Genomic DNA, 127,299 nt, shown 5'->3' with positions numbered 1-127,299 from the left:
AGAAAAACTGCTCTGGCTTTAAGCCAGGCATGAGCTTGCCTCAGGCAAAGCGATGGACCCTGGTTCATCACACAGCAGGCGAGCACAGCTCGAGAGTGGTGTAGACGTGTGCATTAGAATTTAGCTTATAAAGATATAAACATGCTGTCTGCGAGTCCCAGACCTTTAGAGAGTTTTATTTTTATTATAGCTTAGTTGACACATTTATTACTCAGATGATTATCATGATTTGACTCATAAATGACTGCTATGCTTTTCTGGCATTCGCTAATTCTTTGTCATGTCTCCAGCTGTTCAGCTAATTCTTTTCACATTTGTTTTTGTGAGGGGGCTTCTTTTTTTCTGCCGCGAATTCTTTGTTCTCAAACTGTGAGTAATATGTATTTTCATTTGAAGAATTTTATATCTCATAAAAACAGCAGATGCATAAAGTTAGGATATTTGGATTGGGTTGATGAGTGGATGTTTATGTATACTCATCAAGGAAATACATTTCATGGTAAATGTGGGAATTGTTCTTTTTCCAGTGGTTGTGCAGCATACATCTTTAATGACTTTTAAAAACAAGAATTAGGTGCACAAGTTTAAACTTGTTTTGGATTTTCCTGTAACTCACACTCGGTGAAAGTTAACACAAACTTGCGGCAGAGGTAGCACAGTATTGCCCCATCATCAGAAGGTTGGAAAGTCGGGAGTTCAAATCCATCGAACAGCTACCCTTGAGCAACACACTGCTCACCGGGCACTGGATTGGTAGCTGCCCACTGCTTCACTGAATGAATGCGTTAAATGCAGAGGACTAAGCCATTTCCTACGGTATTAATAAAGTATGCATTATTATTATTAAACTGTCCGCAGTGAAGCGAGTTTTACATTACCATGAAGGTGAAGGTGCCAATCAAAAAGAAGCTCCTACTCCAAAATCAACATCTTTATCCTTGACTGAAATATGCAGCTGCCAACATGAACCAGCCTAATGCCTTCTGAAGAAAGGTTTTATGATCAGATGTGACACAAATGGAGTTATTTGGCCGCAATCAATCCAGAAGCATGTTTGGAGGAGTAGATGTAACGCTAAAAAGAAAGATTCTTTAAAATACAAGGGGGAGCAAGCGAGTCAGATACCACGGGCACAGAGGGGAAGCAGGTCTGATCAGAAACAGTTTATTACTAGGCCAGGGAGCACAAATAAAACACCCTTAAAAATGTACGTAATAAAATGTTTGCTCTCCACTAAAAACTATTCTAAAACCCATAAAACTACCATTTTCTACATTCACTAAACCCCCCCCCCTTGCTATAATTAGGCCACATGTTCATTATGGGTCCATCAGCAGGCCAGGAATTCCTCCTTTAGAGCAGAGTCCACGCCAGCCCCGTCTTCAGCAGACAAGAAAGAGCCACCCATCTTCTTGTCCTTCCGCTGGCCCATCACTTCCCAGCCCGGCTTGCGTTCTGCACCCGAATCCATGATGCGACCACCGCCACAGCTCCCCTTGCGTCGGTGTCCTGCAACATAACAAATAGGGGCCAGAACAATGGTCCCAGAAGCGGCCCTGGCTCATGGCCATGGTGACCCTCTCCCAATCCAGCTGCACCCAGTAAACAACAGTAGAGACCCTACTCACAAATGCAGGCAGAGGTAAACCTCTGCCCTGCTGCTAATCACACGCGTTGTCTCTTACTGTTGCCGTTCCATGAGGTCAGGACTTGGTCACCGCATCACACTGGCCACCTCGCATTAACCTTCCAGTCTGGGGCCTCTCTCTTTCAGTGCCCAGCTAGCCTGTTTTTAAAAGGTCTTTACACAGCTGATAGGCCACCTCTGGACACACCCCTGCCTCAGCAGGTGGTCCCTATCAGCTAATTTGTCCCATATGCAGCCAGTCCACAGTGGATAAAAACCATGTCACATAAAACACTAAAAACCATGCAATAGAAACAGAATAAAACCATGCAAATAAAACACTCATAAATAAACACTAAAAATCAGAATAAAAACAATATACAAGATAAATACAAATTTCCACTGTGTGACATAGAGGTGAGGCTTTCAAAACTCAGAACACTGTACCAAATGTCAAGCATACTGGTGGGTTCTCTCTGGGTACTCCGGTTTCTTCCCACAGTCCAAAGACATGCAGTTAGTGGGGTTGGTGGGGTTCGGTTAATTGGTGATTCTAAATTGCCGATAGGTGTGAATGTGAGTGCGAATGGTTGTCTGTCTCTATGTGTTGGCCCTGGCGACCTACCCAAGGTGTACCCTGCCTCTCTCCAGCTGGGATAGGCTTTGTTTGATGTGTGTAGCGGCAATTTTCTGACCTTTTGCCGCTTCTGCATGAAGTTTCTGACTCCTGCTTTTTAGGATGAACCTAGATCAAGATCAAACATGACGAATAACACAAATTAGAGATTAAATTAAACATGGCTCAACATATTCAAGTGAAATATTGGCCTGAGTTCTCCACGGCTCTAATAGAGTAAAAAAACACACTGATGTCCAGTCCATTTATGGGTTTCTCGATCCAACATGGCAAGGGTGCAGTCTTGAAAGGTCACATAAGATTGGGACCTGTCTGTGTTTTGGGGTCAGGTGTTCCTCATTTTCCTATACCTCACAGCTTCCAAGTCCTTCTGGAAAAAGAAATCAACATTGCGAACAAGCTTGTCTGCTGATGGGAGCATGAAGTGCTGAGAAATCCCCTGGTAGCTGCGTTGACTTTAGATTTGATCAAACGTGGCTTCCCAAATCATCACAGAGAGTGTGAACACACTGGACTTCTGCTTGTCTCTGCTTTTCCTTCAGACTCTAGGACCTTTAATTTCTTTTTTTTCCTTCTTTTTTAATTTAAAAAGAGGTTTTGGACCACACTGTCAAGTCAGCCATCTTCCTCGTGACTGTGGTTGCCGGTACAGAATTAGACCAAGAGAGGCTGGATTACTGAAATTCTTTCTTTCTTTTTTATATGTATTTTGTTTTTTGCATTTATTTGATTGTACAGTGGAGAGAATACAGGTTAGCTGGAAAGAAAAACATGGGGACCAGGTGCAGGAAATTGCCTCAGAGTAAATTCAAACCCAGGCCTATGTGTTATCCTGGTTGCATATGGGCCACCTGCTTGATTCAGTGACCTAAACTAGTCCCCCGGGTATTACTGGGCTTTAAATGGATTGGCACCTTCATACCTCTCCGACCTTTTCCACCTTTATGTTCCATCCTGTGCTCTACAATCTCAGGATTCTGGCCTTCTAAAGGTTCCTAGAACCAGAAAAAAGACAGTTGGGGAGCGTGCTTTTTCTTTTCGTGCCCCATTCTTGTGGAACAACCTCCCTCAAGAGATTAGGCAGGCATGCTCTGTGGAGGTTTTTAAAACTAAGTTGAAGACACATTTGTTCACCCTATCTTACATGTCTTAATTCTATGGCTTTTAGTTTAAATTTAAATTTTTATTGTTTTTAACTTCTATTGTGCTTTTACTTGTACTGCTTTTTATCGCTTTTATTCATTCATCTTTGTAGTTTCAAATAGCTGTACAGCACTTTGTTTGAAAGCGCTTTATAAATAAAGTTATTATTATTATTATTACTGAATTCTGATTTTCATGAGCTGTGAGCCATAATTTAAAAAAAGGCTACACATGTTTTAGTTTACATGTAATGAATATAGGAAATACACAATCTATATTTTCTATCTTTTCAAATTAAATTATGAACCAAAATATACTTTCACAATAAAACTTTGGTTTCAGACCTCATCTCTTCCATTAAGTTGCATTTTGAGTTTATTTGAAAGAAAAATAAACTGGTAGTAATCAGAATTACACATTTCTTGACTATTTTCCACATTGTACACGTGGTTCTGATTTTCTTTGATTCTGATCTCGTTCTCTGGCTCAACATTTTTCTGAACTTAAGACAGATTGAACCCAGCAAGGAATTTAATTTTCTGCATTTAACTAACACCTAGAACCACAGCAGTGGGAAGCCTGTGCAGTGAATTAACATGGCATGTTTTGATGGCAACCAGTGTTTCCAGAGTAAACTACAGATCACTTCCACCAAGCCGGGTTCAAACCCAGAACCTCCTGTCGGTTAACAGGAACGTGGACTCAAATACTGGACTCAGACACTGGCAGCAGTTTACAGATTTTATTCATAGATAATACTGAAACAGAAATAATTAACTCAGGTAAGGGCAGCTCAACAGGAACATGACAGGGGATTTTTTTTGCAGGAGAGGGGTACAAGAAGGGATCCTGGTAAGTTAAATGGCAAAAGTTAAATCAAGTTAAATGGGTGGAACAGAATTTTAGAAACGTAACTCCACAATTGCGTTATACATGTACAATGATAATGAAAGATTCATTTTCCAAACCAAGGATTCCAGCCAGTGTGAAGAAAGCAGTCCTTCTTGATGAGATCTTCCAGGAGAGATCTTACTGAATAAACCAGCTTCAGTTAACTAAAGGGCAAACAAGAGAATCAGATTACTGATAGCATATTCTAAACAGGACAAATGAGTTCAGCACAGGGCCTGATTACCCCCATTGGTGACAATGATTTGATGAAGAATGTATGTACCAGCCAGTCCTTAAATGCTGCCTTAAAATCCAACAGAAAATCCAACCCACCACTAACACTGAGACTGAGACAGAAGAAAAAAGGAGCAAACTCTCCAGGGCCAGCTGGGACCATGACACTTCCCCGCTGTAGGGCAACAGCGCTGACCTAAGAGTAGCAGTTGAGGAGCATCAGACATAAATAGAAATAGAAAAAAATCTAGGAAAGACTTGACACAGGACCTGAGAGATACACCTAACCCTTCAGTTGATCCATTTAATGTTCTCTGAAGCCTCATCAGAAATACTACAACAATTCTGCTGAATTCAGGAGTGTTTCAAAGTGTAGCATGGAATGAAGTAGTGATAGTATTTCGCGCTCCCAAGGCATCTCCCAAAGGAAATCTCAGGAAGTAAAAGGCAAGGCCTTTCTCCAAAAATGCCTGAAATTGAAAATAAAGAACATCTATAAAGTTTGAGAAGTTGGCAGTGTGATATTTCATCTGTCGTTCCAAAAGCAAAATGCATCTGCTGCTAATAATTACTCCCCCATGATACCATAGTTTATGATTATTGCTTGGAAGAATAGATGTTTAATATATATAATATATATAAAGCAGGAGAAGGATGGAGGGTGGAATTTGGACCTCAAGGCAACAGCTTACCCCTCCTGTTATGTTGGTTTCCAGGAACACCAATTATGCTCCTGGGTTAATTTGACCCGGGGCAAATTTACTCATCCAAAAGTGTCAGAAACACTGGCATTGATTATTTTACAATTTTCTTTTACAATTTAGATTTTTTTCGTTTTCTGTAGTGATGCAGATGACATGTGACATCTCTTCTGTTCTGGGTCAATCTGACCCGCAACATAACAGGAGGGTTAAACTGTCAGTTTTCTCAGTAGAAATATTTCCTACATAATTCTTAAATGCAGGGGTTTTGCTACGCTGCACATTCAAAGCTGTCCATCCCACAAAACTGCAGTTGCTGCACGCATAAAGTGTAGGGGTGCAACGATACACAAAATTCACGGTTCGGTTTGGTTCGATACTTTGGTGTCACGGTTCGATATTTTTTCGATACAAAAAAAATGTTCATGCCTTTTTAATTTGTCATTTATTAAAATTATAAATATATATTTTAACTCAAAAGTACAGTTTTTAAATTTAACCCTAACCCTTGTGCATGTTTTTTATTTTGACAGCGAATGCGCACCTGCGGACCACTTATGTGCAGCCCTGGTTATTTAGCTCGTCATATTGCAGCCACAGAAATTCTTTTGTCCATGAAACCATAAAGCTGCACTTTCTTTTTGCCTCATAGTCTGATTTGTCATAACTTCTCCGTTTTGTGGTAAGCTTTTCTTTGGCTGTCACTTCTTCACCCTGACCTGTCTTATTTGGCTCAGCAGAACTAAAATATATATCCTGCTGCTTTTACACACACACTCACATAAGCTCAGCGATTCTCTGCGCGATCAACCTCTCACATGTTTAAGCTGTGGGAGATTTCACTTGTCATGTTTGCATAGTAAGCTAACGATTGATAAGACGATGTCAGAGGAATTGGTGCGCAAATTATCATCACTCACAGATCAGTGCTGTTGCTCTCTATACACAGTTCGCATGATTGCAAAGTGAAAGCAAAAAAACAAGCGCAAATTCAAACGCGATTTCAATATGTCACATATTGACAGTGGCTCACCGATGCCAATGACATAATTACCCAGCTACATTTCTGAAAGAATGCAAAAGCATTGACATATATCATCCCTACAATAGCCCGACGGGCAGGGCAGAGATAGATTTTGGTAGCCCGACTGAAAAAAATCGCTAGCCCCAGGACGTCGGGCTAGCGATATTGCGAGCCCTGTATCTGATTGAGGAATCACTCATCTTTGGAAAAGAGAGTTTATTACAGAGAAATGTCTCTTTCCAAAATAAAAGCTATACTATCCGCTTCTTCTGGGCTATATTCTCAGCAGCATAAGGAGAATCATGTGCTAACAGCTGTCTAAATGACTCGGCTAAAGTTAGTAGCATGCTTGTTGTTTTTGTCTTTGCACTAGGATGATGTCAGCGTAAATGTGCAGTCATATTCGTTGTGTTCCCACTAGTGCTTTCAGGTTAATCTCGTTGAAATGACCTTAACGCCACAACACGGCAAATCTCCGTTAACGAGCTACCGCTGATCGCCCTGTGCATGGGGCTGGACAGCCAACACGTTAACGAGCTAACTGCGCTAACACACTAGTTCCCACCCATGTAATTGAGCATTGCATGGCACATCCAACATACTGTTTTACTTTAGTCCATGACTCGCTTACCTTCAGGGTCATACGTCACATGAAAACCAAAATAATTCCAAACGCCAGATCTGAATGAGGGTGGGGGAGGTTCATGTTGTAAGGAGAGCTTAGCTTCTGTCTCGCTAGCTTGCCCTGCGCTCTTCCTTCTGACTATGCTGTCTGTGTTGAGCGCTCAGTGGATCTGCGCTCGACAGTGCAGCCTAGGCGGAGTAGTCGAACGCAGATTCACTGAGCGCTCAACACAGACAGCATCGTCAGAAGGAAAGTTGATAAAATAAATTACAAATGTTGTATTGTTCGATACATATGCATACCGAACCGAAAGCACTGTATCAAACGGTTCAATATCGATACGAATATCGTTGCACCCCTAATAAAGTGGTAGGCTGTTAAATGCCACAGGTGTAACACAATATTTGCACTGAAGCAATAATTCATTTCAGGTTACTGGAAGTTCCAAAGGCTGGGTTTAGGATTAAAGATGATCGGTTTCAATATGTCAATCAAAATCAACACCTGTATCAAAATTAGAGTCAGCTTTATTACGACTACTTGCCAGATAGACAAGGACAAGGTCATGTCCTTATTTTCTTAGCTTACCTTTTTCACTTATTTCAAATTCTTTGAATGATTTAACTAGTATTAATCAAGATCCTGGTTCCCTGCTCCTGCTTGCTGTGAATTGCATTTGAGCCACAAGAGGCTGCAATTTGGTCACAAATAAGATGGCTTGTGCTACCTTTGAATTAGTGCTAATTTTTGCCCTACAAATAAGCCCTATTTTAGTTTAGAGTAAATTAAAAAAGCTGAGAATTTCGCTTCTTTTATGTGAAAACAATATTTTGAGGTGACTCTACTGTACATTGATTGCTCTTACTGAGCCTCAGATCTTCCCAAAGAGCTCAGCTGAATGCCTGTTTAATAAAGCTAATAAAGCTGTGAGGGATGTTAATAATGAACCTGCGCTTTTTTTTGTTTTAAGTATTTTTGCTCTCCTGTGGTATAATGAAATATTCCGCAGTGGTGTGCTTGTAGGATGCAAAGACTTATCATCAGCAGTGATATTTATGGAGGTTGCTTTGAAATGGTCACTCGGGCTTGTAATGGCATGAAGCTAGTGGGTGAGGCATATTAAACAAGATATATTCTTGCTTTATAATATCCTCAAAGTCACTTATGCAGACAGGCATTGCTCTATACATTACTGTATAATTGTAAGTCTGTCAGTCTTAGGTCAAAACAGTTGTTTATATTTAATGAAATCTGAATATAGTCGACATGCATTTGAAAAAAAGGCTGTAACTCAAAAGATCTGACATAAATAAGAGAGGGGACTCCTTTGTTCGACATTTAGTCACCTCTGTCCCCCCTGGAAAACCATTAAACGAAGAGGACTTCTCCCAGGAGCCCGGCATTCCTCACATTCCTCAGGTCTGATGTCAGAGTAGAGGGGGGCGGCGCTCAGGATGGGACGGCGCTGTTGCGTTCAGGTCCTCTTTGAGAGTGCGACCTCTGAGGTGTGTGTGTGTGTGTGTGTGTGGGGGGGGGGGGGGGGGGGGGGGGGGTGCAAATGAGTGGAGAAAACGGCACGTCCAGTCTCATAGCCCAGTTGTCTCCTGTGGGTTTTTTTTTCCAGCCTACTGCATATGACGCAAGACGGCCATTTACTCAAGCAAGAGCAGTAATAATTTAACAATACGAAAACCCTCCAAAACTTTTAAACTCCATGAGTAAAATAATTCATTTTCGATGCTTTGTATTATTGTGTTTATTCAAAATTAGATTAGGTTATTTTGTCCTATCTTATTTTAATGTAAGAAAGCCTGCCTCAGATTAGGCTACTGCAGTCTATCCAAGCAATTGTATTCTAAACGTAAAACTGCAATTTTTCACCAACTTACTGAGACTTATTTTAATTAAAGCTTGCACAAAGGTCGTGGGCAATCACTGCAATCCACTAAGACTGTATTAAGTGTCATAATTACAAGCAGGCCTGCCAAATTCCCACCTTACAGCTTCTGAGTACATTTAGATAAATTCAGTCTTTCCTTCGATTTCTTAATTTGAAAAATGTTATAAATTAATTAATTAAAAAGAGAAATACTCACATATGATTAAAAAAATAACAAATACTCTCAATAAAAAGAAAAACTTTAATATGACAATTAATTAATACGTTTTTTCTTTCGGTCCCTTGTGAACTTCGGCCTCTTGGGACGTTCAACGTAAAGCTCATTTTTCCGATGCCGTCTTCAGCTTTTGAACGTAGCTGCAGCAAGCGCCTCTCTCAGCCTGTCCTGAACGCCTCCATTGGGCTAGAGGGACCACTATAAACATACGAAGAGTCCCAGCGAGAGAAGACCACGTCGCTTTATCCAAGTCGGACAACTTTTTGTGACTGTTTGTGTTCCCTAGAAAAAAGAAAAAAGAAAAGGCAGCAAAACTGCGAGAAGAAGGAGGCTCAGGATTTGGTCTGCCTCTGCGACTTTTGTGGTTGTTGTAAAGGTTGAGCTCATTTTGATGTGAGAAGACGCAGATTTTTCTTGTTCACGCCGGATTTTTATACTTTTTTAAAATATATATTTTTAAAGTTAGTTAAATAACTTAAGGTGGATTATCTGATTGCCGTGAGTTCCAAACCTCGACAAGCAAAGAAGAGTTTATTCAGCTGGGAGAAGAAATCGGCATGTAGCGCAGGATCAGGGGTGAGTTCTCTTGCATGGGGGGGAAAAAAAGCGAAAATCTACCTCAGTCAAAAAGACTTCAGTTTTGCTCTTCATGGTTTCCTGCAGATCTGGAAGTAGATCCAAACTCTTGTAAAGTCCACAGTAGGAGTGCTTAGATGTAGGCCAAATGACTTGGCCACGTAGGGCAAAAAGGAGATCCAAACTATTTTAATGCCCCCCTTTCTCCTGCACATAAACATGCATCACCATCACAGACAGAGCCTCTAAATCCCCCTCTACATCTAATAAGATAGTAGTCTGTGCGATTCCAGAGAAACTAGGAAGTTGGAGAACCTGTGTGTGGCTGGAAAACCACTGAAAGATTCCCCGGAGTTAATGAAGTAATCATGAAATCACACGACTGAACAGGGCTTTGGAGACCCGAGAGCCCTCTGTAAGACCCAGTTTGGGTTTGGGCAGTGGGCTCATGCCATATGGAGTGCGCAACACCTGGAATATCTGGCCCTTCCTCATTTATTTCTAATTTTTGCATGTGTACATTACATTTCCATAATCGCTGAGAGAGAGTGCGTCTGTAAATTCACCTCGTTGAATTGTATTAAACAAGCTTGGTGGCTGAATGGTGTGTTTGAGTATGAGCAGCCTTCCTCTATAAGATGATGATGGACTGATGTCCTCACACCCTGGCTGCAAACTGTGTGTACATGTTTGTGTAAAAAAGAAAAATGTGTTTGAACATGCACCTTGGACAACTAGCATTACTGTAAAAGGGGAGTAAAGGCAACACAGCATAGCTGCTGGAGGCGTAGGGTGCACACACACACACACACACACACACACACACACACACACACATACACATCTGGCTGTCTTTATAAGCTCAAAGGCATGCTGCGTAAATTACATGGTGCCCGAGCAAGTGGCTTGGGTGTACACAGCAGTTTTAAAACACTGGTGGAGATTTTTAAAGGCCTAAAAGGCAGAGTAGAAACCTCCATCCATGCTTATCTTTTGTGCAGTAGAGAGTCACAAATCTCATTTGTCTTTCAGTGCCATTTTTGGCACTCTATTTCCTGCTTTTTATTCAAGGAAAGTTGCTGAAATGTTAATTCCCAAAAGGGGTGTTTTGTTGAAGGTCAGCCCGGTAAGATCATAATAGGTGTTTACTGCTTAATGTGAGCCTGCGTCTAAAAGGAAAAGTGGCTATTGTTTGTGTAGCCAATGGTCATTTGAGTCTAGTGGCCATTTGATTACGGTGTGGTGCAAACATACCTGTAATTTTGGTCAAGTGCTCACACTGCACCACAGGAAGAGAGGGGGGAAACAGGCAGCAGCAGCAGTTATTGTAGTTATTGTTATAACATTTTAACCAAAGTGGAAGAAATGCATCGAATTCCTTCGTAGTCAGCTTGTGGTTCACTTGTTATTTTACACCATAGCTGCACTGCAGTAGAAAATGGAAGGTGTGAAGAAGGCTATGACCTCTTTTTTGTGATTAAAGTGATTACATGTCCAAGGCATTGACTTAAATACAGATGAAATTAATCTGCAATGAAAATAGTTGTTAATCTGCTGATAGCTTCTTCGGCCATACCCAGTATAAAACACTCACATGTGCAACCAAAAGTCTCACATCTAATAGTAATGACACTGTAGTGCATTTTACATAAATCAAGTGTTTCAGTGTGTAAATATTAGTCCCCTATATCACCTTACATGCTAATACTCTACCTTTAAATATACTTTTTGTGTTGGAAAAATTGATGTTTAGCAGTTATTTCTTGTCCTTGCAATGCTTTTAACTTTAGTTGTATACAAAGACTGTATTTAAATGATGGATGTAAGCACCTCTATGCCACCCTTCACTTTGTGAAGTCCTGTTTTGAAGGCTCGATGCTAGTCATTTGCCTTTGACTATGTTGCCGTTTTGGTGTGAGAAGTGACCGTATTTGGATGATTAGGTGAAGCTCTGACTTCTTAGATGGGTTGTTTTGGTTCTTTTAAGCCCACACAGAAAATTATGTTGCATTGTTTCACCTCAGCCGGTCGTGCACCTCTCGATTTCTGTAAACTGGGTTGAAGACACAAGCGTACAATCATGTCAGCTTTTAACACCATTTTAATGATGTATCACTACAGTAGCTCCAACATTGGGAGATGTTGGAGCAGTTTGGAAAAACAAGACTTTTTGGGGGAAAAAGCTAAAGAAAACAAGACGTTTCTAATCCTGAATTTACAATAGCTAATGGATTCTGCACACTGCAGGTGTGAGGGGAGTTTATTCCACAAATGACCCACACTAAATCCTGCCTCATCTTGTTTTCTTCTATTCCTGGGAATGTCAAGTAAACCTGTTCCTAAGAGGCCCAGAAGCCTCATACCCCTCAAGTAGGTCAGCAATATATTTATGCTTTATAAACCATTAGCAGAATTCTAAAATCAATCCTTTTACACACAGGAGGCCAATGCAACGAGTTCAAAATTGATGTAATATGATCCATTTTCAGCATTTTGAAATAGCTGCAGCTGATTAATTGATGTTTTATTAAGTCCAGTAAAAACTCCATTACAGTAATCTAGCCTACTGAAAACAAGTGCATGAATAAGCTTTTCAGTTCCTTTCTTTGCCACAAGACCCTTGGTGAATTAGTGAAGTGTGAATCTATTCCCACAAGGTGCCAGCAGCAACAGCAGCATTAAAGCAGAGATGCAATATGACATCGAGTGACACAGCATAAATCAAATGTAAGCACAAAAAGCTAATGTTTTCCTGCAAATTATAAGTAAAAGTAGTACGTGAGCGCTTAACACTTCACTTTAACAAGAATTAAAGTAACTTAACCGTGTACCTTTTCAGGATTTTGCACAACAAAATGTCAACATTTGTTTACATTTGGGTTGCACATCACTGGCTGCTGGCATCTCCTCCTTTGTAGCCTGCTTGTATTAGATGTCATGTTTTTTGCCTCATGTGGTGGAGCAAGTTTGTTGTCTTCATCTTTAGCGGGAGCAGTTTTTTTTCCACGTAGCTTGTAAAGAGCTTTGTTTGAAATTTGTGAAGTAGCTCCTTTTAAGGTACCTGGCCTTGGATCACATAAAAACGTATAGAGTCTTTATCGCGAATGATATGATCATTAAAATTATCATGCCTCTAACTTTGAGCCCCAAAAAAGTGACCCCCATGCAGTTGTAGTGAAGGATGAGATGTGCACTAGAGACCGAAACAGTTTCTTCTACGCGGCTGTAAACATGTTTATTTCTGCTGTAAAGTTGGACATTATAACATGTGAGCCTATGGGGATTTGCAGGCTTTTAAAGAATGCCTCAAGTGGCCACTCGAGGAACTGCACTTTTAAAAACCTCCCTTGGTGGTACTACCAAGCTAGTTCTAAAGAAGTATTAAAGTTTTACCAATCAGCTGTGCTGGGTCGGTATCAGTAACAATACTGAACTTCTACCTAGGAGCAGAAACGCTCATGAATGAACATAAATCACTTACTTACCAAGAAAGCAGCTATTGTTTACAAAATTTCTATAAAAAGCTAACAAAAGTGATGTTACTGTGAAGTAATAATATAATGGCTGGCTGTAGGTGCAGCGTATGACTGTGAGGAATATCTCTTGTGCATGTGGTGAGTGTATTCAGTCATGCACGGATGCTTTTGTCAGATTTGTGCTCTCTGTGAGCGCTCTGTTCTCTCAGCCCAGCAGACAACAACAGAGTAGAGAGCGTGCTGCGACCTGTCCAACTCTCCCACACTCCACCAGGTGTTTTTCGTGCTAGGTGTCAGTCACTGCTAGCCCTGCCACCCACACTTAACAGGTTTGACCCCCGCTACCTCTGAACAGCCCAGAATTTAAAAACATGTGATTCTTCCTGTGATGTGGGACTCACTGTTCACAGAGTGGTTTGTGAGGAAGTTTGAGCATCAACGGGTGAAATTTTCCATTTGATCCTTCGTTTAAAATGTGACTTTTCCTTCCTTTGAGGCCGTTATGGGTCTTAGATACAGCCGGATGTCAACACGAGCAAAACCAAAGTGTTTCTGCTTTCATAGGCCTGTAAACTCAGTGCTACCGACGTCCCCGTTGGCTCCTGGGGGCTCAGCCATGAGAAAATACTGAGTGGCTTTTGGGTGATTGAGCTTGTGTGTGTGTGTGGAGTTGTATTTGTGTGTATGGTTGTGAGACCGTGATGTGGTTCCCAGGAGGAGATGAGAGGAGGGGGTTATGGAAAATGTGAAGAGCATTGCGGTTTGGCTGCTGCAGACTCGGTGGCTGACGATTGATGGTCCTGTGTTTTTGTTGTTGTGGCTGGGAGCCCCCTGCTATCAGTTCCACTGTCCATGTTTACGCACTCCTTCCTTTCTCGCCATCCTCACCAACTGAACCAACACGATAAGAGCCTGAGAATCACCAGCGTTGTGTCTCCTCTTTCCTTTCTGCTGCCTTTTCCATATCCTTGCTTATCTAAAGCCTTTGTTTTCTCATTCAGGTGCTGGGAATGACTTATATGTGAATTTTGAGGGCACATGTATACACACAATCCAACTCTGTGCCTCTCAGTTAAATATCCAAGTCTGCCTGCATGACATCAGTTCTCCGGTTTGCCTCCTGGAATATGAGTCGGCAGAGGAGCGTCATTGCTGGTTTGGAAAACCAGCATACGGACAGTGTAAAGCATCTGCCTTTGATCCTCCTCCTCCTCGTCATGTTTTAGTGACACTGTTTAGATTTCAGTGCCAGTGGGAAACATTGGGCATTCCCTATCTGTGACTGTCACTACTGCTACTGTAACTTCTATTGTTTTCCTGCACTTTTCCTTTGTTTCTATGGTATTTCCGGTCGTCAAAAGCTAAATATAAGCAGTTTGGCATCTCATTTGAATTCCAGTTCCGGAAAGTGACGTTATTTTGAGTTTTTTGTGATTGTGACAGTTGTTAGTGCTCACTGGCATGTCTCCTTCACTTGTTTTAAGGTAATGAGTAGCAGCTGAAAAGTAATTTAATCTGTTGATTGAAAAGATACACCGGACAAAATGTGCTGATTGCTTAAAAAAAAACTTTTTATAGACATATCTTTGCTTGGGATGATTCAAAGAATTAGCAAAATGCACACAAATGTATGTACGAAACTTTGAATCGAAGCTTCGTTTTGAAGGTTTGCCAGTGCGGTGATCCTTTCAGAGCAGTTCTGTGAATTTCAAAACCGGGCCTGATGTCTCCTTCGCTGATAGCAACGGGTATGTAAACAATGTAATTGGCGAGAGTCTGCTCTCACTTAGTGTAACAATTTTCTTCACCCATTTAAGTCCAGGTTGAAATGAGATAAAGCTGCGCGCGTGTGTGTGTGGGAAGCTGCAGACATGGCCCCTTCGCTGTCTGCACGTCACAAATGTGCGAACGCTTTGCCCTGTGTTTGTGTCACTCTCGCCGCCGTGTCCTCAAGTGTGTTATTTGCGGGTGTGTTTGTCTCGGAGATATGGGGCTGGAGGAGTTAAAAAAAAAAAAAAGCGAGCTGGAAAGTGAGAAAGCAGATGCGCTTGTTAGAAACAGTCTGGTGGCCTGCCTCCACCATCTGTTTGCAGCTGTTAGTGTTTGTGTGTGATATACAGTATGTTTGTGTCTGTGCAGGGTGAGTGAGTGGAGCCTGTGTGCGGGGAAGAAAAAGGAGATGCATATATATATATATATATATATATATATATATATATATATATATATATATATATAATTTTTCTCTTTTTAATAAAGTATTTTTTTAGGTGTAAAAGTGAGCACACACACTCACACACACACACACACATCCTCTGGGTCAGACAAAAACACACATGGCCAGAGTGTCAGATGACAAAGAGGGGCCTGATCCACAGTGCCAATGTCCCTGAGACGTGTCTGGAGAATAATCTCTGTAGTACTGTGCTTTCTTCAAATGTCTATGACAGGGCATTAGATCCACATTAAGAAAACACACGACTGCTCATTAGGAGTAACAAAGTCAAAATTTTGAGCAAAAAGTCAAAATATTCTTTTAGAATAAAGTCAAAGTTCAATTCAATTCCGTTCAATTCATTTTTATTTATATAGCGCCAAATCACAACAACAGTTGCCTCAAGGCGCTTTATATTAGTAGACCCTACAATAATACATACAGCGAAAAAACCCAACATATGACCCCCTATGAGGAAGAACTTTGGCGACAGTGGGAGGGAAAAACTCCTTTTTAACAGGAAGAAACCTCCGGCAGAACTAGACTCACGGAGGGACGGGGCCATCTGCTGCGACCGGTTGGGGTGAGACAACGAAGACAGGATAAAAGACATGCTGTGGAAGAGAGCCAGAGATTAATAACAAGTGTGATTCAATGCAGAGAGGTCTATTAACACTTTTAGTGAGAAAGGTGACTGAAAAGGAAATACTCAATGCATCATGGGACTCCTTCAGCAGTCTACACCTATTACAGCATAAGGCAAGGCAAGGCAAGTTTATTTGTATAGCACAATTCAACAACAAGGTGATTCAAAGTGCTTTACAGAGACATTAGAAACAAGAACAAATAAAAAGCATGATTTAAAATTGATTAAAACAAGCAAATAAACTAACTAACTAATTAACAACAAACAAACAAACAACAGTATATATAAACAGTATATATAACTATAAACTGTGGAGATTGACGTTGCTTTACCCTCTATAAAATGCCTTGTGTAGATGACTTAGTGAAGTTTTACTAGAATCAGTTTTAGTAATAAGTAAACTACAAAGGAAATTACAATGTAACAAGTTTTTTCTTAATGTGGCCTTAATACTCATTGGTAAATATCAAAAGATGGCAAAGTTTATGTTTTAGTCCTGTACAGATTGTCCAGTCTGTACACCAAAGGCCAGTCAGACAAATACTGCACGTGTCTCTCTACATGAATGGAATGAGTACAGTGCTTTTTCAGATTTCGACATCTGCATACATGTCTTGACATCACCATTGCAATCATGAGGTGTTAGTGATAATACAGCCACATGGGCTACTTTGGTGCATTTTTAATCCACACATGAAACGAGCAGCAGCGGTGATTGTAAATGACGTTAGTCTAGTTTTAGTCAACTGGGAGCATGGGAGCTAGCTGTATGCAGTACTGTTTCCTGGGGGCATATCATATGCGTGTCTAACCTTACACCACAAGGAAGTTACTTCTGATTGGATTGCTTCCAAACTTGTCGCACCTTTCTACACAGCTTAATTAGATCTGATTACATCTCGTGTCATATTAGTTTTTATTTAGTTATCGTCTTGTTTTTGTCAGGAGGAAAAAGGCGGCACCAAGAGGATCGTGTGTGTGGCTAATAAACAGAAAAACACCTGAGGAGCAGCACTAATATTAACTGGGGCAGCTGGATAAACAACTGAAAATTCACCTTGTAGTAGCTGTTTAGGTTGATATTACCACCAGAGAATGAACCTTATGTCGCGAGAACCATTATTTTTAATTGTTGACCTGAACATTTCTTGCAGTGTTCATGTGTTGGAACTTTATTTGTGGTTGTTTATTTGGGTACAAATCACAGATATTCTCCGAATGCCTCACAAACTGACCAAAATGCACATCAGAACAACTTCAAACTCAGTGCTGCTTATCATTAGGTCTCCAGTGATAGTGTGAAGTAGATCGGATAAGCGCTCGTCGAGAAAAGTGAAGGGGACATGGACACACACACACACCTTCATTCACTGCTAAGATAATGCTCTGTCCAGGGTCAGCTAATACTCAGACAGACTTTGGTTGAATGTTTCCAGGAGTGTGTGTGGACTTAGAGGTGTGTTTCCCCCAAAACATTTCACTACTGAACTCAACTTTAAGTTAGTGGGCCACAAGAGGATCAGAGTCTTAAGAAGATTTTAGAAATATCAAACAAAATCTGTCAGTATTACCAAATTCTTTTGATTTAGCTGTGCTTGGAGTAGCAGTTCGCTGGGTTACCAGATAGGACAATACAGCAAGTTCACATAATACAAAATAATTTAGGTTAAGTAGGTCTTTGTTGTGACTGTTAACTGTCTGAGTGCTCAAACTATTTGTGAGTTTAGCTGCTGAAAAATGCAAGTGTGTGCTTGTTTTAGCCTTCTATGAAACACTCTATTTGTATTAATTATATAAAAAACAACCAGTAGTTCCATATTTCTTGATTTATGAAAACCAAATGCTTTAATTAGTTGTAAAAACGTGAATTCTGAGCACAAGTTAGCCGATTTACACTCCAGCTATTCGGTTTAGGTTCACAGACCAAATAGTAAAATGACTGCGCAGGAGGAAGTGTAATTACGAGCTGTGAAGCACCCATTTGTTTTGCTACAGTGCTTGTGTATAACAGGAGGGTAGCTGGGGGTGTTGGGAGGGCAGCGTTGGTATTTCAGACAGAGACAAGCAACAGAGATGAGATTGATTGAGTTACGCACGCTACACTTGCTTCCTCGCCTCTTGGCGGCCTGCATCTAATGGTCTTAGCAGTAGGTGACAAAGTGCTGTTTTGTTCCCGCTATTGTGTGGACGTGAATGGAGCAAAGCGACACAGGGGCTGGCATGAACCAGAGCAGAGGGGGAGCACGCACGTTAGCAGCTCTGCTCCTGAGAAGACGTTATGTTTAAAATGAGTCTTTGTGATGGTAATGTAAAAGAAATGGATATCGCAATTATGCCTGTTTTGATTCTAAGTTAGCAGCTTTAACCACCACCTTTTTTTTTGGCCTGTAAGTCACAGCATGTTTTGATTTGGTAAATTTTTAGGTGACCCCAGAATCTATCCCTGAGTGGGTAGAGAGGTGACTGGCAGAAAAACACTGCAGCCTGAGGCAAGCTGAGGTTTCTGCAGAAAATAAATCAGTCGAGTTGGGGACAATACAAGTGAAGGAACATCTACTGGTTTTCTGCAGAAATTCCCCAGCTGAGGAAACCCATGTCAGCATTTCTTAGAAGAACACCAACTCATTTTAAATCCATCTTTTGTCAGCTGCTGACCTGTAGCTGGTTTTCAAATCCCGCCCACTTTAGCAACAGTTTTTACACCTGTCAAGCTTTCTATTCTAGCTCAATACAAAGGATCTCACTTGAAATTATTTGGAATTGGTCTCAGTTTTTGCATGCAGGACTTTTCTTTTGTTGGAGATTATGTATCGGAATTTCAGGAGCAGGACCACGCCTCCAAACACGCTCCTTCCGGTTGTCATCTATATAGGTTCCCCCAGTTCTGCAAGCTGTTCATTCTCGTTTACATGCCCCACCCTCCCTACCTCCTTGTTCTCAATTCTTTAACTTCTTCATTTCTATTTAGTGCATGGGGATCTGCCAGGCCCGGGAGTCATCGCCAGTCCCCTTCGAGGCCTTCCCTAAACCGCAGCTCAATTCATGTCAAAGCATTCACTTTTACCTACTAAAACACTGTCAAACCTAAAATGAGGATGTGGCCCCAGCTAGTGAAATGAGTATTTCCTGCTGTGCCCTTGTTTTGATTGTTGGCCTTAAAGGATGGAGAACAGGACAGGTATCTTAGAAGACAATTAGTTCAGAAGCTGATGAGACTCACGGGAGCTTCACAATGATGAAAACAGTTTTTCATGGCTTTGGTATGTGCTTAAATGTTGCTGATGCTGAAGTTTAAACTGTTTGTATTCTTATTTGCCACGTGTCACTTTATAAAAGGCCAGGACTGCTTTTTTTCTGACACTGCGTCACGCAATCTCGCTGAAGTTGCTGAATTGTTGAGCCCAAACTCAGACGTAGAATCCTGAACCAGTTTAAATACTGCAAAAATGGAAACTCCACAAACAAATTTACTTTACTCACTTAGTTAAAGTTGGTTAGTTAATGCAAGAATCTGCTTTATTTTTTCTTTCTGAGCATAATTGTGTGTGTCCAATTGTTTTGACATCCACAGAGTATGAAAAAAGAACATCCTCTCAATTTGTTTCTTTCTGTATGAATCAGAAAGAAAGCTAAAGTGTAGCACTTTTGCCTAAAGGAGCATCCATTTCATTCAAGCCTTTGTCAGATAATTTCACACAATGCTTAGTAACCCTATTAGCGGCAGGCATATCTCTTTGCATTTCAGGGCACTCCAGTGCACATCAGTAGCATTTCTTATGTCAGCTACCAGTAAATAAGCTTTCCAGAAAGGAATAGAAGGAATCACTGAAACTACAAAGGTATATGTAGAATGCACTCCAGACACACACTGGTTATGCTCACAGATGTCACGTTTATTTAGGGTTTTATGCAACAACCTGGGTGACCATCCCTTGACCACTACTTTCACTTTTTTTGTGGAGAAACTCGAGGCACTACTAAGCCAGCCAAGGACCAAATTTGTGCAGACACCTCGGAGGGTGTTTTCTCAGCACCACAACTGACCGGTACAGCCTCTGCATCTCTGCTGACCCCACACCAGTCTGTCTCTCAACCCGTTGCTTCCATCTTCCTTCACCCGGGAGCAAAACCATGAGATACTTAAACTCCTTAACTTGGGGCAGCAACTCCTTGGAGTAGGTCCTCCACCCCTTTCAGACTTGCCACAGTTGGCTGCAAACGGGAGGTCGTTACTAACAGAGTCCCATCAATACATCTTCTGCCGCCTCTTGGCTGTGCCAAGAAATTTTATCCCTTTAAAACAGAATCATAGTTACAACAACTATGATAATTCCACCCAATATTGACCCGTGGTTTTCTGGAGAGCTGTTACACCTCTGATATTGTGTAGTGACAAAAGCAGATTGAAGCGTGATGGTAAAAAAAACCAAAAACGTAGGACGCTTAAAACATTTTTAATTAAATACTCTCATTGCTAAATGAGGAAGACACAACTCGTGCACTGCAGCGTCAAATGAGTAGTGTTGATTCTTTGATGCACAAGCACAAAAATGCTCGATTAAAGATGTATCTGACACCAACCTGACAGAGAAAATGCAGATGTTTGTTTGCCATGGTGCTCAGTTAAAAGCATGCAAGACTAAAAGGTCAAATTTCTTCTCCTTTGCTCTTTTCGGCTAGCTCCCGCATAATCGTTTTTATCATGATTGATGTAAATGTGTGTAAAAATGTCATCCCACAACGCATCTTTCAAAAAACCCCTATATACTTGAGTGGTAATGTGGTTTCTGGTCTAAGCACGCACGTTAAAGGGGAAAAAAGCTACTTGATTCCAACTTTCTTACCCCTGTGCAATATCAGTTGTGGGGTAATATAAAAAAACAACAACAACAACAAAAAAAACATAACAAAAGATGGGAATGGTTTCACATATATTTAGAAAGAGCTCACCCCTCTCAAAAAGAAAAACAAGCCTCTTTCCTCAGTTTTCCATCTCGTTTCGTCTGTGCCACAAAATTACAATGTGCAAATTCATAAACGTATATGGTGTTTTTGCACGCTGGAAATAAACACGACGGTCAGGAGAAAAAGTCGCTGGAGCAGAACTGAAGCAGGGCATTTTTGTTTTGTTTTGTTTTTTTTCATCAAGGAGTGGGTAAGAGCCCAAACTATTGTCTGTCTTTCTGTCTGGCTTTACTCTACCACACACTCCTAACCAAGCCACTGATTACTAGTTTAGAGTTGCACCAACTGCTGTCTGGTCCTTTGGCTAACCTCTGAGGAACCTGGTGAAGGGGTGTGTGTGTTTGAGAGAGATCTTGTGTATATGTTTGCGGCGTGCCCTGTTGATGCTTGTCTATGTTTGTACACTACACAGTGAAAGTATGCGTCTTTATTTGTGTCTTTGTGTGTTTGTCTGTGTACTTGTTGACAGTGATCTTGGAGGCCTGGGTGCTCGGGAAACACTCTTGAGTCATTTTGGGAAGGTTTTACTGTCAGCCTGTGATGTCACTTACCCTAAGCAGGAGACAGTGGGGAGGGTCGCAGGGTCTGTGGTTAAGGGTCATGTGACGATTGGGGTCAGCATGCACATATATCCTTAAGCGAAGCTGATTTACTCAACCGATGTCACTCGTTGAGGTTAGTGCAAAACGGCCGTTTAAAAAGAACGAAAGAAAGAAAGAAAGAAAACAACAACACACGAAGAAGATGATGCCACATTACCGTCTCAGAAGGACTCAGGAGTAAGGAATTTGTTACGGCGCCCAAAGAGGCAAGGCCATTACAAAAGATGAGCGTGAAGCAAGTGCAATTAAAATTGTAGCAAACAACCCGACTCTGTAGCTTCTTGCCCTCTTTCATTCAAGCCTGCCTCCCCTGTGTCTTTTTCTCCTGCTCACTCAGCCTTGTTATACACACACACACACACACACACACACACACACACACACACACACACACACACACACACACACACACACACACACACACACACTTTTCCTTCCTTGTGGTGCATACTTGTGTCAGGTGTGCTCTGTTTTTCCAGTCAGGGTAGAGAGGAATCTGGGCCAGGGTCCAAGCTGACTATCAGCAGCACATAGCCAGAGCCCAGGACAAGAAGCAACACATCTTTACTCCACCTCCTTCTCCCTTGCTCCTCACCTAATCGTTGGAACATTGCCTTGTCATGTTTTTGCTCTTTTTCCCTCACATTCATGCATGTGTGTATTTATTTTCGCATAATTTTCCTTGCTGTCTTTTGTAGTGTTCAATTTTGGGTCTCTTTGGTTTGTCTGTGTTTTAAGGAGAAGTTTTTTCCCCCTTCTTTCAAGGTGTGGAGCTTTTTTTTTTTAGTTTTGTAATCTAGTTCCTGTCTAACAAGGCTACAAAGTAGCCACCACCCTTAAAATGACACTGCTTTAACTATTTAAATTTAATCCCATTGATATTAGCGGGATTATTTGAAATTCCTTAGCGATTGCTGGCTAACAGCTCAGTTTAAAGCTTACTTTTTAAAATATGATTGAGTATGTGCGATATACAGAGTACACCCCTACAGGATGTACTCTGTTCCGCCTTTATATCTGTCATGCTCTTTTTCAAAGCACTTTCCTCATTACAGACATGAAAGCTATGAACTGATGAGCACCCCAGTTGCATTCAAAGTCATTCCCAAACACCTAGCTCAACCTTTTAAACTTCCCCGTGTGTGTTCTCTTGTTTACCTCACGAGTTCACACTTCTGTTTCTTATTAACAACAAAGATGTGGGTTTTTTGTTGTTGTTTGGTTTTGTGTCAGTAGCTGGCAAAAAGTGTTTCTGTGGCAACATATGTGCCACCACCGCAGGCGTGTGATCTTACACACACCGCTGCACTGTACTCCACAATGTCTGGCACTGTGCTGCTGTCGAGCAGAGAGAGCAGAGATAAAAAGGAAAGGAAGGGCCTCCCACACAGGCAGATAGAAGCTCCATTAGTTCCTCAAAGCCAGCTGCCGGGTTCAGATGGATGTCTGCGCACGACCGTTTGATGTCTGTTCATCCATAGCCTCACATCTCTGACTCTGTCTCCCAGCTTCGCCCGACACCGGGCCTCATGGGAGTCCAGAGAGCGCAGCTGCCCGAACTATAGGATAAAGCTGTCTGGCTGCTGCCGTACCATTCCTGTGCTGTGCTAATGCTCTAGCACCACAACTACTCCTTTTTTATCTGCTTTAGTTTCTGCTTGTTTATGAAAGGTGGGAGGGATTATTTGAAAGAATATTCACTGATTAGAAAACCATCTTCGTTCTTAGAAAAGGGAATGTATCCATAAAACTCTAAATAGTTTTTTAAGCCAGTTATGTGTTTGACTGACCCTCCTCTCTTATCTCTCTTTGCAGCACCTGTTTGTACTCCGTCTCCTCCTCATCTTCCTCCTCCTCTCTGGACACCTTTGGGAATGGGCCAGCGCCTTGCCAGGTTGCATCTCTCCGCCCGGTGGTGTGGCTGGCGTCGTGCGAGAGTGAGGAGGGCAGCAGCCAGGTCATAGAGCCCGCCCACCCCTCTCTCTGCTTGCTTGCTCTCGAGTGACATTTGACCTCTGACTCTGCCACGGCCCCGCCTTGACCTCCTGCCAGCCATGCCCTTCCGGCTGAAGCTGCGGCGCACAAGGCGCTACAATGTCCTGAGCAAGAACTACTTTGTGACGCGTATCCGCCTGCTGGACAGCAATGTGATTGAATGCACGCTGTCAGTGGAGAGTACGGGACAGGAATGTCTGGAGGCGGTGGCCCAAAGGCTGGAGCTGCGGGAGGTTAGTGTTGTGACACATGTGCACGTTAGTTTGAGATAGTATGACATGTGATAGGTTTCTGACACATTTGTCTTATCTGAGCTTGCAAGTGTTATAAATTGTCTGCCGTTGGCAGCTACAGGATGTAATTAATGGGGAGTTGGAGTGGGCATTTGTTTTTACTCTGAGTTTGGTTGTGTCTGCCACGTGTCTCTCCCCACACCCTGTGCATGTCTCCCTGCCCTCTGCTGCGTCTCTCCTTCACTGTCTTTGTTTGTCTCTAATGAAGCGTGCTTACGTCTGTCCTCTCTTCACTGCAGAAGAAAGACATACTGCTCGTCCTCTTGTCTCCCCTACCCCATGGGTCCTTCTCATTCCTCTACTTCTATTTCCCATTATTGTCAGTGCTTTTTTTCTACCAGCAGGTGGACTTCTGATGATTTTTTCCTTTCCTTTCCTGTTCTTCCACCTTAAAACACAAAGTAAACGAATTGTCTGTAAAAAGCATGGTTTGTCTAGGTCAAAGATCACATGACGATTGTGTGCGTGTTTGGCTCAAGGGTGATTAAATTTGATGAACATCCGTGCTCAAGAGTGTGTCTGCACCTGCTGGAGCTGCTGACAGCGCAGAAGAGCGGGGGGTGTACTCACACAGAGTTGTGGTATTTGCTGGGTGTCAGTGATGTTATAAATGAGGCGATGAAGCACCCCAGCTGTAGCGGCTGTCTGCCCCTCGTGTGCACACCGTCTCAGGATTATGTGTGCGTCAGAGTGTGCGTGTTGTTTTGGTCTTCGCTGTTAAATCTGAGGTCTGAAGCGTGTGCCCGTCTGCACGCATGAATGTGTGTGCGCCGTTTCAGTTACCAGCTTTATTACTTTCTCTCTGACTTTTTACTGGCCAAATCTGTGTGCTCAACCTTTTATGAAACCTATGAAAAATGCACAAATACACAAAATAACCAAACATTAAAAACATGACATTTAAATGACATGTTCTGCCAAATGTACTGCGTGAGATAAAACGGTGGAAAAAAAGTTCACGAGATCTTTACACAGAGACAAACCTGTGCCACTAGTATGTTGTGTTTTTACAAAAGTCAATGGATTGTGAGCTGATGTGTGTGTTTTCATTATGCATGGATTTCCTGACAACATGGTGGCATCTCATATCAACAATTTCTTATCAGAAACATCATACGTGAAGGGAGAAATAAACTGGTCTATTCTTGCTTTTTGTGTTTCACTTTCAGTTTAAATATGTTCGTTTTGTTTGGATAGGAAGACTAATGACTTTCCCTGGATTTAGTGAGCTAGGTAATGATTCCACTTTAATTTTAATAGTGTTACGCTGCTGACGTCAAAGGTTTTGTCGGATTTTAAGGAGAAATGTGTGCTTTTAATTCAGGCGCTTAATCTCTCAATACTTTTCAGTGTATTTCTCAACTCATTTACCATTTCTCTCCTGAGAAATCCCATCTAAAGATGCACCAACTGCAGGTTTCTTGGCTGATTCCAATTTCTGTTTTTTTTTTCTATGCGTGACCTGCATATTTTGATTTTTGCTGATTCTTTGCTCACTGAAAAAACTGAAAAGTAGGGAAAATAAAGATGTAAAAATAATTGAAAATGAATTGCTGTACACCCACTTTTACCTGATATATTTTACTCAGTTGGTCTCATTAGCCCTTTGCTTCCACTATTGCGAATTAATTTATTTGGCTCTTTTATACTCCTTTTGGTTTACACAACTTATTTTTGTTTCCTCACCCCCTGTATTTAGACACATTACTTTGGACTGTGGTTCCAAGGGAAGACCCAGACCCCGGAAAAACGTTGGGTGGAACTCGAGAAACCCCTCAAGAAGCAGCTGGACAAGTTTGGCAATGAGCCACTGCTCTTCTTTGGAGTCATGTTCTATGTTCCCAATGTTTCCCGGCTGGAGCAAGAAGCCACCAGGTAAAGAATCTTCAAATGGTAACTGTGAGACAGTTACGCAAGTCACTGAGAGAGCCACATAATCAGAATGCAGATGTGCTTTAGCTTTATATAGAGAATTGCAGTAGTAACAGTGCTTTCCAAACGCTGCCATAACACTGCAAAATCGTCTTCTCATGACTCTCATCACTAATTGTCAATATTGGTTGACGTTTCAAAGTGGTTCTGGCTACAAAGAAGTCAAATGTGATCAGTCTCCTAAAGTAGATGATTACTGTCCCATAACTCTTCATTATTTAGAATGCCAGGAGCTTAAAAGCAGTCACTTTGAAAATGTGGAGAAATAAAAATGTAATTTTACATTTAAACACCAGCTGGTTTTGAAAGTCTGGTGGCCTTCATGGAGCTTTTGACTTATTTCATGGTGCCTTTTGGAAGTTTTTTAATGAAATTATCAGACAAATAATAATGGCTTCCTGTGTAGTTAATTAGACTGACTGTCAGTTTTAGTAAATTACATTCTACTTTTTATGTTTATTAACAAGCTGCAATACAACCATAAAGTTTATAGATGGATCTAGCTATCCAGTCTTATTATTCTTAGCCGATAACTTCCACGGCCAACTGCTCCCCATCCTTGTGAGTAATTATGGTCGTTAAAATTCAAGCTAATGTTGAAATTAACAAACAACTATGGTGTTGTCCATCCTTTATATACAGTCTCTTGCAAAGATTTTGGGGACGGTTAGCCTGCGTCTATCATAAGGTAAAATATATCCATAAAAAGCAGCATAAACCCCTAGTAATTTCAAAGTTATATCATTTGATAGGAACACAAAAAAGTGGAGAATGTTTTGTACTTAGGGGGATTATGCATCTTCTACCTTCAGACAGAGCCAGTTTATTTTTTCTCTGTTAACAATCTCGGGCCTCAGTCTCAGACTGGTCAGCGACCATCTGATAACTAGTACCTCCCTGGTTATATAAACACTGCTCGCTTAGGCAAGGTGTGTATTTTGCAACCGGCTGCTGTAGGTTGCTGGCTAGCGTGAAATACACGATGCTGCACTGAATGGTGCACCTTTTCCTTGGATGGTGAACATTCTCTTTTTCTCATTTTCAAATTTCACCACAGTTTGGTGAGTAAATGGCAAGCGTTTGCAAACAAGTTGCCTTCTTCCATACAAAATGTACAGATGACTGTGGCAATCTGCTAGCAACCAAAACAAACATAAGGAGGTTTTAGGTGTAGCATCCTTTTTTGGCCGATTTCACCACTTGCCATCCGGTCGCGGGAATACAATCATCTTTACCTCTTGACCAGAGGTTGCCAGTGGTTTGCCGACCTGTCTCTAAGCCTCTGTGAATGAGGGCTTACTTCTCCTGGCTTTAGCTTCATAGTTAGCATACCAATATGAAGGGGAAACTGATCAGCAGCTAATTCCCAGGAAGACAGTGAATCAGAGTTTTCCAGAAACTTCAAAGAAACTTCCTTTAACATCTCTTTGATGACATAGATAATGGCATCAGCGGCATCCAGTCTTTCCTTGTGCCACTGTGTGTGTGTGTGTGTGTGTGTGTGTGTGTGTGTGTGTGTGTGTGTTTGAATGAGTGTGTGAATGAGCATGTTGGGTATCTGTGAAGAGTGCAGGCAAGGGTCAGTGTGTAATGGACAGTCTGCCGTCTCATATTCCTTCACACACTCTCACACACACTGACGCGCCGAACTCTGCAGGTCTGCCTCACACTGAGCTGGTGAATTTGTGGATTCTGCTTCTCTGGAAGTGGGAAAGGTTGATTGCAGGTCACAGCTTGACGTTTTCACACTAGAGTTAGTTTTAAGGTGTGTGTGTTTTTGCCAGCGTGTTAACCCTTTTATAGTAATTCTGAGAACCATGCATGCCCGCACTTAGCCTGTTTTGAAAGTGGTGAAGTAATTTATTTGTGAGCGATCTGACAGAGGAGAGTAAATTGTCTAGAGTGTGTCTGCAGGTTTATTATACAGAAGCCAGGATCTGCTCTGGTAAAGGGATGGTATTCATGGAATCCCCTGAGGGCTCTTATGATGTGTGTGTGTGTGTGTGTGTGTGTGTGTGTGTGTGTGTACACAGGGGTTATAGGGTTGAGGGGGTTATGATGGGGGCTTAGGGGCAATTTAGGAAACAATGGCCGTCTTTTTTTTTTCAAGCCCCCCTTTCTCTTCCTTGCAATCCCTGTACATGGTGTCACCCGTCTACTTTTTATCAAGAGCAGATCAGCTTAGTCCTACATTTTTGCTCTTTCTCAGTGTTCCTGTGTCTCCTTCACTTTTCTCTTTTCTTTGTTTTCATCTGTTAGTCAGGAATGTTGGCACGACCGTCCAGCGTAGGAGGCGGACCACACATTCCTTGCAGCAGAAGTGCGGGGGGTAAAGGGGATGGAGAGAAGAGAGAAGGGGGGAAGGGGTGGGGGGGTCTGGTTTACAAAACATATGCACACACACACCTCAAACAATCCCCCAAGAATCCTCTCAGAAGCCAGCTGCAGCCCTGTCAGAAGTTACAATACACCACATTGTGAGAGCGTACGCATACCCACGAGGCAGACTTTTCCAAAAGACCCATCCTTTAAAAAAAATAAATTATATATATATAATTATATATATATATATATATATATATATATATATATATATATATATATATATATATATATATATATATATATATCCAGGCCTCTGGTAGAGGACCCGAGCTTGAAGGATAAACCGCCCGCAGGGGCGTGCTGGGTGTTTTTATATTATATGTGTGTGTGTATATATATATATATATATATATATATATATATATATATATATATATATATATATATATATATATATATATAAGGGGTGCAACGATACACAAAATTCACGGTTCGGTTCGGTTCGATACTTTGGTGTCACGGTTCGATATTTTTTCTATACAAAAAAAATGTTCAAGCCTTTTTAATTTGTCATTTATTAAAATTATAAATATATATTTTAACTCAAAAGTACAGTTTTTAAATTTAATGTTGCTGAAACAAAAGTAATTAAAAAAATAAATATATCTCAGGGCTCTCAAAATTTCAAAATCCCTGGTAGCCCTTCGGGCAGGGACTCTTCAGTTTTTGGTAGCCCAAAATAAATGTAAGTAGCCCGAATAAAAAAAGAGAGCAATTTTTTGATTGATGTTTTGTTTCCTGTTTTGTTTCCTTTACAATATTATACATTAAAGCATAATATTGTAAAGGAAACAAAACATTAATCAAAAAATTGTTGAAAAACAAATTACAACATTGTATAAAAATTACAATCATCAACTCAAATACTTGGTTCTAATTGAACAGAAATTTCTATGAACTTGTAAGAACTGTGTAGAACATGAATCAGTCTGCGTCAGATCCTGAATTTGAAATTTCCGCTGAAGTCACGGGTAAGAGACAAGTGGAACCAAGATCTAGGCCATTTGCTTTTTGAAGTTTGCAAAGACTGCTAAATTTTGCCAGTGGTAGTTCACTCTTTGCAACATAGTACGCTGTTCTAAACAGATTTTTCAGGTTTATTTTTAGTATGTTATTTTCAATTGGTGTTCTGGGAAAGATATTGCAGACTGAGCAATAATGCATTTCTCATGGGTTCTAATGGGGGCCTTTCTTAAAATGACTGGTCCCAGTAACAAAGGCGCTTGTCGACTCAGAAATCGAGAGAAAACCAACAACACACCCGGCAGAACATTATGTTATTTACACGGGTGCACACAAGTGGTCCGCATGTGCGCATTCGCTGTCAAAATAAAAGACGCGCACCAGATAAGAAGTTGCAACGCGCGTTTGCATCCATATAAAAAGCACTGTTTTTGTCCGCTAGAGTGGGATTTTCACGGCACATTCCGCACCACATCTCTGTGCGTTCATCATTTGTTTGAAGCCAGCTCACCTCCTGCAACCACTTTTCTGAGAATACGTGCTTCTTTTGTGGTTCGGACTCCTGACATTTCTTTGGAGGTGGAGGAACACCAAAGTAATTGCTTAAAGGAGCTTCTTCGACATCTTTAAGAGTTTTAAACAAATGTCTGTTCTCCTCCAGAAAATCTTATGTATGCAAACACGCGTTGCAACTTCATATCTTGTGCGCGTTTTTTTATTTTATTTTGACAGCGAATGCGCACCTGCGGACCACTTATGTGCAGCCCCGGTTATATAGCTCGTCATATTGCAGCCACAGAAATTCTTTTGTCCATGAAACCATAAAGCTGCACTTTCTTTTTGCCTTATAGTCTGATTTGTCATAACTTTTCCGTTTTGTGGTAAGCTTTTCTTTGGCTGTCACTTCTTCACCCTGACCTGTCTTATTTGGCTCAGCAGACTAAAATATATATCCTGCTGCTTTTACACACACACACACATAACGGTCAGCGATTCTCTGCGCGATCAACCTCTCACATGTTTAAGCTGCGGGAGATTTCACTTGTCATGTTTGCATAGTAAGCTAATGATTGATAAGACGATGTCAGAGGAATTGGTGCGCAAATTATCATCACTCACCAATCAGTACTGTCGCTCTCTATACACAGTTCGCGCGATTGCAAAGTGAAAGCAAAAAACAAGCACAAATTCAAACGCGATTTCAATATGTCACATATTGACAGTGGCTCACCGATGCCAATGACATAATTACCCAGCTACATTTCCGAAAGAATGCAAAAGCATTGACATATATTTTTCCTTCCTACAATAGCCCGACGGGCAGAGCAGAGATAGATTTTGGTAACCCGACTGGAAAAATCGCTAGCCCCAGGACGTCGGGCTAGCGATATTGCGAGCCCTGTATCTGATTGAGGAATCACTCATCTTTGGAAAAGAGAGTTTATTACAGAGAAATGGCTCTTTCCAAAATAAAAGCTATACTATACGCTTCTTCTGGGCTATATTCTCAGCAGCATATTGTAGCGGGTCAGGGCTGTTCGGGGTTCTGTTTGTACAGTTATGTTTTGTTTATGTTGCCACAGTGACGGGTGACGCCCTCTCGCTGCGACGGTGTGTCCTTCCGGGGTCAGAGGGCGCCCTGTGTGTTGTTGTTGTTGTTGCTGTGCGGTTGCCGCGCTGAGCAGTTAGCTAGCGGCAGTGTTCTTCTGCAGATGTCAATAAACGGCTGTGCTCCCTGGCTAGCTCACGGGAAGCGGCAGTGTTCTTCTGCAGATGTCAATAAACGGCTGTGCTCCCTGGCTAGCTCACGGGAAGCAAGACCAAACGACACCTCCGACTCCTCGTTGTCTGAGCTCGCCACATTGGTGTCAGAAGTGGGATGATGGTGGCACCCCATGTTCTGACCCGAGTGACTTTTCCCCCGCCGGTCGTGACCGGCCGGTGCGCCAAAAGAAGGCACCTGGACATTTGCAGGACTTTGTGTGGGGCAATGGGGTCGTCGGGGACGACTGACCCCTTAGGTGGGGGGCTATGTAGCGGGTCAGGGCTGTTCGGGGTTCTGTTTGTACAGTTATGTTTTGTTTATGGTAAATGGTAAATGGCCTGTATTTGTATAGCGCTTTTCTAGTCCCTAAGGACCCCAAAGCGCTTTACACAACCTGTCATCCACCCATTCACACACACATTCACACACTGGTGATGGCAAGCTACAATGTAGCCACAGCCACCCTGGGGCGCACTGACAGAGGCGAGGCTGCCGGACACTGGCGCCACCGGGCCCTCTGACCACCACCAGTAGGCAACGGGTGAAGTGTCTTGCCCAAGGACACAACAACCGAGACTGTCCAAGCCGGGGCTCGAACCGGCAACCTTCCGATTACAAGGCGAACTCCCAACTCTTGAGCCACGATCGCCATTATGTTGCCATAGTGACGGGTGACGCCCTCTCGCTGCGACGGTGTGTCCTTCCGGGGTCAGAGGGCGCCCTGTGTGTTGTTGTTGTTGTTGCTGTGCGGTTGCCGCGCTGAGCAGTTAGCTAGCGGCAGTGTTCTTCTGCAGATGTCAATAAACGGCTGTGCTCCCTGGCTAGCTCACCGGAAGCAAGACCAAACGATACCTCCGTCTCCTCGTTGTCTGAGCTCGCCACAATATTAAACATATCAGGTCCCCATAAGGAGAATCATGTGCTAACGGCTGTCTAAATGACTCGGGTAAAGTTTGTAGCATGCATGCTTGTTGTTTTTGTCTGCTTCCACTTGTCTTTGCACTAGGATGATGTCTGCGTAAATGTGCAGTCATATTCGTTGTGTTCCCACTAGTGCTGTCAGCGTTAATCTCGTTGAAATGACGTTAACGCCACAACATGGCAAATCTCCGTTAACGAGCTACCCCTGCATGGGGCTAGACGGCCAACACGTTAACGAGCTAACTGCTCTAACACACTAGTTCCCACCCATGTAATTGAGCATTGCGTGGCACATCCAACATACTGTTTTACTTTAGTCCATGATGCGCTTACCTTCAGGGTCATACGTCACATGAAAACCAAAGTAATTCCAAACGCCAGATCTGAATGAGGGTGGGGGAGGTTCAATTTGCCATGTTGCAAGGAGAGCTTAACTTCTGTCTCGCTAGCTTGCCCTGAGCTCTTCCTTTTGACGATGCTGTCTGTGTTGAACGCTCAGTGGATCTGCGCTCGACAGTGCAGCCTAGGCGGAGTAGTCGAACGCAGATTCACTGAGCGCTCAACACAGACAGCATCGTCAGAAGGAAAGTTGATAAAATAAATTACAAATTTTGTATTGTTCGATACATATGCGTACCGAACCGAAAGCACTCTATGAACGGTTCAATATCGATACGAGTATCGTTGCACCCCTAATATATATATATCGAGCTGTAAACGATCTCCTCAACTCTCAAAACATCTTTATTATCCAATACGCCTTATGATGGGTTTTACTAAATTCAAATCGCTCTGTCCTTTGAGAAATCAGCCAGTCAGCATGGGAATAGGCACAGTCACAGCTCCCTTTTTAAAAAAATACACGACATTTATTGTCTGAAGGTTGATCGGGATCAGATCCAGGAAGGCACATCCCTGTCATTGCTTCTACACACCTGGTCTGATGAGGGTGAGGTGGGCGGGAGAATGACAAAGGCAAAGAGGAAGAACAAGTGGGGGCAGAGAAAGTAAAAGCTTGGCAGCAGAACTCAGCTCACGTTTGAGCCTTGTTATTTATGTGGTTTGAGCTGTCTGCCTGTGTGTATTTATCGCAAGACCTTTTACATATTTATGTATCCACGTGGTAAAGTCTGTTTGTTTGGGAAAACCGTGTGAGACAGAGTAGATCTGGCATTTTAGGTGTTGGTGCTTTGAATTAGTTTTATTTCCCAAAACCATTATTGAGAAAAGTTAAATTAAAGGGCAAAAAAGGTTATTATTTTGAATGCATGCTAACTCTTTCACATTCACTAAGGTAAGATGTGATGCATTTTGGTGCATTTTAACAGCAATTTAGCAATACGAAAACATTAAAAAAGAACAAGTAGAAATGAGACGGGCAAGACATTTGTAGACGTTATCTCTTCTGAGAAGGTAATGTATGGTGTGGTCAGGGCTTTGATGTTCAGTATTTGGCTGATATGTAGCCTGATATTGGATCTCCCGCTCTTCCCATCCGTAGAGTCATCTGTTTCTTCCTCCCTCGCTTCCTTTCTCTGCAGCGGCAAAAATGAGTCAGAGCAGGGGAAGCTGGGGTCTCTGCATCCATTACTGTATATACTTACAAATTCACCATGCAGAGTTCTCCAATATACCCTATAGTCATAATATTTAAATGTTTGGTCACTCCTACTTCAGTTTGTAAAAACACAGACTCTTTGTGCTTGTGTGATGAAATATGTCCATAGCTGTTATAATGTTTTTCTAGGCGTCTATCCAAATTGTTGTCGGATATATATATTTATTTTAATACGTTGGGGGCATTTCTTCATATGTGTCCACTTTCACTTGGAATGAAGGTTGAACCCAATAGATTTTGGTTACAGCTCTCTGCGATCTCACTAAACAATTAAAATATTTCACACTTAGTCAGATACTAAATTGGTGATAATTATCTTTGATTTACTCTTGTTAAATTCCCCATGAGCATTAATTTTTATATATTATCCTTAAATGACGTGGATGTCAACAGTACAGTTACTAGGCAGCAGTTACAGATATACTGTACAACTCACTTGTAAATAGAGCACTTTTACCTGTTGTCAACAAAAACACATCTTACACTCTTGCATAGAGTGAGGAGGTTAAAGCCTTCTGCTACTTGTATGTTTCTGATAGAAAGGAGAGAAAAGCTGGCTCGCAGACTGAAAATGAGGAACCTGAACGAAGAGCCGTTGACTGGAGCATGGCCAGCTGGCCGTAGCAGCCCCTAAGGCTAACAGCACCAATAGCCTTGAAATCCTAGCTTTGTTCAGCTAGTTATCACCAGTACACACACACACGCACGCACGCACACACACACACACACACACACACACACACACACACACACACACACACACAGCTGTACTCGGTGGTGCCCCTTGCTGATTCAACACATTTCAAAGTGATATTCTCCTGCCTCCCACACAAATCGTCTAGACGCATCCTGGGGGCTGAGGGGGTGGTCACCTTACCACCACCAGAGGTGGTCGAGATTGAGGAGGGGCTGAAACATATGTACACACATACTCACATTCATGCATGCAAACATGCGCATATGCTCTCAGGCCTGTTGTCCAGACTGCTTGGACATCTGGCAGCATGTCTTGAGCAGGGTTTGAACATGCGTGGGCATATAAAGGGCTCTTTGTGCCTGCGAGGCTGCCTGGACTGCCAGCAGAGCACTCTGCCATAGTGGAAGTCCCATGAAAAGCCCTAGTAAGGAAAGCGCTACCTCATGTCCATCTATGTATATTCACCTGCTGTTACAGCATTGTGATGTCATTCTGACATACATGCCAGGTGCGTGCTACAATAAGGGTTTCTTTGTGCACAAGTATGTGCAAGCATGCAAGTCTTGAACGTCATAAAATGTTTTTCTCCTGCTAGCAATTTTATGTGATGTTTGTCTTGTTCTATGAAAACACAATGAGCTGATTTTACCACAAATTTGCTCCCTTTTACTACAATTTCAGCAGTAGTTTAATCCCCTATTTAAAAACTGGTATCATTAAATGCAGTTGAGTGTTTTAACTCTTTATTGAAGCTCCTACATTTTATACTTGTTTGGTAACCTTGGAAGTTTCTGGATCTGATTCTAAAATCATTTTGTGGTGAGTTTTGCATGTTTTATTTTGTAATTTAGCTAACAGTTAACTGCCATTCAAAGACAGTGCCTACAAAATAGTAACATTTGAGGACTGTTGTATTTATTTTAATAAAGATGACTATTTCAAATTTGTTTAAAAACCCTCTTGAAATGCCACAACCTGGGTCATTAACATAGTTTTTTAGTACTTGCTGTCTGATGGTTTTGCTGCAGTTCATTTCAGGTTTTATTTCAAAGCAACATTTTCAGCTCTGCAGATGAAAATGCACCCGGGGCTATTAATGAGGAATTTGATTTCATGCCATACTTGAGTCAGAAGATTTAAAAGCACTGAAGCATGAAAATGAAAAACAGTGAAAAAAAATACAGCTGTCAAAATATGCAGATTTAAGCTAGTTAGGACTGATGAGACAAACTCATAAAGTGACCTAAAGGCAGATGTTTGTATATGAATATGCAAACTCTATAGGCAAGGAACAAGATTTGTGGAAGCCTTCTGGTTCTTCTTATCTGTTTGGTCATTAAAACCCAGACTACAATCATGTTTAAGCAGGTTGTAGATTAGGATGGAAGACATCAGTGGAAATGAAACCTGGAAATCACTGGCTATCCTTTGAATACACCGAAGCTTTTTATTAGCTTTTTAAAATTAATCTGCATTCTTAAAGAGTGACACGGCATCTTGGCTTGGATATGCGTTGGATACACCAAAAGCCCCCGCCCCCCCAACTTCTCTAATGTACTTTTAGAAATGTACCAGTAGTTTTCTATCTTTGAAAACTGGAAAATCCAAACCCCTCCTTAAAAAGCCAAGACACACGGCGTAAAAGCCTTTGCCACTTTGAGTGAAGAGCTTCCAGAAAATGCTGGAGATGCCTCATCTGTCCAATTGTGGTTGGTCTCAAAACACTGGAAGGATGTGCTCTTTCTAGAATAACCATACTGTAATAACCACAAGCATAAGACTGTGATTAATGAAAAGTGCTGTATGACTCGTATGGGTTTTATTATTTGTGCAGAATCAGGTTGTAATCATAAAACGGGTCAGTCTCTACACTTCTTAGACTCTCTGTAGGCTTATTAACCTCTGAAGCCCCAACGCCCCCTGATACGGGGGCAAAAGGCAGGAGATCAGGTAGGCTTGGGGCTTAAGAGGTTAATGAATAAACGGTTCCGAATTTTAATACATGGCAAAAAATATTATTGTGCTTATTGTCACTGTTACACTCTTAAAAGATTAAAAGCCATTTGATTTTAATAATTCCCTTAACCTGACTTAATCAGTTACAAAAAACTGCACTTGGTAGTTAGAAGCTTACCTCTGCATAAAGGGTAACTAATTTTGGGGTCAGTTTTTGTCAACCTGTAGAGGTTTGATTTCAAGGCCAGAAGCCAAAAATACAGGAAACCACAGCTCCATAAGATGTGGCTGCATTTGTGGCTGTTCTGTGTAAAGTGGACTCTCCCATGAGGGATGCTCTGAGACTTTTACTGTCACGCTTCCACTTGTTCAGAGTTATTTCAACAGTTTACTGTCCGCCTCACCACTGCTGGCTTCGCGTATGTATAAACACCATCATGTTGTTACCATTGAACCTCAGAATGAGAGCCAACCTCTGTTGACCTCAGCGTTCCTCCAGACCCCATACAGCGATTGCTGGGAAAACATAGAGAGTTTTTAAAAGCAAAGTCCACAATCATTTGAAGGGTTTTGTGTCCCGCTTGGCTCCTCCCCTCTAAACCGCATCAGACTCCGCCTCTCGCTGCAGCCACTGTGGTTGGGGTTGGCTAATTAGAGGGTTGCCACGGGAACGGAATGGCAGCTTAGCCAACGGGTGTAATGACAGGGTGAGGGAGGAGGGCGGGGTCAGATTATAGGCCCAGGAGTATGCTGAGAGGAGCTCAAAAAAGAAGGAAGAAGTGGGGAAAAGAATGCCAAAGAGAATATGAATCATGAAATATGTGAGGAGATAATGGCGGGCATGAAAATGAAACTGGGGGGGTGAATAAAAAGATAGGTGGGAGCTAATGTGCAGGCGAGGAGTGAAACCAAGTTTTTCAAAGAAAATGAACTAAAACTTGTGAAGAAGAAAAGTGGGTGAATGACTAAGCATGTAACTTAGTGGTTTCCACATAGATGTTTGGTTACTCTGGCATGGACTTGCATACTCTTTCTGACTGTGTGTGTGTGTGTGTGTGTGTGTGTGTGTGCACATCAGAAAAGGTGTCTCACAGCTTACACTCGGTCTGTGGTCGCCATGGCAGCCAACAGGAAACGGCGTGTGAGTTTTTATGCGGCTGAGCCTGGTCACCCTGACAGTTCTCTCTTTCCTCTTGTGTGGCCACTCCATTCTTCAAAAGACAAACATCCAGCTGGACCACGACTAAAAGTGGACAAAAGGAGCACAGAAACTTTAGGAGCTTGGTGTATTTCAGCCTCTCGGTTTTGGGACTTTTACCACATTTTGTGAACGCAATCTGAGCTGTGTCATCATATCAGCTTACGCTTGGCAAAGCTACCACTGCCTAAAACCACGGTGAAATGACTCCCAGTTTGCCTCACATTTGCACTGCAATTATAATGGTCCACTTTTGTCAAGCTTATGTTGCTCCTGCTGAAGATTAAACCCCGAGTTAGTTGCGTCAGCCCCATGTAACATGCCTTTTATAAAATCATATTGTGCAGCCCCATTGGCATACATTTGGCATTCCACTCAAGTCAAAAATGACTCACTGCTGTTTCAAATAGAGGTGATTCACTCATTCCTCACTTCAGCAACAGGCTTACTGATATTGTTTTGAGCAGCTAATGCTGTTGCCAATACTTTCTTGACACATACTTTCAGTTGCACAGACCAGAAGCAGAGGAATACATCTCTGTGGTGTCTCAGCAGATGTTGGCCATCTTTCAGTTGCTAATGTGCAGAGCCTTGAGCACAGCTCCTCTTACTTTCTTTGGACAAATGTGTCAAACTGGAACCCATCATGTTTTCCAACTCAATTTTATATAAGTGGTGTTTGGAGACACTGTGGCTTATATGAAAAAAAAGGGTTTTTGAAAGCGAACAACAGTGCCAATGCTGCCACCCACTTAGTCAGTGTTTTGTGCAGTTTGGCTATAAAATGCATACAGATGCAGTCTGATTTTAAAAAGTTATGGTCTGTATGCTTTCTAGCAACTCTGCAAGGCTTTGAGCTAAAAGCAAGCATGCTTACTTTTTAGCAGGTATGGCAGTTTTACCGTGCTTACAGTCAGTTTGCTAATTACCATAAAATAACATGGGGTCACTCCCAGTTTAGAAATCTGTGAGAAAAAGATCATAATTTTCACTTGGTCTGTGACCAGTATAATTTTTCCAAATGATTTTTATGGTCTCAATTTAGTTTTTCCTAGATTTAAAGCTTCCACATGAAGGTATTGAGCTCAAAAGTGACCACTCTTATTTTTTTTCCAAGGGCTCTAGAAGTGAATTTCCCATTCATTTGCTCCACTGATATTTCAGAAAATCCTTATGTTGGATTTTGCAGTCAAGTGACTGCCAATCATGTAAAGTTAACTTGTCTTCTATTTTGAACATGTGACTATGCAGCCAAGTGAATAAGCCTGCAGTCACACAGGCCTAGGCCTGATTGCTAGCAGAATACGGTGGTTGTTTATAGTTTGCATTAAAGACGTTGAGTTGTCTGCAAACACTTCCCAACTACTTTCCAAGTGATAGCAAAATAGGGAAATGTGCAGCACACAGCAGAAATGGAGACTTTCAAATCAAAAGTTGCGCATTTTGATATGTGTTGGGTACAGTGCTGAAACACAGCTTTTATTTTGAAGTTTAACATGCTCCGTTTTCCGGTTTGCATTGCTACGATCATGTACAGACCTTTTTCCCCGACTGCAATCAGTGTTCAGGTGGTTTCTCGACCTGATGTTCGCAGGTTTAAAGATTCCCATGGTAACAGCGCCTTTGATGTTGCTGTTTCAGTTTAGCTTTATGTGTCGAGTTTTGTCAACGATCGCATATGTAACAAAACTGACATTATATAGTCGTGTGGTTTCAATAGGAGTACATACCATTTTGTATTTAGCTTAAAGTAAGTCTACTTTGGATGGTTACAACATAATGGCTCATTATTAAAATCCCTATGGAGATAAATAAATCATAAATCAATGCAAATTAAAAATTTTACTTAACACGGTCTAGGTATCTTTTTATCCCTGTTGTGTGTTTTTTTTACCTTCCTTTCCTGTTTTTTTCTGTAGGTATCAGTATTACCTGCAGGTAAAGAAGGAGGTGTTGGATGGACGTCTACAGTGCTCTGTAGAGCAGGGGATCAGGCTCGCTGGCCTGGCAGTACAAGGTAAGACTACACGAACAAGTCTCCCAATGAGAGACAGACAGCAAGTGAGAGTGAGCACAAACTCACACTTTCTCAGGTCATCTTGACTTCACTACCTTGTATGGCTGCATACCGCAGGGAGAACCCAGTCCACTTGAGTTCCTATGGTATCAGTCCTAACACATGCACATACACACACACCCACCCTCGCTCCATCCTTTCAGTTCCTGGGTGCTGTCTGTGTCCCAGGGGAATGTAAACAGACAGCTTGCTTATCAGCTGCTCCAAGGTTAGCTGTAGCAGCATCAGGAAGGCTCTTATCTGTCGGGAGGTGAGGATCCTGTGCTAGACCTCCTTTTGCCCGGCAAACAGCAGAAAGCTTTTAGGTACTTAGTACAAGCAATATCAGGAGAACTGTACATGTTATAGAGATTGTGCAGGTGGTTTTGTTTCTGTTATGTAGATATTTGTTTTTGTTATCTTTAATAGTATTGCACAGTACACAAGTTCAGAAATATTTCCATCTAATAAAACAAGAAACACTCAGAGACACTTTACGACTCAATGGACATGTCCACGGCCTGAAGAGCACATTTGCTGCAGGTAGCTTCATGTGATTTCCCCTGGGTAACCATGACAACAGCATGACAAAGCATCTACATGGATGAAACCTGCATTGCTTTGACCATTGTGGATGCAGTTGAGTTGAGATGACAGTTGAGCTAAAACAGACTTTTTTCTAATGTTAAGCATTTGCTTTTCTAGTCTTGAGGAGTAATTTTGCAAAGCGAGCTAGCAGAATATAATTTGGACAAATGAAATTGCCTTAGTTTTAACTGGAAAGTCTGTATTCATCCCGACTTTTTGTCCTATTGGGTTAGCACCTTCATAACATAAATTTATTTTATTTTTAAATCAGTAGTTTTTTTCTTATTAGGGAAACTGTATAGATCGAAGAGAAAGGCCAACCAGGATACCCATTGAGAACCCACGCAAGAAGCATTGCAGGATGAACACAGTGAGTCCATATTGGACTGTACCGATTCCTTTTTTCTACTCTACTTGACCACTCAGAACTGAGAATTGGCACGTTCTGATTAATGCATCAGTTCAGTATCTTGCCCAAGGATACTGAGCCAGTGCTAGGGATCAAACCACCATCCTCCCTATTAGTAGATGACCTGTTCCCCCCCCTCTGTTACAAGTTCCCAGCTGACCTGCGAACCCAGAACCTTCTCGCTGTGAGGTGGCGGTAACCCTTGCACCATCATGCCACCTCAATTGAACAATATCAAACACAATAACAAACTCACAGTCAGTTTATAGTGTAAAGGCTGCGCATTACAGTGTAAAAATGAAATTCATTGTTTTTGTGTAAATAAATGTGAACATCTGTGTTTGTAATTTTTAGCTGACTTTGGAGACTTCACTCAATTCCTGTCTCAGGACTTCCTCAGGGAGTACGTGCTTTTCCCAGTGGTGAGTCCTCGAGCCTTTACCGTTCAAATACTAGCAGTGTTTGTGTGTGTGTGTGAGAGAGAGAGGCAGAGAAAGTCTGTGTTTGTGTGTTTTTCTGTGTATGTGCTGCCTGAAGGCACACATTCCTGTGACATCTGTGTACCTCCTCCCTCTGCATACCTGACTGACAGGCAAAAAGCAAAAAGAATAAAGAAGAATTTGAGTTGGAGGATGGGATGAATTAATATGAACTGATTACCAAATAGAAACAAAATATTAAATTATGGAGCATTATTTTATTTTTTTTAAACATTCCCAACAATATGATGTTCACTTGAACCTATAGTCATAGGTTGCTTTTCCACAGCTTTCTTCTGCATTGCTCTTATTTGCTGAATAATGTATTTTCTCTCAGAACTGGCGTAATGGAGAAGAGGCGCTAGAAGAGTGGACCCAGAAAGTTGCTGAGGAGCACAAGAGTCACTGGTACTGTTAGCTACTTTGTATACTGTATGCACATATATGCATGTATCACCAAGACAAAGTAAAATAGAAACAATAAGATTCTTGGTACCATTCTGTGATTTCCAGTCGAATGCAGGCCGCTGAAGCAGAAGTGCTGTACATCAAGGAGGTAGAAAAACTGGATGGGTTTGGCCAGGAGAGCTTTCCAGCTAAGGTAGATACATTACATCACCCTCAACCTCTCAATCAGTATCCTTTGAGAGATTTTAAATGAGTTCTTGTGTAATACTTTCTTCCACAGGACAACTATACCAATGACATATTCATCGGTGTGTCTTTCATTGGAGTGTTTGTTAAACACAGAAATGGCAGATCCATCATGCTCCACAAGTAAGTTTCTCCTTTCAAAAAAGAAAGAAAGAATTGTCATAATTTCCTGTACTCATGAGGAACCGTTGTTCCTTTTTTAAAACATTTGTTTGCATCTGTGTGTTATAAAGGTGGAAGGACATTGGTACCATTGCACACAACAAGTCAGCCATCACAGTGGAGATAACGAGCAGAGACGACACCATCGTCTTTCACATGGTGAGTGTTGTGTCTGCAGACACAGAGGTTTATAGTGGGTGGTTAAACATGCAGGAAAAGTATGCGTCCACAAAATACCTGCAGAGGGACAAACGAACTGGGGAGAGTTGATTCTTGACTTCACAGAAATACTCATTTTCTGTTCACCTTAAATTTTCGGTGTTATTATTAATTTTTTTCTCTGTTTGTGTCTGCAGGAGGATATGGAAATGGCCAAGTACATCGCCCGCCTTTTCACAGCCAGACACAAATTCTACAAACAGAACAAGATATGTGCAGAGTGAGTTTCAAGGCCACACAGAGAGGCCAGCTGAAGGCCATTAAAACACTAAGATATCAATTGTCTGTCATTTATTTTTTTAATGGGTATTTCAACAACCTGTTGAAGGTTATACAAAAAAACCCCAACAAAACATATGCTATAAAAGACTGTGTAGCATTCACTGAGCTTATAGTACATGACCTGGGTGCATTTAATAAAATACTAATTTGTCACATAATGTGTCTGTTTCTTTGTAGGCCCACTCACTCACCTGCACCAATGAGGAGGAGACCCACCTGGACTCATCGCCTGTCTCTGGTATGTTGACAAGCATTTGTATGTTTTGAAGTGATTTGATACAGCTATTTAATATTGCCTCTGGTCAATATAAAAGGGACGAGAATGGAGGACAGAGGGGGAACACAGAAACGTCCACAATTAGCAACCTGATCCGCTCTCCCACTCAGGGAAGCTCTTAATCGTCCAGAATACAGACATACAGACTAATAGTGCCTTCCACTCCAAAACTTTAACTCTTTACCCTCTGAAAGCCTATTAGGAGTAACTCTGAGATGTTTCTGTCATATTCAGGTCCAGAGCAAAATGAATGGGTTTGTATCACAGGTTTATGAGAGTGATCTATGCCTATGCAGCTACCCTCGAAACTGTTGCATTGGTCATCAAACCACTGAGGTGTCAAAGCCCATCAATTAAGGGTACTAGGGTGGTCATTTAATGTCATCTTCATGAGGAAAGAGTTTAAGGGGAAAAAGAGAACACTGTGACACCATCAGAACAAATACTTGTGTAAATACTTGTGTACAAATGTGTACATTTCCACAATAAGTTGCCACCAGGTAGATTCCAATACTGGAAAGCATTCTACACAATAGCAAAACCACTTAGAAACATACTATATATATATGTGAAAAGGCTGTATATGAAATATCACACAAAAGAAGCATGTAATCCCCCAAAACAAAACAAAAAACAGCTTAGGAGTAGTTTCTAATTCCAGCCTTCAGGGCTTTCTGTATGTAGTGCATGAATCCAATGTGAAATGATACCTCTTCTTAAAAGAGACGTCGATCGAAAGATTGTTGCTATAAAGGGAATACTACTGGATTCATGCACTACAAACAGAAAGCCCTGAAGGCTCAAATGAAGAACTACTGTTAAGTTCATAGCGCATGTCTGCTACTTTTGGCATGGTTTTCTATGCAGATGTTTTTCATCATGCAGTTAGAGCTCTGCTTTCTGATTGTTGGAAATTGGAATTTCACACTGATTTTTATTGTGATTGTTGTTTGTCTTATATTGTGCTGATGGCAGTTTATTACTGAAACATGCATCTTTTTGCCCTTTAATAAATATAAAGAAGCATTTTTTTGAGAGTTCTGGCGTTTTCCTTCTATTCTATAAGCTCTTAATTGTGCCATGGAGCCTTGGTTTTAGCATGCGTTGGTGGTGTGGTGGGTGTTGTTGGAAAGTTAGAAAGGGTGTTGCTTGCTCTGATTTCCGGTGCGACAGCGAAGGCTGTGATTTCTGCGTCTCCCTCCCTGCTAGCCAGACAATGGTGAGGCTAAATGTGGCACAATAGATGTTCAGTCAGACCACTGGAGTGCTCAGATGACTGTCTGGAGTACCGCAAACTTTGTCCAATGACAGATGCGCAGCACTAGCTTCAATCTGGCTTGGTCACAGTCAGCCATTGTGATTGATGTGTTAAGACAGAGAAGTAAAGTGATGGTTTCATGTGTGATGTAAAGAAACTGAAATATCACTTTGAGGATCAGGAGATCTTACAATGTCACACTTTATAACCGTTTTACAATTTCTTCATTTAGCCACGGCCACAGTCCTGTAACTTCCAGTCAGTGCATTCCCAGTTTGGAGACCATTATCAAGACACACAGAGCTCTCAAGGTAGGTGTTACTGTTTTAGAGTGGCTTTCCTCCCCCTGCTTTAACCACAGTGTGATTTAAGATTTTTGCCTCCCTGACAATAACTCAAAACAACAGTCCTCCTAATTGTGTCTTTCCCATCAGGCGTGTGACTCACAGCCCATTCGCATTTTAACAGTCTCCCAGCCAATTAGAGCCCAACGTTTGGGGTGCAGAGCAGTGACCTCATTTATGCTTCACTCTTTCATTGACGTGTTCACACACTCAGCCTGCCTTATAATCCGAAGAACTTCACTCATGTCAGCTTGACAATAAAAAGCGAGCGAGTGGAAAAACATTCTGGGTGTGCTACTGCGTGTGGGCGTGGGATCGGTCTCGAGTGTGACCTCAGGCATCATACTCCGATTGTGCGGACAGAGATTATGCTTGTCTTCCTTCTCCTTGTGAACATGGGATAGTTTCACACGGGAGAGCGCTCTGCTCAGCGGGAAGGAATAACATGACATATTTTTCTGTGGTGGTTGGTGCAGCTGTGAAACCAACAAAACAGCAGTGATCATTTTTCCCACCTTCGGGATGCCACAAAGGGTGTTTATTTCAGCTTGTTTATAACAGCTTAGACAGTTAAACTGCAAGACTGGAAAACCCCCAGTACCACCTTCACCATACCACTGGCAAGATTACAGGAACATTTGGTCTCCCTTCATTTTTTTTCTTTAAATTTGTCAATGTTCCTTTTTGATTTTCTTTCTTTCAAGCTCCAACACGGTTCATTGTGCAAAGCGTGTGTTCTTTTAAGTTTTTATATGAAATACTGAGGTACCAAGTATTTGAACAGTCATAGAACTTCAAAGATCAATAAAATCTTTGTTTGATTAAGTTTAGCTTTAGTGCACAAATTGCTTAAAAATGTTTGCAGCTCAGATTTTCTTGTGATCCTCTTTACACATTTTTCCATGCCTCCTTTGCTGTGCAGACAGTATCTTCCACGATGACCCATATTACAAGTCAGAGAGCAGCCTGGATCGCTGTACAGTGGACTTTACCTACCGAAACGGTAACGTGCCAAACGGAAGCATGTACAGCAGCCCCAGCCTGAGCTCCCTCAATCGTTCCCAGAATTTTGTCCCACCCTCGCCCATGTCCTCCAACCTCAGCATCCCTGGCAGTGAGCTCATGCGGCCTGACTACATCCCCAGCCACCGTCACAGTGCCATCATTGCACCATCCTATCGGCCCACGCCTGAGTACGATGCTGTCATGCGGCAGAAGCGGTGCATGCTCCCTGCTCACCATGACCTTCACAGCCAGTCGCTACGCAGTCTCAACATCAGCAATGCCTGTGCCTACAGGCAGCCTGAGCCTCTAGTGTACAGCCAGCCAGAGATGCGAGAGAGGGGCCCTTATCATGGTGTGGCACCCAGCCCTGCTCCGTATACACCACAGGTAAGGGTTAGGATGCTCTGAGATTATTATTTAATTAATTGTAATTAGCTTCCTAGTTCAATGCATCTGTTTGTAACTGTTCATCTTGCAGATCACATATAGTAAGCCGGTGTCCCATGGCCCTCATCAGGGAGGACCAGCCAACAGCCAGGGTCCATGCCATTCACCCCATGTTAACGAAAGTGGAGGCAGCAGCAGCGGTGGAGGTGGAGGAAGCTCCATCTCCCATACAGTCAGCACACCCGAGCTGGCAAATACCAAACAACAGGGGAACAACATTGGAAACTATGCAGCTACAGCCAACATGCTGAGGAACCACATGTCGCGGCCCCCTCCACCTTACCCTTCCAGCTCTTTTCGCCCAGCCACCAGCACGCCAGACCTAGCGAGCCATCGGCATCGCATTGGCGGCAGTAGTCCAGAACTGGTTACCCGCATGGTGCAGCTGTCAGTCAAAACCTTCCAGCCCGACAGCTCAGCTGTGGTGCACCAGTCCCTGCAGGAGGTCAGTGAACCATTAACTGCAGCTGCTAAGCACCGGTCCACGCTGGGCAAGAGACACAGCATGGAGGTTATAAGCAGCATGAGAGGAGCGATGGAAGGCCTTATGATGAAAGGAATGAATGCTCCTCTTCATCGGCGGAATACTCTGAGAGAACCTGTGATGCCATCTCAGCCTCAGTCCATTCCACAGCCCCAGCCTCAAAACTCTCAGTCACAACCTCAGCCGCAACCTCAGCCTCCACCTCAGCAGCCAAAAGAGTTGCCCATGAAGCCTGCCAAGAATGCACCCGAGGCAGTGACTTATCAGCACCAAAAGACTCTTTCTAATGCTACCATGCTCATACACAGCAGTGAAAGTGAAGAAGAGGAAGAGGAAGAAGAGGAGCGGCCTGAACTGGACGTTCAAATTCCAGGTCTCAACGAGAACATTAGCATCAGTGCACAGCTCCAGGCTGCTCTGGCCAAACTTCCCAATAAACCCCCTCCAGAATATCCGGGCCCTCCTAGACCTGCAAGCAATGCTCAAGCTCGCACCCACACTCACAATCACAACAACACCCACCACACCAACCATAATCAAGGACCACAGGGCAACCAGGGACCAGTGGACCAAGGCCATGGCTGCGCCTTAAAGACTGGACAGAGCCAGGGTGTTAGTGGGCCTGGGGGTGGTGGTGGTGGGACACTGACCCGGGGGGATCAGAGTGTTGTGAATGGAGCAGTTTTAGGTCCATCCATTTCAGAACCAGACTTGACCAGTGTTAAGGAGAGGGTGAGGAAGGAGCCGGTCAAAGAGAGGCCAGTATCAGAGATGTTTTCCTTGGAAGACAGCATAGTGGAGAGGGAAATCGCTCAAAGGGTAAGATACTCACTCATTCTACATCTTCACAGCCGTTCCCTCAAATTTTAGAACTAACACATTTCTACATTTTAACACAGTGTAACGATGTTTTTACGTAAAGCAATGTAATGCATTTATTACTTAATATTACAATATAACACATTTACTCAATAATACAATTTAACACATTTTTACTTAAATATAATAATACCATGCAAAACATTTTCTGTTTAATAATACTTTTTTTTAACTTAATAATACAATGCAACATATGATGTTAAATTTTATCTATGTTTATAACATTCACAATTTTTTTCTATTACCTTTCCATATGGAATAAAAATGTTTAGCATGAAATTATTAAATATAATGTCAGTGCCTGACACCTCTGAAGCCATTGTACTGGTATAGTTTTAAATATTACAGTCTGTTGTCTGCTCACTAGTTTCAAAGCTCCTGATTAGCAGTAATCTGGAGTTCAGCACCTAAAAGGGCAGCACTGGACTCTGAATTCCCCGAGGCAGCTAAAAGCCTTACTAAGCCTTCCGATTATTCTTCGAGTTGGGTGTTTTTGTGTCGGTGGGCCTTCTGTTAATATGCAAACATCTGACCCAGCACCAGTCCAGTCATAAATAATTGCCTCCTAGAGATAAACCTGTCTGTCTGTGATTGCAGGTGTGTGTGATTTTAGCCAATAAAACTTAAAGAATGTTTTCTTCTCACTGCTGTCCAAAGCTGCTAAAGCCCTTTTATGCCAGCTGCTTTATCTTATGCATAGAGGGTACCCCTTATGACCCCCAAGCTGTTGTTTTGACTGCCCCATGGGGGATCAAGAAGGTGGAAAGGGGAAGGGCGGCGCTGTCCTGGAGGTTTAATAGCATTAGAGATTAGGAGAGGTAATCCTTCGAGGAAGGAGACGGTGCAATGTGGGTCAGTGTTTGGAAGCGAGAAAGAGAGTCAGGATGACAGAGGGTGTGTTGTAATCAAACAGAAGCTGAAGAGGTAGGTGGGAATAAACAAAGATGAAACAATTAATAACATGTAAGAAGGACAAACGAGGATGAAGGCAACCAGATGGATAAGAACTCTTTCTTAATAGGCTTTGTGTAGTGGGCTTCCTGTTTCTCACCTTTGGACTTATTACAAGGGGATTGGTACGGGCAGTTTATGCACATGCACGGGAAATTCTCCCCACCCACTACTGCTCATGCACATCTGCGTGAACACTGTACTTGTGCAATGGCAGGTCAGTCAGTCTTGCAAACCTGCTGGTGCCTGTAAGCATGACAACAGGATTTTTCTCTCTCTTGAAGACGCTGGAGAGACAGAAGATGTCTGTGGACTCCATGAAGAGGCCGCTGATGATGGCCGCACTCAACGGGCTCTACGTCGCCCGGATGCCTGTCCCCGAGAGTCCAGGGGAGGAAGGCGCCAAGGCGGCTACTGATGAAAGGGTAGGATGCTTGCTTTTTGTACAACATATACATTATTATGGTTAAAGTTTAAGGGTTTCATGACTGTAACTTTGTATTATTCTGTATATTTTGTAACATATAGTAAAAAAGTCCTGCTAATTTACAGACAACCTTTAAAAAATATGCTGCTGGGAATTCATTTTACTCATCTGTTTTGTTGCTACTTTATTACTACATTTACTTTACCCAAAACCTTTGGGATTTACTGACATGTATGTAATTGGAAACTTATCATATTAAAGATAGAAAAGGCTTTTTAAGCTCTTAAAAAAAAATCACAATTACTAAAACGAGTATTTAAAGAACTGATATCAAGAATAACATACCAGAGTTGATGTTCAGGATTAGGTCTTATTTAAGCTCATTTAAACCGAATAATCATAAAAGCTTTAAATCTCCCCAAAAAGTTTGTTTGGTCATCGTCACACCAAAACTCACAGTCTCTATTAATCACATCATTTTAATGAATTCCACTGCCCAAGTAGATCCCCAGTGTGTTTGGCTCCCTTTTGAGCGTGGAGGTGTGAATCCCAGTCTTTGTCCCAACTGTTGCTAAGCTAATGGGGGCAAACCCTAAGTGGGCTGTGGAACGTGTGGCACGGTAGTGCTTATCGCCTCTGGGCCTGCTGGTATGTTAAGAATGTGACCTGAGAGAGAGCGAGCCAGACAGAGAAAGAGAGACAGAAAGAGATTCTGGCCTCTCAGACATGACTGGCCTAATAAACACCACTGCTGCTGTGTATTCGGCTCTTTCCTGACTATATTGATTCAGTATGAATACTTGTGAGCATCATGAGGAGACTGAGGAGAATTTAAAAACGTGAGTGTTATACGATAACAGTGTTGGATTCGAATGCCTTTGTCGGGGTGTGATGTAAATGAATGAGTGCCTTTTTGGGGACTGAAAGAGAGACTTCTGAATAATAAACACCCTCTACTTTTTCTCTCCCTCTCTCTCTCTAGTGTAAGACCTTGGAGTTGAAGCTAGAAGAAGAGCGGGTCTTTACAGAGTATGAGCAGGTGCCCAAGAAGAGGGCAGACTGTATTCTCACAACAGCAACTCTGCCCGAAAATGCAGAGCGCAACCGTTTCCGTGATGTTGTTCCTTATGAGGAGAATCGAGTTGAGCTTGTACCCAACAAGGAGAACAACACAGGCTACATAAATGCCTCGCATATCAAGGTATACACAGCCATGCTTATCTGTGTGTGATCCAGGCTTTTGCAGTACTGTTTAAAAGTCTTGAGTTTCCCTTCATTTCCTTTTCTGTAGTCTTCAATAATACTTCTCCATGTTCCTTAATGGATAGTCAGAGGTCTTTTGTTGCCCCTGACTTTCAGTCCAGTTCTTGTGTAACTGGACATACCTCAGGTTTTTCTTACTGTTTAGGCTTCCTTAAGAATGGTTTTCCTCATTTTTTTTTTAAGGTCACACTACACATTACACCAAGATAGCCAAAGTATTTGGCTAAGAGGTTTTTGGGAACCACCTTCCTGTTGAGAAATTACTCAAACGGAAACAGAAAATATGTGTCAAACTGAAACTGTGGAAGTTATCTTTGTCATATTTCATAGATTCAAATATATATCTGTATCTATACATATCTATATATCTGTATCTATACGTATCTATATACATATTTTGTTTCTTTTTTTTATATACACACAAAAAAGAACAAAAAAGATGAGTAATCATGACTCCATGACTCATGCACAGTGCTGAGTTTGACAGATTTAATGCCTTCTGTGTCTGCCCATTAAATTTGTGCGTTTTTAAGAGTGATGTCCAAAGAAAAGCTCAATCCAAACTTAAGAAGCTAAACTCATCAATCAAGATATCTTTATCCAAACCAAAATCCGAAGCACATGTTTTTCATTGGACAGCGATGATAAGAGATATTACCCCAACTAATGTAGCTGTGGCTTTCTTCGGGTGGCTCAAATAATGTCAGCTCTGCAACTGTGACTTGATTGCTGGTTGGTTTCAATTTAAGAAGAAATACTTGAGTAATAAAATATATCACAAGTTGTTTTACAATACTTAGGTTTATCTACATGACTCTTAAACAGAATAGCTGTCTCAAAGTGCTTTGCAACACCCACATCATACAGCCTAAATGAAAACAGAGTATAAGGTTGATGCTTTCAGTTTTGTTCTAGTCTTTGTTGCGGTCATTGCTAAGCAGGGAATGGCTCGGAGGAAAGGATGAAAGGCAGCTATTGAAGGCTGTTTGTGCCTTTAAGCTCCCAGAGCTTGTGGAATTCCCAAAGAATGTTGTCCAAACTCCAAAACCCTCTTAAACAACCTGAGTCGCTCTCACTGGCTCTTTATTCATGTTTAGTTGCAAACAGCATGTGTATGCAAGCTTGTGCATACGCGTGTGTCTGCATGCCATGTGTACGTTGTGCACCAAAGCAGCACTGAGTCGCTGCCTACCACAGTGTAACCCTCTTACTCCCCTGTCATTTAAGGTGGTTGCCGCAGAACAAAAAGACCTTGTTTATTCCCCATCCGTCTCTTAATACAGTGTTTATAGTCACGAGGTGGCCTGAGAAATCAGCTGAGACATGCCCTTTATGTAATAGTACTGAAGTTTCTGTGGTCGGAGTGAGCTAAAGATTGGACGTATTTAAGTGTTATTTGTGGTCTTGTGGTTATCAGGAAGGGGAAATGGAAGAAAACTAGAGATAAGGAGTTAATAGAGTTATAAATGAAAGAAAAGCGATCCCGCTGTGGATAAAAGTAACAGGTGTTTACACTGCCCTCCAGTGGTTGTGAATATTATAGATGTCTGTAGGTGAGCTGAACTTCTGTGAGGAGGCAGCACTATTTTTTATTTATAGTTTATATACAGTCATTGACTTTAATACATTGGTTTCTGTCAGTTCTGTTCTGCCCTGTAAGACAGACTTTAAACCTGACCTGGACTCCTTTTAGCTTGCCATTTACTCTGAGCAATCGCATCAGTCTGCCATTAATCATTTACGATAAACTGCGTTAGCTGTTTATCAATGAGTACCGTCTTTTCAGCCATTAGCTTTCATCAGTTATTTTTACTTCCACTGTTCTATTAATCGACCTTTATTCTATTTAGCAGCTGATTATTATCAGTCTAACATTTTCAACAGTTAAACTTTACTTATACTCAGCAATTTTAAACGCTGGCTGTACTTTTATAAATAAATAGTTTTCACTAGACTCTATACAGTTCTGTGATATTCTAGGTACATCTCATGATTCAGTAGCTTGTAGAACGAATGTAATGATTTTCTGTATGGTTTTAATTAGTTGCTCAGATTGTTGTGGAGGAATTTAAGTCCACTCTTTTTTTTATAATGCTGCTTCAGTTCATTCAGGGTTGTGTGCATTCATTTATTCACAGTTCTTTGAAGGTCTTACTGCAGCACTTTAGTCGGTTTGAGTCTGGACTTTTGGCCATTGGAGCGCCTTGATTCTTTCCTTTTTCAGCCATTCGATTGTAGATTTGCTGCTTTGGCTTTTTGTCACATTTGACCCAGTTTTTGGCCAAGCTTTAGCTGTCGGACAGACTTCAGATTTGACTCTAGAATACTTCTTTTCGTGTGGCTGCAAAATAAACCCAAATCATCACCTCTCCTCCACCGTGCTTGACAGTGGGCAGTGGTGTTTGTGCTGGAGGTGTTGCTGCATTATGGCCAAACATCTCCACTGTGGTCTCATCTGTCCAACTTTGCAAACCTAAGCCATGCTTCCATATTATTTTTTTTTAGAGAGATGAGGGTCTCTCCTATCATTCCTTCCAAACAAGCCATACTTATTCAGTCTTTTTCTAATTGTACTGTTGTGAAGTTTAACATTAAAGGCCTTAGTTAGCATGTTAAGAGTCTGAGATGTAGCTCTTGGACTTGATGATCATTTAATCAAATGCATTTGATCAGCAGCACCTGGCTGCAACTTTCCAATTTTTAATCTTACTGAAGCAGTGTTGGTGTGCTTAGTTTTTTACATGACTGTATGTTGAATATCTAAACTGCCAGTCATTTACTTTTAGCTACCTGTCAATGTTTCCATTTACCCCATGCTACTTGCAGACATTGTTCATTACTAGACCTGCTCCTGTGTTTGTTTTCTTTCATTTGGCTTAATTTCTTGATAAACAAAAAAGCGTTTGTTTGTATATTTGAGGCTGATTGCATATGCACTGCATACTGTAATATCCACTAATTGATTCTGCATGTCTTCCCAGGTCATGATCAGAGGGGAGGCATGGCACTACATTGCTACCCAGGGTCCACTAGCCAACACCTGTGCTGACTTCTGGCAGATGGTCTGGGAGCAGGGGGTCAACGTTATCGCCATGGTTACTGCCGAGGAGGTACACTGACACACACATACACACAGATGTGGATTTTTTTTTAAGCTTCCTGTCTGTGAGAGAAATGACACTGTGGTGAGTTTGTGTCACTGTGACTTTAGGTTTATTTCTAAGGGCCAGGACTCGTTGTTGACATCTAATTTGCCTCATCTGCTTCTTTTCTTCATTCCCATCACCCACGAATCACTTCTCATCTGGCGCTTGTCGTCCTTTCATCTAGGAGGGCGGCAGGTCCAAGAGTCATCGCTATTGGCCTAAACTGGGCTCCAAACACAACTCAGCCACTCACGGCAAGTTCAAGGTGACCACCAAATTTCGCACGGACTCAGGGTGCTACGCCACTACGGGGCTGAAGGTTAAACACCTGCTGTCTGGCCAGGAGAGGACGGTCTGGCATCTGCAATACACAGACTGGCCTGAGCAGGGCTGTCCTGAATATGTACTGGGATTTCTCTGTAAGTACGGCCGCCCCGTCATTTATTAAAAATATGCTTTATCAGATATGTGTAAGGACAGAGCCAGCATAAAGACTAAACATGACATCAATGTGACTTTTCTTATCTGAAGCATATCTGGAGGAGATCCAGTCTGTGAGGAGACACACTAACTCTATGCTGGACACCTCAAAGAGCCTCAATCCACCTGTGGTGGTGCACTGTAGCGCCGGTGTAGGTCGAACTGGAGTGGTCATCCTAACTGAGCTCATGATCAGGTGTTTGGAGCACAATGAGGTGTGTGGATGATTTCCTTAAGGGGCTGCAAATTTAAAATTTAGTGAAGGTATAGAACATTTTTAGAGTCCCTGACTTTCTTTGACAGTCGCAGGATACATGCATCCCTTAGAAGCATGTTTTTAACTTGGTAAATTAGGATATTTTACATGCAAGATATACATAATCCCACTTTTATCTAATTTTATTCCTACATAAAGTTACACCTCAATCAAAAACATTTGACCGGCTCTCACTGTTGTCCTTTTCTTTCTTTTTTCTTCTCTCCCCTTCAGCCCGTGGAGGTTCCCACAATGCTATCAGAGCTGAGGCAGCAGAGGATGCTAATGGTACAGACCATATCCCAGTATAAGTTTGTCCACCAGGTTCTTATCCAGTTTCTCAAGAACTCCCGCCTTATTTGAACCCGAGCACCTATCGGCTGCTCCGGAGTACTTAAAGTCAGCATGAGGACAGTACAACAAACACAGTATACTGGTAGCTGGAGGGAAGGAAGAACAGAGATTCGTGTTTTCTGTGTGGCACTTCATCTGTATGTAAATTCTAACCCAAAACTCACCTCAAGGGAGGAACGGATCTGGTGGGCTTGTATAGAAACTGACAGCCATTTCTCCTAATCGGTGTATTTCAAATTTTGTTCCTTCTCCCCCTTTGATCTTGGACTTTTTGTGTGAAACATGCATATTCCTTCAGGTTTTTTCAGCTTCAGGTTTCTTAAGAAGTATCTAGAGAAATTAAATCTCAGTTTCAATTAGGAGATATCGCACCACTGGTACATTTCTCATTTAGCCATCATTAGAAATGGCATTATGCTGCATGAACAGTAGGTGGCAGCAGTATTATTGCTATACTCTGAAAGAGTTTGCCAAACAAAAGTATTCTTAAATCGCTGTTCTAAAATGATCCTATTCCTGTATTGATTTAATACAGCAAGTATTTACTTCAAATTTGTAAGAAATTTTTTATTTATTTCTATAAAGGCTGTGGTCACCTTTGCCATGGCAACCATGTTGATCTTTTGAACTCTTTTTAAGTTTTTGGAAAAACTCCAATGTGTTTTTGTGAGGAGGCATTTCAATTAAGTTCCTTTCAGGCAGACAAACAAAGTACACTTTAGCAATTCTTTATCATCTAAAGAATTTTATATATATATATGTGTGTGTGTGTATATATATATATATATATATATATATATATATATATATATATATATATATATATGTGTATATATATATATGTATATGTATCATTTATCATCATAAACATTTCAAAACTCTGGAATTGGTGATACAACTTTGTCCATATGCAGCAAGTGCTGTGTATAATGTGTCATTGTGCCTTATTGTAGTAATATGTAACTACGGGGAGAAGCTGATGGGCTGATACACTCTTTGTACTGATTAGGTTTTTGGCTAAATTCATTACTTTTTAGGTTTCATTGTAGAAACAAAGAAATTCTAATAATTGTATCCAAACCCAGCTGAAGAAAAATGTGTTGCCATGTCCTGTTTGTAAAATTGCGTTCTGAATGATTTTTTTTCCCATATTGCATTAAATATGTTTTCCTGCTTCTCTGAATTGTAATGCAAAGCCAGCCATGTCCAGCATAACTCTGTACATAATGGGCATGTGAAAAAAGATTTCTGCAAGTGTTTTTATAGTTTCCTTCCTTGACTTGGTACCCTTAAAATACCGCAACATAGTAAACTATGCATGGATTAAAAAATTTTTTCAATGTATATATTCTCTGATAAATATAAGCTTCGTGCTCTCTTGACATTTAAGTGTTTTATTGCACTCCTGTTCTCTTTGACAGTATTTTCTCACACAGCATTCCACTGTTTGTTAATATTTAATTTTTCCCCTCAAGTTGTCTTTTTTAATTTTTTTGGCAGAACTTCTAAATACATTTCAATATGTGTACATATGTTTTGTATATGCATTTTTCAGTTTTCTCTCCCCAGACATGTTTGAAGCTGTTGTACTTGCTCATTATGCAATAAAGCCTTATTTTCTTTAAAAGTGCAGCATCGAGATCACAGTGAAACATCAACATCAGATAAAAGGAGTTCTAGGAGGTGCTGAAGCATCCACCATCACAGGGATACATTAATTTTATTTAACAGGCCCCATATGGTGATGCAGCTCTCCTGATTGCATGACGCATTGATCCTCCTATTTGCGTACCTCCATAAACAACTCAACTCTTGGGTTACAAAGTACAGCTGTAGTCTCAAGCCAAATCAAAGTTATTTACTTGATTTAAAAAACAAAACACCTTCCACAAAGTCATATTTTCATGCAAATTCCACAATAAATACCTGCTTGTTGCAAAAGTATCCTGCGTCTAACTGATAGGAAGATGCAGGATAAATAACCGTGAAGACATACTCCTGAAAAAACCAAGATAAATTATTTGGATAAGACAAAGTTTGGAAAGTGTATGCAGTCCTTATGGATCAGTCTTGATATTTCTCTCTTGTTCTCTTTATTTTTGTGCTATCATTTTACGCAGCTCTTCAATGTAAAAGTGATCCTTCCCATGAGCCACCTCCATTATAGCCATTGCCTGTAGAAATGCAAGTAAATTTATTATTAATTAACATCACACAATTGCTGTATGTATGTTATTTCAATGTGTAGGTATACTGAAGGTGAACACTTTTCTATATTCAGGTAGTCAGCTGACCTCATTTTTTGGGCACATAATACCTGACCAACTCAAGTAAACCCAATCCTAACACTGCCCCCCACAGGCTTGTACTGTAGGCACTAGCCATAATGTGTGCATCACTTCATCTGCTTCTTTTCTTATCCTGATGCCTCATTACTGTGGAACAGGGTAAAGCCAGACTCATAAGACCTTTATTGTTCCAGATCCAATCTTTTCTAATTAACCAATTGATAAGTGGTTTCCTTAGGCCTACACAGCCGTTTGATTCCTGTTTCTCTCTTCACATTGTGAATGTAGAAATGCGCTTGATTTTACTATTAAACATAATTATACATTTCCGACCTGGTTGTTTTAAGAAATAAGAGTTAGTTAGGGTTAGCCTAGACATTTCAATCACTTCAAGTAATTATACAGAGATAAGTGCTTATCTGTTTAAGTTTATTTAAATCCAGCTGGTGACTTTTATTTGGCCAGGCAGTGTAATAGAAAAAACATTGCTATTACCTTATTAATAGTTGTTCACTGGTTAGTATTTATTTCGTATTTAGACAGTCTAATGTTACCTTTTTGAGAGCGCTGGTGCACGCTGATTGCCTCTCTAGTCCCAAGTACAATCGGCCCAGTTTCAGGTAGACGGACGAGACATTAAGGGAGTAAGGTGGATAGAGATGACTGCATTGGACCAAGATCACATAAGCAAATGAAAGAAGAAGAAAAAAGACACATCTAAGATAACACCGATCTTTTTAGATGCAGTACAGTTAGTAAAAAAACACACAGAAAACCCCCAAACTTTGCAAATTTTCAAAATTATACCAGCTTTTGGGAGATTGGAATAAAAATACTACTTGAAAAATGCTTTTAAACATGAGCTAATATCATAACGGTTGATAAAATGCAGCGATTTGAAAAAGGCTGATTTTAAGCTGAAATTATGTATTTATGTATGGTGGCTTATTGGTTTTAGTTGAGCATAATTCATTCATATTTAGATTTTTCTGATGTAAACAAATAGAAGATTAAGGCACAAATAAACTTAGATGAACACATTACCCAGAATAAAGAAACCTGCAGGAATACAGTCTGTAATATCTGACTAATTTTAAGTACCCAAAAAACAACAACAACCCCCACCCTCCAAAACAAAACAAACAACAAAAACACAGCAACAACAAATACATTTGGAAAGAACAGCAGAGGGGGGGGGGACATGTTTTTATGTTAATACCTGTAAGGTTTGAGAAGCTTCTCGCCATATCTGATAGCTCCATCTAGATCTTGCATGTACATGCAAATCCCCATGGCTTGGTACATCATGTGGAGCATGTACACATTGGAGTCATCAAACACGGCTCCCATTTCCTCCAGGCTCTGCTCGCACATCTCCAGCAACTCACTAGGGGGTGGCACTGAGTCAAGGCTACAAGCTCATAGTTGGCAAAGGATTCAAATGGGCTTCTGTGGGACAGAAGAATTCCACCTCAGAAGGTCACAACTCAGTACTTGTGTAAATCTCCAATCCTCATTTTGTTCCCAGTTAAACGCTTGTTAACTTTTGTGACTTTATCTTTGATATCAGGGTTTATCTTTATGGCAAACAGTCATATAAACGTGTTAAGGTACAGAAATGTGTTGTTGTTGTAGTTCCCGTCGGTCATGGTGTTGCTGCTGGTAAAAATGTGCAGTAGCTAAATAAATTATTTAAAAATGATAAATGTCAAGCAGCTATTTCATCTGTAAGACAATAATTATAATATACTGACTGGAATAAAGCAGGAAAATGTGGAACTTAGGCTTGAATGCTGAACTATTGCTGATATGTTTCAACTTGTTGACAGTACTCTGACAGTTCTCTTCACCTTTTGGTCCTTATGAAGTTTACGATACAATGTAGAAGGCACAAAACGATATCTATTGATACTGAAGGATATTCTTTGTGTGTTTGAATTCCCGGAACTCTCTGATAGTTTTCTGGGCGTAACGAACCATGTTGTTGATGACATCTGGCTCAATGGAATCACTCTGCTTACGTACTTTTAACTTTGCCTTGTCCTATAGATGAAGACAGGAGAGAGAGCGTGAGAGTCAAAACAATGCTTTCCAAATTCCTAAATTATACTCTCACTGTCCACTTTGTTAAGTACACCTCTTCACCTGCTTGTTAATGCAGATATCTTAATGATCCAAGCACATAGCAGTAACTGAGTGCATTTAGGCATGTAGACATGGTCAAGATGCCCAGCTGAAGTTCAAACTGACCATCAGAATGGGGAAGAAAGGACTTCTTTTTGATCTACTGGGATTTTCCTCACACATCCATCTCTAGGGTTTATAGAGAATTGTGTGAAATGGAGCAGTGCTCTAGGTGAAAATACCTTGTTGATGGAAAATTGAAAAATGTTGCCTGGTCTGATGAGTCTCAATTTCATTTAGATGTTTTCGTCAGAAATTAATCTAAACAACATGAAAGTAATGGTTCAATGGTTCAGGCTGCTGGTGGTCTGATGGTGTGGGGGGTAGTTTCTTGGCACACTTCAGTCCCCTTAGTACCAACTGAGCATTGTTGCTGATCATCTCCATCCCTTCATGACCACAGTGTACCCATCTTCTGATGGCTGCTTACAGCAGGAAAATGTACCATGTCACAAAGCTCAGATAAATTCAAACTAGTTTCTTGAACATGAAAATGAGTTCCCTGTATTCAAATGGCCTCCACAATCATCAATATCAGTCTAACAGATCACCTTTAGACATGTGGTGGAGCAGGATATTTGTATCAAGGATGTGCAGTGGACACATCTGCAGAAACTGTGTGTTGCCATCATGTCAATATGGACCAAAATCTCTGAGGAGTTTCCAGCACCTTGTTATGGCACGAGGAATTGAGGCACTTCTGAAGGAAAAAGGAGATTTAATCCAGTACTAGCCAGGTGTATCTAATAAAGTGGCCGGTGAGAGTACATACCTTGTGGCATGTAGCATTTCCCAGTTCTTACATGTGCACCCATCCAAATGATGCATATTATTAATTTTTGGCTTTAATCTCCATTCTACATATTACCAGGTCTTACCTTTGACTTGCTTTTACATTCCTGGCAGTCACAGATAAAGTAATAGGACTCTCTCAGCCTGTTATTGCGGTCATCTGTTGGGTAGAGGAGGTCTATGTAGCTGATAAGCACCTATAAGGGGATTTAACACACACATTCAAAATAAAGCACACTCTCTGTCATTGACATTGTTTTTTCTCTTCCTTGTTGCCACATAGCTCCTAAGACGCAGGGCAAAGGTTTTGCTAAAAATAACCCGTCTGAAATCTGCTGCTGCATCCCTCCTTCAAACCAGATCTCCTGCTTCTCTTGACACACTGACCTATCATTGACATGGTGCTTTTCATTAGCGATGTTGCTGTTCTCTACCTTTCCCTTAAAAATTTTTAGACTGGTGTGTCAATCACATTGTTCTTCTTCTTTGATCTTTTTTAAGTAATGTACTTGTAACTTGTCATTCTAAGAGTTTTATGCTGATAAAACAAACAAGATGAGTTCAGTTGAAATAAACTTTATTGTTATAATTGTACCTTTTCACCTTTGCCAGGCTAGCTCTTTTCCCTGTTTCTAGCATTAATGTTAAGTGATTATAATAAGTTGCGATTGCACAGTTTAATTTTTAACATAAAAAAAATCAGTTTCTCACCAACTTAAAAGTTGTTCAGTCAATCTTCCATTGACAAATAACTCTGACATAACTAGCATGTGCTGCCCTAGCATAGGAAGGCCAGCCAACTCCTCCACACACACTTAAAAGAAAAAAAAAAGATCAAAACCCAACCCCCTTTAATAGCAGCTGTCTCTTTTCCTCACTTCATCTCCAGGTTTCATGTCCTGCACTGCCCGAACTTCAGCCGATGTCCCTTTGTACGTGACTATGACGCTGGGAAGGCAGCTGTGGTTTATCAGGGCCATGCTGTGCAGAGAGAAAGATATCAAAAGAAAGAAAGTGATTTAAACAAAAGCGAACCCTTCTTACTATGGATAAGAAGGAAAAACTGAGGCTTAGTATTACTCCTAGCATTTGCATGATCACTCACTATTTTTAAGTGGTATTACTACAAGGCTAAAACTGTGCTTGCACAGAGCTCTTGCATGACACTGACATATGTTATTACCAGGGCTGCATGCTGGAAAAAAGCATATAACAATAATCAATAATCCAGCTATTCATCAGTATCATGAACAACAACTGCAGTCAGAAGTCAGGGCAACAGACACATTTTTTTAAGCCTGTGCCACAAACTCCCACCATTTTTTTCAAATAGGTTACCACAAGCCAAAAACAGATTTAGCTCGCTAAAGTAAAATAAGGACAACTGCAATGTCTGTAAGCATGGAACAAACCAGAGAAGCCCGTAAACCGCAGGTCCTTGCAGACTGACTGGATGAAGTCACTGTACCAAAGAAGCCCCATCCTAGAATTCCCCATTCAGCAATCATTTCCAATTGACCAGCTTCCTCATGTATTACATATGCGCATATTACAGTACGAGTGTTCAACATGTGGTAACAATATTTAAAATCCTTTACAAAAACACAAATTACTCGCCCATCAGAACTTCATCTTTTGGGTCTTGCACTCAGCAAAGTCACTGACAACCCTGCTCAAATGAAAAGTCCTGGCGGTATACTCATCCTCCTCTCTTCTCTCCTCTCCTTCTAGCATCACATTGTTATGCTGATTTGGTTTTCCGAAGCTAATTTACATATTTTGGGGATTTAAGCTTTTATCCTATAGACATTAGAGAGAGGACAGGTAAGCTGGGAGAAAGACAATAAGAAAATGGCTTTAGTGGTGGATTCAAACCCAGGCCTCTGCATTATTCTTATGGCATATTGGTTGCCTGCTCAATCCAGTGAGCTAAACCAGCACCACTCTTTGCTAATCCTAATTTTTAAGCCAGCTGCACTGATGAACTACTCTACAGTATAAATAACTAGGTGAACTGACATTAACAGATCATGCATATTGCTGCCTGTGGACAGTTAGGCCTTTGGTGACTTCAAACCAAACAAACTGCCTTTTAAAGCTAAATAAAAAGTCTGACATCCATAGAAGTCATTAGAAAACACAAAGTGCAGGAAATCAAAAACAAAACAAAACAAAACACTGAGACACAACAGTAGGTAGAGTTATGTAAGGAAGTACTTTGCAGTATATGTGCTGCTGAAACCTTACATGTGTTCATAAAACCTTTCATGGTGTGGGGGTTGTATTTAAGTCAATTCCTGTTTTTAAGGAAATCCCGAAATCAGTTTCACTTAGCTCTTCTACTTCCTGTGTTCACTTTTCCCCTCCAGTTGTCACGCGCTGTTGTAACACTGTCTCTTCGGACTTTAAAGCTCATTTCAATTCATTTCATAGTTTGATTACTTCCATATGACCTTTGAGCCAGTCTCTTGGACTTTTGCTTTCTCTTCCTATTGTCATATATTATTGTTTTATGAAGAAAAGTTATGCCCATTCCTTTGGGTCATCAATCAAAAAGTGCTCATATGCATGTGCGTGACATTTCTTTCTTACTCTGGATAGACTGCAGTACCCAAGTGGGAAAGTTCATCATCCTCTATAGTGAAACCATTGCAGCCAACCTATTGTTTAAGACAAAGAGAAGAACAGAGAAGAGTTATGATAAAAATTAGACTACAACTGTGTGTGCTGGCTTGGCTTAGCTATCAGCTAACTAGCTGGCGTTTGACACGTCACCCAGAAGTCAGTAAAATCCAGTTTGGATCAACAGACCGTATTGATTCCTTCCTATACTGATGCAGAGGTAACACAAGTGACTGTGGAGAATGGCTGTGGGTAATTAATGGGTCCTTACCACCAATGTTCCCTCTAATTTTTCACTTGTCTGAGCGAGCACACAAACTCCCTGAGCGGTCCCTTGGACCACTGTGAGCAACAGCAGACGTGTGCACTGTGGTCACGCCGGCATCTAATCCATCCAAGTTACATGGTTTATTAAAATAATCAAATTACAGCATTTACATTTATGTTAGATTACTTTTAATTAACTGCTTTAGCCCACTTACCATGAAAAAAAAAATCTATTCATTGACCTGTGTAGTGCACAAATTATTTGTGCCACTCCAAAAAATTATTTCTGTCCACTATGAGATAAAGAAGAACAACAGCCTGATACCTGCAGGCCTGACAACAGCAGATCACTCCTGTAACACCTGTAACATTCAGTAGTCGCTTCCTTGTTCTGACACAAACAACAAAACTATTGACTACACTACACACTAACTACACAAGATTTGCGCTAAACGTCTCAAATCTCTCACATCTCAAAACACCGCCGTCACTCCTAAAACTTCACCCCGTTTCTTAACAACTAGATGCCACGTTGCCATATCATTTTTTGATTGGTCGACATCGTACTTTTTTGGACGAATAGGAAAGGAAGAGGGGGTGGGGGTTGTTTTTGCTCACAGGTGGAGAGCGCTTTCGAGTCTTTTTTCTTATAAAACGCCGTTTTTATCGTTTCTTCCCGCAGTAAATATAAACAACGATAGTATTCAGGAAGAAAACCAAACATTGCATTTTTTTTTATCACTACTCTGGTTTTACGTGGCCTATCAACACAATTTAAAAACTGGTATAAAGTCTACACTTTTTCCATCAATTGTTCCGTCTGTCCTGCTCACATCTCCAATGGTTGTACACGTTGTCATTAACGTGGCTTCACTCCACATCAGCCACGCCGCTTTGCCAGCTAAAACACCGGTGTCGGCACATAAGGACGCTGTCATAGCCTGTCAATGGCGTTGATTGGCTGCGTATATACGCATTATTGGCTGAACTATGGGATAAGGTGGCATCGTTCTAATCCCAAATGGGAGCAGCCAGTCACTCACTGACTAACACTGCAAAACAGGATTGTTGAAGTATTAATTTTAATTTCAATTCAGGTTAGATTTTTTTTGTGCGCAACGCAGATTTTCTGTGCGCAGAGACCATGCCAGCAGTGCGCAATTGCGCACGTGCCCAGCTTAGAGAGAACATTGCTTACCACCCTCTGCACCACTTTTATAACACCCCTTTCAGCTCAGTGGCCACAAGGACAGATACAGAAAACTTTTACTACTTCATACCACAATACCTGCATTTATTTTTGATATTTAAGGTCCTCACTGTATCAAAATTACATGGTGTAACAACGCATTACCTGGGAGAAGAGCGTGAGTAGCTCTTTGTGGTCCGGCACATCCAGATGTTTGGAGTAAAAGCGATGGAATCTGGCAATGTCTGCCTCGGTCATCTCTCTTTTCTCATTATCTTCATCCTCTGTGTCTGTTACAATAAAAGAATTTGGTTTCATTTAAAATAATTTATTGTTTCACTGGTTTCACGGTGCTGTGCTTTTTTTCACCCTAAGATTTTCTTTTTTGTTTGGTTATACATGTTGATGGGTCTAGAGAGGTCTAAAGTGTGTGGATTCCTATTATTTTCCTGTCTTATCAGTAATGTCGAGGCTTAAGTCTAATATATTTTTGAGCTCTGGTTACATTTGAGTTTTTATTAAATATTTCTTTGAACTCTGAACTAATGTTCAGCCCAGTCCTCGTACCAGACCATTTTTTTTGTTTGTTAAGCCACTAAAAACGGATCCACTTGTACTGAACTCTATTTGCGTTTACATGATTTATTTGGATTTTCACATAAATTAACTAAATGCATTTTTAATGGTTTGCACTGCACTAAGAACTATAAGTTTCTTCTTGTTAACTTGGTCAAACATCATTTGACTTGAGAGACACTTATGCAATCTGCGCTGTGTTCCCAAGAGCTCCTATTTCACGTTCAAGCATTTACACTTGTTATGTAGTCTGGACACCACTTGACCCACATCTATAGGGTATATATAGATGTGGTTGAGGGTGTTTCTCAGTGGATTTTTCTCTGAGATATCTTGAGGGTATCTAGGGATCTCTTGGACTGACTTGTAGAGTGTTTCTGCACAGACACTACACAGGTGGCTAGATAAGTGTAGTTCATAAAGAGCAACCACAGCCAAGTCACCATCAAGAAATCATGTATGTTTTTTCTCCTTGTGTTGTAAAGAAATAAGTACTCACGTGATTGCATCTCTCCTATGAGCAACATCTTCTCACAAACGCATCGTTCTTTCTGCATTTTCTGCAGAAAATAGACATGTTTAGCAGAAATGACCTTAAGAAACTCTGGACAGCGATTAAAAAAGAGATTATTGTATTTTATGTATTATTAACTGCCCAACCTTCTTTGCAAGGATTCGCGCCACCAGCCTGGATATCTCTGACGGGCACCAGTTCTCTCCAAAAGCAACCATTGCCGAACACTCCAGCTTGTGCATGGCCCAGTCCCCTTTCTAAGGAGCGCGTAAATGCAATAATAGCATAAAAAAACAAAAAGCCCCTCTTTACTTTATGGCCAAGTGAAATGTGAGTACATTCAATTCAGTCAACTATTGACAGTTTATGTACCACTACAACAGAAGGCCTAACAGTTGGCAACCCCTAAGCGACACCACCAGCTGTGGCATTAAGCTGTAGCATGGTGGCATGCTGGCACTCTGTTAATCTAATGTTACCCTTGCTTCTTCACTCCTCCAACATGGAATGGCCCACTCAATTATCTGCTTAGTCCCCAACTTTATAAACAACACTGCATCCTACACACTCCATAATAGAGCATGCTATGCATGCATATAGAAGTGCATAGAACAACCAAGTTCAGCTAAGCTGTACATCTGCTGAGACTACATTAGAAGACACATGAATGATATATTTATGTCATTGGACACTGGATATGAAAACTAAATTCTAATTTGACAGGTCTGAGAGAGAACTAGACGAGTACACCTGCTCTGGGATCTGTTTTCAGGCTAAAATAATTGAGCAAATGAGACTTTGGCCAATAGCAGGTCTTTTGAGATATTTAACTAAAGATCGTAGAAATCCTTTCAAGATGTAAGCTAAGCTCTCATGGTGCAATGAGTTAAGCTGATGACTTTCACCAAGGAGAATCAGGTTTCAATCTTACATAAAATCAAATGTTATAATTGACTTACTTTGTTTATATGTGCACATGAAGCATCTGCAAATGCCTGCGTTTGTCTGCTGGGAGGAACATTGAGAGCAGAGCTGCAAGAGCAGGATAATTTGAAAATCTTTTTGGCTTTTATCACTTATTGTCAACTGTACCTTTAGTAGTACTGAAGCAGAAATATAGAGCTTAGCTTGATGATGTGTCGCCACTTGTTTGTCCTCTCTACAGTCGCACATTTTTTTTTGTCATTTTACACTTCTTAGGATTTACATTTGAAGAGCCTAAAGACATTGATTAGATGTCATGTTTACCCATAAAATAATGATGACATATGTAGTGAATGCAGTGCATGGAACAGTGGTTAGCAAACCAAGAGGGTTCTGGGTTCAAATCGAATGATTCAAAGAGGCCCCATGCCTGTGTAGGTTTCTTCCCACGGTCCAACTGGTAGATCTATTTTGGCTGTAAGTATGAGATGTGAGGGTTTGTGCTTGTGGGTTTGTGCTTTCTCCATGTGTTGGCCCCTTTGGTGGACAGGCGACCTGTCAGCGATGTACCCTGGCTTTATGACTACTGGAATAGACTTTTTAAGCTCCAAGTTTTAATATAGATGTGTTTTTTTTTTTAAATTATTGCGCAGTGCACTTTAAAGAATTCACACAAGAGCTGTGACTTTGCAGGATGTTTTCTTACCTGACATTTCACATTGCAGTAGAAAGCTTTCTTGCACTTCCCACATCTTGCCAAATGCTGTGTCCTATAAATTACAAAAACAGTTTTTTTTTATTACCCTGCGGATGGCACTGAGTTGATATAAAAGAAATCACCCTGAGACCGTACACATCTTTGCACCATTTATTTTCAAAGGGCCAACATATCCACAAGAATGCATCTGGTTATGTAATACTGAATTGTAGTAGCATAATAGTATTCAGTTGTGCATGTATAGACATTTAAATGTTTGCTCCATAACTTTGACACATGAAATAGCAGTTGCTAGTAGCTTGTTGTAACTGATAGCAATGGAGGGCTTTAAAACCTACTGTGGTATTAATAGAGCAGACCCTCTGACAGGCCAGCTGTCTTTTTAACACACTGAATCAGTAAAGCTGCCAAAAAGTTCACCAGTATAATTCTGAGGCTCTTACCATCCGCAGTCACACTAGGTTTACATAAGGCACTTACGGGCCGGAGCAACCAGTGGGAAAGCATGACACACTAAAACTACCTATTGCAAAGAGCAACTGTAACTCAGGGGTCAACTTACCACTGAACTGTGTAAAGTTGAGCAAGTCACAAAGGACGTTGTCTCTAGGATGCTGTCTTTTGCTCAATTGTTGAGTTAAAGCAAGCTTTACACAACTGATTTTAATGGTTCTTGATCAACAATGATCTTTCAGTATGTCAAACCAATTTATGAACAGATCTGCCTCCACAGGTTCTGTTTCCAAACTGAAAGTTAATTAAAAGCCTTTCCAAACCCCTTTTCTTCTACTTTTCTGCTAGAATATGTCACACATCTCTTAGATTGACATGATTAAAGCCCGGACACTGTGATAACATATTACCAGACTATATTTTTTCACTTTAAATTGCATATATGTTGCAAATTTGTGGAACAGGCTATGTATAATGTGGCATACCTTTACTCTTGCTACTTTACAATTTTAAGTGCCAAAAACTAAAGTTAAAGGAACTTCCTGTGTTACAAGAAGTTTGACAGACTTTCAAAATAAAATTCTAGAAATAGTAAAAATATCTTTTTAATTCCTAAAACACTTGGCAACTGACCAACAGTCTCTACATTTTGTTAGCCAGATCTTACTAGACTGTCAAAATAAACACAAATATTAAACCTGCAGCTTGGGGCTTATATGAGATGCTGGCTTTTGAATATGGCATAACAGATTCTGGTGGTTGATTTAGGGTCTCTATTTATGACAATTATTGTGTAAATAGGATGTTAAAATGGCCATTCAACATCTGTTTGTAACTGTGAAGCTAACTTTTATGATCAAGCTACATTTTCTCCCCAATACGTCTTGCAACCTGGCAGCTCAGAAGATGCACTGGCAGTCATTTATTCAAATTTCTTGCATGCAGAAACAAAAATGTCAGACAGCACAAGCACCGATATTTGTGTTTAAATATGCAGAATTTATATGATCCTGCAGGAAAAAGGAGTAGTGCATTATTTACAATTCACATCGTCCTAACTACTAATAAGCACATTTCCAGTAAAAAGCAAAACAAAACATCACAGTGGCTTTGTAATTTCCTAAGAGAATGCGCTTATATATGTATACATTTAATGAGGTGAGCAAAAGATGCACTGCCAAAGTGTTAACCTGGTGAAGCAGAACTCGCAGTAGCAGCCTCTCTCTTTCACTGACAGCACGTGGGAGTAGGCTGGGCAGGAAAACAGGAGCTCTCCAACTTTAAATGGTCTGGTTACCCGGAGCCCTCGTCCCTTCCCCGGGCTGTCAAACCTCTCGAGTCCTTTGATGCTGCCCATCATTGTGCCTTCTGCCCGGGGTGTCTTCTCTCAGAATGAGCCCAGAGACTTGGAAGAGAAGGGGGATGTGGCATCAAGTGTTAGGGCGTTACCATCCCAATAATAGTTCACAGTGGCATCCAGGCACAGAATGGACCCAGCAAACAAGCAGCCGATGGGTTTTCGGAGCTACACAGCGATTTTACAGCTATTAAAGTGTTAAGCCTCTTGGCAAAAGTCACTCATGCCCTCACAAGTGTAAATGTCTTCATCACTGAACTTGTCCACCCCATCCTCCCCACCCCCCCAGGTTTTTGAAAGATATGTGGAGCAACCAAAAATGAGTGCAACATCGCCCCTAGTGGACACGGAGTTAAACGAGTAACAATCGACAATCAACATTACAACATTACACCCAACAGGAAATTAGTATGATTAACGTGAAACATTCCGCATTCCTGCAGGTGTGATGTTGAGCTCTTCATCTCCGTGAAAGGTATGGATTCTCTTTGGCGTCAAGTAATGTTTTACAAATTCACCGATACATTTCTCTCTGATACATCTTCAGTGCCGTTGAGCTTTCTTTAACCCCAGCGTTGCTAAGTTGCTGGAAACATTGCTCACAGACTTTTGTCCCACGTTTCTTGTTCTGGTGTTTGTGGAGAGCATCTGAGTATGCCAGGGAAAATGTCGCCCACATCTTTACAGCACTACCATGAGGCCGAGGCGTTAATAAAGGGCAGGATACACCACATTCTTCTTTTGTCCAATTTTGGTGAGCCTGTGCCAATTATAGCCTCAGTTTCCTCTTCTTAGCTGGCAGGAGTATCATCCAGTGTAGTCTTCTACTGCTGTAGCTCATTTGCCTTGTTGTGCATTCACTGATGCTCTTCTGCATACCTTGGTTGTAACAGGAGGTTATTTGAGTTGGTGTGGCCTTCCTTTCAGCTCAGAGCAGTCTGGTCTTCTCTGACCAGTGTTGATGAGTTGTTGAAGTGAAGTGACCGGTGTGCGTAGATCAGTTATTTACTTAACTTTAAATTTATAAGTGAGAATCATAACCAATTTATTTTTAATTTAGTTATCAGAGTGATTTGGCTCCTTCTGAAAGTAAAAGGTAAAGTAATGTTTCATTTATGTATCACCTTTCAGTATAAATGGCACAAATACCACAGAGTCAAAAGTTCTTAAGCTCAGTGGGAGAGATCCTGCACAGCCTGCAGGCCCCAATCACATGATCTCAGGGACCTGCTGGGTACGTATGAATATAAAATTTCTCTTCATTAAGTTTGTTAAGTCTCGTTTAGTTTTGATTTATTAAAAATATTATATTGGTCAGTGTTTATTTTCTTTTAAGTTTTTATTTTTGATTATCTAATTATTTGAGCTTAGTTTTAGTTAACTATATAATAACCACGACTGGTTGTTCAGTCACCTGTGCAGAAGGTGTTGCTTTTAAGAGTTTCTTAATCCTTTTAATTTGTGGTATAGCTAATCATTGTATTGGAACAATAACCAGTTCTCTTATTTTCAGTTATTTCACTATTTCAGTTTTTTCTTTCCTGTGCTGCATATCTTAATGGACTATGAATACACAAGAAAGGTGTAAGACATATGTATGGCCTGCAGTAGATCCACAGTGTTATGTTCTTAAGTGCAATTCAACAAGGCCATCTGGTGGTAAAGGCCAGGAAGGTCTTGACACTTGATGCTCACGCTGTGGTACAGGTTAAGTCGTTGAGTTGTGGGCGCTGTTTTTTGAAGTTACCATAAAAATAATAAAGTTAAACATTTAGCTATAATAATATTTGATTACTTTGTGTAATAAAAGTGGGACATTATTCATCTTGGAGATCATGAATGCCCAGATTAAGAGAGAGAGAGTTTTCCTTTTCTATCTGGCATCCACATTTGTCACATTGTGCCATCATGTGGTGCTTTATTGTAAGCACAGCCTCAAGTGATTGAGAACCCATTCAGGAAGCATCACAGTCCACAAGCCACCTTAGATACAGACAGATTATCTGATTGGACAACTAGGACTCCTGTGGGGGGTTTTTTTTTTCGGGGGAGGTTGTTTTGTTTTTCCCCCACTAGTGCAGACAAGCTCAGGTCAGGTACTTGATCTTGAGCAAATTGAAATATTTCATAACCAACCATTCCCAAACATTACAGTACATGTGCGCGTGCCTGCTCGCTTTCTCGTACACATGCACGCACATACAAGCACAAACCACTGTGAAGATTTGCCCCTCATCTGTATCTGAAGGCTTTATCCAACCTTGCCCCAGATTCCCCCGATTTATTATAATTCCATTTTTCCAGTCTTTCAATCTAAAGATTTGTTCCTCCTCATTTTTTAATAACGTGGCAAGCAAGGGAAGCATGTCCCTGGGAGATTATGCGGTCGTCTCTGGCGTCTCGTCTTGATTACATCAGAGGAACCTGATTTGATTTGGAAGAAACCCCCTTGTTCCAGTACGATATCTCTTTAGACCTCCCCGTTGTGCTGATTTCTTGCTCTGTCAGAGGGGATGATCTTGATGAATATGATCTAAAAGAGAGGGAGGTAGTAAGAGATTAGGTGAATGGATTATAATTTTCCAATGATGAGGAACAATAAGAAACAATAAATCCTAAGTAGATTTAGTTCTCAAGAAAACCCTGTTAGGGCAAATCAAAAGACGAGACAGGACAGAGGTATTAAATAGATACAGTAGGTCTGACCTGTTTGGCCTAAAACAAGTTCAGTTTTTTTTTATCTTGCTGTCAGGAATTTGATTGAGCCCACTTTGAGATATTTTACTGATACTTTATGATAACATGTCTCCTGGTTGTCTACCATCGATCTAATTCGTGTGAACGGGAGATCTCTTGAATGCATTTCTGGGATTTCACAACAAACTTGAATAAACTCAGTTTTGTGATCAAGGGCTGAAGGTATTTATGACCCTGTGAAACACATTTTTGGCCTCAATTTGAGTATTTATTCAAATAATTCAAACAGCACTTGATTGATCATATAACTGACCATGCAAATCAAATCAAATCAAATCACTTTTATTGTCACATCACATGTGCTGGTACATTGGTACAGCACATGCGAGTGAAATTCTTGTGTGCGAGCTTCACAAGCAACAGAGTTGTGCAAAATACAATAACGTAAACAGGCAAAATATACGAATGGCTAAATCTGAAACTAATAAATATACACTGAACAAAAATATAAACGCAACACCTTTGTTACTGCTCCCATTCCCCATGGGATGGACGTAGAGACCTAAAATTCATTCCAGATACACAATATAACCATCCCTCCCAAACAGTGGTCACAAATCAGTCCAAATGTGTGGTAGTGGGCACATCTGCTATATTGAGATAATCCATCCCACCTCACAGGTGTGCCACATCAGGATGCTGATCTGACATCATGAGTAGTGCACAGGTGTACCTCAGACTGCCCACAACAAAAGGCCACCCTGGAATGTGCAGTTTTTTGCACTATTGGGGGTCTGGGGACCCAGAACCGGTCAGTATCTGGTGTGACCACCATTTGCCTCATGCAGTGCAACACATCGTCGCATGGAGTCTATCAGATTGTCAATTGTGGCCTGTGGAATGTTGGTCCACTCCACTTCAATGGCTGTGCGAGGTTGTTGGATATTCGTGGGAACTGGTACACGCTGTCGTATACGCCGGTCAAGCACATCCCGAACATGCTCAATGGGTGACATGTCCGGTGAGTATGCTGGCCATGCAAGAACTGGGACATTCTCAGCTGCCATCTGCCCTGAACAATGTGAACCATGATTCATCCGTGAAGCGCACACCTCTCCAACGTGCCAGACGCCATCGAATGTGAGCATTTTCCCACACAAGTCTGTTACGGCGAAGAGCTGGAGTCAGGTCAAGACCCCGATGAGGACGACGGGCATGCAGTTGAGCGTCCCTGAGACGGTTTCTGACAGTTTGTGCAGAAATTGTTTGGTTGTGCAAACCAATTGTTCCAGCAGCTGTCTGGGTGGCTGGTCTCAGACGATCTTGGAGGTGAACCTGCTGGATGTGGAGGTCCTGGGCTGGTGTGGTTACACGAGGTCTGCGGTTGTGAGGCCGGTTGGATGTGCTGCCATATTCTCTGAAACGCCTGTGGAGACGGCTTATGGTTGAGAAATGAACATTCAATGCACGGGCGACAGATCTGGTTGACATTCCTGCTGTAAGCATGCCAATTGCACGCTCCCTTGCTTGTGGCATCTGTGGCATTTTGCTGTGAGACAAAACTGCACATTCCAGGGTGGCCTTTTGTTGTGGGCAGTCTGAGGTACACCTGTGCACTACTCACGATGTCAGATCAGCATCCTGATGTGGCACACCTGTGAGGTGGGATGGATTATCTCAATATAGCAGATGTGCCCACTACCACACATTTGGACTGATTTGTGACCACTGTTTGGGAGGGATGGTTATATTGTGTATCTGGAATGAATTTTAGGTCTCTACGTCCATCCCATGGGGAATGGGAGCAAAAACAAAAGTGTTGCGTTTATATTTTTGTTCAGTGTATGTACAATATATAATAGTATATGCAAAAATAAATAAATAAAAAAAAATTCTGGATGTGTATACTAAATGTTTTTCTACGTGTGTGTGTGTGTGTGTGTGTATACACATATTTTACAAATTAAATAGAGTCAACAATAAATAAAATATATAAAAATATACAGAGTTGAATATGTGCAAAACAGTGGCATTACTGTACAGTATGGAGTGCAAAATGTTGAAGTTCCAGTAGTGGAGGTGAGGTGTCTATGAAGTGTTCAGCAGTCTGATGGCCTGGTGGAAGAAGCTGTCTCTCAGTCTGCTGGTACGGGACCGGATGCTGCAGAACCTCCTTCCTGATGGAAGTAGTCTGAACAGTTTATGGCTGGGGTGACTGGAGTCCTTGATGATCCTCCCCGCTTTCCTCAGGCACCGCTTCCTGTAGATGTCTTGGAGGGAGGGAAGCTCACCTCCAATTATCCGTTCAGAGCACCGCACTACTCGCTGGAGAGCTTTGCGGTTGTAGGCGGTGCTGTTGCCATACCAGGTGGTGATGCATCCAGTGAGGATGCTCTCAATGGCACAGTGATAGAAGGTCCTGAGGATGCGGGGGCTCATGCCGAATCTTTTCAGTCTCCTGAGAAAGAAGAGGCGCTGCTGCGCCTTCTTCACTGTTTTGTTTATGTGTACTGACCACGTAAGATCCTCAGCCAGATGTACACCAAGGAACCGGAAGCTGCTCACTCTCTCCACAGCAGCGCCGTTGATGGTGATGGGGGTGTGTACTTCTCTGCACCTCCGGAAGTCCACTATCAACTCCTTTGTCTTTGCGACGTTGAGGGTGAGATGGTTGTCTTGGCACCAGTGGGTCAGGGCGCTGACCTCCTCCCTGTAAGCCGTCTCATCACCGTTGGTGATAAGACCCACCACTGTAGTGTCGTCCGCAAACTTCACAATGATGTTGGAGCTGTTAGTGGCTGTGCAGTCGTAGGTGTAGAGTGAGTACAGGAGAGGGCTCAGTACACACCCCATGTCTTTGGACTGTGGGAGAATATCGGAGAAAACCCCACGCAGAAAAACACAGTCAGGGCTTAAACCACTGACCTTCTTCCTGTGAGATTAGAGTGCTAACCATGGTACCATCCCATAAAGATGACATTTGTAACCATTAGAACAGTTTCTGGGTTTTTCCAAGGGTAGCCCTAGTAAACTGTAGAGGCAGAGATCACTCTCACTCTCTGATACCCAATCATTTTGTTCTAGAAGCAGACCTGAAATATGACACAAACTGCTGAGTTCAGAAAAGAAAAACAAGGGTTATCCCTACTTGTGTCCAAGGGGGAAAGAGTTAAAGTTAGAACAAGATGTTGTAGACTCAAGGCCTGTTTGGCCCAAAAGAAAGTCTTTTGTATAAACAGGTAGATTTTTAGTCCTTGGGTTAAACCAGGGGTAGGGAACGTTGGTCCTCGAGAGCCGGTTTGAGATCGCACCCTGGGTCACCACACCTGAATCAAATGATTAGTTCATTACCAGGCCTCTGGAGAACTTCAAGACATGTTGAGGAGATAGTTTAACATTTAAATCAGCTGTGTTGGATCAAGGACACATCTAAAACCTGCAGGACACCGGCTCTCGAGGCCTGGAGTTCCATATTCTCTGGGTTTAACCCTAAAGAAAATAAAAAAAGGCTGTTACTCAGCCTTCCCAGTTTAAACAAGACTGGGCCAGTGAATTAAAGCGTGTGTTTTCACGCTTTGGAGATGTGGACTAGGTAAGAATATGCAATTGTGTATAGTGTCAGTGCTGGTTTGTGTAGTTTTTTCCAACCTGATCAAACCAAAAAGGTTATAACAAATCAGTTTTACCATCTTCATATCACCAGATCTCTTTTTCTCTCTCACTTCTTCTGTTGCTGTTTTCAGGCTCTTATAATTGTGGCCACACTATTAATGGAAATATGCAGTATAGCGTCGCATTGTTGAGCTCGTAAAACAGCACCGGCTACTACCTCTTTACAGTGAGGTCGTGGAGGAGGGTTGTGTGTGAAATCCATTGTGGTTAAAGACCTTTCCTACTTTCGGATTTGGAGAGGCAGTGACCGAGCCCTCGTCACCTCGTACTCGTGACCTTGTCATCGCAAGCTGTTTCCAGGCTGCTGTGCTAACTACAGGTCAATAGCAGTGCACGGCTTGAGAGATGGACAGTGTTGTGTGTTTGCATGTAGTGGAGAGAAGTGAGGACAGAGTAATTGATAATTCCAGGCTGTGTTTTAGAAGTGGGTACATGCCAAGACCCTGTGTAATTGTCCCTATATTCCCCACAGCTGAGTTGAGGCAATTTACAGTAATTCCTCAGTCTTTCTGATGAACTCGTTGACTTGACTGAGACAGTGTCTTTCATCCTACTTTGTCCTTTGTCTTTCAGCTGGGGAGCCAACCCTAAAGCCTTAACCACACTGTCTCCACTCCTGGATAGGGGGGGAATGCAGTCCCTGCTTGCCTACTCTGCCGTCTTAGCTCTGTGAGCTTTGCAGGCGCAGACCCTCATCTCCCACTGTTAATCCATGTGTCTTTGCTTTGGCTCTTGCCTTACACTATAGGGCTGATTGGGGTCTACTGCCCTGTGTCACCCACCTAAGCTCTGCTTTCACTGTAGGGCTTAGCGCCTCAGCCATCGGCTGCTTTATGAGCAGACAGCTGGGCTATTCTGTCTCAGTCTTCCTCTTCTTTTACCACTTGTGACAATGAGACCATTATTGTTCTTACCTTCTGAGCCTGTCCGTCACTGTGTGTGTGTGTGTGTGTGTGTGTGTGTGTGTGTGTGTGTTTGTGTTTATCAGTAGCATCAAAACCATGCAAGACACAGTCAAAAAACTTTAAAGCCATCTGGTTTGTTCAAAAGTAAGTAAATAAAGTACTTACTTAGTACTGTATACGCTAGTTGAACTCAAAACAGAGGATCTCTCAGAGGCATAACCTCTGAGTTCATGGACTTTGAAGACAATGAAGATAAATATAAATAAGGTTAGATATTATGCAGATCAATTTAATCATTTTAATCTTATTTGAATTAAAACCACTTTAGGTTACAGAACACAAAATTCATCCTAAACAGAAACGATTTAGGAGTTTTTGAATATTCCAATTTTATTTGTTTTTAAATACAAAATGGAGCTTTAAATGATGATTTCATTTATTAAAGGAAAAAAGTTATCCAAACCTTCCCTCTCAAATAATCAAGTTCCTCACCCTGTCACTAGTATTAATAATTTTCAGTCCGTCTTCCTGAAGTCTACAACCTATGGGCATTAACAAATACTGTGTTTCTTCCCTTGACATGCAACAAAAGAATTTCTCGTGTAAAGGAAATGACATCTTCTTCAGTTCACGAAACTGATTTGTCGACTGGAACTCCATAATATGAATATCCTGTTCCACCACATACAGATTTCTGACCCAGCTTTCTGAATGTGGCGACAGAAATTGAGATTCATCACATCAGGCACATTTTGTCCAATCTTTTTTGTCCAGTTTTGGTGAGCCTTTGTGAATTGTAGCTTTAGTTTCCTGTTGACACTCCTGTTGGAGCGGCCCTCGATGTGGTCTTCTGCTACTATTACTGTTACCCTGCTTCAGCACGAAGCTGTCCAGCTATTCTCCTCTGACCTCTGGCATCAATAAGGCATAGTCACCCAGAGAACTGCCTCTCACTGGGTATTTTCTTCTTTTTTTTTTTTTTGCTTTTCTTTTTTAGACCATTCTCTAGAGATGGTTGTGTGGGAAAATCCCAGTAGATCAGCCATTTCTGAAATTCTCAGACCAGCCTGTCTGGCACCAACAACCACACCACATTCAAAGTCACTTAAATGACCTGTCTTCCTCTCGTCCCCATTCTGATGCTTGGTTTGTCTTCACTAGGTCGTCGTAACCATGTCTAAATGCTTAAATGTTGCTGTGATTGACTGATTAGATATTTGGTTTAACATTCAACCGAACATGTGTACCTACTTGTAACATTTATTTTTTAGTTTTTGTATTCTCTCATCCTTCCGTAATTCAGGCTTTAAATCAAGCTTGAGTTGGTGTTTAAACTTCAGTATTTAATGTTAATTCAAAGCACTACTGTCTCGGGTTTATTGAGCCCATATGCTCTGGATGCAGTATTAAATTTAACCTTGGCTGTACCAAGCAGCTTTTGTGTTGCTACAGAATTTCCACTGGCAATGCAAATGCAAGAAAAAAGCCCTTGAAGGTTTTTAGTTACTGGGGAGCTCCCAAGTTTGTAGGGAATCCACAAAACTGTTTGGTTCAAAACTGTCTTCAGTTCCTCCCTATCTTCTTTCTGTCCTCCATCTTTCCCTACCCTATTCCTATCCTCTTCCTCCTTCCCTCCTCCTTCTTCTCTTCGCCGTCCTCTTCAGCCGTCCAGCTAAACTTAGAAGTGACAACAGTTGCAGGGTGACAGCAAGGGCTAAATAAGACCAGAACAATAGCTTCTCCCCCTCTGCGCTTCGTCTCACCCCCTCATCTTCCCCTTTAATAGACTGCCATTGTTCTCTCCCTCCACTGTTGCTCTTTCAGGGAGTTTGTTAGCTATGCTAATGAAGGTTGGGCTTGTGTGGGTTTAGCGAGTGGGGATTTGATGCTCTTTAACTGGGCACTTTTAGAAAGGAGAGGCGATCATAAGTGTGGCTGGGCAGCTATTCACCGCCAGTCAAATGTCACAGGCGTGTTGATGTGACACAGCAGAGCAAGTACATAAGAGATCTGTTACATTTCCTAAGCACTTGCTTCTAATTAATATCTGTGCACTGAAAGTGTCACAAAACAAATAAATAAAGGATGTATAAACAAATAAAAAGGGAGTATTATGGAAGAATATGTACCACTCATCCTCTAATGTACATTATACTGTATTCATCACCAGTCCTTGCAGAGAAAAAAAGAGTCACGTAAGACAAGATGCAGAGACTACAGTTAAGTATAGTGCAGTCAGTCAGTAAGTCTGTAAATAGCCTGGCCGATGGCTCCTTTGAGCTTTCCTCTAAGAGGAATTCTCTTTCTCCTTGGTGTATTAATAGTGCCTGTGCATTGTTTCCTACAGCAGCACTGCTGCAATCAAAGGAAGTTGGCCTGCCAAGTATACAGATATTTTCCTTTGTCCCTATGTTTAGCAGGCATGTAAGAGTCAGATATGTGTGTGTGAGAGACTCTGCCTGGATGAAGGTGCTGTGTGGCTGCAGAAGCAAGTGCATGCATGCTGATGGGATTATGTTAGGATGTCTGTTTATTTATGTGTGTTATCATACATGTACGATGAGACATCCTGGAATGATTTGTGTTTGTCAGTTTGAGTGTGACACACAAACTCTGTGACCTTTTATTCGAGAATTCAGGTGCATTAAATGATTGTTGGGGTATTTCTGTTAGATGGACCACATTAATACATTTTACAACATGCTGTATTGGTCCACAGGTATGCGTTATAAACGAAGGAGATTGGGTACAGTGTGCATGGTCATTTAAAGTTTTGTTTTCACATTTCATCTAACGTTCTTTGAGCTTTTCTGAATGGCTTTTAAGTGCTTTTTCTTGAAAATGAGATATTGGAGCCAACATTTCAATAAAGTAATTAGGTTTATTTGAATGGAAACCATTACATGCTAATGTTCTCTGTGGCCCTTTATTCATTTTAGTTGAGAGTGTCCAATCGAAATATGATTGTCTGATATTTTAAATGTCACAAGATTGAAGTCAGTAGTTCAAGACCGGTGTCTTTGCAGTAAATTCATTAAGTGTTCAGACATTTTCACTTTTTCCCCCAATTATTTTGTTAATTCAAAGGTAAATTAATAAAATTGCCACTTTTTGCCCCCCAATCTTTTCTCAAAAGTCAAACCTGTCATTTATAAAAATATTTGGACAATTTATCACAGCACCGGCAAATTTTGTCCATTTTGGCACATCCTATTTTTCTTCCTTTTTGTTAATTATCGGGAACTTTACTGGAATTTGCTAAATCTCACTTCATGTCGGGTAAATAAATCAACTCCAAGAAACTTGCTATAAATATTTAAAGAAGATGTGGCAAAACAGACTATTTCTAAATTCTGCAACCTCAGTAACTCTGAAATGGAAGTTTAAAACTAACTCTCTAAGCTTTTGGACAAAATAAATAACTAAAAAATAAGGACTGGTCAAAGTCTTGAGCAGTCAGTCGAACATATCTTTGGAAATCCTTTGCAAATATGGGCGAAACCTGCTGGAAAGACCACCATCCCACTAGTGCTTCCTTTTAAAAGGTCTTTATGATAGAGTAGCTACAAAGAAACCTCCTTTGAGTCAAAATCTTACGACACTGGGAGTTTTCCAAATGGCATTTAACAGCTCTGAAGGCACGAGGGAAGGGATTCTTTGGTCTCATTCAACAAAAAACTCTACTCGTTGAGCACAACTCCGAGCACTATGTCTACCACGTACACCATCCACTAAATACCCATGCATACCCTGTCATACCCCTGCAGGCATTAAAATACTCGGGTTAATCATCCCCCATTGCACACACGCACATTAAATGTAAGACATGTGCGGTTATATCCTAAGTGAAGCTGGTTGGTCGTCCAGTGGCCAAGTGGTGGCGTTGAGGCATCATCAGTCACTTGGAGTCTGTCAGTGACTCACCAAGGGCACAATGGAATTAGTGAGATTCTCTGCAATGTGACAGCTTGCTCTGGCTAAATGGTGTAATAATCTACCCCTCCTCTCGCAAACCTCCAGCAGCACATGCACTCGTACACACACTCATTCACGCACCCCCCCACCCCCAATTTGCCCTCCCCATACCAACTGGCACAGATAACATTGTCTTAAGCTATAAAAAAAGATTTTTTCTCCTGCCTCCATTGCGGTAATTATTGAATTAATGCAGATGGAGAGAGACATCTGCATGTTAAAGTGTTGGCCTCTCTCTTATGCACAGCAGATGTTCCCCTGTCATTTACTCAAATTATGCTGCTTAGATACAGAAGAGAGGGAGAGGGAGCGAAAGAGAGGATGCAGGAGGGAGGGACAGAGTGACAGAGAAAGTTGCTCGACATTGTCTTACAGTCCTCCAAGTGTCAGCTACCGAATTCATGTTGGATCTGTCCTTCAAGTAAAACGCCTACTTCTCTCACTCAGGCAGTCCTCACAAAATATTTGCTACTTCTTTTATTATAAGTTGTGGCACCGTAAATTGAGCAGGATTCACACCTACAATTTATGTAAAAGGAATTTAGAGAAAAACACTTGATTTTAAACTAAAATCCATCAAATCTAAACACGTTTAGGAGTTACGTACGACTATAATAGCTATTAAATGCACGCTATATTGATGTCAATATTCACTTTGATAGCTTCACCCAGCAGTTGACCTCTTGACCCTTGCAGTAAAGATGAAACCGAAAGGACAAGATCCTTTTAAGATTATGAGTCGATTATTTGAAGCGACGGCGAGACATAGAAAGAGACTGTGTATTAGCGTGTGTCCATATGTGTGTATGGGTGTGTGTCCCTGATGACAGATAACCAGGGGACCTTCTCCTTGGGATTATATTCCAGGTTGGTTTGGCCTCATCTCTCTGGATTATGTTGATAAAAACATTCTTGTATTATATTTTCTGTGCTTATTTTATTAATACTCTCAGGCAGTTCCCAGAAAAAGCTCCGTCCCACGCCTGCTTTAATGTAATCTTCTTCCACTTGAGCTTTTAAAATGTTTTTGGGGGGGGTTAGCTGTCTTTGTAATACCTATTCTCTCCCACTCTTGAGGTTATATTTACCCCTTGCTGCATCATTGCGCACTGTAAATGACAAAATTATTATAAATATTTGGAATCGGGAAGTCCCTGACTGGGCTAAAGCTTTAGAAAGTTTCTCCTTAAACACAAGTTATTTTAGGATATCTTATTGTTGTTCTGTAATGATAAGATTTAGCTGCTTTTAACAGTCAAACATTTCAGATGACACGTGTAATAGAAAAAGCAAAGCATTTCTATTACATTTTTTGAGAATGTGAAATCAGTTTTCAGCATTTCAGCTTGAAAAATCAAACAATTCCCAAATTATCAAAATTACTTGACAGTTTGTTTTTTATTCCAGTTCACCTTGTGTAGCTCTTCCATTCATTGGTGCACAGCATGTGACGCTTTTTAAAAAATTATTATTATTCCTACTCACAAATGTAGCTAAATAGCAAAATGCTGCCATCCAGGCTTAGAGAAGTAGGATGTTACTTTTCCCAAATGGGCTTTGGAGATGTACATCATGAAATAGGTGCAGCCTGTAAATTGTATTCACCCTCATCTTCAACTTGAGGCAGCTGCTCAGTAGCGCACAAACATAACCGAAATGCATTATAAAGGTGGTGTTTAGACATTTTAAACGCATGAGTCAGATTTCCAATTAGCAGGCAGTGCACTGAAAACAGACCTCATCGTGTGAATTTAAGCTGTTTTCTCTGCTTGTGCATTATTTCCTGCAGTTTGTGGCACTGAAAGAGGTTTTGACCATAAGTTAAAAAAAAAGTCAGGAACTTACATCATTTTCCAGTATGTTTAAAAATCATCAGATAACAGGATATCAACCCTTTTTGGTTTTTTTTTTTCACTTTTTTCCACAATTTTCTTTGTAATTGCTTTGATCCATTTTTCACTTTATTAGCTTTTTTTTTTTTTAATATACATCCATGATTGACTGGATGATGGTGATTTAAACCTAATGGACCTCATTAGGTCTTGTAGAAATGTTTTCGTGCTTTTCCCTCTGTGCCTTACTTTGGCGAACTACATACTAGTGTTAGTGTTTTAGCTTTGAGTGCTACAGTGTAATTTTCTTGTGCTGGTTTGCCTGCAGTGCACATCCAATAAGTAATATGCAATCAGACCTGCATGAGGCTGACTGACCAGTCATTGATCTCAGCCCAGATCAGTGATACGTCAGTGTTTTTTATATCAACCCTTGTCTGAATGTTGAGTGACTATCAATTTTTTTGGGGGTTTGTTTTTATATCACTGGGTTTTTGAGGGTCAATCCTAAATACATGCTTTTGGAAATTGACTTTCTTGGGGTTTGGGAAACTGCAGTGCCTCCAAAAGTTGTGTTTTGCAAGTTCTACAAGGTCACATTAGTTTTTTTTGTGATCTACTTGCAAATACACAGTGGACTGTGCTTGCTCTCACATGTTCTCATGGAAGTTTTACTTTATTTTCCCGAGAAGCATTCTATGAATCAGCCCATCCACACACACGTATACGCGTACTCGAAGCCCCTACCTCTTTTCAAAACCCAGCAATCCAATGGAGTCTGTAAAACTTCTGTTCTCAAACCAAAAGCCTTAAAGCCAACAGATGCCTTTTCGTTATCATTGCCAGTTATCACTCTTAGCTTCCTCTGATAAGACTTTACTTTCTGACCCACATGTTAAGGAGTTCAATTTATCAGATGCACCAGAAGCGCGGATGGGGAGGTGGAGGGATGAGCGAGTCTCAAAAATACCCAGAGGCTTGAGAGATGAGACGTAATATGCCTTTTTTTCCCTGCCAGGCTGGTGGTGTTTCTGAAGCGGCGTTAGTACAGTAAGGAGCTCAGCATCTAAAGAGGCTTTGGTACATGCGGAAAGATGGGACATATTACAGCGAGGCTAGAAGCCTGCTTGATTAATGGGCCAGGATAATCACCTCATCAAATCACTCTCACTTATTAAATCTTGTTTAATATCGTAATGAGGGCCCTCCCGAGCTGCTTTGGCAAATTCCCCTCTCTCCCCGACTCTCCACTGCTCTTGCTTTTCCACTTCTGCCTTTCCGTTTCAGCAGGAAGGCTGCCGGTGCCAAGTTCCCCTCTGTCCTTGTCTGTCTCGCTTCCTTTTGTTGTCTTAACTTCCCTTTTCTCTGTCTTCACCTTTGCTCTGCTCCTTAATATACAGAAAACTGAACCTTTAATTTGCTGCTGTAGCTTTCGAGACTGTGCAGTTACAATACATCATCTCTAAAGCTGGAATTGTTGTATCCACAGCCTCAGTCTATTCACCTAATCTCCCTTATTTATGATGGATGATGTGCTAGATTGTATGATCATAAATCAAAGTATGTGTGGGTCAGGACCTGATTGAAGAGTGATGCTACTTCCCAAGGCTTTGGTACACTGGAGTTTATGGAAACACTTCAGGTGAGGTAATATCTCACCTGTCTCCTTCCGCATGATTTGTGATCTATATCTGTAGTATCACGGCATTCCTGAGGTTACTTCTACGTGTGCATAATGTGTGTGAGGTTTCTGGAATGGGCTGGCATCTCCTTCACTTGACCTCCGAGCGAGATGATGTGCCTCAGAAGAAAACAACATGCCATTGTCTTATTTATGGTGTTCCATGTGTCACTGTGCAATCTTGGTCGCACAGCTGTCACTTTGCAATTCTTCCAAGGAAATAAAAATATTTCTCCTTCCCTCTTTTGCCCGCTCTCTCTTGTCTCTCTTGCGAATTATATATGCCTTTCAATATTTATCCCCCTTCCACTAACTTCATCTCAAAGTTGTATTCTGGTTTGTCGTCTCGGAAGGCTGGCAGGCAACAACTGGCTCAAGGTGACCAGTTCAGGCTTGGGATAGAGGTTAGGGCTGCATCTTCTCCCTAAGTGCCTTCCATTTTTTGCCTTTATTGTTTGGGAGCAGCTGTTGTGTACCTGGACCCCATGAGTGGCGCCTATGCTGGGTATCTTGGCAGCCAAGCTCCCTAGCTTTGGATACCAGAGTGAATCAATTCTTAAAGATGACTGTCTGCGTGCCGTGTCACATGGACAGGCCCAGAGTGAAGGGCTTAGGGGGCTCTGGAGCTGGAATGCTCTTTGATGGAGGGGCTGGAGAATGAGGAGGGAGGGGAGGAAAGGAAAATATGGAAGGGTATGGTCCTATTGTTGTGCCAAGGAATGCCCTTGACGGAGATAGAGGGGTATTGTTTTAATGTCCATGAACTCTTTTGGACATGGAAACCTAAAGGTGAAGGAACTGCAAGGGTGATGAACATCATAGCATCTTTGCTGATTTCATACATGCCTGGAGAAGTTCAGCTGTCAGATCCTGCTTTTTGCTCTTAACTACGTGCTGAAAATTTCTCTGGGATGTGGCATGTGCTAGCAGCTTAGCATCAAGCAGCCATGTGAACGTGTAAAGGTTGGCCAATTATTTGGGGGCTGATATCGCCCCTCTGCCATAATACCCACAGAACCAAACTCATCCTAAGCAGCGACTGACAACAGCTGACCAGGACGTTGGTGATCTACCTGGCTCATAAGACTAACCTGTCTAAAGTCTGCTCAGAAACCTGAGAAAGTGAAGACTATAAAGGATGATAAAAACACATTGCCACATAGCCTGACCTCCCTCCCTCCCACACTCTATCTCTTTTTCCTTCTTCTTATCCTCCTTTGGAAAACAATACCATTCGGACCGCCCCCTCCCTACCTTTCTACCTTGGAAAAAGCAGGTTTATTAATAGTTCATAGCAAGGTGCTTGGGGCAAACTGCACTAGAAGGTTAAGGATGAGGTGAATTTGCAGTCGGTGCTCAGCAGCCATAGCAGCAGCAGTAGCGGTAGCAGTTTCTTTTTTGGAGAAAGAACCTCATGGTCATCCCGTGTCCATATCCATTTCATGACAAATGAAATACCACAGGCCCTCGCCAGAAACAATGGCTTGTTTGGCTGGCTGGAGGCTGTGGTTGTGGAACGGTGTGTGTGTGTGTGTGTGTGTGTGGTGGCGGTTGGGGGTAGCGGGGATGGGTGAAGGGGGGATTGGAATAAGATTGGCTTCCAACCCTTGCAGCTGTCCCGGTTGTCACTCCTTGTCTTAAGGCTCACTCCTGGCTCAACGCTCCAGCCCATGGATCAAGGGGATGTGTGTGTGTGTGGGTGTGTATGTGCATGCATCCCGAACCCCAAGAGATACTGCATGTCGATTCTCGGTACTGAAAAATGGCTCCAGACACAAAAGGCAAGTTGTACGGTGTTAAGACCCCTTCGGTATGGAGCAGACCCCAGGCATGAGGTCATCAGCCTTGCTTTAGCAGCCTTTGTCCTACTGCTTGATTGACAGGAGGGGTGGCTATCAAAGACAATTGTGGGATCAGTTACAGCTATGGGTGTCGCTCAAGATACAGCAGATCTCAAGTCAAAACACTTGTGAATGTAGTTTAGAAACGTAAAACTAGAACCACGTAGACTGTGTGCAAATGCGCTGCGATGTTCAAGCATGATAATGGTTTCGCACCTCAGCCCTGGTGGGCTCACCTTAATGTCAATTATAAAGTCTGTGAATCTTTTAATCTGCGTTGATAACAGGTGATGAACTTTAATACGCAGCTAAAATTCCATAAGCAAGCCTATGTGTGCATTACAAAGAATAAGACAAATTTCCCCCCCACCCTTTATCGCTCTCTCTCTCTCTCTCTCTGCCTCTCTCTCTCTCTCTCTCTCTCTGCCTCTTTCTCTCTCTCTCTCTCTGCCTCTCTCTCTCTCTCTCTCTCACCCTTATGTCTCAGAGATTAGCCTTTGCTCAAACACCTCCTGTTCATCTAAGTAATTAAAACATTAGAATTACTGGATTATAAACTGCTTTCCATTTAATCCAGCACTCGATGCTCCCATCATCTTGCCAAATGGGTCAAAAGGAAATATAATGGGGCTCTGTGATTTCTGTTTCAGGGATCTGGAAGAGGCAAAGGATGCCAATAATGGCTATTAAAAGAGATGTGTGTTTGTGTGTGTGTATGAGGGAGTGATGGAGAGAGAGAGAGAGAGAGAGAGAGAGAGCGAGAGATCCCAGACTGGCTTTGCCCCGAGTGCCATCTGTCTTGGACCCACTAGACCCAGTTTAGCCTGGAAGAAGCCAAACCAGTTCAGCTTCTATCTCTGCCCCCAATGCACAGTTATGTACACACAAACACGTTCCCTGTGAACATATCTTCTTTAAGTGATTAAAGAGCTTCTTAATGAAGAAAAACATCTAAAAGGGAGTCTTTCATCATTATTTGAGAACTCTACCAAGGTTGGGTGTTTGTGTGTGCGTGCTTCATAAAACCTGTTAACAGGTGTTTGCCCTTGGGACACCCACTAGTGATGGGTCGTTCGCGAACGAAATGGCTCTTAGAGCCGGTTCTTTGACGTGAACGACGCGAGCCGGCTCCTTATCGCGAGCCGTCACGTGTTTGTTTTTTTTTCTTTCTCTCACCCTCTCTCTCTCTCGCACTTTTTTTTCGCTTCACTCTGCACGCGAGCCTTGTGCTTTACGCTGGGCAGAGGGGGGAGGGGCGGTAGTTACACTCACTAGCACAGGAACAGAGCCAGAGGGAGAGAAAGAGAGCCAGGGAGAACAACGTCACATTAGAAAGGTATAGTAATCATCCACAACTATTTTACGTTGCAGATGATAAAGGATTCAGAAAGTTTATTCATGCAGGCCCATATGACAGAGAATATGCATGTTCTTTTTGTTTTAATATTATAATTTATATTTAATTGTGTTGTGGTTTGCAGTGTTGTTTTCACTTTAAATTTGTAAAAGGAAAAAGCTGAAAATTTAAATAGTTAAAAGTTGAAATGTAAATAGTTGATTTTTGTATTATATGATTTATTTATTACATTTTATGTGGAGTGAATAAATAAAAGTATATTTACGGTGGCCCCTAGAGACAAAGCACATACAAACTTCAAATCACGTACGAACTCTGAAGCATGTACAAACTCCAAAACACGTAAAAACACGTACAAACTCCAAAACACGTAAAAACTCCAAAACACGTAAAAACACGTACAAACTCCAAAACACGTACAAACTCCAAAACACGTACAAACTCCGAAGCACATAAAAACTCAAAACACGTACAAAAGACAACAGAATTGCTCCAGGATGCTGGGCGCAGTGTTGAGCTTTTGGTATCTTGTGGCTACACAAGCCAGCAAGTACCAACGACCGGATTTGGTGTGTGGTAATAACAGGTAAATGAACTTTTTTTTAAATTATTTGAATATATATGAGTGCCTGTGTATAAATACACAAACAATACACACATGCTTTCAATTGTAATTTAAGTGATCTAGTAGCTCTGCTTTGGAAGTTCAGTTCATGCTAGAAATGTGTTTTGGAGTTTGTACGTGTTTTGTCTCTAGGGGCCACTGCATATATTTATATATAAACATATATAAATAAAACCACTTTTTTTTACATTAGTAATTCCTTTTGTGCATAATTTTATATTATTGTTAATAATAAATAAATTAAAGCAACAAAACAACCTGAAGAGCCGGTTCGGAGCCGAAAGAGCTGGCTCTTTTTAGTGAGCCGAACCGAAAGAGCCGGGTCTCTAAAAAGAGCCGGAAATCCCATCACTAACACCCACCTCATCCTCACGGCCTTAGTGGGTGTCTTCAGTGGGCTGATATGTTTTATATATAAAAATTTCTTTCTTTTTCTTTTCAACTGGCTACTTTTAGCACATGTTCTCACATGTGCACACATTCACAAACATTCACTTTTCTTTCAGTTTTCAGGGAAGTCCCTCCCTTCTCACTTCGCCCCCTGTGACATTTCTTGGCAGCTAAAATGAAGGGGTGCTGCGGGGATTCACAGTTGCTGTCTTCTCACCTACACTGTCTATACTAATTTGGATGATCAGTATGTGCTTGGCATGTTTTCTGTTCGTGCGTGTCTCTGAGTTTACATCCCATATCTTTGTGCAGCCTTTTTATTTATTTATTTTTATTCTGTGGTTATGGAAGCACGCGCGTAGTCTCCTCCGCAGCATGTTTTCTGTCGGTGTGTGTGTGTGTGTTTTGTGCGCTCGTTCTTGATGGTTTGTGTTTGTGCTCCTCGCAACAAGAGGTCCAAGTTGACACAGTGACAGTTCCTCGCAGAGCGACAGTGGGGCCCTGCCATCCAACAACAGAGGCTTTGTTGCTTTGCTCCTCTTGGCTTGTTACGGACTTCCTTCTTTCTCTCTTTCTGTCGCTTTCTCTCCCTTTTTTATTGAGCCCATTTTCTTGTCTGAAGTCTTAATTTGGGGCGCTGGCCAGTGGGGAGAGGGAAGAGAGGGTAACCGAGGGAGGGAAGAACAGGGGGAGAAAGAGAGAGAGAGAGAGGAGAGGAAGTGCAGAGTGGTGATAGCTGCAGATGGACGGCACTTTGTTCCTTCTTTCCCAGGCTCCTCTCTTGAGCCTCCGAGGCTCCAGTTGCGTTCAAGCCTTCCAGGGAGAGAGAGAAAGAGAGGGAGACTGGGAGGAAAAAGAGGCCACAATGAGCTGCCCAACTGGAATCTTCCAATTGCACAAACGAATTTGCACACATGGAGGAAAAATGAAAGCAGAAGAATTGAAGAAATAAGTGAATGAAGAATAAACAGAAGCGCGCAAATAGGGACAAGATGGGACATGCTTAAAAAAAATCAGTGAGTCTAAACTGTGCATACTAACCACTAGGTGTCCCCATCACTGGTGCCAAAATGTGGGCAGCCCAGAGTTAATCCCATGATTCTGCCAGTGGCTCTGGAGCAGATCGGTGTGCTGCTCCATCGACAATAGCTGAAATCCAGTGTTAAATCACCAACACATGCAGAATGAATCCATCAATCTGTGCACTGCGGAAATCGCTTTTCATGGTTTCAGATTAAACCCGAATCATTTTTTCTGTTTAATTATAGGTCCAATAATCAAATAAAAGCACAGATGAGCAAGAAAAGGTGATGCACAAATGCGGGCAAATGTCCATTATCTGTATAAGGATGGAATTATTCTACGATTCAGGCTTTTAGCCCGCAGTCATTTTGCAGGAGTAGGTGTCAAAATGTTTCAAAGAGTGGACAGCTCATTTGGTCATTAGTAGGAGGATTGCACAGAGAAGAAATCGAAATGAAATCCTAAGTCCTTGTGTTTCTTCATCACAAAGGTTCCCCAGTACGGGGAATTACGTCAGCTCTTGTGTGTGGTAATATTTACTAAAAGTTCTTCTATTTGTTGTTGGGTCGGCGTGCTGTAAATCCCTCGCTGCCACAGAGCTGTAAAACACACTTTTAGACTAAATGCATGATGAAAGCTTAAAGGAAGCCTTTCCAGCTTAAAACAACACTCTTAACTAAATGGAAAATGTTCTTGAACCTGAGTGTGTGTGATAACAAGTGATCACGAAGGGAGGAGGGACTTGGATAGGGACCTTGGGGACCATGTCAACGTTTTGTGTGCCAGAGCAGGGACAAACATTGGACAAACATTGGGAAAGGCTGGCAGCCTTTGAGATAGTGGGCCGTTGATCTAAGACTGAGGAGCTAAAGTCCACTATCTCCTGTGTGATACGGCAGCCAAGGTCTTTCTGACACACAGAACAAACATGGATACCTGAAGACAATGACCTTTGAACCCTCAGCAGGGTCAGTGGAAAAAACAGGAAGCAGGGAAAGTGACTCTAGTGACTTCCTCTCTGCAGGCCAAGAATGAATCAGGTGGAATGATTGTAAGTACACGGGTCACTGTACATAAACCATGCGCGCACACATACACACACAGGTGCACACACAATGTTCAAGAGTAGGAAGCACAGATGTGGTGTGTGTGCATGTGCCTGCTTGCGAGCTTGTGTGTGTGCGCGGAGGAGGAAGCGAGAGAGTGAGTCTTCAGATGTAGCGACAGATGGTATTTGATTACAGAGCAGACGGTCGGTGTTGTACAAAGATGCTGTCTCAGCCCAACCTAAGGAGCTGTAGCCTCCGGTTAAGGCGAGCGCAGGGAGGCAGGCAGAGGACGAGAGGGAAAAAAAGAACACGAGAGAGAGGGAGAGAGAAAAGAATAAAAGCAAGCAAGCAAGCAAGCAAGAAAGACACAAAAGAAGCAACTCCAAAAATGAGCATCAAAGCAAAAAGAGTGAAAAGCAGTCAGGCAAGAACAAAGGAAGAAAAGGAACAGCAACGGGCAGGCGTGGTGGAGAGTACAACCGAGGTCACCATAAGAAAAAAGCAAAATGATACAGAGAGAGCGAACCGTGCCTTTAAAAAAAAAGAAAAGAAATAGTCCCACGTTCTTCGTAAGTGATTCCTAAACTCACAAACACATATTTTTAGAAAACTAACAAATAGGGAAAATATAACGGGATGAGTCATGCATCTTCTTGTAAAATGATTTTTTAATCAGCGTCTCTTTTTTGTGGCCAAACATTATTGTAATTTGAAGAAACACGCACACACGCACATAATTTATTGGTTAAAACTGCAACGATTACATGGATAATTGCCCGATGGACAAATAATGAACATTAATGATGACACATTTTTGAATAAAAACATATACAATGCGTCTCATCTTCATTTCTTTTGGATTGTTAGCCGATCAATAGAAACGCAACTGCTTCACAGCATTTCTCACTACTAAAAAAAGCGTGACAGAGACAATAACCACAGATTAATAATGAAAACGACGACTCCTCAGCGTCAGTTGTGAATTCACTTTCAAGAGGTTTGTCTCTTTGCTCGGTCCTCAGACTGTTTTCTAAACATTTATAATCCCCCTTTTCTCACTTTACAAAGTCTTTCATAAATCCTTTAATTATTTCCTGCAACCCTTTTTTCTAATGAGGAGAATACTTCACTGTGTGTGTGCGCCCGTGCTCGATTGTTGCATTTAGCCTGATGAGGCAGCACCTGCAGTTGTCTCCGGAGCCTGTAGAGAAACTATGATGGGAGGACGGTTCTCTGCAGCCAAACTCCTAATTAATGATCACTCTGCGAGCAGGACAGCTCTGATTCACTCAAACAGGACAGAATAAATTGCACTGTCGCCAGTGATCCTTTGATAACCAAAAAACCTGGGAAGCAAGGTAGTAAATTTCAAGCGAATACCATTCACCATTAAATTACAGTAAAGTACTGACAGATTTCCCAGCATGAAACGGTGTACCTTCGATAATCCATAACATTTTGTTACTCTAAAAAAGATTTGACTGTTATCATACCGTTATTCTTCTTCTATTCTTCTATTATTTTTGTCTTTCTTGACAAGATATCCCCTTTGTTGCAGTTTTCCTATCCCTTTTATCATGCGGTTAAATGAATTTGTTACATTCAAATTTTAAAAGCTACCCTGAAGCTGATTAGTCATTACAGAACTCTCAACTATGGCCATTACTAGCTGAACCCTATTGCTTTTTGGCCACAGAAACCCAATAAACTGCTTTATACACCCATCAGCTTATACAGAAACTAACTGAAATTACCACAGCACTTCTAAATTGATCACTTGATTATTTCAATTTCCATGATTCTTTTTTTTAATGCTTGCTAGCGGAACAAAATAGATTTCTGCTAGTATGTTCTTCACTGAAAGCACCAGCTTTTACAGCATTCATGTATATTTCTAAGTATAGGTATCTTTATAAAGTCAGATTCCCCCCCCCATGCTTTAAACACAAACACAGAAAACAAACCACAAACAGCTGCCACTTTTCACTCTCTTTTTCATTTTTATTTCAATTTTTTATTCATTTTGCACAAGCTTGCATATATACTGCACATACATTCAGTTCATAGAGGGTGAAGGCACGAAAGGCAATTTGACTACTGGTTGTTTTTGGGCTGGGCCAAAGCAATACAAGGGAAAAAATCTCAAGAGAAAATACAAAACTGCTTCAAACTAGTTTCGGCTTTCAAGTCCACCCTCTGCCCTGTCAAATCCAGTTTTTTTTGTTTGTTTTAACTGTCCAGTTTCACGTAGCTGCCAAAATCCCCACTCATCTTTTCTGTCAATTTAACTTTTTTTCTTTTTTGAAATTGTAAATTCGTTAAAGTGTAAAATCTTTTAAGTTGGTTCTACTTATTCAAATGCAGTACAGCCTTCCCTGTTTGAAAAAACAAAATGAAACAACATCAAATAAATTAGGATAAATTAAACCAATAAATTACACAAAATCTGCAAGACAAATAGACACCGATAACAGGAAAAAAAAAAAAAGCAGCCATGTCATGAGTTTTATTTTTACAACCTGTGTAACTATTCAGACTGTATCCGAAAAACATGGCTGTTCCAGTTGGAATTACTGCACTAAAATTGAATAATAATGTCATACAAAAAGCATCAACAAAACATTATTTACATAACATATTGCTAAAGTTATACAAAGGCAGTATTTATCACTGTAAGTCCACGTCATTGATATTTACAATAAAAGAGGAGCAATGTGATAATAATAAAAAAGGAATTACTACTGAAAGCATCGAGAAACAAAAACCTCTTTCAAACAGGTCAGAAAACAGATCAGAGGAAATTATCGCAACACACACACACACATGCGCACACACCAAACACATGTTGCCAAACGCTTAATGAGAGTCATTTACATGTCAGGATGGTACTCCCAGGGGTGGGGGAGGGGCCACAGTGTTGAGAATTGTGTCACACACTGGTTCACAGGTTCTCATAATCGGTCTTTTCTCTCACGCAGACACACGCAGTCATATACAGTGCACACACACACATGCGCACGTACTGCAAAGCATACAGAAATTCCACAAAATTCCAAACTTTCATCAACTTTTAAACCCAGTGAAAAGGGGGTACAAATCGCTGTTTTTTTTTTTCCCCTTCAATCCGCAATCTGGTTTTTTTTTTTTTTTTCCCTTTAATCTGTCACTGTACAGTGTTTCCCATCCATGGATGGCACTAGTCTTCTGATGACAATGAGTTCCTGTCTGTCTCTTGGGTCAAATCTAGAGCTACGTTGGCGGAAATCTGCCCTTGTTCTTTTGGATGACACAAAGAGCACAGGCTGCCAACGGGCCGCGCTGTGACATCACCGTTACCCCACCGTTACCCCACCGCTCGTCTGATGCATCGTTCTGTTCGGAAAATTAAAGAAATGAATGCTGGTGCAACTTCAAGGGCACTGCCGATGGGAAACCGTTTCCCGTTAAAGGCATGGCAGAGGGAGGGGGGGAACAAACAAACCAAAAAAAATACCCCACTCCTCTGTGGATATTTCAGAAGAGTGCTTATGAGTCCAGTTGGAGAGTGGGTGAAGTCTCCTTTTTTTCCTTTTTTAACCACTCACCCCTCTCTAGCACTCTGAGTGATAATAGAAAAAAAAAATCTGTACAGCTATTCTTTGTTTCATCCTGACAGTATTTACAGCAGCGACAACAATATTTCATACTCTGAAAAGGTATTCCAAGTTTATTTTTCTTTTCTTTTTTTGATCTCCAGAAGACAGCCATTCAGCACAATACAAAAAAGGTAAAGAAACCAAAAGGAAAAACTGGTCACAAAACCTGCAAAAAACCTACTACTATTGCTCCTAATCTACCAACAACTCATTCAGAATACAGATTGCAACAAAACTGTCACTAAAAATACCCTCAGGATTTCTTTTATGAAACAGTTTCTAACAGTGCCTTTCAAAGAACTTGCACTATATATTTTTTCCCATAGATTTATACTTTACATTATAAAAAAAAGGCTATATATGCATTTCAATAATGTTATCCTAAAAATTAAACGACCCCAGAAAACAAAACCTGACAAAAATATTCTCAACACGGCGTTAAGGTCTTGCTAATCCTTATTTTATTTATTTATTCTTTTTTTTTTCCTTTTTTTTTTTTTGCACACAAGTTCTTCATTATCCTGAATTAATCTTTTTAGACGCAGGAACTCTTTAAGTTTAGGGTGGAGTTGCAGGAAGGGAGAGGGCATGGAACGATAATAATCTGCGCATCAGATAAAAGTGTCCTTTCCTTTCTTTATCCTTTGTCTGTGGCGCTTTAGAGCCCTTGGCTGGTGCTTTGAGACTGAGACATGCAGGGCCTAGCCCATCCTTCAGTGAGAAATGTGCGCCGCTCGCTCTCTCAGGGCTCCGGATCTTAAGAAGAACACTGTCCGGGGAAGAGAAGGGGGACATAATGAAGGGAGTAGCTCGCTGTCTTTCTCTGCCTTCTTTTGTCAGGCCTTTTGTCTCGCTTAGACAAGTCAGCAGGTTAAGCAACCTGCCCCTTTTGATCTTTTGTGCCGCACACACAGACACACTATAAGCCAATGTCGCAAGGTGAGATCACCAGCTAGCTCGCACGCACCAAGCAAAATATCAAAGTCCACTCATTGCTTCAAACTTACCTCTTCAAAAAGGTCATCTAATATCTAATACTTACTGCTTCGTAAAATCTTAACAGCCTGAGAGGATGGGTGAAGGTAAAAAACAAATCAAAAACAGTACATATAGAAGTTCAGCTCAAGTGAAAAAATTTGGGATTAGAACTTCAGGTAAAAGTGAAAGGAATGCCGTTTAACAAACTGGGCACAGTGGCTTGAACAGAGACACACTTTGGGTCTTAAAAGCTGCCGGTGTGGGACGGCAGGACAGAGCAGAGGGCTTCAGGTGCATGTTGCTCCTTGCTCTGCGCCTTTGTCCCTGGTCTTTGTAGTGCTGAGAGCTTCTCCATCTACCCCCTGGGGGAAGAGTGCTCACCTCTAACCTCATGTTGTTGCACTGAGAGAGAAGCTAAATCACTCAGCAGCAGGTGAACATAGAGGGAAGGAGCATTGTGTGTGTGTGTGTGTTGTCATCAGGGTAAGTTCTACTTGAGGCAGAATTAATAAACGGCTGTTTATCAGCCTCAATAGATTCCTTTTATCTTCACGTCTGTTCAGTTAACAAACCGGTACTTCAGGTTTTGATATATTCAAGTATCGACTGCTATTAAAGTAACTTCATAATGCCATTTACACCATATATAAGCTAACCACATTAAGAGCCAGCAGTGTAAATATGTTAACTTCTTTCACGTGAGCTGTTTAGTGCTATAAAAATTAAAAACAAAACAAAACAAAAAATCAGACTTGCACTTATTATGTATGTTCACTAATTCAGAACACAGACGTAGAAAAATATTTTGTTATTAGATGAAGAAGTGCTCTTTAAGGGGGAGCAGATTAGTTTTCAAAGGTGGAACAGCTATAGTAAATCAAGAAAACACACTTTTACCAAATACTTCTTATTTACTTCATGTTTCTTTAGACTATGTTGGTTATTTTTAGCATCATTACTGGACTGATCCTGTGCAGGATGAGCTTGTCACTACAGGTGAATAGAGAAGCCCACTCTAATAAATTCCCTGGAATAAAATCCAAATCCAGCAAAGTTGCCCCAGCAACCAAACAGCGAAACAAACAAAACAAAACCAAAGTCCACGCCAGTGATGAACAAACTGAGGAAAGTGAGTAAGGAGAAGGAAAATGGGGAATGAGGAAGGTGGAGGAGGAGGAGGGGGGAAATACTTCAGAATCTAAAAATCTTTTGGAATAATATTCATAGCAATAATTTATTTCTTTCAGCAACGGCATCAAGGGACAAACAAATCTTGAAGTGCCAATCTTCAGCAAGCAGTAGTGACAAATAATAATCATAAACAACAACAATAAGAATAGTAATCAAAAATAATAATGTACACCCAATAAACACAATGCCCCTATTTGCAGGGAAAACACACTTCAAAAAAAAAAAAAAAAGAAAAATGGTAGAGCTCAGTAGCTATTTGAAACTGGTCCAAGTCTCACAGACCAGTACCAAAAGTCCAGTTTTAGTCCAGTCAACAACCTCACTAGGCCTTGCTTTTTGTGTGCATGTGTGCATGTGCCTGTCCTGTTAGGGACATCTTCAATAGCACAGTCTATTAGGCACCCACTTTGTATTAGGGAAAGAGGGGGTAGGATGGGGCAGTTCACATGGATACCCCCCGAATTGGAGGGGCCTCTGTGGGTGCCACGAGTCAAGTCTTCAGGGAACCCAGCCTATGTTCTTAGCAGTATAAATGGGAACTCGGGAACTCTTTCCACACATGGAGGGCGCCGTTAGTGTTGATCACAGAACAGGCCAAACAGAGTGTTCACACGGTCCAAGAAAATAAAAATAAAAACACCCAATAAGATCAGAGCCTCTTCAATTCAGAGTCATAGAAAAACAAAACATATAATAACCAGCATAATATAAGAACAAGAACACAATAGCTAGGTCATTTAGGAACTGCCACAAGGGGCTTTAGATTGGGAATGCTACTCCATAACTTTCATACATTCAAAAAAAATAAAATAAAAATAAAAACAAACAAACAAGAAAAAAAAACAGGAAATCAAAAGTAAAGTTGAAGAAAAGGGAAAAAAACAAATCATAATATAATTTTGAAATTCTATGAAATCAGAAAAACAAAGAAAGCGCAAAGCGGTAAGCAAGGAGGAAGAGGAGGAGGAGGTGAAATTTACTCATGTAGAAGCTCTTGGAGACAGTTTGGGGACTTAAAGATCTCTGGGACCTCGCTGTCCAGTTTGCAGATGACCTTGTAGATGGCCTTCTTCCAGGACGGGTCCACGTCTTTGCCGGCCACGATGGCATTGAAGAACTCTCGCAGTGTGATTTCTGCCACCTCCAGGAAACGATCAGGGACCTTCGCGAACACAGAAAGGAAGGAATGAGCAATTGTGTAAACAGATGTGAGGAGTACACGGAGGAAATCCTATTTTAAGGTATTTTAAGACTCACTGCAAAGTTTGCGTCCTTTATGTCACTCGACACAAAAGCACCGTTGTAGTGGTTTGATTTTAAGGCACTTCGTTATAATGCCAACCCTAAAAGTGTTTCGACCACTGAATACTGAGGAAAATGGGAACGAAACTTGACCGACTGCCAAAACCCAAACCAACTTTCCCAAACAGCGACAGTCTTCGCCCCCCCCAGTTGTAGAATATGTTCATATTTTCAAAGTGGATGTAAAACCATAAATCTCCTGTCTCTTGAGTCGCTACTTCCTTAAACGCCGGTTGAGGTGTTGGCCTGAGAAAAGTCACTTCTTGCGAATTCTCAGGTTTCTCACACCTCCCACTTCCCCCACCTTCCACCAGCAGCGTGGCGGGCGTGACATGTTTATGAGTCCCACTGTAAATCTGCGACCAAACAAGAGAGCGGAGCTGAAGAGCGACAGAGAGGTGCTGGCGAAAGAGGAAGTACTAAATGCTTTGGGAACGGGGAGACACGCTGCCTCTTTAGTGTCCCTGACAGCAGCGCTCACCGACACCATGGAGATGATTAGTCTGGCAAAGATCTGTGACACCTTCCCCCAAGCCAACACTCTGTCACACACAGACACACACGCTTATGCTGGTGTGAGCACACACACCAGCGGACACACCTCCTTGTGCCAAGGAGATGAGACATCCTGTACTGTGACAGAGCTCTACATAATGCTCGCTGCACGCACGCACACACACATACACACTCACGCACCGGGTACCCTGGTGTATTTGGCTGAGTCTCTTTCCTCGACTCAGAGCTCCAGGGCGACGCAGCCTTCAGGGGTCACCTGCTTGGATAATGCTGACTGTCTGCCTGCCCGCCTCCCTCGATGCTCACACACACAAACACATATTGTCTCACACACATACAGCAGCAGCCTGCCCAAATGCCTGACAGTGCGTACTCCACTCCTCTCCTCCAGTGTCCTGCAGATACTCATCAGGAGTGTCAGGACACAGCAAGGTTAGTGGCCACTGGAACACACACACCGATGGACAAGGACCCACACACACCGACAGGCCTCTTCAACCACACACATATGCACTTAAACACACATGGGACAGCTACCAACCCCCCTCGGGGTGATGAATGGAGGCTAAGATGCCTGTGTGTCTGGTTGGTGTGTGTGTGTCTGTCCACTACTCAAGTGAAAAGGTGAGTTGTGAATAAGGAGCTTGTGCACTGTGTGTCTGTGTGTGTTTGACGGAGAGAGAGAGAGAGAGGGAAAGGAAAAAAACGAAAGATAACCCAATTCCCCAAATATTGAATTCCCGTCTGGTGGGATAAAAGTGGATATAATTCATTGTTTGGGCTGCTTGTCGTTCACGGAATACTGGCACAATGACCCCGCTTTGAGGCCAGCTACAGTAAGTGTGTGTGTGTGTATACCCGCGTGCACTTTTCCCGAAAGACCTCGCTAACGGGACGGTGCCGCGTAGCGCCCTGGTGTTAGATGCAGGGAGTGCCGCATTACTAAGAATATTCCTGCATGGAATTTCTCCTGACGTTTTGACTATAAAAGGACAGCAAAATGCTGACTGCAAGGAGAAAGCAATGTCAAGGAGAAAAGGGTATTGGTATTTCAGATCCTCTTGACTGAGAGAGTGAGAATGGGAGGGAGGGAGAGATGGCGAGAGAAGGAGGGGCCGAGAAGAGTCTAAGGAGAGAGAGCGGCGCAACAGAACAAGGGAGTTATTCCTGTCCCACAAGCCTTTGTTTTGCGAGTACATGTGAGTTGTGTGTGTGTGTGTGACTGAGCTTCCTCCTGACCAGCAGTGAGCCTAAACTGTTTGCACCCCCTTCCACCTTGTCCAATTCTAACCCCCCCCCCCCCCCCCCCCCCCCAAACCGCCTCACTGCCTCCCTCCCTCCCTCTTCATCTTTCTATGTCTCTCTAGGGTCAGCTGTTGGGCCTTTGTTCCAGAGGCATTGTGGGGGATTATCCAGTGTGGCCGTTCATTCGCTCGGCTGTCCGGTAAATGGGGCCAATCGCGTGGCTCACAATCCTTCATACATATTTCATAGGGGTTTTTAACAACTTCTCAGCAGAGCCCAAAATTAAAGGACAGATGTACAAACAGAGAGGGAGGAGAGAGGGATGGATGGAAAGAGGCAGCGAGGTGGTGGAAAGGGAAGGATGTGGAGTTGCGTGTGTGTGTGTGTGTGTGTGTGTGTGTGTGTGAGAGGAGTGACGCCTGGAAAAGGCAAACAAGGTGACTGAGAGTGAATCTATTGCCAAGCAGGCTAAATCTGAAAACGAACCTTTTCTCTTTGACTTTTGGTCCATTTTTCAAAAGTGGAGTAAAAAAGTAAGCTTAAATGTAATGCCTTTAATTTGGACTAGCAAAACACAGAAGGGGTAAACTTTCTTGTCTTGCTCATGTTGAATTTTGGCTGGCAAACGCGTGCGGCAGGCAGCAGCAAAGCATTCAAAAATCAACCAATAAAGAGCTCTCATGAAAATGAATGCTCTCGCCCTGTGTAACACAATATGAAAAGCGGAAGACGGAGTGGGAAAAGGGGTGGAAAGAATCGGCAAAGATGATAAGGCTGCAATACCCTGACATTTACATTGTGCTTGGTGTTAGGGGGCCTTCTAATCAAGGAGAAAGGCAGGGTGGAAGAAAAAGGAAAGTAGGGTTGATAGCACTAAGGCGGTAAATCAGTCTTTTTCAATGGCTGCCCCCTCTCCCCCACGACACTCTCTCCCCATTCTGTCCATCTCTCTCTCACTCGTGACAGGTTGCTTTGAGACAGAAGGATAAGCTCTTTTTCAGAGAGAGGGAATCGGATTTCCTGCTTTTTGATGAGATAATAAAATATGACGGAGGACAATAGGAGCCTGTGGACGGCTTGCTGGGAGCTATTCACTCGAGCAGCAGCCCTCATCTTAAGACTGCTTAGACAAACGTTTAAAAAGGTAGCCAGAGGCCCAAGCCCTCAAAATAAAGGCTACTGTTACACACTCTGTGTGCAAGTGTGTGTGTGTGTGTGTGTGTGTGTGTGCGCGCGTGCACGGGCCTGTGTCTTTCGCATGTGTTTCGGTAAAGCCTGAGAAATCTCTTCTCTCTCGGTGACTCAGGGTTGGCTGTTTGTTTGACCAACGTGTTTCTCCCCTTTGCTTTTGGGAACTGTCAGGAGATGTATTGCACCTTCTATTTGCACAGTGTTAGCCAAACAAGACAAGACCCTGGAAGATAAGGCTGTATGCGTGTGTTTGTGTGTGTGTAAGTGTGAGTGAGTGTTCTAGCAAGCTTTTGCCTTGAAGGATGAAATGCAGGGACACAACATAAGCCCTCGCTGCAAGCCAGGTTAATTCCTAACCCCAACTCAGCCTGGGAATACCAACACTTCCCATGCTTTTTTGGTCACTGTGTTTGTGTTTGTGAGACGTGGTATTTATAGATTTTGTAGCGCACTCAATGCCACAGATGGGGGGTTATCTGACTCTGATATCCAATAAGTATTTTTGTGATACCCGTGTCTTAAGTAATCTAAAGTTTGCACACAGTAAAGGGTCTGAAAACAAGAGCTGAAACTGACATTTGAGCGAGTCAAGCCAGAGGTTTGCAAACCTCGAACATGCACTGGCCCATAAGCCTCCCGTGCCTCACATATCTGCTCCAATCAATAATCTACAAAGGTCTTGATAAGCCCTTGGTCCATACTGTCATTTTGGACAAACACAACCCATGTCCCCTCTCTTCCTACCCCTCACCACGCTTGCCCCCCCATCCGATAAGATTGTGCCACAGCTGAAGAATCTGACCAATCGGGAAAAGTCACAGAAGATCCGTAGTTAAATTTTTTTCTTCATTTTCGCAACATTGTCCAAAATATAATTTCATTCTTGACATCTCTCATTGGAGAGGTTTGCACCAGCGTTTAGGAGACTGCTGGGACGGGAAATGGGCCTCAAAGCTGAGCAAACATCAGCCACCCTCACTCCACTGATAGCCTTGAGAACAGGGAGCCTTGAGGGTCTGTCGTGCATACATGTGTGTGTATATCTTGCTGTCTGGTGTGCTTATGTGGACACGAGCATAAGCGTCACATGGACTTTTCTCAAGGTGCACTTCTGCTGGCGAGTCAAGGGCATGCCAGGGTCAAAGACACTGATGAAGTCGCTCTCCTATCCCATCCACAATGGTAATTTTTCTTTCCTCTCCTCCTGCTGTCCCTTCAGTTTCAAGAAATTGTCAATTGTTTGAAGGCTACAATCGACAAAACGTGGTGTGTACAAAGAATAGCTGCTAACAGCAGGGGAGCTCTGAAATCACAGTTTGTCCCATGTCTGGAGACTTAAAAATTCATCGACTCAGCTTGCATGGGTGAGAGAAGCCAATCTGGGAGGGGGGGGGGGGGGTCACTGAGCGCTGTAACAGGGCCTCCTGAGGTCAGGAAGTCAGCTCAGCTTTGAGAGACTGAGAGCGCAGGAGGCAGAAGGGAAAGAAAGGAGCAAGGGAGTCTGGAAGATAGGAACAGGACATCTGGAGAGGAGGAGAAGAGGGGGAGGGAGGGAGAGGAAGAATAGAAGGGTAGGAGGAAGGAGGGTGTTGGGTGGGTGGGTGGGCAAACAATAAAGGATGGAGCGCAAGGAGGTGCGGCAAAGGAGGGAGGATAGAAGATGGATGGACGGATAGGAGTAGATGGAATGGAAGGGCAAGTGAAGGAGCAAGATGGCAGGAGACGAAAGAAAAATAATAAACTGCAGATTGGATTGAAGGAGGGAGCGTCTGGCATCAGTGGGGGAAGCATGAGTGTGTGTGTGCGTGCATGTGTGTGTGTGTGTGTAAGATATTGGGGGGTTGCTTTGACACATCTGCAGCTCTGATGCACGCCCTGGTCATTTTGGCATGCGTCCCTTTGCCACGCTTCATTAGCCTCTCTCTCTCTCGCTCTCTCTCTCTCTCTCACACACACACACACACACACACACACACACACACACACACACACACACACACACACACACACACACACACCAAGGGAGACCAAAATGGTCCAGAAATAATGACATAATCAGCAGCTGTGCCACAGAGCAGGCTGCCCCTCACAAGGTGACCAGGGACAGAAGGAGGAGCGAAAGAAGGAGGGAGCAGAGGGGAGAAGAAGAGAGGAAGAGGAGGATGAGGTGGGTGTGCGCTGTTGGAAAAAGCAAGCTAGCACAACAAGATGGTGTGTGTGTGTGTGTGTCTATGTGCACGAGCAGGTGAAAAAGGAGCAAAGGGATCATGTAGTTCTTTAAGTGATTCCTTGCTACCCCTGTTGCCCCAGGCTCTACACGCAGCTCCGGTCATTTAATCGGAACACAGAATAAATCTGTAAATCACATATATGCACACACACACACATACATGCAAACACACACACACACACACACACACACACACACACACACACACACACAGCCTTCACAGTAAAGAAAAGACCTGTCAGGGTGTGTCAAACGGGGGTCCTTAATAGCCCCAAGCTATTCAGCGAGAAGCAGATGATCACACGCTCTATTCTTTTCTTTCTCTAAGTCTTCTCCGTAAGAAAAAAATTCAAAAGTCATGAGACAAGTTTGAAGTGGCGCTCACGGTTCAGTGAAGGTCTGGGTTGATATCTGAAGGTTTGTTAGAATAAGATCCATTTTGTAGATGCGCTTACTCCTGCCAGCAGATACCACCTGGGAACAGTAATCTTGATGCAAGTCTCACTTTGAACAATTAGCACCACAACAACAAATGTCTTCACTTCTTTTTCGTTGGTATCTTGCCAGCTTGTAAGAAAGCAGAATTGAAGTGAAGAATTGACGAACAGATTATCCAAAAGGTAAGTAAAGTTGTTGCTTTTTGGGGAGATGCTGATTTTTGAGCTTCAAACAAACAAACAAACAAAATTCCTTCCACCTCAATTCCAGTGACACGGCAGAGTGTAATATCCCTAATTCTATGACGGCAAACTTTGGAAAACGGACCATTCGAGCCTGTTATCGTCACCAAGTTATTACATCTCACAGTCTTATTTATCTCAGCCCGAATCTACGAAGGTCTACCTGTGACTCAGTTCAGGTTTATTAAAACAACAAATATGATTGCACAACGCAAGACATTTCCCGCCCTCAGGTCAGCATCGTTGCCTTAACTCGAAGGCTTTTCATCATCTCTCTGAAAAGCAAAAGGCAAACATATTCATGAATATGTTTACACAAGACGAGTGGATTATTTTACGTATTGCCGCTGCGCGTGACGCATTGCTCTGCAGATTTAAATGTTCAGGAGGAGAGGTGAGATTTTAATAGGCAGGAAAGTAAACCAAAGTAGATGCTGTGTAGACGAGATGAGGGAGAGAAGAGGGCGATGGGAGGTGTGTGTGCATGTGTGCTGTTGACATAAACCCACTGGCAAATTGTACTGTTTGTATTTTTGGCAGGTCTGAACCTAAATCTATACCGCCAGCTTCTCATCTCTCGTGCTCCATCTTCTACCTCCTTTTGTCTTCAATCGCTTTTCAAAGAGAACCCTAGAGCCGTTTGAGTACAAGCGCTACACCTGTGTGAAAGCCTGTGTTTTTAGGTACTTATGTATGTTTATACTTGTTTGCGTCACTGTGCATCCAATGCAGTGACTCTGACCTTTTCACCTCAAATTCCCTGAGGTCAAATGCGGTCAATGCCACCCCATCCCACCTCCGAGCCCCACAGACACACACAAACACACCGTAGCGTATGTGGTGAAGGAATAGGGGGAAAAAAGGGGGTCAGAAATGAAGGAGTGCAAGACGGGGAGGGGATAAGCAACAGTGGCGGCAGGAGGAGGAGAAAACAGACATTAGCCTCTCTGGGTGGAGAACAAATGGAGCCCCGAGAGGGACGTGAAGAGGAGGAACGAGGGAGAGCGGGGGGAAGGAGAGGTGAAGCACACAATGCTATGGGGCACGGCGGTTGGACAGACAGCATCTGCTCTCAGCTCTCTGTGGCTCTGGTAATGGATGGAGAGACACTCAGAGCACGGGAAGGAGGGAGACGCTGGGAGGAGAAGTTGGGGAAAGGAAGAAGAGGATGGACTAAAGAAAGTTTTGTCCCTTAGCTTTAAGAAACAAATAAAAACACAGCAGAGAATCTCCATGGCAGGATGTTATCAATTCAAATAGAGAGATGACAGACGGACAAAAGGGGAAGAGAGAGAAAAGGAGTGAAACATCTTTGCAATAGAAAAAAGAGCAGCTGATAAGGGAGGACACATGATACCCGGGTGTGTGTATGCAGACGGGGGCTTCTCACCGCCTTTGCTGGTACCTCCCTCTCACATAGAGATCACAGGGACTTCCTCTTTAAGCGCCCAGGTGTGTGTATGTGTGTGTGCCCTCTGTGGGAGGAGTGGTCACTGACAGAGAAAACTTGGCCTAGGCTGCCTTATGGAAATCTGAGAGTTTCCCAGAGCCATCATAAAACTGCCTCTTTATGAGACCCTCAAACTCTTTCTCTCCCCCCGCTGTCTCTAACCCATTACCAGGTCACACACATTCCTGTCTTATGAAAGATGATGTGTGTTGTCATTGGAGGTTCAAAGACAGGCAGAGGGGCTGCAGAGTAAAAAGAAAAAGGACACTAAGTGAGAATTTTCACTTGAGTCCTCACATGAAAGCGCTGCTCGCTCAAAGTCAAGGCTTTGGGAGGCCGGGTGTGTTTCGGAAGACTTTGATGGCGATGGACAGAGCGAATGAGAAGCGGAGAAGAAAGAGAAGAAGAGAGGGGATCAGGAGGGGGGTTTGAGAAAAGAGGAAAGTAGAGCCGGGGTCTAGATAATTAACGGCAAGCTCTTTAATTACTGCTGGTGTTCATTGTGCCAGAAGGAATGTGACAATTATGCCATTAAAACTTCCTAATAGGGGGGGGGGGAATGGGGGAGGGATAACGGAAGACATGCAAAAAAGAAGGATGAAAGAATGAAAGGAGGGAGGGAACAGAAGGAAGAGAGAACGACGAGAGGGAATGAGGGAGGAGGGATATGAAAGGAAAAGGGGAAACAATCGCGACAAAAGAGAAGCTGGGAGGGAGATGGGGAGCGTTTTAGGCCAGCACAGTGACAGAGCAGATTAGCATCAAACAAGAAAGGCCACAGACGTGTGTGTGTGTGTTAATGTGTGTTTCAGTGTGCGATCACTGAAACAGAGGACATATTCATTCCAAAGACGCCACCAAGGTGGATGGAACTTTGATGATGCAGAATCTGGCAAAGGGAAAACTCAGTGTGTGTGTGTGTGTGTGTGTGTGTGTGTGTGTGTGTGTGTGTGTGTGTGTGCTTGCTGAATCTGCGTAGGCTCCTGTTTCAAGTGGTGGTGCAGGCAGGTAGGGGAGGAAGAGGAGGAGGAGGTGGAGGAGAAAGGGGAGAGATCCACAGAAAAGGGCCTTGGGGGCATCCTGATACACATCCAGTACATTTCCATCTCCACATTACCTCTATGACTCACACACACACACACACACACACACACACACACACACACACACACACACACACACACACACATAAGACGGGAAAAAAAACATAACAAATGTGTCCGCGCACATATGTAATACACACAAACACATCATTCCCACACAAACATCAAAAAGCAAAAAACACACAACCCACGCACCCGCACTCACACACACACACACACACACACACACTCACACACACATTAATAACACCCACACATGTGCACCGAAAGCCACACACTAACACTCTTGCACGCAGAGTCTTCGTGCTCACCAAGGCGGTTGGTTTGTCAGGGGGGTTAGAATTTGCATGGCTGGGCAAATTTTCCTTGTGCTAAACTCTAATCAGCTCCTGTATCTCTCAGACACCTGCCCAGCAAAAAAAAAAAAAAAAAACCTTAATATGCAAAACACCTTCCCACCCTCCTCCACCGCTGCAACTCCTCGGCCAACAGAAGACTTATTCACCTGGCCTCTCTCACTCTTTTCCTCTCTGTCTGTCTTCTTGCAAATTTTTACATTTATGTATGCAAATAGGCTGTTCCCCTTAAGCCTGTTTCAACAGTAACTTCCTGGTTCCAGGAGAAGAATGATAGTCTTGTCTAAAAGGTGCCTCATCTAATTTATGCTTCAGAAACAAGGGGTTTTGTCGGGGGAGGGGATGGCATGTGAACGCTGTGTGGGCAAGTACGGGATATTGACTGGATGTTGCGTGCATAGTTTTTTAGGATTTGCAAACTCCAGTCATGGAGATTACGTGAGTCACGCAAACCTATCCAAGAATGTCATTTCGTGTGTTTTGTATGTATGGTGCCATTTGTAGTGTGAGCTTGTACGCTGTGTGTGTTTACAGGTTCACTTAGTTACATTTTTCAAATTTACTTACATTAAAAGCCAAAAAGCCAAACCTACTTGAAATTTAAACTCCATCTTCAGCCAACCTTTACTAGTTTAAGCCATTAGTAGTATTAATGTGCAGTCCACATATGAGCAACTATATAATTAATATATATCATTCTGCATAGAGCATCTTTTAAAAGATCTCTGTCGGCCTGACTGTACACCCAGCAAATTTCTGGAGTGGGGTGTTTTTTGGTAGCTCGTTTCCCAAAAGGGACTTCCATTTCCTGTTAGGGGTGTCAGGTGATTCCTCACAGGGAGAGCATAATTTGATATGAAAGCTGAAGCAGTCTTCTGGAAAATATCAAATTTAAGGGAAAAAAAGAACCCTTAATGATTAGAACACAATAAAGACATAAAATAAAATAAAATCCTTACCATTGTCCTGTCAGAGTAGGTAAAGCGCTGCTGTTGTTTTAGTTTAGACCCGAGTCTTACTGACTCACGCAATAATTTCTGCGCTCCTCACGAGCAGTTGAATAGAAGGACTTTCCTTCTGTTTTGCTCTGATGGCCTTTTGCCATATTAAGACCTCATATGTGCCTGCTACACTCTTTCAAAGCCTCCCTTAAGAGGGTTGAAGATGGATGTGGGGAACTGCGTGTGTGTGTGTGTTTGGGTGCACATAGAAGAGCCCCAGTGGACAAATAATGACAGAGAGAGATAGACGGAAACACAGAGAAAGAGAGTGAGGCACTTTAAATGTGAGTGCTTGCAAAACTCCCACTGCTCGCAAGGGCACTTCGCTCCTGCACGTCATCTCTCTTTCTCCCCCCCATCTCTCCTTCCACCCTTCTTTCTCCCCTTTCCATTCGCCCCTCAATTCCCTTTTTCCATCCCTCCCTTCATCGCTTTCTCCTTTGTCTCTAAGCTCTCACCCTCTATCCCCTATCTATCCATCTCCCTCTTCCCCCTTACCCCCCTCTCACTCTCTTTCTCTCCCCTTCCCCTCACTAAAACAGTAGGACGCTTAACCTTGATAACAGTGAGATTTTCCCCCCCTCAAAGTGACACACACACACACACACACATATGCTGGAGAAGTGCTTTGCCAGCATGCCAGGCCGGTCCAAGGGACGGCCGTACCCTTCGAGGTGAACAGGACACTGGGAAATGCAGCAACAACAAAACCCTCGCATACACAGGCTCAATCTCTCTATAACAAATACACAAACACGAGTGCTCACCTGCATACACACACACATGCGCGCACACACCCCAAATCCAACTCTCTTCAGGGCCATCTTAAAACAAGCTTTTAAAAGGTCTTTTGTCAGCTGACATTGAGAGAGTTCGGGTGATCCTGAAACATCATACACACACCGCCACACACGCACGAAGGTAGGCAAAAGGAGAAGTGAGAGAAATGAAACACATTAAAGGTGAAGTTGCCTGCTGAGAATTTATGATTGCAATACGCTAGAAGATACACACATAAACGTCACGCCACAGTGACAGGTAAATGAATACGGGGAAGTAAAATGTCGTTTTTCAGAAACAAACCTGCAGACACACACACAGGCGCCCTCCCGAGAGGAAATTAACAACGATAAATGCAAAACTGTTAAGTTGTCAGCGAGGCTTCTTCCTCATTAGATGAGTTTCTCACGAAGACTGGAGTGAAAAACACGGATCTTCCGATCTGGTGATTCGGAACTTTCCCTTCACACAAACCCTGAGAAAATGCACCGTCACAAACAAAAACACTCTGGGCTTTATGTGATGGCGCAAAAGCTACCTTATACTGTGCATTACAGCACGGTGTCACAGGATGTATAAGACACTTGAACTCAGCATTGAGAACAGTTGCAGTGAGACAGTGTCAGAGAGGACACGGTGTCACAGTACCCGCCTACATCACCAGGTATCAGGTGAAATTCAGCAGTTTTTTTTTTTCTGCTCATAAGGGCGGCATGTGTACTCAGTTCCTCCTTAGGAGCATGTGCAGTTTTTACGGTGTGGCGTGCACAGAATCGCTGAAACCTGGCTGGTGTTTACCTCAAAGTCGTTGGCCTTGTTGTAGTGCATGTTGAGGGCTCGGAAGAGCTCGCAGTCTCGGCTGACGCTCAACTCCTCTGTTCCGGTGACTCCGTCATTGATGGACTGCCGGGCAAACTTCTCCATCTGAATGTAGTAGAACTCCCGGAAGTTGCTGAACCACTTTATCAGCTGGGAGGTTATGCAGCGGTTAAACTGGAATAAGAGATGAGGGAGGGTTTAGCACGTTTTAGGAAGACTGCTTCACACGAAATTCAATTCAAAGACATTTTGAAATATGCAAATACGCTTCGTGCAAACTTTACAAAGACAAGGCTGTCTTCTGTAGACCTAATTAAGCTGTTGGATTTGAGCGTGAGGGGAGAAGAAGTGTAAGGATGACACAGTGTCTTTTCATATACGAGAGCTGAAGCGTGATCTGAGGTGGCGAGAAACCCGGGTTATGGAGTGAGGGAAGATAATAGAGATATTAACTAAGACAGCAAGCCGTGAGGGGGGCAAGGCGAGAAAAGAGGGAGTGGAAGAGAGTGTATGTGTGTGGCTGTGGTTCATCTTCCCCGCTGGGAGCAGACCTCCCCCCTATCATAACCCTGAGAGTGGAGGGAGAGGTGGAACAGAGGGGGTGAGACCGCAAACACATAATTGACCAGAAAAACGATTAAGTCATCATCTGAAGCGCCCTGGCCCGCGGGGGGCTCAAACATGTACTTAACCCCATTCACCAATTACACTCTGATCCTCCTCCCCTTTCCGCACCTCCCGCACAGGAAGAAAGGAGAAGAAAAAGAGCAAAGAAAGAAGGAAAGGAGGAAGAGAGACAGAGATAAGCACTGTGGCTATCTGATCTGTGCCGCTCGGCTGGATTCAATAGGGCGAGGTAAACCTATTAAGAAGCTCTACGGGTCTCCCAGCTCTTTTTTCCGGCTGGCCTCATCAGTGAAAACACACTGTCTAAACATCCATACAACTAGATAAGGACACCAGGGGCTCAGGATTTTGCCTAACCATAAAATGTTGCACTCAAAGTTGTAATTTAATTCCTAAAAACACATACACACAGAACATTTTTGCTTTGCTGCTCAGACTCCTTGAAACTGCTTGAGCTCAAAATTTTGAAAAGCTTGTACCCCTAAACCATCGCCCACATCCACACACACAAAAATACACACACACACACACACTCACAGGCCTTCACTCCTCCCTCCTTTCTGCTCTTTCTGTGGTGCTTGAAGAATAGGAGGACAAAACGCTACTAAACGCTGAGCGGACTGCTCGCTGGGGAGGCAGAGCGGTTTTGACATGGAGATTAGACTCTGGCCATTGTTCGACAACACAGACACACAAACACACAGACACACACACTTTGTAATCTGGGATGGCAGTCAAACACACGCAAGCGCACCAAAATGGGAGGAACCAAACGGGCAGAAAAGTTGGGGAACCAGAGGTGGTGAAACAGCCGCACCAAGGTGGAACAGGGCTAAAGGAGTGGGCCGTGCCTTTCTGGAATGATCAGCGGATGACATAATGGCGGAGTGGAAAAGAATAAGTCCGCTCGACATTGTTTGGCAGGGGTTTAGGAGGGTGTGTGCAGAGAGGAGGGGTAGCATGGCGGCTGTCCTAAAGTGCAGGGTGAGCATAAATGGGGTGGAGGGGAGGGTTGCAAGAGAGGAGGATGGGTGCAGGTCAGTGCTGTCGGACAATGGCGTTTCACTGGGGGTGGCGGTGCGGGGGGTAGAGGGTAGGAACGTGAGCAGTCAGCAAGCTGGGGTCGTGACATCAGAGTGTCAAACAAACAAACTACTGACACTTACAAATACCTGGGCTGCACGGGGCTATTCTTAAACACACATAATGCAGCAGGCTGGCGAAGTGTGACGGTGCACAAACGCGTTGTTTCACTTAAGTTGTCAGTGTAGCGTAAAGCATTTCTCGCATTCTATTGGGGGCAAATTAGTGAATTGGTGTTTGTTTGGCGAATCCACGAGACCGTGCGTGTGCGTGCGTGCATCTGAGCACATGCACAATTGAGGACTACATACTGAGATTGAAATCAGTGAAAGAGTTGCCATCGCTCATGCAGGAGACCTTAGGTGTCACTACAGCTGAGTGACGGACACATTTGTCACTTCGGACAAAGATTACTTTATTATACCGACAGCTTGGGAGAAGATGTATTAGGGCTCGACTGCAGTAGCACAGGGCATACAAAAAAAAAAGATACAATATTTACTAGAGTGCAGGTAAATACACTAAATTATATTATAGCCGCATTAACTGCACTCAATACACTCAGGGATTTAATTTTGGCAAGTCCCCCTACAGCTTCCAGCAGTCTTGGTTCATTAAGTTGCTGGTGGGGGGACCGACACCCCCTGATAGCAGCTAAGGACGAGTGTGTTCAGTGTAAAAGGAGGGAATCGGTTCAAAGGAGCACATCACTGCAGCTCCTTAATCAGAGCTGGCAGGGGTCAGCCAGCACAGACATGAGATGCAGTGAGGAAAACGTCTGTGTGTGCATGTGCGAGTCACACACACACGCACAGCATATAAGCATATATAAAGGTGTGTGTGTGTACGTGCACTCACTTGGCTGAGAGGCAGATGAGAGAGAGACAGTGAAAGCGTGTTTCTCACACTCACACTCGAGAGCCTGTGAAAGGTCAGCGCTTAGTGTTAAGAGCACAAGATAGAAAGCGCCGCACACACGCTCACACGCATGTTGTGCTCATGCACAAACGCATACTTAAGACCACAAAAGGAAAACACTGCAGTATCTTTAATCTGAACCATATTAGTAGCCTGCCAAAAGTATTCCAGTGCTTTGACTGTCACTCACAAACTTCACACGCACATCATTCATATTTATGTAGACTGTTTTAAAGTAGATTTTGTTTTTTGTGGTGTGGGGTTTATTCAGATGTTATTCAGATGCTGAAAGGCATGCAGATGAAAGGCCAAACTGTCTCTCTCGCCAACATTTTCTCTGATATGGTGGTCAACAATGGAGCAGAAAGCACACAGATGACCTCAGAGCGCTAAGCTACCATCCAGAACAACCGGAGAGGAGAGCAGAAAGACAGAGAAGCCTGTGCGGGCCTCCCTCGCTCTCTTTCTCGTTCTCCCGCTCTCTCTCTCGTAAGCCCCTTCACAGTCATCAGGGCTTTCCAACGTTTCCTGTTTTCGCAGGAGTGAATTGTGGGAGATAATCTCTGGCTGCCTATTGGCTGACTGCACACAAAAAGCGGCCCTGGAAAGCGGGCTTTTGTTACTGCGGTGACTCAAAATCCAGCCGCTGGCTTTTCTTTCTCCCCGGCCCCGCCGAGGCGCACATACCATGCCACACCATCAGCGAAAAAAAGAAAGGAGAAGGAATGACATATAGAAAAGAGAAAAACCGTCCTGGCCTCTGCTGCCGCCACAGCACATGACTGGCCCAAATGCTGAGGCTTGTTGCTAAAAGCCACAGAGAGATGGACCAGAAAAATAAAAAGTGCAGGTGAGGGAGGTTGTGGCTGCTTGAAAATGAAAGCGAAATGTAGAAAAAGCAGCAAAATCAAAGCTACCTATAATTCATATACTGTAAAGCCAAAGTACAATAACTTTAGCTGACTTTATTAATTGACTGAATACGTTTATCTAATATTTCATTATTCGCCAATCATTATAACAATATCCGTAACAATAACAGAGATGTCTTCGAGCTAGTGAGAGGATATTCTGTCATATCAACAATGGAATCGTGACAAAACATTTAAAAAAACACCTCAAAGTAAAGAAAGAAAGTCATAAAAGAAGCTTAATGAAGGGGAACAACAGTCATGGCGTCCTCCACTTGTTAGGGCAACCCACTTCCCACGTTCACAGGGTTCTTGACAGTCCAGACTTGATTAGTCAGGACCCGATTAGCCTTCACGACTTTTTGTCTGAAGACAACCACTCGCTAAGAGGCTGCGCGGGGTGAATCTAATTAGATGGTCTCATTCCCATACATGTCTTCTAACTTACAGCTCGAGTCTATTGTCCTCCTCTGGAAACAAAAACAGACCAGTGTGTGACTCATAATCCCCTTAATTATCTTGACCTTGTTTAAGTATCTGATGAGGCCATTCATGAGGAGAGGCCACCTCCATGGGAATGATTAGTCACTGGAGCAAAATGGTTAAAAGCCTTCAATATTAAGTGTTTGCGCTGTTTAAAAAAAAAAAAAAAAATAGAACAGGAAAATTGAAATCAGTCTGAAGCTGTAATGTTGTTGTTTTTTTTTTTTTTAAATGATGTGAGAATTTCCAAACATCCAAAGAAATCACGAGTGAAAGTCAAGTGAACCGCGAGTCACGGTTGGTGGTGACAGCACACAAGAGCAGAGGGGAGAAAAAAAGGGAACCGTTATCTTCTGATTTGAATGAGAAAACCTGGGTCTGTCACAGTGTTTACTCCTCTGTGTAGTCCAAAAAGAAGCATACATACATAAAAAAAAAAAACCGATAACACAAAACGACCATGTTATCTACAACGGCCATTGTGTTACTGGTCCTTTTTTTTCTTGTGCAGTATTGTTCTTCCTTTTCCAAATTTTTCGTTAAACTCCCAAGTGGCGCTTGCACTTATCCCTTCCGTCTTCCCCGACTGAACTTGTTTGCTTCGCCTCTCCCTCCATTAAACCGTCCTCCTTACACCTGCTCAGATAACCACTCCTCTGTCTCTAGGCTCCATCCTCCTCTCTGCCCTCTCCACCCTTCCATTACTCATCCCGGTCTTTATCTTTAGAATACTTATAGGCTCTACAGCTCCCTCACGTAAACCCATTCCACTTCCTCTTCTTTCGTCTTTTGCATAAAGCCAATGCCTTAGTAAAGGAAACAACATCGTTTTAAGGGAAGACAAGTGTACATTGTTCGTGGCAACCGAAGCTGGCATATCACAATTAACAAATCAAACTTCCCCTTTTAAAGCAGGTGTGTTGGAAGTAGAGAAGAAACTGGAGCAAAAGACAAAGTCGGAGAAGGTGTCTGCCTGTCTTTCATTTGTTACACACGAGACAGCAAACAGAGAGATCGTCAAAGCAACATTAAAAGCAAATTATTGAAGGGTGTCTGGCAAAAATGGAAAGGTTTGTAAGGTCAAAGAAAGTCTGTAGATCATGAGCATGTTTTGGACTCACCTTGACATCAGAGAAATACATCTTGAGCATGTTAGAGCTTGGGTAGCGGGTATAGAAAAACATGAGCTTGGCCTTCTTCAGATGATTTGGGGAGAGACCTTCTTGGATCTGAAAACAGCTGGTATTAAGGAAAACGACAGTAGTTTGAGGGGGGAGAACATCAAAAATAAACTTCTACATCAAGCAAACACAGACATTGCCACAAACTAGAACTTGGTAATAAATGGCAGTAATTTTGGCAAGAAATAATCATTTGGATGGTGGGTAACCAAATTTCCTTTTAGGCATGAGTGCGGGGTTACTGCAGAGGGGGGTTGAGGAGGCTGAAGACAGTGCACCAAAGCAGAACCATTTGCTTGCAATTAGCATCGTGCGTATCAGGTGTGAGAGCGTCACGGTAAATAAAAAGCTGGCCAGCACTACAGCTCTTGCTTTTACATAAGGAGGCTCATTTCACAGTCAAAGCGAGCAAACGCCTTTGCCTACACCCTGTGCTAACCTCCGCCCCCCCCTAAAAAAAGGAAGAAGAAAAAAGGAGACATTTGCATATCACAGACAAAGACAGCAGTTAACGCCAGTGACGGGCAAGAAGGCCTAATGGCTTGGCGACAGCACATGCCAAGCCTGAATATGACTGTCTGATGTTGGCTTCATATCAGTGACAAAACAAGGTCTAGGAGATAGTCCTGAACACCGGCACAAAAACCCAGCTCGTGCTCACAGAGACTATATTCAAATACACGTCAGATTCCCTCGTCTTCCTAATGGATCGCCTGGATTGAGCAGCAGCGAGCGGATGGAGATGGGTTGGTGGGGGCACCTTGAGGGATAGCATGATTCCAGCCTTCAATTACATCCCCCTCCTCCACCCCCTTGCTCCACCCCTGCCCCCCAGCTCCTCTGATGCTGCCAAACCCTTGGAGGAGCAAAAGAAGGAGGAGGAGAAGGAGAAGAGGGGCTCTGAGGCTTTGGACTCAGCCAGTGATGGGGAGAATGAAACACATCTGCGCCACCGAACGGCCCAAGCCATTTCCATGGTGAATTAACGGCCGTATAATGCAACTGATAATATCAATCTGGAGGATAAGACATTGAAAAGGGAACAGGGGATGGGGGGCGGGGGAACGTGTTAAAACCCCGGGCTGTTTCAACAAGGGTTTTCATCAGCGAGGCAGGGATTTATATCACACAGGAGATACAGCTCTAAGTTTTCCCGAAGACTGTTTACACTTGAGCGGACAGGATACATTGCTCGACATAATTTATGATGAACCGGGGTGACTGCGGCCGTTAAAATCAGTCAAGTGTCCAGATGTAGCTGTAACTATAGAGCGGGAAGAAGGCATCAGCTGCTCGATTGGATTGCCCTTGGCCTCGGGGTTACACGGCAAAGCCAGCAAATGCTGAACCACGCTGGGTTGGCTCCTTAAAGACCCTGTCTACTTTGTGTGATTCAGTAAGAGAGAGAGAGAGAGGGGAGAGTCAGTTGTATACGCAGCGAGGGTCTTGTGGGGGAAACCCTGGCAGGCTGGTGTTACTCTGACAGGCCTGGCCAAAAGAGCAGCACTTCACTTTCCACACCACACCATCTGCTCCGAGTGGAGGGGATACAATGGGATCTTCAGACAGAGCGAGCGAGAGGGAGAGGCAGAAGGAAAAGAGATCTCTGTTGCAATAAGGCAAGGTGGGATTTGTTTGAAGCCACGCTTTTACACTTAGATTAATTTGTTTTTGCTTTTTCAATTAGTATACGGGTCGCTTCATCCCCCCCCCCTCTCTCTACGTCCTTATCGCCGAAATTAAAATTTGTTCTAAGACAAAGATGTTAAGGTCTCACCTCTCCGGTTATATCACCATACCACCTCCACTGAGCCACCAATTAAGAAGCTTCATATTTCCTAATGAGACATTTCTATTTCCAATTCACTCACAGCTTGCAAATGTAATTGTGATTGGACTTAGGGGTGGTGTGCAAGGCTATTATTTTGTCATGATGGTGCACTCACACCAGCTGGCCCACTGTTTGCCTGCCACATCTGACAAGACATCATCATTCTCACAACACTTCCCCAAAGCCCAAAGTCATGAGAGGAAAATAGCTGCTCTACTTCCTAATTCCAGGTGTAAGGACAAGAAAATTTGGAGTCGGACTGTGAACAAATGAGGAAATTGATAGCAGCCATCTGCTCCACAATACTGCCGAGACCTGGTGAACTTGAACACACCTCGCAAAATGTCTGACAAGCTGTCCCTGACTTCTGAGGCTTAGGGAAAAAAAAACACACTAATGGAAGCTGCTATAAAAACAGATGCAAATTCAAACAAACAAATTCATACATGTCACGCTAATTAAAATAAAGAATGCGCAAAACTATATCTCGTAAATGGCCAACTTTGCTTCGAAACCTGTGGATTGAGAAATAAAATATGAAAAAAATAAAAACAAGCACATGTCAAACACATGTGGACATGTTCTTTCGATTCTTTTCCATTTAAGAGTACGTCTGTTAATGCCCTGAATTTATAAATGCTACAATGAAAGCCACAGCATCTGGCATACGTGGTTTGATTGTTCTCTACTTTCTCTCAGTCTCTGTATGTCTCTCTCTTTTCATCCCTCCATCGGGAGCCCGTAGAAGCAAAGGATTATGGATCTCTGGAAAGCGTTCACCCTTGGGTCAGAAGACAAGACAAGGCGAGGTAATGAAAGATAAACAGCTCGCTGCAAACACCTGTTAACGTCCGCTTCAAAGAAAAGACAGAAAGGAGGGAGGAGGGGGGTGTGGGGGGTTGCAGGGAGGGAAAACAAAAAAAGAAGTATTTGGCTGCCAAGCAACAGCCGAAGGGCCCCCCGGGCTGTTGACAGATCTTTATGAAATGAAAAAAAGAGAGAAGAAACGACAATGATTGTGGGCTTTTTACAACAGCGATGGATGATAAGAGGAACACAAGAGAAAACACAAGCAATCATAAATATACATCTTTCCCGAATCCTCGGGCAAACCTTTTGTGACACGCACACACAAAAAGACACGCACACACGCATCCATGCACACAGACACACAAAAGGCTCTGCACTCAGGTGTGCACAAACGAGGGAACCAAAGTGTTAAGTGTACATATTCACTCGCTAATAATATCGACAACAGGTACAAAGCGGTAGGATTAATTAGTTAAGCACATAATGAATGTTAATGATACGAAGACAAAAAAAGGTAGTGTGACGCCAATCAAACTTTTATGAGGGTTAAGGGGTGTTGAATACTTAGGGACTAAGGAGGTACACAGGAAACGGAGAAGGCACTGAATGTTTAAGCTATTAGTCCCGTGTCCCCAGGGGATTCAATTTGAGCCTCCCATAGGGGATAGCCTCTTTATCCACAGGGCATGATTGGGGCACACAGGGGTTAAACTATAAGGCAGGCTATATAAGACTATTGTGTGCCAAGTTCCAGGAAGCTATTCCCCTCCTTGCTCTTCCAGGCCATTTTTATAAAGAGAATTGGGGTGGTTAATGTCGTGGGGGGCCTAATCTTTTGCGAGTAAGCGATATGTGACAAGAAGGCTTTTAAAGCACTTAGGTTTGAAGATGGAAGAAAAAGCTGTAGGGTGCTGTGAGAAGGAAGAGGTATGAGTGTAAAAATAAATACAACAATGCAGTACAATGGAGAGGAGAACAGCAGTGGGAGGAAAAGTGATTCATCAACAATTTCTCAGTTTCTTAGGCTAGTTTCAAACATACTCAAAAAGATTTGATTTTTAACTCTTTGTGGCTCAGATGCAGTGTTTCGAACCTGTATCTATGGGGAATTACCACCAGAAATCTGATTTTTCCCTCCCCCTGGCTTACAGAGGCATGAGATAGTCTGATGCCTCTGTAAGTTGGGACCACACAATGTTAAAACATTTATTTATTTGGCCTTTCAAGCGTCAAACGCAGCTGAGACCGATAACACGCGCACACTCACACGCACACCACCCTGATTTGTTAAAGGATACATTGCTGCCTGAGTAGGGTGAGATGTCAGCCATGTCCTGGAGATCACTGCACTCAGACTTGATGAGGGACAGGGAGAGCCCCTCGGCTGTGCTGCCGGGGTGTGCTGGAGAACAAGAGCGATGGTGGTGCCCCAGGTGATGACCTGACGACATCTTGGTCCTCAAGCTGGTGCTTTCCCTGGACAGGTCCATGGAGTCTGGTGAATTACGGTCCTTGCCTGTATAACTACCTGGGGGTGCGCCAAGAGGACTCTGGAAAGGGTAGCCCATGAGAGGCAGTGGAAAGGGGTGTCTAAATGATGGGGGGCTGAAGCCCATGGAGGCAGAGAGTGAGGAGGGGTGAAGGGCGGGGTGGTGGTTTCCACCGTGGGCACCCACAGCTGAGGCCTGGTGGTGGTGCTCACTGGGTGTTTTCCTCACTACTAAGGGCAGTGCCTCAGTTTGGTCATTGGTTGCGCCGGGGATCCCGGGCATGCTGGTAAAGGAGTCGAGCGGATTGGGAATGATGACATCGCCAAAGCACTGCAGCCTCTGGTTGGCGGTGTGAAAGTTGGGGTTGTCTCCATTGACAGCAGTAGGAAATCTTTCAGGAGGTATGGAAAGTGTAGGAAAGGCTTGCTGAGGTGTAGGGCGTGGAGGCTTTGCAAACACCTTAACCACTGTGTCCACCACCTGGGTCATGGCAGAATTGAGTTCCTGCTTCAGCGTTTCTGCCAGCTGTTTGCCTTCAGCATGCATCGAGGAACCCGGACCTCCGTGTCCTTTGTTCCTGCTAAGCCCTTCTCTTCTTGGCTTCTCTCCGTCAGCCAGCAGGGCTTGCTCCTGAAGCAATGCCCTCGCCCTGTCTATGAAATGGCCCGGATCCAGGTCAGACATCTCATTGTCTGAGCGCAAGTCATCTCCACCCCGATCGTCACCTCCGTTATCAGACCTGGCTGGGCTGTCCTCTGACATGTTTCCTATGTCATTGTGGAGGTCGTTGTGTTCTGAGTCATCAGTTGAGTCGTATATCTGAAAGAACTTCTCCTGCAGCTGCCGTAGTTGCTTCTGCATGTCCTCCAGCTGCAGTTTGAGCTGCCGTCGCTCTTCCTGCTTCTGTTCCTTTCTCTGGCATACCAGCTGGGTGAAGCTCTGCTGTTGCTGCTGTGGCAAACGCTGTTTACGCTTGTTCTCTCGGCTACTGCTGCACACCTCGCCTCCCCGTGGGCTGCTGGGGGCCTGCTGTTGAGACTGAGGAGGTGGGCAGTCCAGCTCCATGTCCCGTTCTCCATCCATATCATGGTCACGCTCATGACGGGTAGCAGCAGGTACTACCACGCTGGGGGAATGGCTCATGCCACGGATAATGTTCTCTACGCGAGCTCTCTTGGCACGCAGGTGTTCATCATTGAGACGTTCTATGTCAAAGGTGGCCAGGCCAGGAGGACGGCCAAATGGTGACAAACACTCTTGTGGGGTGCTGTCCTGGGAGGAGTTACTGCAGGCATCCTCTTGGGGAGCATCAGAACTTGCATTAGAGAGCCCTGATCCAGGGAAGCCAGAGTCCCCTCTATCACCCCGGTCCCCTCTTTCTCCCCTCTCGGGCCCTCCTCCATTTTTGGCGATGTTATTCTTGAGAAGCTGAGAGATAATGGTGGTGCCAGGGAAGGGCATCATGGTGTCCTCGTATGAGTTGGCCCTCTTCAGTAGCTTTCGGAGTACATTGGACTTGGACTCACTGTCACTAGCTGACACAACGCCAGGCCCACCATGTGGCTGCACAACGGAGCACTCCATGGAGTCGGTGTCTGATCCGTGGTGAGAATGAGAGCTCAAAGAGTTCATGGCACTAAAAATGGCTGCTTTGGCGCGGGCAATGTTATCAGTGGTGGCTGTGGTGACTGCTGCTGTGGAGGAGGATGTGCTGCCCACGGTCCGCTTAACACCAATGTCCACACGTCTTCGCTTGGTCTGTCTGTTCAGGAGGGAGTCGCTGTCATGGTCCGGCATCACGGGCTGCTGCTATTGGGCCATATCCCACACACCCAGTCCTCTAGGATCAAAGCCTCTGAGTACCTGGAGGGGGAAAAAAATCACAGCTGCATGACTCACCAAAGTGAAAAATATTTTCAGAATCTAACTCCCTCACTTCGGCCTGTCCTTAAGCAAGAACCAAAGCTGTACCAAAAAAAAAAAAAAAAGAAAGAAAGAAAAAAGCTTAAACATTTTTTCATATACTGAAAAAGTCAGAATCCGTTAACCTCTAGAGAATTGGAGTAGCCGATTCGATGGGTCTAACCTAAAGATATTTTTCTCAAAGCAGCAGGGAGTACCTCGTCTTAGTTTCTGCAAGTGATGAACGTTAAACATTCATGATTACATTTAGGTAGTAAGGACACAGGGCTAAAGGGAGACGGGGTCAGAATTAGGCCTTGGCTCGACATTCCAGGGCAAAGTCCTACATTTTATCCTGTCCCATGTTACATGCTGCGCGACACTGAACCAATTCCCACGGAACACAAAGCTGCATAAAATTATGATAATTACTTAAGTACTTGTCCTCATTTCCATGATTGTGCAGTGAGAGCCAACGTAGGAGCTCACAAAATCAAATAAAAAGAAACAGGGTTAAGATCATCAAAAAACAAAAAAACATGCAGGAGGATGCCGTACACATTCTACATATCACTGCACACACTTTACTGAAGCCTAAAACGCTGTCGGTCAATTCAACAAGAAATTTCAAAATATTTAAAACCACGTTTAGTCTTTGCGCAATTGTAAAAGTCCTGCATTCACATTAATCAATATGGCCATCATATCGTACTCAATGGGAAAAGTGACACAAAAAAGAAACACAAAATAGGCCTATTGATTATGGTGCCAGCATGAGCTCACTTCTGTGTTTTTTGTTTGTCTTTTCATCTGGCAAGGGCAGTTAATTCTGCTCAAATGAATAGGTCACGCGGGTCAACTCTGGCAAGGAGCAACTTAAAGCGCTCTTACAAAAAACCCTAATGCCCTTCTGAAAGCAAAACGTTTTGTCAGTACAGGGCTGCATCAATAATGCTATGTAAGCAGCGGTGGCAGTGCCTCAGTCAGAGCCATATCAGATGCAGCCTATCTCAAATGTTATTGTCAGAAACAATTTAATATTTCTGTAAAAAAAATTACATATTTTGAGGTGAGTAATTTGTGAATTGTTTCAGTGTTTTCTTAGGATAAAAGTGTAGGTGGACATTTTTATTTTTATTTTTAAACAAGACAGTTTTTGTCAGGACTCGCAATGGCTCAGTCAGAAAATGATAAAATCTAATGAATTTAAGGTAACTTAATTTTTTATAGTGTGCAAACATAAAAAATATTGATTTGGCTCACATGGAAATGCAGCTGCAGTCATGTCACATGGCGGATTCAGATCTATGTTTATAATTTAACATTCAAAGGCATTCATTTCGAAGGCTCTCTTTGAAGTGCAAGTGAAAGCAAACAGCAGGAGAAATTTCTCTCTTTTGATTCAGGAATACTTTTTCCTCAGCTACAACTAAAAGAAATGTATCATCTTTACATTGTCAGTGCATGTGAAAAGACTTTTTAAAAGACTTCTGTCTTGCCACTAAGGCCCACACTTTCACACTGCATGCACACACACACACACACACACACACACACACACACACACACACACACACACACACACACAACATCGCTGTTGGCTTTGTTGCAAACTGTGCAGTGTGGTGCACATGTTGCACATGGTATTTGATGTAATTCAGGGAGGAAAAATTACATTTTGTAGCAGATAAAACTGTGAAAGTACAGACTTACTGGATGCACACTGGGTTAAACTGTGACACCAGTATTCTAAAATAAAACATTTGATAAATGCCTTTGGCTCAGGTCGTGATAGCCATATCCAGGCATACAGACAAGACCTGATACATCCACACGAGTAAAAAAAAAAAGAAAGAATGAAAGAAGAAAAAACGCACTTCACTGTCTCGGGAAACTTGCTTGAAATAGTCACCAGCACCTGTCTTTGCCGAACACGCACCTGTCCCCTATTGCCCATGCGCACTCTCACACTCTCCCGTTCTCTCTCTTAAAGAAAAAAAAACTTGCAACAATTTTAAGCATCTGTCATACTCACATACAGAAATTCACTCAAACTTAAAGGATACACCTTAATTAAAAACTCATAAACAATACACGCATAAAAGGACCATTTAAACCTCTCACGGAAAAAAAGGAAAATGCAAAAAGTTTTTTTTAAAGGAGCAAAGTTCAAGTTTTAAACTCAATTAAAAATAATTCTTTAAGGTTTGAACTAAAAGTCCGGCAACATTTCTTCAAGTGAGACTGAAATCTGTTGGTTTGGATATCTGTTTAGTTGCCAGCGAACAGACTTGGATATCAAAAGAGTTGCGCACACAATCGAAACACTGCGCTTTATCACATCTGTCCTAGAGAGCTACCGCACAAGATAGAAACCCCATTTACCAACCGGGAGGGCTGAGTACCTCGGTAGTTTACTGTGCAAGACTCTTTGTTTGACTTATCAATTAAAAAAAAAACCCGTAATGAGTCGAAATAAGACTTAGCCAATGGGACAAAGACAATATGAGGTCATAGCAAATTCACAGTTTACAATAAGCGCGGAGGAGAGCCAAACACATGAAGCCTAAAAAAAACAAAAAACAAAACCCAAAACAAAACCAAAAAACCAACCAAAAACAGCCCTTGTTAGAAATCACGATTCCTTTCGCACAAAAACTCGCTTCCCAAACTTACTTTTTTAAAGTTGGGAAATCAACTTGATCTCTGTGCTTTGATGAGGAAGGCTGGGCTACCGCTCGCAAATCATCCTCGAGACAAACACGGGCTGCTCGCGCAACTCTCACCACAGATCAAGATGAGGGTACGAAACAGAGCAAATAATGTCGTATCGAAATGATTAGCAGTTGATTACCATAATAAATTTCCCCGTTAACGATGTTTGATTTGTTTATTTTTTCCGCCCACCGTGCGCAGGCGAGGCAGAACGAGAACAAGAGAGGGAGGTATCCGAGGACAAGGTTACTTACCCTTTTGATGAAGAGGGGGACAACCTGAACTCCTGCGGGGGGGAAAAATGAGAATACGCGCAGGGCACCGAGGATTGTTGTATGCTGGAATATAACAGTGTCTCAGAGAATGAAGAGCTGGAATAAAGTCGGCGACGCGAGCGAAAAGAACAAAATAGGGGAAAAATATAGAAGATTAAAAGAGCTCTTGCGCGTCGGTCTCTCCCTCTATCCTGTGCTGTGTGAAAGAGTGAGAGACATAGAGAGTATGCTAGAGAGAGAGAGGGAGAGAGAGCGCGAGACCGCGTGTATGTGTGTCTCCGAGGCGCACTGGATGCAGAGGACTGGATGCTGGAGCGCTCCTCCGCCACTAAGATCCACTTTAAGACACGGCTGAAGGAAACAGGAAGACGTGCGCGTCATGAGCGGCGTGATGTAACGGTCGCAACCTACCAATAAGAAGCGTCCGTCGGGTCCGGAGAACAACTCGCTGAACTTGACCAGAGAATGGGACTTGAGCATGCTACCAAAGAGAGAGAGAGAGAGGAGGAGAGAGAGAAAAAAAGGAAATAGCAGTCTTACTAATGTTTCTTCACAAATCACCGACGACGCGAGTAAGAATCGTTACACACTTTGACATGACACTTCTTAAGCAGCGGGGAAAATCACAACACACAGACACACACATACACATGGCTATGTTATTTATTTTCATGGTTATTCTTTAAAAAAAAAAAAAGAAAGTTTCTGTAATAAACGGTTTAAGTGCTGCGTAGTCCCAGGAAATGTGGAATAAAGTGTCAGTAGCTTCAGCCAAGAATTTTGAATGTTTTTGAAATAATAATTGTTGGGAATATGAATCAAATAAATTGATTCATTTCGAAACGGATTAAAAATCATATTAAAGTTATTGTTAACAGTAAACGTTGTACCGTTTTTACGCAAATGTCTCCAGACATCTTTCAGCCTTCGTTTTATTTGTTTGCAATAAATTTCAAATTAAAGGTCTCTTTTGGAATCCAGTTTTTTTTTAACCCTTCTGTTATTTCAAGTTTCGATCATACTCGATTAGGCATTCTTTCAAACCCAGCCATCTTTAATGATTGGAATATAATAATATTAACTGTGTAATTTGATCCTTGTATGTCAGAGGAAACTATGCACGGCGTATTTTTTTTTTAGATCAGTCATGGGTATATACCGCATATACTTTTTTGTTTTATTTTTATCTTTCCGGCAAAAACACTGCCACACGTTTAGACCGTGCATTCTCGTGGGGGACAAACAAGTTGGGGGTCACTTGAGTATTGGGGGATAAAAATGGCATGTAGAGATATTTTACGCACGCGGGTTTCTCATTGGTTGCACCCAAGTCTGATTAATGGACGAGTAAAGCAAAGCAGCACATCACGCTTACAGCTCTGCTTTTGAATTCAGATTATCCAGAGAAGCCACTGTCTGAAGAAAACTAAACATCACTTTTGTAAAAAGCTCAATTAAGAGCCGAATATCGTCACGAAGCTTCTGTCAGCTTGCTGTCACTAAAATATCCCCCCTAAAGATGAATTCTAACCTGGTGGTAAAACGAAGAAGAATAAAGAAAAAGAATTTACCTGTATGTTTGCAAACCAAATGATTTTCAACATATTATTAGTTTTTCCACCCACCTGTAACACAACCTTGCGCACAGTGACACCTGATCCTTTCCACGAGGCTTCTGATTTATGAAATGATGACGGCTGCTCGCTCTCAGTCCTCCTGCTTTCTTACAAACTGGATGCTTCATCATAACACAGCCGCTTTTGCGCGCGGCTAAACAAATGTTTTAACCTTCGACATTTACAACAGGTGATATTCACAATTTTTTCTTAATATTACGAACATTTTACTGGGGCTGGATTTAATGTTTAGGATGGAGAGAATTATTTTATTCGATTGTTTTTGAGGGTACATGGCACATTCATCTATACTGCTGATCTTACGTTCCAGGTTGGCAAATAATAGTTTTCAGAAGAAAATTATTATTATAATTAAAATTATTATTATTATAGTAACGTAAAAACTTGATTTTTCTTTTTTTTTTCTTTCTCAAATTATATTTAACAAATGTTTTTAAAACGGTTTAAAAAGTTCTTGCACAATTGCTCATGAAATCAGCTATTTTTATTCCATGCTTCTCGCTTCGGATCCATTTTGTTGCACGTTTTTCTTTTTTCTTTTTTCTTTTTCTTTTTCCTTCTTTCTTCTTTCTTTTTTCTTTTTTTTTTATCCTACTGAACAAACAGGATCCTAAAGTACTTAACGAGAAATCTTATTTTCCATATGCCCCTCTGTCAGGCGCCAAAAAGGAAAAGGCGAGTCTCTTTTCCATGTCGCAAGCAAGTGTTTTTTAGGACGAACGAATTGCAACGAAGTCAGCAAAGTTTGGTGTCTGGAGTGGCTTTTCCAAAGCAGGTGTCCCGGCCCCCCTCCTGCTCCCTAACTGGCCTGTGGCTGATTTGGCCTCGGCTCCCCTGGGTGCCGTCGGTGCGCACACAGGCTGGAAAAACAGGCCGGGACATTAAAGAAAGCGTGTTTGGAAAAGGAAGACTCGGATGAGGTGTAGAGGAAACGTGTGGTTTAACACTGGCTGCTCTTATCGCGGCCCATTCCAGGTGGATCAACCCGTGGATTTGTTTCAAACTCCCTCTCTCCTCCCCACCACCACCACCTCTTTTGGATCGAGTGCGACACACCTCGATGCCCAAGACTGATAATACGCTCTGACATTGCACACTGATGGCCGAATTTACTGACATATTTATTAGAGCTGTGCCCAAATGCAGAAGGAGGGAGGCTACAAAAACAATATTTCTCCCAGAGGTGTTATAAAGCCACATTTTTATCTCGTGCTGAGTGGTAATAAGTGCACGCACTCGGCGCATGGTATGTCGAAGTGGAGAGGAGCCAGTGGATTTTTCCTTAGTATGAATTTTGATCAATGTCGCCATTATTATTATTATTATCACTGTTATTATTATTATTATTATTATTATTATTATGTAGCCTGGTGAATTGAATGTGAACAGACCTAAGCCGGTGGAGATTTCATGAATTTAAGTTTCCTGAATTAATGAAAGAATGAATATTATTTGGCAGAAGAAGAAATCTCTTGAGCAGCAGTTATAAAATGACCTTAATCAGATAATGACTTGATGAGCTCCTACAACAGCTCATTTCTTTTCAGAGAGACAGTTTTTGGAGAAATGAGAGAGCGACACAGAGAGAGAGAGAGAGAGAGAGAGAGAGAGGGGGGGGGGGGGGGAGAGAGAGAGATTTGCGAAATCATAAGCAGGGCGAGATGGTAGCGCTAAAAGCTGTTTTGTTCCGGAGAGGTCTCCGGGTCCCTGAATAAAAAGGTTTAGGAGACAGGACAGAGGAGAGGAGAGGAGGATTTCGGGATTCGAGTGTAATAAGTGAGTAGGAGTCTGAAGTCCTTGTTGGGCCTCATGTCCAGGACTTAATGTATTCAGCTTTCACGGCGGAGATGAGGATGCAGGAGGAAAATGTGCACTTGTTTTTGTGGTCAAGGTAAAATGGAATCTGAAATATAAGAAAGCTCCATAAGGCCCCAGCGCTGTAGTAAAATAACAGCAATTTACACATGTTTATTAATGATATTACTCCTTGGCTACCGGGTTGTGATAACTGGCACAGTGTGTTTACCCCCCCACTCCGCAACCACTACCACCCTCCGTGACCCACATCTCTCTTTCTAGGCTACAAGTAGTGGCGATTATGGAGGCGTGTGCTTGTGCGCGTGCGTGCAAGAGGTGGCGGGGGTTGGGGTCATCCTCTATCGCCTGTTTTATGGCAGTTCACACGCACGCACACAAAACACACACTATCTTAAATTCAAATATGCTTTATTTGCATGAATGGGTATTGGCCATAGCTGCATAAGCAAATGTATGACACAACATAAAGAGAAGCTAACAGGGAAATATGAGATGCATGTGCAAACCAAACACGGAGCAATGATAAACAGTGACACACACACACACACACACACACACACACACACACACACACACACACACACACACACACACACACACACACACACACAGCCATGCACACGAAGACTGCACATGTAAAAATATTTCCATGTATATATATATGTTTATTCTGACATTCGGGATAAGGTCTGGGGGATAAAACACACCTTTCTACAGATTAACCCAGTTTCCAACAGTTAGATATGAACCTGTTCGCTCAAACATCTCATGGATCTTGTCAGGCCTGCCTGAAAATAATAGCCAATTAAAAGAATGCTGCTCAGTGAGGCTGACGGGAATATGGCTGCAGTCGAACTCATTAAAATCACATATGCCGCATATTCCGAACATCGTACATCTGCTTTGGACGCGTAAAATCTGACTATAGCTTTACGTTAACGTGTCGCTCTGATTTCTGTTAAGTCTGAGTAAATTATTTCTTGGAAGAATCTTTTTCTTTTTTTTTTAAATCATTGGCTATGACGGGAGCTGGGCTAAAGTCAACAGGAACGAAGGGCGCACTCACACATATCAGCACACACACCCCCACACACACATACAGAGGGGCACACACACAGCGCCTTGGAGGTGCTTGGGCGAACAGACATGCTGGGAAATCGCCTGGAACTGTATTAAGCCTGACGTCCTTAAAACAAACAATGGCACCATGAAATAAGGGCTTATGCGCTCAAAGTCAAAGAGCCCCTTTAGCAACTCTCTCTGTTTATCTCTCCCTCTGTCTGACACACACACAAGCTCTCTCTCTCGCGCGCGCACGCACTCACCATTTCTTGGGGGGTTACACACTCAGGCTCGCAGCTCCATCGGGAGGGGACCAACTTTGCTCCTATGAACTCTCACCTGTCAACATGGAGCAGAGGACTTTACTTGGTAAACATGAAAGGACTTTAGCTGTTTACTTCTGGCGGTGACTTAGCCTGATTTATCCCACTGCAAAGCCACGGTCACAGCTAGTTATGCGAGTGCTTTTCAAGGCGAGGTTAAATCCACACCGATCCCCGTTCAATAATGGGACGATTTGAATGCGTAGCTGCATTTTCAGCGACTTCAGTTATTTCCACTGGTCACCTGTCTGTGCTAGTCCAAGCTGATTTGACTGGATTAAAGTGACACATCCAGGTAAACGTTTGGTGTGGCTTAAGATGCCATCGCCCCATATAAGTTATGATTACACTAAAAATCTCGTCATTTTTCGAATTTAAATACAACTCTTTACCAATGAACTCTGATCATATGTTTTTTTCCCCCAAACATGGTGGCCCCGTGTCCACAAATAAAGCAGCATCACCTTCTATGTTTTTCGGTGTAGTGTGGCATCAAGTTCTGCATCTGCACCACCTCTGCCTGCAGTTCTTTTCTTTTCCCCCCATTTTTTAAAAAAATATATACTTCCACAGCCACAGAGCCCCCGTCTGAATATGCTGTTTGAAAAAAAAAGGAAAGGCAAGAGCTGTAGCAGATAAGCGGCGGTCTGTTTTCACTCCTCTGATCAGCGGTAATTATATTTGTTGGCGTGGAGGCAAGTGGTCCTCCCCGGGGGGCGTATTGTACTCGACTCACTCCATGTCATAAAACAAAATTACAAGGAAAGGAGAAGATATCCTACAATAACAGAGGCGAGTCATGAAATCAAAGAGGAGCTAAATTAAATCTGAAGAGGGGGGGGGGGAAAGTCACGGAAAATACATTAGTGCTATGAAGGACAAGGGCAGGGGGCCTCAAATAAAACGCAGGTTAATGAGTTTTTAATAGCTTCTACGACTATATGGTTGGTTAACACACACACACACACACACACACACACACACACACACACACACACACACACACACACACACACACACACAAAGCCTTCTCCACCTCACTGAGACATTTAAGAGTAATTAGTGATCATTTAAGCTTACCTGTGCTTCAGCCTATCCGCACTTACCCAAATACTATAAAGAGAGGCGTCTATATGGTCTATAGTGACAGGCTTAAGTAGCTTTAAAGTGCCTCTCTCACCACATATTAGTCTCCGGTTATAA

General features: G+C 42.4%; 3 protein-coding genes and 1 long non-coding RNA gene across 12 annotated transcripts; 2 read left to right on the top strand and 2 right to left on the bottom strand.

Moving 5' to 3' along the window:
- Nucleotides 1–9,156: 9,156 nt before the first annotated feature.
- Nucleotides 9,157–55,249, top strand: LOC309688574 (tyrosine-protein phosphatase non-receptor type 14-like). Its single transcript, XM_082504396.1, has 20 exons — nt 9,157–9,575; nt 23,295–23,707; nt 25,467–25,642; nt 39,122–39,219; nt 40,610–40,677; nt 41,072–41,142; nt 41,248–41,335; nt 41,423–41,511; nt 41,622–41,709; nt 41,907–41,989; nt 42,229–42,289; nt 43,819–43,897; nt 44,853–45,322; nt 45,414–46,685; nt 47,981–48,121; nt 49,106–49,324; nt 52,368–52,496; nt 52,717–52,951; nt 53,064–53,227; nt 53,503–55,249. Exons 2-20 carry the CDS (start codon nt 23,534–23,536, stop codon nt 53,629–53,631), a joined length of 3,834 nt encoding a protein of 1,277 aa, XP_082360522.1. The 5' UTR covers nt 9,157–9,575; nt 23,295–23,533; the 3' UTR covers nt 53,632–55,249.
- Nucleotides 55,250–55,361: 112 nt separating this feature from the next.
- Nucleotides 55,362–67,778, bottom strand: LOC309688583 (N-lysine methyltransferase SMYD2-like). Its single transcript, XM_082504418.1, has 12 exons — nt 67,340–67,778; nt 65,685–65,748; nt 64,201–64,311; nt 64,040–64,100; nt 63,130–63,254; nt 61,479–61,546; nt 59,765–59,867; nt 58,973–59,083; nt 57,833–57,953; nt 57,130–57,304; nt 56,465–56,573; nt 55,362–55,796 (listed from the first exon to the last, which is right to left on the bottom strand). The coding sequence occupies exons 1-12, from the start codon at nt 67,507–67,509 to the stop codon at nt 55,716–55,718; spliced, it is 1,299 nt and encodes a 432-aa protein (XP_082360544.1). The 5' UTR covers nt 67,510–67,778; the 3' UTR covers nt 55,362–55,715.
- On the top strand, nt 67,771–84,885 carry LOC309688586. Its single transcript, XR_014271121.1, has 3 exons — nt 67,771–67,981; nt 68,638–68,740; nt 84,760–84,885. It is a non-coding gene; the product is annotated as an uncharacterized lncRNA (long non-coding RNA).
- Nucleotides 84,886–90,530: 5,645 nt separating this feature from the next.
- Nucleotides 90,531–126,233, bottom strand: LOC309688577 (prospero homeobox protein 1-like). Of its 9 annotated transcripts, none has more exons than XM_082504401.1 (6): nt 122,882–123,097; nt 121,236–121,737; nt 116,173–118,227; nt 112,174–112,281; nt 107,010–107,204; nt 90,531–95,519 (listed from the first exon to the last, which is right to left on the bottom strand). In XM_082504401.1, the coding sequence occupies exons 3-6, from the start codon at nt 118,159–118,161 to the stop codon at nt 95,334–95,336; spliced, it is 2,478 nt and encodes an 825-aa protein (XP_082360527.1). In that variant the 5' UTR covers nt 118,162–118,227; nt 121,236–121,737; nt 122,882–123,097; the 3' UTR covers nt 90,531–95,333. The 9 variants fall into 9 exon arrangements, with proteins under 9 accessions (XP_082360527.1, XP_082360529.1, XP_082360531.1 ...); XM_082504403.1 differs by having other exon boundaries at nt 121,668–121,737; XM_082504405.1 differs by lacking the exons at nt 121,236–121,737; nt 122,882–123,097 and adding an exon at nt 126,037–126,233.
- Between the last annotated feature and the right edge of the window lie 1,066 nt (nt 126,234–127,299).

Source organism: Aulonocara stuartgranti (assembly GCF_965226115.1).
Source record: "Aulonocara stuartgranti genome assembly, chromosome: 15".
NCBI classification, from domain to species: Eukaryota; Metazoa; Chordata; class Actinopteri; order Cichliformes; family Cichlidae; genus Aulonocara; species Aulonocara stuartgranti.
This window is presented reverse-complemented; position numbering and strand designations above follow the sequence as displayed.

Coding starts and splice junctions, on each gene's coding strand:
- LOC309688574 (XM_082504396.1), top strand. CDS start 23,534: ATGCCCTTCCGGCTGAAGCTGCGGCGCACAAGGCGCTACAATGTCCTG. Junction 41,512..41,621: donor AGATCCATCATGCTCCACAA/GTAAGTTTCTCC, acceptor TGTGTTATAAAG/GTGGAAGGACATTGGTACCA. Junction 52,952..53,063: donor ATATGTACTGGGATTTCTCT/GTAAGTACGGCC, acceptor TCTTATCTGAAG/CATATCTGGAGGAGATCCAG.
- LOC309688577 (XM_082504405.1), bottom strand. CDS start 118,161: ATGCCGGACCATGACAGCGACTCCCTCCTGAACAGACAGACCAAGCGA. Junction 112,282..116,172: donor CACCCTACTCAGGCAGCAAT/GTATCCTTTAAC, acceptor AGCTGTTTTCAG/ATCCAAGAAGGTCTCTCCCC. Junction 95,520..107,009: donor ACAAGGCCAACGACTTTGAG/GTAAACACCAGC, acceptor GTGTTCGCGAAG/GTCCCTGATCGTTTCCTGGA.
- LOC309688583 (XM_082504418.1), bottom strand. CDS start 67,509: ATGATGGGCAGCATCAAAGGACTCGAGAGGTTTGACAGCCCGGGGAAG. Junction 65,749..67,339: donor TGCGAGTTCTGCTTCACCAG/GTTAACACTTTG, acceptor TGTAATTTATAG/GACACAGCATTTGGCAAGAT. Junction 59,084..59,764: donor ACATGAAACCTGGAGATGAA/GTGAGGAAAAGA, acceptor ATCCCCTTATAG/GTGCTTATCAGCTACATAGA.